This window comes from Epinephelus lanceolatus, chromosome 2 (genome assembly GCF_041903045.1).
Source record: "Epinephelus lanceolatus isolate andai-2023 chromosome 2, ASM4190304v1, whole genome shotgun sequence".
NCBI lineage: Eukaryota > Metazoa > Chordata > Actinopteri > Perciformes > Serranidae > Epinephelus > Epinephelus lanceolatus.
In genome coordinates, this window is record NC_135735.1 from 31,861,426 (window position 1) to 32,005,604 (window position 144,179).

At 41.3% G+C, this 144,179-nt stretch overlaps 1 protein-coding gene across 2 annotated transcripts; it reads left to right on the forward strand.

Annotated features, from left to right (window-relative positions):
* The first annotated feature begins 70,838 nt into the window (after window positions 1–70,838).
* On the forward strand, window positions 70,839–116,867 carry spata17 (spermatogenesis associated 17). 2 transcript variants are annotated; one of them, XM_078160668.1, is made up of 10 exons: window positions 70,839–70,963; window positions 71,918–71,990; window positions 73,205–73,286; window positions 74,770–74,820; window positions 77,479–77,582; window positions 84,364–84,487; window positions 92,258–92,500; window positions 98,932–99,080; window positions 100,211–100,319; window positions 116,512–116,867. In XM_078160668.1, the coding sequence occupies exons 2-9, from the start codon at window positions 71,926–71,928 to the stop codon at window positions 100,290–100,292; spliced, it is 900 nt and encodes a 299-aa protein (XP_078016794.1). In that variant the 5' UTR covers window positions 70,839–70,963; window positions 71,918–71,925; the 3' UTR covers window positions 100,293–100,319; window positions 116,512–116,867. The 2 variants fall into 2 exon arrangements, with proteins under 2 accessions (XP_078016794.1, XP_078016790.1); XM_078160664.1 differs by having other exon boundaries at window positions 70,845–70,963; window positions 71,918–72,007.
* Window positions 116,868–144,179: the final 27,312 nt, after the last annotated feature.

Sequence of the window (144,179 nt, forward strand, 5' to 3'; positions counted from 1 at the left end):
ACTTGGATTTTGAATATCTTTAATTAAACACAAGAAAATAAGACATTTCATAGAAAGTTAGGCTTAAAAAGTAAAAGAGAGACAGAACAGGAAGAGACTCAACAGGGTCAAGGGAGGACAGACAGAGGAAACAAAAGAAAGAAACTGACAGAAAGACAAAAGAGAGATTACACAGAGACATGGATTGAAACTGAAGAGGACAGAGAGAGAGAGAGAAAAGAGACATTCAACAAAGTTACAGGAAGACAGGGAATAAAGAGTGAGAGAAAGATATTGAATGAAACAAAAAGAGACACTGGACAGCTCTTCCTCCCAGTAAATGAAAGACTTCAAACCGCAGTGGATGAGAGAGCTGCACTTTATGGGGCTATTCTCTCTGCATTAGCATTAGCTATAGCTCTCAGACTGACAACCCGGCGCTCTGTTCTCAAGGTCAGGAGGGGCACACACTACCACGGGCCACGGCTACACACACACACACACACACACAGTCATACAATCTATTCAACACACACTCAGGCATTCTTATGCACAGACAGATCCAAACACACTGACACACACAGACACAAATACACACTGACACACATAGAGGCATGCTAACACATCCAAGAAGAATTTGTCCAAGCTGAAGTGTGCAGGTTGTTGCAGGCCTAGAAATCATCACATCAGAACAATATGGTGAATAATAGGGGGAAACGTTTGATTTTTAAAAATGTGGGCAAATCATTTTTATATTTAAGGAGAGGGTTTTGTTGTGTAGGCTGAGTGAAGACATCTCCAGTCATTGAGATTATTCCTGCAAAGTGACATGGTTGTTGTATTTTCCTATCTTGGATATGCACTACTGTGTACCTAAAAGATCGCAAAGATTTCTAGTACAAAGAGTTGCTCCTAGTTACAATTTTTCAAGAAAATTAAGTCTCCTGAGCAGAGGAGAAAATGGTGGAAAAACACAGAGGTATTAGAAATATTCTCCAAACACTGGATGACAGAGAGTAAATGAAATTCTATAGATTAGACTATGCAGGGATAATATGCGTGGTCAATTTCATTAGAGTTATGCACACATTTCCCACCTAATGCTATGACGCCAGAAATAGATTTATCGCAACATTAAGATATTTGGAAAACTGGAAAAAATGCAACAGTGCAGCAGTGATGACTTGTGTGTGTTTCAACCTTCCATCAGATGTCATCACACTAACAATAACAACACTTTCACAGTCAGCAGTTCATTTCATTTCCACTGGGTATCCACATCTTGCAGGCTTACAAAAAGACAACCAATCAAATCTTTTAAAAGAATGCATCACACCAAGCAACGGGGTCAACCACACTTCCTCACTAAGGTAAAAGTTTGTGTTCCTTCCTTGCTCAGAGTTGCCCTGAGAACTTTCCTAAATCACTCCTAAGCTCGGACTCCCTACTATTTTTTTTTAGGCTAAGTTAGGAGCTCTCTGAGAGTGTTCTCAGAATGTTTGTGAATATGGCCCCTGGTGTCAAATACCAATCGACATAACAATCAAAGTAAGCAACGTAAACTTGTACAACAGTTGAAATGATATCTTGCGAATTAATTAGTTGGATGGAATGATGTTACATACTTAATGTGAAGTTATGTACTTCAGTCATGTAGGTTAGGTTTTGGAAAAGGAGCGTGATGAGGACATATCTTAAAATGACTCAAAGTTCACTTACTGTTCACACAGTTCCAAACACCGGTCTCCAGAGAAAAGTCCTGTGTTTTGTGTGCCATCCTCCACCCCAACCTGGGTCCTTATGCAAGGGCACTTCCTTTTATAATACTGTCAGTGCATGTGTCATGTTTTATTTATTTTAATTTATTTAACCCGGTAAGTCCCGTTGAGATCAACAATCTCTTTTATAAGGGAGACCAGGCCAAAACTGCAGCATACAAAAAAGTTACAGCCAAACAACCACTCACAAAAAACATTGATTCATTCATTCTTGTACTTATGAGAGTTTTAAAATCAGACAGAGAGACCAATGATTGCAGCCTTCCCAGATATGTGAGTTATACATTAATTACTGGCCTATGATTACACAGGATATGTAAAAATTCTGGTGCATTACTTTTTGTAGGAAAAAGTACAGTGCAGCCTGAACAGACGCATACTCTGCATGACACGTACTAGAAGCCAATACTTTTCCTACTTCTCACTTCTTGATGGTTTTGGTCAGCTTTGCAAGATTAACTTGGGAAATGTAATCTTTTAGTAATTACAATACAATTATTTTACTTGTACCTTGCTTTCTAAAAGTCATACCAATGAGATGCGTAAGTGTCTAAACTTGTCTGGAAAGTAATAAGCTCCTTTTTTTTTTCTACAGAAGATATGTTGAATTGACACTGTAGAAAAAGCACAGGTGCTACTAATGACATTAACAATGGCATTAACTTCTACAATGAATTCAGCCATGATTAATTTTATAATTTACACCTGTGCTTTTCCTACTGTGACACCTCAAACTGTAATTCAAGAAAAAATCCTGTCCTCTTCTTCTTCTTCTTCTTCTTCTTCTGATAATGATGATGCATACATTTAGTGAAATGTGTCAAGCAGATTGGATTTAAAGAATAATTTCTGTTCAGTCGTATTATACCTCAGTGTTCTGAGGCAAACAAACTACATTAACGTACTTACAGATACATATTACTCTCTCAGACAGGCATGTACAAAGTTCAAATGACTGCAAACACATGGTGATCATATATTAAAAGAGTCACAGAAGCAGCATTACCATCTCCTCCACAGCACCTGACATTAATGCTGCCTAATTACCACTTAAAATTATTGATTGTATATGAATATCCACTCCATCCATTCAGGATCTGTGGTGCATCCAAGCAGAAAGTAAGTACAAGTAAACATGCTAAACACATGGCCAACATGGCTGCTGTGGTGTGTCACTGCAGTTAAGTACTGCATGGCTACTGGCTAATCAGCTCGCAGAACCTCATTAGGACATTATTTATGCAGGCAGCATCAGCTGCTAATGAAGACACTAACTCATCTGTGTTGGGTGAAAAGTGAGAGAAAGAGGGAGAAGCTGCTTCTCCTGTTGTCACGTACAGGTAGGATAAACTGCAGACCTTTGTGCTGTCTATTTTCTGCAAAATTAGGATTTTCATTCCTGGTCTAATTTGGTCAGTAGGCCAGTGTCAGAGTTTGGAGTTTCTTTTACGTAAGCCACACCTCTTCATGCCCTATCTTTAAATGGATAACTGTGAGTGGTTCTTACTTGTGAACGTGGAAAACTTTATTTTTCTGGCTTTCTAGCCTTTATTTCAAAGTGCAATTGACAGACAGAAAATAGTTGATAGACAGAAAAGGGGGAAGAGAGTGGGGACGGCATGCAGCGAAGGGCCATGGGTCAGAATCGAACCCAGAATCTGGAAAACTTCATGAGAAAACGTGATGTCGTACTTTCCTCCAGTCACCAGTTGACTGTTGGGACACGAAAGGTTTGTGCAAGAGCACAAACAGACAGAGTGAGAGAGACAGAGAAAAAAACAAAGAGGAAGAGAGAGCGCCGAGGCAATCTGTGATGTGATTTTTTGATAACCATAATCATAATCTGCCTAGGGCGATCCAATTCCTGAGACAGTTTATGGGGTAGGGAGGGCCATCAGAATTAGAATGAGATGAGCATAAATGGCTATTTTTCCCTTGTGTGTGTGTGTGTGTGTGTGTGTGTGTGTGTGTGTCTGCGTCTGTGTCTGTGTCTGTCATGAATGGCTATTTATGTGGATTAACGGATTGGCGAGGCCATCTGAAACGCATGAAACAGACCTAACAGCAGGTCGAGAACACACACATACAGTACACACACAAACACACATTCATGCACATAACCTTAAAACATTAGAATCTGTCCAAATACCTGCCTTTTTCCCTACAGTAATAGTGTGTGTCTGTATTGTTTATGCACAGACACTCGTGTGTGCGTGTGTGTGTGTGTGTGTGTGAGATCCCAAAAGGTATGTGTGTTATATGCATAGACAACATTTATCTACTCAGAATGTACATGAGTGTACTTATTCATCTGGCCTATGTGTGTGCACTTGAATGTGTCCTTAAATACATGTCTGTTTCTCTAAGTGTGTGTGTGTGTGTGTGTGTGTGTGTTAGAGAGTGACTGAGTGTTGAGAGAGTGGTAATTACCATTCAGCAGTAGCTAAAGTGACATGTTTGAGGAAGAGATAAGGGGACATAAATTGGCCTGGTATAAAACGGTGATATTTCCTCTACTGCTTTAGAAAAACCCATTTACTCTGCCTCTTTAGCATGTCAAGACCCCTGTCACTACCCTCTCATCCCCTCGGCCAGAAGGACTCTTGCGCACACACATACACACACACACATATACGCCTCACGCAGTCAGCCGGCTCCTTGTGAAAAAGTGCTCATCTGCATTCTGCTATTAACTTGGAGAGACACAGAGAGAGACAGAAAGGGAGAGCGTGTGTGTAAATCAGTGTAATGGGGCCAAGACCTCAGTAGCTCTAAAAAGAGAGCAGACATGTGGAGGACAAGACATGATTTTTTTTCCCCCCTTTCATGTAGAGAAGCAGCGATACAGCACATCTGTCACTGCTGGCCACACAATAGCTCCTACAGTCAGACACAGGGAGTGAAACATGAAAGGAAAGAAACGGAATAAAGGTGACAGAGAAGAAGAGTGACAGAGTGGACAGTGCTCAACACTGGAGCAATTATATGTTTTATTTCTATGTTTTATTATTTTATTTTTTTTCCTTGGTTGCTATATTTTTATTTTTTCCCTTCTTTTTTTATATTGACATTAAAGGGCCAGTGTGTAAAATGGGTTGAAAACAGTGACATTAGTGGTCAAATTCTAGATTGCAGGGCTCACTCGCTCACCCCTCCCGTCGGGTAAATGACGGTGGCCTCGTAGGGACAAAAAGCCACGCACGAGTTTTTCAGGAGTAGGTCTATCTAGGGACGAGGTGAATGTTTATTTAGAAATCTAAGCCATGTTACGATATTGTAATGACGAGCAGGAGACCAGAGGAGCGTTCGGGAAAAAGGTCAGTTTATTTGAGCACTCCAAAAACTCTGGTAACACTCCAGGGGGTAAAAGACTCCGTCCCAAACTCTGACTCTTCTAGCGTAACAGACACACTTCATAACTTTACACACATACTCGTTTACCATACCGAGTGGGGACCCCCTCCCCTCTCTGCTCCGCCAATCTCCAGCCCGCACACTGACTGACAGCGTAGCCTGTAAACAGAGCTCAGCTGTTTATTTAGCCTAGCAATATCTCTGGACTATAGTAGCTGCAATGGACGACTTTGAACGCGATTTTGAAGAGTTTCTTGTAGCGGACACAGATCCAGAGCCATACCTGTTTGAGCCGGAGCATACAGATGAGGAACTCCATGTGTCTGATGCTGAGTGGGTGAGAAGAGAGGCTGAATGCACAGAATGGGATTCGGTGCTACTGCTACCATCGTTGGGGAGATATATCATCAGGAGGAAAAGCGCTGCAGAGAGTGCATCACAAGGAGTGAAGTTGCGTCTTCTTTTCCTCGCAGATGACGGTTTGGGTTCATTCTCTCCTGTTGCGTGGTAAGTGTGGTCCATTCACAAACTTTATAACTAAAAAAACTTTTCACTACGAGCTACTAACACTCTCTGCTGTTTCCTCCTCCTTCTTCCTTCCTTCCGCTGTCTTCATTGGTTCATTTATACACGTGAAACGCGTTCTCTGGCTGGCTGGATTGTCCGCTCGGGCTGCCTTACATACATGGTGCCGCAAGATGGCGACCTCTCTAAAGCAAGGCCCTTGCTATATATATATATATATATATATAAAAGCATAATTATAAGGCTACGAAAACCAAACGAATTTTATTTTATAGCTATTATACACTTGTATAAACATATTAATGGGTAGAATATTCAGATTCAGATTCAGATTGACAATAAACCATGCCAAATATTACACACTGGCCCTTTAACTATGAAATTTTGTCTTATTTAAACACAGTGTAATTTTGCCAGTTGAAAAGCTACAGCACACGTCTTTTCTATTGTATTTCTTTGAGTAAAAAAGATTTACACTGTCTTGACACTGAGCCATTTAAGGCCAGTATTTCGACCCACTAATTTAATTGACGGAGGATCAGCCCACACATCCAAACTTATGACAGTATATTGGCACAGTTTTCAAGAAGAGAACCAACACATTTGATTCTCTTCTTGAAAACTGTGCCAATATACTGTCATAAGTTTGGATGTGTGGGCTGAGGGCTTCACTGCCATGCACAACAGCATGCAGTGTAATTTGTGGATTTAAAAAAGTGATGAAAATGACGACATTTAGGGGGGAAAAGTGCACAAATAACAAATCTGTCATAAATACCAAAGTCGAGTGACCACATCAGAGTTTAAAAAAAAAATAGGGCCCTGACACACCAAGATGACGGTTAGCTGTTGGTCACAGTTGGGCCTTATGTGAGCATCTGTCACCTTAATTCTGGCAGTGTGTCCCACACCGTTGGCGCTAGTCGGCCCTTGTTGGCTTTTTTTGGCTGATTGGAAATAGCGAAAAATTGAATGAGATCACTCTGATTGGCAGTTCAGCTCAGAGCACAAGATATGAAACGGAAATGAGGAAAACAAACTACTAAAGTCAAGAGGGAGTGAGATCAAAACAAACTTTTTATATAAGGTAAGATTATTTTTTAACCATTGAGCTCTTTAGCAGAAACGATTCATAATTCTTTGTGTTATAGCTTGATAGTGCAAAGTAAATATAATTTTTTTCTTTCAACACCTGATTGTGTTGGTAATATGCAAACTGACTAACTAGTGTCTTAAATCCATCCTGTCAGTCTTTCCCTTTTGTAATGACAAATACAGCTTCTGCCATACCCGCCACCTGCTGGTATGGAGTCATTTCCTCTCACACAACTGCAGACATATATGTTAGTTCGCCATTGGCTGTAGTCTTTGTGATGTGTTCATGTGCAACTTTTTGGCTGAGAAACAGTCAGCTTTTGTCATCACTTGCTCTTGCTCTTGTTCTTTGGTTTGTCTGGGCCTGTAGACTGTATAACAGAAGTGGATGTAGCCAACATGACATTACACCTTGGTTTGTGGACTACTGTTATGAAGTGTTTGGCATTTTGGTTTTCTCCATCTTGGTTTTCTGAGGCCGAATTTTCCACAGAGGTCCCGTCCTCTCGAAAACAAACAAACAGACCCAGTGATCTGAACAGTTAAAAACACTTCATAAAGCAGAGTCACATTACAAATCAACGTTTCTCTGATGCTGTTTGGCATATCGGAGACAGGCCACTAGCCCAGCGCCTGCCAGTCTGTGCTCACCCATTTTCTCGGATAACTCTTCTGATGCAGGCATTCAGGAGGCTGTTACTGGGAGGTCATTGCAGAGCAGTTGCTAACTACGGTAGCTGACTGGAAAACACGAATCGCCCTATCTAGAGCCAGTGTTTGGTTTGTCCATTTGCCTCTGTAGAAACATGGCGGTGCAACATGGCAATCTCCATAGACAAGGACCTGCTCTTTGTGTAGATATAAACAGCTCTTTCTAAGGTAATGAAAACACAACAGTTCTTATTTTAGGTGATTTTTACACTAAAGAAAGTACTTATATTCCATTTCTGCCAGCGTATTCCCTTAAACCTCCACACACTAGAACTTTAAGTAGAAAAATATCCATTAGCGTGATCAAATAAAATAAAACAAAATAAAAAAAACAAAGTTGATGGTGAAATCACTTCAACCAATACAGAGCCAATAAAGAAAACTTTTAGCATTTTTCAGTCTTCCATTTAATATTTTCATTGTTCACCTTGAACAAAGTTACAAAAGACAAAACCTTTCAACAGCGCCACACAGAGAAGATTGTGAGTCATTTCTACGTGCCATGTGATCCAGGTCACAGGTTAGAGCCCTTGGTGTCTTACGAAGCAAACACACACTTATACACGCACACATACACACACTCGAGCCACAGGGGAAGAGGTGAGAAGGAGGGAGGAGGAGAAGAAAAGGAGTGGAGAGGAGCAGAGAGGAGGCGAGGTCAGGCCTCTCTTTAGCCTCACAGCTGTGGGTGAGATAAGCCTTTTTCTCACAGGTAAATAAAAGCCACACCCTTAGTGTGTGTGTGTGTGTGTGTGTGTGTTAATGTGTATGAACCTGGCTTCCCCCTCCTGCCATCCTTACACCGCTGACACAACCCCATGCACAATCTCTGCATTCATTCTCCTCATGCCCTCTCTTTAGCCCCCATCCTCCTGTCCTCCCCTTCTGTATTCTGTGTGTGTGTGTGTGTGTGTGTGTGTGTGTACAGTATGTGTGTTCATAGGGGGGCAGAGGTATATAGGGGAAGGATTTAGAGGCGGCTTTTAAAATGGGTCTTTTTTGGATGGATCATACACATTTTAGCAACTTGCTTTTGTTCTGACTATTCCTCTCTTTGCCGTTTTTTGTAATTCTGGCAAAATGTGATGAGTTATTGAATCGTTGTCTCTCCTCTGCATCATTTTGCTGCTGATTGACTTCTCACTGACAGACATCTTTTTTTCATTTTCCTCCTCCTCTTCCTTCTCATCCCCTGCAGAACATTGTATCTACTTCTATTTGTATTTCTCTTTAATTTTCTTTTCTTTTACTCTTTCTTCAACTTTAATTTTTCTCTACAGTATCGTCCATTTCTTCTTCTGTCTTTTTTGTGTCCAAGTTTTCTGTCTTCTTCACTTGCATGTTGTCTTTTCATCATCCCTTTTCCTTTTTTGCCTCCTTAAATATTTTTTGACATAAATGGAAATCTACTAACTCATGTTTATCATGGTGTTTATCCCTCTTTTCCCTCTCCACCTCTCTTTTTTAACATCCCATCTCTTTCTCTCTCTCCCTATTTTTTTCTGCACATCATACACATTCATGCTCAGAAACACACACTCACACACACAGACAAACACAGCTCCATGACAGAGTCTGTTCTGTAAAGGGATCCTGTTGGCTGCGGCCCGCCGGTGTTACATTTAATATGGTCCCTGCACAGATGCAACTCACACACTGGAAACACACTCTACATACACATTCATACACAAGTACACAAACATACACAGTCATGCATAGACAGGATTTCTTAAACAGTCCCGTAAACACATATGCACAAAACTTTCACCTTCTCTGTTGGCTGGGCAAGACTGAAGCACACACATGCACACACACACACACACACACACACACACACACACACACACACACACACACACGTCAGAAGCTTATTGCTTTGACTGATCTAACATTGAATTTTCTTTTTTAATTTTCTATATATAAATGAATTCTTAAACACCTATGTTCAAATAAATGTGACAGTTAGATTTGCAGTAACAGCTGTAAGTAAATCAGTGCTTGTAAGTGATTCATACTGTACACTTACACGTCATATTTTATATTATTTTATTTCATATCCCCTTTTTGTGCTTATATTCTATTATTTTCCTTTAATTTCTAGTAATTTTGCTATTGTACTGACCTACACTGTAATGTATACATTTCAAATTATTTTATTTAAATTCAAAATACAGCCCTTGACAGGTAAGTTGATCCAACACAAATTTACACAATAAAGTCATTTATGATCATAAAAACAATTGGAATATATATATTTGCCAACCATATCCAACGCCACAAAATGCAAGTACATGTTTTTATCAGCCACACAAGGTAGACTGACCATTGTTTGTGCTGTGGCTGTTCCAAACCAAAAGACACCAAACTTAACTGGACTCATCAATGGCTAAGGTTGCTGCTCCTTACGTCAGAAAATATCTCATATATTATGTAAACTACGTTAGTATTCGTGCATGGTTTGGTTTATTCAATCGTATACAGTGCTATATTCTAAAATAAATATCCATTTATTGCACAGTTTAAAGAGCAGCTCTAAAGTAAGTGGAAAAGTAATCAGGACCTGGGATTGCAATAAGCTGGTATTAAGCAGGTAATCAGTATTCTGCAATGAACTACATCTTCAAAGTAACCTTCCCAAACTTGATTGAGTCAAATGAACAATAAGTGTGTCTGACAATGACAATGATATTATTCTCTTGTTGTTGGTAAACAAGCGGGTCTGGTGGATTAAGACACCAGCCAGTATGCTCCTCTGCAGTGACAACAGAAAAGCCATGTACCAATTGAAACTGAAGAGGTTTTCCTCCATAAGCGCAGCCTGTATAATTATTTCAAACACGAGGAAAACCAAATCACTTTACAACGCGGATTTACATATGATTAGCGTCATACAAAGACAGGATTACTACAAGTAGTGGAGAGGAAGCCTTTTCCCTCTGCCTGTCTCGTTCTCCTTGTCTTGATGCAAAGAGCCTTGACATAAGTTAACACTGCTCTCTCGTTCACTCTCACCTAAAAGGTACAGGCACGGTGACAAAAGCTGACAGTCGGTACTTTTGTACTGAGGCAGACATGATAATAATGACAATAACAATGTATGGAAAGGAGGCCTGGTGAAAATGGCTCAAGCTGAACAGCCATGAGATTTTTTTTTTCAGTAGAAATCAGTTTTTTCGTCTCTTCTCCCCGTCTGTTTCATTTTATATTTCTTTCATTACATGCTCTTAACATGTACATGTAGTGGACAAACTTATAATACCTATCACATATTCTCACTGTGCAAACAGGTATGTGAAATTACTGTATAATCAATGTGATATTTTATATTATAATGAGACTGCATTTCATTGCCCACTACCTGCCATATGTGTTTAACTGACAGGTCATATTTAATGGTAGCCACCTCATGTGATCCTGATTGATTACAAGGATAATTACCACACATAACATATTCATTTCTTGTTATGTCAGTTGTCAAATGCATAAAAGAGTTCATGTCAGATGTGTTCAAATGTGGTCCTGCTCTGGCAATCTTCAGTGACACATTATGGTCTAAAAGCACATCACATGATTAGAAAGATTATTGATTATTTAATGGCGTTTATAGTAGACGGCCCTCTGAGTGGATGTTACGCAGTGAAGGGTTGCAGGAAATATGGGCGAGGATAAAAGAGGACAAACTGTCATTCGGGGCTTGGTGAATACAACACGACACCTTGCCACTCTAAATTATCATTGATTACTCAAAATGATGCAGAGGAAATTATTGACTGCATGAAAATGTCACTTAAGAACATGTATCATCGCCCATTATTCAACTATTATCCATCGATTTGCAGTATTGTATTTAGTTTATTTAACTTGGCACGGTGTAGGGATACATAAGGCGGCAGTGTAGTTACCTTCTTTCAAGTGAATTACAGTTTTCAAAATTTTCAGAATAACTACTACTATAATATTTTCATCCCTGTTATTACTGGTGACACTGGTACATACAGGACTTAAGTTCTTGTTTAAATTTTACATAAATATCATATGATGTCATACTCCTGAGCTCATTTTACCACTTTTGCATGAACTGATCTTTCAGCTTTTACTCAACAGTTAGTTTCAACCAGTTGATGTTGTTACACTTTTTTGTGATTCACAAAGAAAACTTTGGTTTTCTCACATGCCTCCATTGTGAGCGGAGAATCCAAAAAATGATTCATTCTTCATGAATTGAGTTTAATGGGGGCTGTGTTTAACAACAACAAAACTATAACAAAACATCAGTTCACAAACTCCAGGCCGAGTTGTGTGCCTGAGCATGCATGTATGTTGGAACTGTCCTTAAACGGAACTCATATGCATGCATGTGCTCAGGGTGCACCTACTAGTAGGCAGAAGGGCTTCATATTGGAACATTTTTGTGAAAATGCATGTGTTGGGGAAGTGCTGAGCATATGACAAATGATGATAAATGCGACTTGTATTATACTGCTGCCGTTGTGTGAGAGTTTGTAAACAATTATTTTAATAAAGTTTTGCTGTTGAACTGTTGAATGTTTACCTTTTTTGGATTCTCCATTCACCATGGAGATACATGGGAAAACAAAGTCTTCCTTACAAAAAGGTAATGCGTGATGAGCAATTGATATACAAATGATCATTTTGTGGGTGAAGTATTCTTTTAAATGAAGCATTATAATTCATAATGACCCTAAGATATTTAAAGAAATGGACAATCTTTAATTTTTTCTCCATTGCACACACATTTTAGTTTTCTCATATCAACTTTTCTACTACCAAGTTTTATCATTATTAAAGTTTTTAACATATCAACAACTTGACACTCACACTTGACAAACATATTTGTTTTGAGCACCACAATCTTGATAATGGATTGTAAAGCCCTCAGCATCTCCAAACTTCACACTCTTCACACTTGTCGCGAGGTGTTGGCTGGGACAAGTGTGAAGTTTGTAAAGCCCTCAGCATCTCCAAACTTCACACTTGTCCCAGCCAACACCTCGCGATCACGAGTGAGGCATGACTGGTAGAAATTAAGTTTTATCTGTAAGTTTGTGTCAATGTTTTAAGTTGAGCCATGATGGTAAAGTCTACTTACTACTGCTTTGGTGCCTTCAAAGACTTAACTCTCTAATAGTAAAGGGGGAAAAGCTATAAACTATGCTATAATTAAATTTGTGTTTTTGTGCCCTATCAGCTGGTGACACCAGAGATTTCAGCTTTTCACAGTATCTCTCTCTGTTCATGTAGATGTGATGTATGCCATATTACCATCCCCAAAGGATGTTTTTTTCTGGTGGCTCACTGGCTTAAGTAAAGTGAATGAATGAAAAATGAAAACAATAAACAATTTATTTCAGGTGGCAGTGCGTTACTTGACACTGCAAATGTAATAATATTACCCAGCTACCATACATGGTGCCACCTGCCACTCAGTAACCATTCACATGTTCTCACACACCAATGAAACAGCCATTGGGAGTAATTTCGAACTGCTGATCTTCTGATTAGTGGACGATCTGCTCTACCTCTGAGCCACAGCCGCACCACTGGCGTATGAAGCCAAAAAACTTGGTTTCCGTGGTACAAAGTTACCTGGATCTTTTGCATTGTGGGGATAGACTAGAGACTTACTGCGGCTGAGCGGCTAACTTCCACTAGCTGAGTGGTTACCTTCCCATAAGTCTATAGAAAAAGTATTTTTGGGCCCAATGACATCAGGAATGGACCAAGATGTTGCAACTCCTGACAGAGATATTGGCTGAGCCAGTACTGTTATCAGATCCTGCAAAGACCTCTGCATACACCTGACCTGTAAACTGGATTTGCCGTGTTTATTCTATTTATCTGATAAATATTATTAATGCTTGTTTCTTAACTGGCCCCTGGCCTCCTCCCAAAAGTGGCTCCCAGGTGAAGCAAATTGAGTATCTCTGCCGTAGTACATTCTCTGAACTGTATGACAGATCTTGTGCTTGCAGCTGACCACAGCTCTTGAGGCCCTGAAGAGCATTGGAGTGATTCATAATGACATAAAACCAGACAACATCATGATGGTGAATCACAGGATACGACCCTTCAAAGTCAAGCTTATAGACTTAAGCATGGTCTTTCTGAGCTCTGAAGCCAAGCCAGGCATGTGGTTTACCAGTTTCATCATAATAAAGTAGTTTTTCATCCAAGAAGAGAACTAAGAAGTTCCCTCCATACGCTAATTGAATTCTTAAAATATGACAGTGTTCCTCATTCTGTGTGATACTTGTTCTTCCGTATCCAGATCACGAGAGAATATTTTTGGCCTTCCATTTTATGAGGCCATTGATATTGAGCATGGCGTTAGTTCAGGCAGGACACGATGTCAAGCTCAGCTCACATCCTAGCTTCATCAGTTGATCTCAAACAGCCAGTCAACTGATGGAACAGCTGCTTGATGGAAGGGAGTCAGCTGATAGATCACATGATTCCTTTCTATGCAACCAATTGGCAAATCTCATTCAGGGCTCTTAATTTAAACTACTCTGGCCTGCCTACTGTTGTGTGTGGAAGGGCAGAGAGGTGTGCTTTCTCCGCCTTGGGCTTTCCACATAGACTGAGGAAAGGTAGAGGGGCCCCAGAACAGAGCCATACCGCCACATATAATACTGCAAATGGAAATAAAGTTTTCTTTTACTAAAGTGGTCCTGACTGAAATATGGCTAACAAACTGTACGATGGCCATCATGGTGATCGGCAATTACCTGATCCCCTTACATTTGTATAATGCAGTAGGTCATTTACTATAGCTAGACTCTGCTTGCTGTCCCCTGTCTCTCTAATAGATCAAGTGGTGCAGCATGTTCTCATCCTGAGAAACCAGTCTCATTTCTTTTCACAGGCTAGTTTAGCTAACAGCTTATGTAAAAACACACACACATAAACACACACGTTCTTGTCCATCTATCTTTGTGAGGCCCTCATTTGCACAATGCACCTCCTAGCCCCTTACCCTAACCTTAACCATTACAACTAATTGTCTAATGCCAACCCCCACCCTGACTCTCATCTAAACCTAACTGTTACCTGAACCTTAAAACCAAGTCTCAACCCTCAAACAGACCTTTGAAGAAATGAGGTCCGGCCAAAATGTTTAATGATGTTAAAAAAGAGTTTGTTCTTTAGCTGTGAGAGGAGTTGTTTGCATTAGCACCTAGACAAGTCGAGGAAAAAAGCATTTCTGTTTTTGTGTCTAAGTAATGGGAACAACAGTTTTTAAAACTGGTCCAGTGTTCAATGAGACTGCTGCAGCTGGCAGTGGTGTAACAGGCTGCAATGTTGCTACTCAGGGCATTTGTGCACCATCAGTTTACGTCCACTAAAAGTGCTTGTTTTTGCCACTGACAGGCTCACACTGAATTAGAGGACAACATTATGGAAATGACCCTACAGAGACAAACCAGAGAGAGCCAGCATATTATGATATCTAAGTGGGTTGTTTAAGGGTTTATTTCAACAACTTTTAGTGGAAAGAAAAACCAAGATGGGATTTGTGGGTTGTGGTTGAGAAAATGTAGCGCCAAAGGAAAGGGCTGTGTGACACCAAGATGAAAAAAATCTCAGTATATCTTCCATTAAAACTGGTATTGATTTTTTTTTTTAGGGTAGGCCTTTTTAAGTAGCAAAAATATGTTTTGCTCCTAACACCCACCCACAGCAGTACATTGATGAACTAAGTACCTCAAACAACACAAAAAAATCAGAACTATCCTTTAATGTGTCATTCTGTCACATTTTCAGCACCTGCTTTAAAAAAAATAAACATTGTCGGGTTAGTAAGGTGACATTATTTAACTTGTATAGGTTAAAAAATGAGTGTCATTTGGTTGGAAACAAACACAATAAAGCTCATAATGATTCTGAATGACTTGTTAAGATGGAGTTTTTTGCAGCTTGTGAAAGTCTCATGCTTCTTTCACTTGTTCTTTCTCGTTTCTTACTGTAGAGAGAACGTTGTGCAAACACAGACTCGCATTCACAGTCTGTAGGAGAGTAATTCACTTGTATAATTGGCCCTAGAAATGACAATTGGTGAGTGTGTGTGTGTGTGTGTGTGTGTGTGTTGATCCAGCCAGCTGACTGCAGGCCTAATTGGCAGCTTGTTAAGCAATTTGGATCCCGCAGTGGATCTATTGATGTTTGGGTGAACACACACACACACACACACACACACACACACACACACACACACACACTGTCAATCTATCCATTTAGTCAGCAATATTCCTTAACTAGACCTACCTGTTGTGTTTTTCTTCTTTGTACTGCGTGGCCTTGATTTGCTCAGACAGTACACAGTACAGTACCACAGCCTATAAAAGTTAGTGGAAATTGTTAGTTTTCCACTGTTTTGTTGACGTTTGTCATTAGCACAAAATTTGGGACAAGACAACACAATTACTGTTTTCTCTTGTTGGCCCTATCAACATAGTTTCTGTGATAGAAGATACTCCACGATAACAGCCGAACATTGGTCTGCAAGCTGCTTTCAGTGTTACAGAAATAAATAGTTAAACATTTTGGCATGAAACTGGTGAATAGTGATGTGTCACAATAATGAGATTTGAAACAGCTGCATCTGTACTAGAAAAGCATTCTCATCCAGTGAATTTTACTTTATTCCTCATGGATGTACAACTGTATGACAGAACAGCTGTGACACCAGTGATGAAGCACAGAGCTCATAGGAATATGCAAAGGCTCATGAATATACCTCAGCAGAGGAGCTGAGATTACTAATAGACAGAAAGACAAGGAAGGGAAAGGAAAACAGGGTGAGAAGCCTTTGATTCACATCAAAAGACCAGAGCAGGAGACAGATGAACTGATGGACGGGCGGACGTATTTACATACATAACAGTGCCTAGTGACAGACAGACAAACCTCTCATCGAGAGACAGGGGTGATAGACAGAGAGGAAAGCAGGAAGTTAATGAGTAGATTGTGGGCCAATAACATAACCAGTCACCCACAACAACGCACTGCCCGTACTCCTTACCTGTCTGCCTTGCTGCACTGCATTCTGGGAGTGGAAGGGCAGAGCGGAGCGGCGATGGGATTTAAAAGGCGTTCTGCATGGGCGACTCACTGATTTGCATTCAACAGTGGAGACACACAAACACCAGCAAACACAGACCGCAAAGCACATGCACATTGCAAAAAAAAAACAACAACAAAAAAAACCATGTTTGCATGTGCGCACAAACACACAACCATGTAAGAGCGCGCACACATGGATATTGTGGACTAATTATTAACCCCTCTCATATTCAAGTAGTCTGAAAGTGTGTGTGTGTGAGAGATGATTGGAGAGAGGAAGGGGAAAAGAAGAAGGATTAGAGGTTGGAGGGAATACACTCACCCCTCTCAAAACCTTCTCTCCTCACCTCTTTTTTTTCTGCAGCGTGTTATTTTTCGCTTTACGATTCTGATAATGATGATATTAGAGGGAAGAGGAGGGGGAGGAGGAAGGAGAGGAGAGGATGATGGGCGCCGCATGCGATTGTTCGCCCTGTCTTTTCCCCTATTTTTTTTTTTTTACTGCTACACATCGCGTGGAGAGAGGGAGAAAGAGATAGAGAAAGACAAGGGGGGGCTCCTCAATGACTAATTTTCCTTTCTTTTACGGCAGCATAAATTTAACAGGAGGGGGGTTGTGGGGTAGAGTAGAAATCCTTTTAGCGCTCTGATTTATGTACGTCTGATGGGCGAATCATAGATCACCGCCGGAAGATGGCAGACACACTGATGATGATGGGGCCCTTCGACGGGGCCCACTAATGCCCCGCCGAACAAAATGTAACCAATCTGTGGGGGCCCTCAAGCATGCAATGGTCCTCTAATAGAAACTATAGCAAACTATACGCCTGTCACCTATGACGGGGGGTGGGGGAGGTGTGTGTGAGCATGTGTGTTGGGGTGGTGTGGAGGAAAGTAGAAGGAGAAAAGATGGGAAAAAAAAGAGCAAGTTAAAAAAATTACCAGCATGAGGGCAGAGACAGACATAGATGATCCAAAACAAAACAGAGCTACACAGAGAAAAACAACAAGAGGAAGCAGGAGCTGGAAAGAAAACAGTGGCGAGAGGCAGAGAACCAAAGGTGGGAAAGCTATACTGAGAGAGGAGGAGAGGAGCCCGGCTGAAGGGGACTCTAAATGTCAAGTTGAAAAAAAAAGAGCAAATAATAAAAAAAAGCAACGAAAGGAGTAAACAGCTAAACAATAGACAACAACAAGTAAACGACGCGTGAGTGTCCACCTTAAATCACCCAGTCACACACACACATACACAGATTCGCATACACACGCAGGCCTGATGCACAGTGAGGCGCATGCAGCCCCACCAATCATCTTTATATCAAAACATCATTATGCTGGCTGACAGCAGCTAAGATTCCAGCGAGGCCTCGTTGTCATAAATCGTCAGCTGTTGCAGTGCCGCAAAGAGAGCCTTTTCATTTAGGAATGTCAAAGCTCTCCTGAGCCTCATAAAGATTGTAGGGGACTCAGGAGATGGGGAAACAGAGGTAGAGATGGCAGAGCTGGGGAGAGGAGGGGGGTATTGACGATGGCACACCTGGTAGAGATAGCAATAGTCTGAGAGTCAGACTTAACCAACCCGGATGTAAAAACACAGGATTCTGTCTTTGTGTTTGGACTTACTGACAACTTGTCTGGTGCTGCCACTCACATCTGTGTCAACTGATTATAATGTGTACAATGAAGTCAATGGAAATCAGTTTGAATAAAGTATAATTAAGAGAAAAGACTCAGAAATGGGGAATGGAAAGTGAAAATATATGTCCAGTATTTGCCTCACAACTTTTGTCCGGGTTGTGAAGGTAATGAGCTGAAAGCTGGAGTTTTGGACTTTTATATATATAAATAAACATCTGTTAAATTCAAGCCTTCGCTGAACAAATTCACACAATGCTGATTAAGCCTATCGTCACCAGGGAAAGCTCTCTGTGTTTTGTTGTTTACCAGAGTTTACTGGTGTCTGGTGTCTGTGTTGACCTTCCTGCACCAGCGCTTGTCAACCAGCGAGAGCTGCAGGGGGCAGGAGGGAAAAAGAGCAGCAGCTAGGACTATGGCAGAAAACTTCCTTAGAAACGTCCAAGAAAAGTTTCTGGAGTGGATGCTCCAAATGAAAACCAGACTCTGCATTCAGAGGAAGGATTAAAGTCAAAACTGACTTGAAGAGAGAGCTCCTAGGAGCAGGGAAGATGTGGTAAGCTCACCTGCAGCCATATGTCGTAAGGACATTGAAAGTCCCCCCAGAGGGGGGAGACAAAAATTCATCACTTAAGCTTTAAAATTGATGAATGTTAGCAACACTAGTGATGTGACTCAAAGGATGGCACTGTTAGTCAGGCAGTTTGTTGGTTGTTCAGTTGGTCCACCAGTCTGGTCGAGACTGAAATGTCTTGACAAGTATTTGATGGATTACCATGAAATTTTGAACGTTTGGGACATTAATGGTCCCTGAATGATGTATTGTAATCACTCTGGTGAGTCTCTGACATTTTGTTAAGCGTTCATCATGAGGTGTACATTTCTGTCTTTGAGTAAAATGTCTCAGCAATTATTGGAAGAATTGCTGTAAATAGGTGTGTCCCCCTAACGAAGTGTAATAATTTTGGTGATCTTCTATGTTTTGGTGTGCAATGAATTACTTAAAAAACTAATGACATTTCAGTTTGCCTCAGCTGTACTTTGTGTTAAGTGCTAATTAGCAAATGTTAGCATGCTAACATACTACACTAAGATAATGAACATGGTACACATTGTGCCCTCTAGCACTGTTATTGTGAGCACGTAAGCATTTACCGCCTTAGCCTTTAGCTCAAAGCATTAGCCACCAACTTGGCTGTAGTTCTGCTGGAATATTCTAAACTTAATACTTGTTGAGCAGTTAAGTTGCAATGAATTGGTCAATATGGAGGCCTGATTTATTGACTTACATGTTCATGTACTCTAAACTACATGTTTAAACCACACTGTCCTCCATAGGACAATATGTAATGTGTGAGTAACCAGTTGGCCTACAGTCCAATGCAATACACAATGACATCTCTTTTATAAATCCTTTACTTATGAAGGTTCAAGATATTGTCATCCAGCAGTTTTTTTTAACATCATTTAAAAATAATACTCAAACAACAGTTTGTACAATGTCTAATAAATTAACATGCAACAAATTTTCGCCCCTACTATTTAGGTTAGGTTTAGGATGAGAATCATGGTTGGGCACTCTCACACTGTATACTTAATGTAAAGGTACATAGACTAGGGTTAAGAAAGTAAAGTAACGTAGATTAGGTTTAGGCAAAGCAATATGGTTAGACATCATCATGTTAGGCCATCTTTCTTAATGCAAAGTTACGTAAGTTAGGGTTAGGGTTAGAAAAGTAAAGATAGATTTGCATTTGTTTGTGTGACCCTTACTTAATTGCATATACTTCATTGGTGAATGCTTTAATTTTCTATTGACCATGTGAAACAGCATACAATTTTTGTTTTGTTCATTTGTCTTCATGTTATTTTATTTTTGATTGTTCATTTACATTGTGCTATATACAGATGGTTTTCAAAATCAAATAAATAATTATAAAAAAAAAGTAAAGATACATAGCTTAGGTTTAGAAAAAGATAAATGGTTGAGCGTAGTTACATTGCAGAGCCTACATAACGTATGTCACAACCTGACAATGTGTCCAAAAATAACTCCGAGTTCACTTGGTTTCACAGGGGACAAAAACACCAGTCTCCTGGGGGAAAGTCATGTGTTTGTTTGACCAACTCCCACCTTCATACATTGACTTTTTCTCTTCATAAAATGCTGTCTTTACTCCTGTCATGGCACGTAATCGTTGCTGTCACCATTACGTGGGTTATACACAAATTCAATTACGTTACTCTTTGGAGGTATACATGCGAACAGTGCATGATTGAGAACTTATTAGATTCAGTTTTAGTTGATGCTTTCTAGATGTTTTCATTGAACTCTATAGTATTTTAAGGCTGTAGTCACTGGATTTTATATTGAGAGGTGTTTCTAATATTCTCATGTATGTAAAATTAATGAAGCATGGGCATTAAAACATATATTTAATTTTTTAAAATGTTTAAGTGAGCATACTTAAGTGGGAAGAAACTGCTTTAGTTCTTTAGCTGTTCATTAAATTTATCATTAAATAGCCAGATATTAAAGCCGACAGTCTGCACTTCACAGTCACTGTGTCATTTCACATCAAAAAGGAGGAGTATGGAGAAAAAAACTTATGTATGTGTGCATTTGTGTGTGTGTGTGTCTGTGACTAATGTACTGGAGAGCTCTTCGCTGGTGCTGACGAAAAGACAAGTTTGCGTCGCTGGTGCTAGTGTGTCCCTCCAGGGCTTCCGTCCATCCACTGGCAGGGGAGATGAACTGAGACAAGATGTCAGAGCAGGAAATGTCAGACCACTGCCAAACCGCTGTGGTACACACCCCTGACAGGCACACACACACACATGCACACTAACACCCCAATGGACACACACATACACACACAGTATATGCAGAGGGATAACACATACTGCACGTTTGCACACAAGCATAGTTTTACATCTTGTTCTCTTTCACATGCACGCACATAGACACAAGCAAAAAGTATGTCATAAGGAAACATTCATACTCTCCCTAAAACATTTTGGTGCACACACACACACACACACACACACACACACACACAAGCATAAATGGACATTTGAATTTTACATGAAACATGTCGACTACCACTGATTTTATTTAAGCCCTTAAACAATGCTGATGCAGATCTTCAAATATCCCTTTAATTTCATGAAAGTATCCTTTAATCACTGTGTATCTATTGGTGTTCCTAAAAGTTTGTGGTAGTTTGTCGAACGAATGACAATGAGAATGCAGATAGAAAAAGAGGGTTGCAGGGGAAACTGGAGAGATGGCATGGAGGGATGAGCACAGCAGCAGTTTGTGTCCGCTGGCCAGTTCTTATGTTTGTTTTCTTGGTGGTGTGTACACATTACAGATGTCTTGAGTAATGCCTCCATCTGTAATCTCTCTTCTCTCCCTCGCTCTCTGCTATCCTCGGGACTCAGTTTTCCTTAAGTGTGTCAATTTGGGTCTCCTTGCTCAAGTTCAAACATTTAGCCCCCAAACAGCCATTTGTCTCCAACTTAGCAGACAGAGACCATAATAGAAGAAAATACCTCAAGAAATGAAGAAGAGAAGTGGGGAGAGAGGGAGGAAAAAAACATCTTGTATGTTTGACGGCACTTTTTGCTGCCTAGTTAGAGCGCTCACGCACACACACACATCACCCCCCGTCTTGTCTGGTTACTGGCTGTGCACTTGCAGTCCCTCTAGGGCACATGGGGTCACTCTGTGTGAGTGTGTGTGTGTGTGTGTGCTGGTGGGTGAGGGGAGTTCACCCAATGCCAATCCCCCCCTCAACCATACACACTCACACACACACACGTACACACCCCTCTCTTCGCAAAGCTACAGATGATGTGCCGTCCAGCTGCATTTCCATCACTGTGACGATGAGTGCTCCTGCCAAACGCCCGGCAACCAGAGTCACATCTGCTCCTGTCTGTGTCGCCACGGCGATACTGCCGAAGTCTGCATGACAACCAGCACACGACCAGGGGGCAACAACGGGTGGCACAGAAAGAGAATGAGAAAGGGAGGGAGGGAAAGTGAGAGTCAGTTACAGAAAAAAATATTATACAAGCTTAAGAGTTCATATGTCGGTCTCTTTCTCTCTGTTGGTTCGGATGCTAACGAGAAACTTGGTTTTGGTTGACTACATGGAAAAATCATCACTAATCAATATGCAGAGTAATCACATTCTAACTTACCAATTCTGTTTTGATGGCATCAAGAGCATGGCGACTTTAAGTACATGTTTATTGTTACTTTTGAGAACTGTCTGAAAAAAGTGACACTTATTGAGATCATATCCAGGAAATTGCCATCGGGCAAAAAACAAAGCTAATGATAGATCCCAAATTTTTTCACACATGCACCACAATGGATAATATTTTGTCACATGCTGCATTGGGCCTCATTTTCGTAGACAACAACTGCAAAAACATTGTGTGCTCTGTGTGCTTCTCTTAGTAAAAGTAGTTCATGTGAATAAAGTTCCAGCAACACGCTGATATCAGACCACAAACCTTTATTTTTTAAGTGAATTTCATTCTACGTCTAAATATAACTGTATGGCATGAGAACACTGAAGACTGACCCAGGTGTCTTTAAAGCTTCCTTACAGCCCCTTTTACATTTGTGCGATAGATTGAAATGAAGTTTTGAATTTGGAGCATTAATGGTCCCAAATGTTCCACTGCTTGATCAAGACAGGAATGTCGTTCCTTTATGCCACCTCACCGTTCTGTATAAATGGTACAATCCTGGAAAAGGGGGACAGAGCTGTCTCTCCTTTGAGTCTGCAGTGGAGGTAGTAACTGCGTCAAGTTAATGACTGCTAAACAGGGACAGCCGCAGGTATAACGTTTTGACACCATGGGCTCTAGTTTTGCAGACCGGGTGCGGCGGGGGCGCAGCGCACCTGCGCTTCGCCAACTGGGTGTGGCCAGGCGGATTTTGTAAGTTTGGCACACCGTGCGCCCTGGTGCAGCTACTCCTCTTTCCCACCTCCGTCCCTCCTACCTGCGCAAGTCGGAAAGACGGAGGAGAGAAGGCGTGGAGTGGGTTTTACACACATCACACCAATCAAATGAGCCCCTCTCCTCGCCCTTAAATGCGTCGCGTGAAGGCGTAATGAGAGTTTACTCAATTTGCCATGGCAGAAGAGAGCAGCAGCGTCAGACGGCCAAACTTCTCCCAGGAGGAAACTGATGTTTTGGTCCGGGAGGTCCAAGCTCACAGTGTCCGAATATACAGAACTGCGAGCAGACCTCCACGGGCTGATGATGCAAAGGTAGCCTGGGAGGAGGTCACCACAATTGTAAATCAATGTTGCGTTTCTCTCGTGCGCGCGCTCTGTCTTTCTCTCTCGCAGTCTCACTCGGTTTCTTTTCTTTTGACTTTTCTAAGATGACAGATGCTGAATATATACTCCCTATCTGATGCTGTGGCTGTTTGTGGTTGGCTGAGAGGGATGTGAACTCATTAGTTTGCAGCTGTGTTAATCAAATCAGGTTGGGTTTCCATTACGTGTGCCAAACAGTGCCAATCCCCTTTGATCTGACATCAGATGTGACGGGACAGTCGATATAGAGATACATTTATGTGCTGATTGCAGATAGTTGTATTGAATAGTGGTTTTGTGGCTATTTATTGCATCGTTAATGTGCCTGATATTCTGGAAATCTGCCTGTGAGGTTTTGGTGACGTGGATGAGGTTTTGAAGCCAAACTTCGGCTTACACCGGCTGCACTCCCCCTGCGCTGACAGTAGACCTGGTTTCAGATGGGGAGCTTTTAGCGCACCTTCGGCGAAACGCTGTCACTGCGCCAAGCTGGATCTGTCAACACCTCCCCCTGCTGCGCCGCCACACCCATCTCAGCGCACCTCAGTCTGCCAAACTACCAAACTGAGCACGCCTCGGGTTGTGCTGCTCGAAACTAGCTCTGCGTGTGGTTCGCCACCCTGCGCCACCTGCACTGCGCCGGGAAACTAGAGCCCTACGTGTGCAACCCACCGCTGGGAGATTTAAAAAGCAGCGAGAAGCAGTTAGCAGCTAACTCAAAGAGAAAGAACAGCAACTGAATATGTCCACAAATCAGGAAAAAAGTGCTGCTGACAAATATGTTACATGTTACATTAGAGTTACATGTCATGTACATGCCTCTTTTGTATGCCATTTAAAATGACACACTGGGGCAACATCATGCCTGTGTTGTTTGGTTCTGAGTAAAAAAAAGCAAAGGCAGTGTAAAGACAGGACTTTGCAAAGGCCCATTTTGTTAGGTCTCTGTGTAAAAAGGGCTTGTGTCTTGATTTCTGAATTTTCTTCACCAAGATAAATCTTTCAAACAGTAGCTATCATTTTCGTGATTGTAGAAAATGAGGGTCACGCACTCTGGCTCCATATGCATTTCTCTTATTTTTTATGACGCTTCGGCCTTTGGGCCTTCTTCAAGATGATGCCCAAAGACCGAAACGTCATGAAACTGAAAGAAATGCATGTGGAGCCAGAATGTTTTCTACTGCTAGTGATCAGCACCTCATTATAATTCTTGGTGTGCGTTGCTTTTTTATTTTAAGCTAATATTTTCTGTCAATTGCAACTATTCAAGATTATGGACAACTCAGAGCAAGATGCAATCGCAAGCTAGATCCTGTTGGTTTTACACAAGTTCAGCTTGATTACATTGCTTTAATTCAATGGAATTGCACTTTAAGTTAGGTTATTATTGTAAATGAGTAATTCTGATAAAGGTAAGATCATGGGAAACAAAGCAAAAAAATGTCTGAGACTTGTTTTCCTGACTTCCTCCATTTATCTGAATATACAGCCTTCACACAACTGCTTTCCTCCTCTTGCTCTCTACCTTCATTTCCTCCACATATACAAGCATATATATTTAGAAATACCCCCTCTGTCTTGTATTTTATGCCCCTCCATACCTTCATCATTCTGACTTTCCTCCTCTCTCCTCCCTCCCTCTCTTCTACCATTCATATACACCCTATTGACTGCCTCTCCCCCTCTCCCCCTCTCCCTCTATCCCTGTCTCCCCTGCCAGGGTGTTTATATTTGCCCGGCCCACGGCAGAGTGCCTAACAAGGTGGAAAGAATTAGGGGTGAAAAGACAGCACTGCTGCCAGCTAGGGTCTCTCTCTCCTTCTCTATCTCCCTCTCTTTCTCTCTCTTTCTGACAGTAGATATATTTCAGCTAATGTACTCCTGACCTCTTCTACTCCAATGAAGTATCAACAAAAGCTGTTATCTACACTCTAAACAACCAGGGTCTTAAAGAACACCAGAAATGGTGTCAGAGCACCTTTTTGAGTAAGGATGACTCATTTTTATAACCAAAATGCACTTAAAATTTTTGTGTTTAAACTTTGTGGTTTACATCTTTTATTGATTTTTATTCCTTTAAACTATGTCTATGTCATCATGTAGCCTTTTTACATTTCGTTCGTTTACTTTTTCTTGTCTCAGTGTATTATAATTGTAAGCTTTCCTTTTTCCTTACACCAGCAAATCTCAATTACAAAATGTGAAAATTGTGTAAATATCCTAAAGACCATGAAAAAAAGAAATCATGGGAAAAAGAAAATCCCCATCCCCCACACTGTCTCAGAGAGTTCAATTCAGGTGTTTAACCTTACACTTGCCTGGGGTCGAGAGCGGGAAAGTGTGGCGGGCGGCCTGTTAACGACTGCAGCGAGGGAGTAAAAGAAAGGAGCAGGGGGAAGCAGGGGAGTAAAATAGCGGTAGGTGTGTGTGTGTGGGGGGGGACTTGGTGTGTATCACCTCTTTGAATGCAGACAGGGTGAAGTCCTGCCCCTCTCCTCACCCCTCTCCTCTCTCCTTATCCCCTCTCCCCAAAGTGAGGCGTCGCATATCCACCCTTATTAGACACTGAATTATACACTCCAACCCAGAGAGGGAGGGCCGACTTTGGTGGTGGAGGTGGAGGAGGGAAGGAGGGAGGGGAACCACATACTATAGGTAGTTAGTTAAGAGGGAAGGAAGGTAAAGGAGGAATGGGGCGGAGAGGAGAGGTCAAGCTGTTTTGGTTTTCAAAACTGGGGGCCTATGTTTTATAATAAATACATAGAATAGACGGGTAAAGGTCTTCTATTATTCTACTGGGCACTCCGGAGAGTGTGAGCTTGTTTTAAGTGTGTGTTAGTGAGTGTGAGTGGAATCAGGTGTATGGTGGTCTCCCTCTGTTAATACTTGTGTGTTATAATATGCCTTTGTGTGTGTGTGTGTGTGTGTCTGTGTGTCTGTGTGTCTGTGTGTGTGTGTGTGTGTGAGCGGTAACACCCGCCCAAGAACATGGTAAGTGATTAGATGAATCACCTTGAGCCTGTGCCTTAGCTTTTAAATGCATTTTCAAAGTCACAGTATTTTAACAGGACATACAATATGCAGTACAAATGAAGGCATTAGCAATGGGAGGCGAGCATGTGGGTGGTTTGGCAGCAGTCATTTTAAACAGTCGATGTATAATACATTTGACTGTAACTCAGAGAGCTCTGCTGTGTATGAATGGATCGACTCATGCACCTTTCTGTTGTGCAGATATGTTACAGTAAATTATACGAACAAAAGAGTCCCGTTGATAAATGTCACTGATCAGATGGGATATCTGAGTGTTGCATTACTGCTTTATGCGTATTGCAATTTTAATAACACATTTGTTAATGTTTAAAAAGAAAATGTTGGCTGTTATCAACCAAGACTTTATTAAGATGTTTTATATATTTAATTATTTGCAACTGAGCCCAGCACACGGGTAGACAAACTGCGGCTCCAGAGGTCTTTAGCCCTTTTCCAGTGGCTCTGACAAAAAAACAGAAAAGTTAAAAAAAAAGGAAATGATTGTTTTGTGGCTCCACCCCAGCTAACATTTCTATGTGGGGCACATTTGGGTAGTAACTGGGCTGAAAAATAGGCCCTATAAGGGATTGTCCACAGGTCCTACAATGGTCCCATGCCAATCGCCCACATGGTTGATTTTACCCAAGTGGGCTCCAGATAAGATCCTCATGTTGGGCCCATACCCACTTGGTACCCAGGTAGCCCTAGCATAACCCATGCATGGCCCATTTGGGTAAACCCATCCATGTAGGAAATTGGCATGGGGCCATTATTGAACCCGTGGACAGTCCCATATAGGGCCCATTTTACAGTCCATTTTCTACCCACACTAGCCCCACGTGCAAATGTTGTCTGTGACACACATTTTTTTTTTATTATTATTATTTTTGGTCAAAAATGTCTCTTTTGACAGTAAAGGTTGCCGACCCCTGGCCTAGTACAAACTCATTAATAGCTATATTATTATGGAACTTACAGCCTCTCACATGTCTGAAACACAGTTGTGCAGTCGTACAGGCCTTCAAAAGTACAAATGTACTTCGCAGTAAGTTCACAATAAATTTAGACATACTGTTCTAAAAAAGATCTTTACATCATGTGCATAAGTTGTGTGCAATTAAGGTACACTGATTCAAAATAATAGTTTATAGTAATTATTTCCCCCGTGAAGTAGCAAAGTATTACTTGGATTTTGTTAGACTTCTGAATGGGGACTGTCCAAGTCTAATGAGTTTTCTCTCTGCATTAGTGCCTTGGTTGAAAAATAGTAAAACTTGAACTTAATATATGCACTTTATATGAAATAAAATGTGAAAAGAGAATCCTTGGGAGAGCAACAGTACATTTTTCTCAAAGAGCTTGAACATTTTCCTCCAAAGCATATTGGCATTGCTGCCAGTACACCACCTATCATACTATAATGGCAAAGTCCATTGTGAAATAATGTTTCAGTGTCATTAGTCAAAATTTGTTTCATTAACATTTTCTATTTGTATGCACTTCAAGACCATTTTTCAGGGATAAATAATTAAACTGTTATTAAAAAATACATGATTGATTATCTACATTGGATTTCTATCATGGTCATTAGTTTATTTGTTTGTAAATTGTTGTTTTGACTTTGATTTAATTTCCCTTATCTAATAAGCACGTAATACAGTTATGAACTTTGAAAATAATCATTAGTGTGACAATTTGACTTGAGTTTATTTTGGGCCTGATTTGTCACCACTCCTGCCTCTGAATGCATGTGAGAACATGTTCACTGTCCATGGTGCTGAAATGTTTAGGAACTGAACTGACAGTAAGGCAACTGACTTCATGTTGGGAGAGTTGCACTTAAAAAAGTTTTAAATAAGAGTGAAACAAGGCTAACATTTTTGTGCATCTATAAAAACCGCACACTAAAAAATATTATGTACACAACCTTCTTACACAAGCTTGTTAAGGTTGGAGTAAGTGAGAAAAGAAACTTGCTGTCTTCTGATCAGTTCCTCTGTTTGTCGAGGCAGACGCTGCCCTCACACACAAATTAGGAACTCGACTCAAATCTGGCAGTGACAGCTCTTATTGTGCTAAAATGCAGCATCAACAATTCACACAGGTGTGTTTTCCCTCCCCTGTGTCTTATTAATATATTCAAACAGAAACACAGACTCTGCTGCACACACACACTCATGCGAAAAGCTACAGCGAGAAACAAATACACACAAACACACACACACACTCACACAGAAACCTGCTGGTCTGTCCCTGATAATGCCCACCGGATGTTCTCACCTTTCACAGAGTCTGTCCGTGGCTCTATTTATAATCCTATCACTAAGAGCACACACACACACACACACACACACCTCGCACGTCTGCGTGTGTTGAGGTGCAGGTGTGTGTGTCGTCGTGGAGATGGATCCAAGTGTAGGGTCCTAGCAGGGTTTGCTTCAGTGTGATAACAGCCCATGATTTGTATCTGTAGATGAAGCATCGGCATAATAAATGTTCTCTACCTCTCACCTTCCCCCATCTCTCTCTGAGCCGCTCTTTCTGGCTTCCTCTCACGCACAAACACTATTTCTCTGTCTGTCTTCCACTGTCACGCTCTCTGTTATTCTGTCTTTCTTTCTGCCGTCTGTTTTTACTCTAAAGTTTCTCTTTGTCAGTTGTTTGCTCGTTGTTTCCCATATTTCTTGCTGTGATATTTTCTTGTCTGTATTCTGCTCTCTGTTTCAGTCGTACACACACACACACACGCAGGGATGAGCACACACACGCAGACAGACGTGTGTGGTAGAGAGTGAGAAGGTGTCAGTACTATTCTCAGGTCAGTTGGGTTTGATCTTTTCCACCTTCTGCTTTCACACATTAACAGACAGCCCGCAGGCTGAAACAGAGAGCGAGACACACACACACACACACACACACATACACACACAGAAACAGAGACATCACAGTCTGAATGCTGCATTCAGAGATTTCATAATGATGACAGGCTTGTACAGACACAGCCATGCGCAAACAGGAGCAGGTAGACACAAAAATCATGTCGTCAGTCACAAGCAAACACAAATCTGCTCACTTGTTGCTGTTAATTAGGGTTATTTTTTCATTTTCTGGATGAGTGACTCTGTGCTTTTAGTGTTCTGAGCTGAACTTTAATGTCACTCCAATTCCAGCTCCCAACTATTACTTCCCGTTCTGTCGGTCCAGCTCTGTGTTTGGTCTTGTGGGTGCAATTTTTCTGACTCAACAAAAGGATCCCTCACTGCAGTTGATCTATAGTTTTCTGCTGGTCTGTCATAAATTTCTGTCTGTGGTATTAGCTGAGGTTAGGCTCTATTCAATTCTCCTCACCGCAGTCAGTCCATCTGTCTGTTATCCCCTCTAACTCTGCGCTCATCCTCACCTCAGCTGCTGTGGGAGAGAGCCTGTTGGCAAACTCTTCTCTTCCCCTGCTCTCATCTCCCTTACTTTTACTGGCTTCTTTACTTTTATTGTCCGTCTGTCTTCCGCCGCCACAAATCTCGCTTTTTCCGTCTCCCTGTCTCATTATCTCAGCTTTACTCTGCTATACACCACATCCTATCTTCCCCATCGCTCCTCTTCTGTCTGCCCCCCCCCCCCTTAACTTCTCCTCTCTGTTTGTTCAGCGTGTGTGAAGAAGTGTTGGATAAAGCCGGGGTAGATATATTAGGGATATATGGCTAGCTTGAATGTAGTCTAATTTCCCATAATGAACTGCAGCCCAATCCTCACCTTCATCATCTTTAGATCTCATCTTATGGAAGTGGAAAGAAATCAATTTTCACTCTTATTAAGGGAGGCCTACTCCTGCTTAAGTCTCTGATTCGAGTGTGTGCATACGTGTGGGTGAGTGGGTTGTTCTCTTTCTCTGCTCCTTCTCTCACTCCTGATATCTTTCTTTCTCTCTATCTGTCCCTAATGTATGACTCTCTTCTTTTTCCCTTTGTGTTCATTTTTCATTCGTACTCCTCTCCCTGCGATTATCCCAGTGCATATCAGAGGCTCTTAATGAAGATTCACAACATTTTCCCCTCCTAGCTAATACCTTATCAAAGGAGAAATCTCGTTCCAGAAAATCAATTTTCTTTCATATTATTAAGTCCTCCTCTACTGCACTTGCATGCGTGATTCCTTTGGTTTAGCCCCGCCAAAGCAACAGTGAGGGACTTAACCCTGAGAGCCCTGCACACTCCATCCACACACAGGCTGATCTGATATATCTCGTGGCTTAAGCAGATATGAGGGCAAAGGTAAGGGCAGAAAGTGAATCAGAGAGAGGAGCGGAGAAAAATTCTGGAGGTAGAGTGAGTTTGGTAGAAACTTTTAAATGCAAAGGTCCTACTTTACTCACAGTTTTCCTTAATATTAGCTGTCATGTTGTTGTCTACAACGCCAGATTTCACATAATTTTCACACTGTTTATTTTTTTTCTTTATTTTTATTTAAGTTTATTCATCACAATTTCTACAGTTTTGGCCATGGGCTTGTTTAATACAGAGGGAGAATAACAGGAAATATGAGAAATGTGCAAAATATGACCTGACACAAAGTTCATAGGCTGAAACTGAATCCATTGCTGTACCTGTGAGTACAGTATGTACAGTAGCTTGAGCCACAAGGATGCTTATTCAATGCATATTTCCCTTTTATTCAGGTCATTGCTGCAATAATAGATGGTTGAACTTAACAGAAAAGTGAATGACAAGCAGTATAACCCATAACACATTTAGTGGTGAGGTTCTTCGCCTACTGAGCCACCACAACTTTCCCTGAGTACACTTTGCTGTTGAGTGATACCAGCTAGACATCCCATTCCTCTTTTAATAAGAGCAGAAGATGCAAAAATCAATATACCAAGGTCAAGGTAATGTTACTAATCTCACCAGGAGAAATTTGTATGTCAATATACTTTAGTGAGCGCTTGCAGTTATTTAAGTAGCTTGAGGTATGGTGGCTCTATCCTGACTGATGGTGTGCTATTCCTTAAAGCCTCTTGCAGTTACAATAAGGACTCTGTGCCAAATCACATGGTTCTTTCCAGGAAATTTCCTTGGAAATTACAAGGAAATTATAAGGAATTTACAGACAAAAATAAAGCATTACCTGTTTGTGTAACCGACCCCATGCAAGAGTCTCAAGTCTCTGAAGTCTTGCATTATTTGAAATTACACTAAAAATCCAGTAGTCTTTCTCTGATCTGTTCTAGCATAACACATTTTTTACATAAACATACTGCATGTATAAATGAATACCTTAATACTTGTACGTACAGGATGTGTACACATACTGACACATACAGGTAACATTATTTACCACACACATATAGACTGTAGATATCATACACATGATAAACTGTTACAGTAAGTAATGAGATTCCCATTTCCACATGTTGCCAACATATATTTCATAATTAGCCTCATTAAATGCACAACATACTATAAACCTGTCACTGTATGGAATATATACTTTAAGGATTCGGTCCAAGTATGCATTGGCAGGGCGGTATTAGTTTCTCGTAATCGCAGACTTTTATTCATTTATTATGAATTAATCCAAAGGATTTACTCATCAGTGCGGAAATGTTGCCAACCTGAAATGACATCATCTCTGGTTTGCTCTTTTAGGGTTCTTATAGGCTATTGGTACATAAGAGATATGTGCTTTGGAACATCTGTGGTACAGTCTCTGTTTGCCACGTGTTCTGTAGTTGAATCATGTCTGATATGTTGTTTTAACCCTCTGTATAATACAGTTTTCTCTTATTGATTGATGCCAAAATGTCAGCTCTAACCTTCATTAACTGAAGGCATCTGAGCCTTTTCCCTTCAAAATACAGCTACATAGGCCGTTTGTACAGGCAGTTTATTATAACCCTCATTTACGTTTAATATTAGGTGGTGACCTCTAGTGACTCTAGTAACTATAACGTGAGCTAAGGAATAAGTCAGCGGATATAGTATAAATAGTAACAAGTCCATGTAGGGAGGAGGATTTTGACCCATGCAACTCCTGTTCATATCAAGTGTGAAACCAAAGGTAAAAAAAACACAATAAACTAAAAAAAAAATGTACAAAAAAATCAACTAGCAGTGTGTGGCTGTGTATTTATCAGCAGAGGCCCTGCCCTCTGCGTGTCTTTTCTTATTTTCTTATTTATTTATTGCTGTGTTCGGGACATTTCTGGGCGTATGGCTCCCAGCTGCAGTGTAACAAACATTCTTATTTGAACACAAACAATAATCTTTTTTCTAAACATAACCAAGTACACTAACTAAAATATTAACCATTTAAAAAACTGGGACTGGTAAGGGTCCTATACAGTGTGTCATTTAGGTATGAAGACATGCCACAGGTAAAAGTATCCTCATACAAAATGATATCCTATGAAAAGGCACTCAAAACAGATTGTATTATCACAGATCATCACCCAACGAATGAGGTTGCATTCTTAACATAAGAATTATGTAATAAATGAAAACTTATATGTGCAATGATATGCATCTGCACTTTTCTTAAAATCCCATTTTAACTGCATACATTGGCATTATGAAGTGGATCTAAAAATGTGAAGAAAGTGAGTTGAATGGAGGCATTTCTTTCTTTATTTATTTATTTATTCTATAACTAATTTTTACATCTGAGCCTGGTCCTTTAGTGCTTTCATTGTATGTTTGTACAGTGACAATTAAGAAATCGGAATTCTGTTACGGAGATTAGTTTTAAGTAAGTTAAGTTGTGGTTGGGTTTAGGGGAAAGAAACATTGTGAGGACGTACCTTAAAATGACTTTAAGTCAGTCAGAGTTTGCACAGTTCTGAATGCTGGTCTGCTTGGTGAAAGTCCTGTGTTTTTTTTACCCATACACCTTCCTTACCTGCGTGACTGCTTTCTTATTTACCCCCATTGGCACATTGGTCACATGATGGCAGCCCTCCAAAATACATGGGTAATGCATGAATAACTAGCTCATGATTATGTGGGATATACACATTTTGGTGTTTTATAGGAGAACAACCTTCACTTAAGTGAGCTAATTTAGGAAACACACGTGTCCTGTTAGAGGGTAGAAACAAAAGACCAATGTGATTTTATGGGTTGGACCAGGGGTCGTGTTAACCAGATATTCTCGGTCATTGACCGTTTTTAACAACAATGACCGGAAAATCTGAAGGCCGCTGGTCATTTTGACCGGTTGCAATTACCACCCCTGCCCACTTGGCGGCGGAGTGCACAGTCAGTGGTTTAAGTGGCTGCTGTTTTCACACTGCAGAGAAAAAGTCATTCATCATCTGCTTCATGTAGTGTTGTTGACATAACGGCCTGGACACACCGGATGCGGAACCAAAGCGCAGCGCCCAGCAGCGGAGGCAGTTTTCAACTGGTGCCCATGTTAACCTATCTGACTGTCCACACAGGCCGCTGAGCAGAGCGGAGCGCCCGCAGAGGCAAAGCTTCAGTTCGGTGTCTGGTCTATTTTTCATGCGAGCCGCGAGCGCTTCTGTCAAGCTGGATAGAGCGGATCGTACCAAACAGGAAGTCGGACACAGAAAAGACGAGAGAATCCGGCCAATTTTCAAAATAAAATAACAACAGCATGCACTGAGGAACGTGAGGAGGAAATACCGTGTTTAGAATTTAAAAAAAAACACAACAGTGCATAACCGAACACATTTTTCAATACCCTGTTCATTTAATTACAGCCTACAGGCATAACTACATAACGCCCTGGACACACCAGACGCGTTAGTGCCATCCGGTGTGTCCAGGGCGAAGCCTAATGGCACGGGTATGTGGATGTCTATTCATCTTTTCGTTCATGTCCTTATTAATGCACACTTTATAACTTGCGTGGTGGATTTATTAAAAACGAATGAATGAAAACTAAATGTCTTTGAATATCTTTATTATCATTTAAGAATGAAAATTAAAATGACCGGTAAAAATAGATTATGACCGGATTTTTTATGACCCTGTCGGTCAAAATGACCGGCGACAAAAAAGTCTAGCGCAACGTCTGGGTTGGACGATTTGTTGGTAATAAAAAATCTAAATGTAAAGAGTTGGTTTATGTAATTTGTAAAGTATTATTGGCTAGTGGACACTTCTCTCCTCTGTTGATCTGATTGTGCCCCATAGAAACAAAACGAACAAAAAATAAAATCTTAAAGCAGACAGATCGCTTGTCTGAAGCACCTCAATGCATACAAGCATAAAACCTGATAAACTGATAATGCATTCAAAGCAATGATCTTTTTTTGGTTATGGTTTTGATGAACAAATTGCCTTTGCAGAAAATAAACACATGCTGTGGTCAAAAATTATGTTGCATTTGTTGTCTGTATTAAACTAGAGTGTGACATTCCTGTAGTTTCTACTCTATCTCAAAGCCAAACTTCACACTGACTCTGTGAAAACAACAGTCAGTTGTTTTCACGCCTCGCTTCAGTGGTTGAGATGTACTGTGATAGACTATAGGAATAAGGCCTACGGTGCAGGAATAGGCCCTATGGCAGAGCTGCTGGGTGATAGATAAAGTAGGGCAGGGGTAATGATGAGGCATCATCGATGTAAATGATACTCAGGGAGGCCTGGAGAGAGGTGTGGGGGGGCTGCGAGCAGGTGAAAGAGAGAAAAAGAGAGAGATGTGGGCAGCTGAGAGAGACACCAGCACTCATGAGAGATGGGAGCAGGTGAGAGGGAGGGTGGGAGGAGAGGTGGATGGATGGAGGGAGGGAGAGAGGGAATAGGGATGATGAAGAGGGAGAAGAGAGAGAAACAGAGGTGTTGGGGGTGGTGATGTATGTAGGCCTGTCAGAGAGTAGTCGGGGAAGATGCAGTGTGCTCCTTACACTGGGGAAGCAACACCCCCACCCACTCAACCACACACACACTCACACACGCACACACACATTTGGCTTCCATCCCACACTCGCCCACCCACCACCTCTCCCTAGGTTGGCCTGGATGTAGAGGCTGACTAATAACCTAAAGGTTGTTGGGTTGATCCCCGCCACAGACAGGGGTGTTTTCTGGCTGTGAGCTGGCAGCTGGAGGATGCTGGTATTACTTCTAAAGTTCTCACCAGCAATGCCCTTGAATAAGACACAGAGTCCCAAGCTGCACTGTAGGTGGCCTCCAGCATCTCTGATGAAATGCAAATGTATAGAGAGCAGTGAATGTGATAGAAGGGAATGCAGGGAGACCTATTTCACCTCACTGGTTTACAGTAAATTAGGATAAATTCTAACTTCTTAAACTGCTATTGTTTGAGTGGAAAGTCTTTATTACAAAGGCATGTTGAGTGGCCAAACATTGTTCAAATCCACATAACTTTACACTCTGATCCCGACAAACCCTTCAAATTAAAGGATGTGTTTGTAACTCCCCTCCAGAACTACAAATATTAGTGTTTTCTGATCTGATGCTCCGTTCAACAGGACGACATAAGAGTAATTATTCAAATATGCTCAAAATATACCCCCCCCAATATACCCCCCAATATATATGCCTGCTACTTCAGGCAACCGCACACTGCTGTACAAAATTATGAATTAGTTATTATTACAATCAGTTCTAACATTACTTCAGTTTGTCCATGTGGTGTTGCCGTACCCCAGCAGAGTGTGTTGCATGACTGCTGTGGATCGGTACAAACAATTTCAATCACTGTTCTGTCTCTCTGTTTTATTACTTTCAAATGTATTAAAAAGTAGAAAACTAAAACGTAACTTGAGTTTTACATGTTACGTTACACTGCATGTGTAATTTATGTAGACAGTAGCTTTCCTATATTGCATATTGGTATAGTATAGTGTATAATTGTACTTGCTAATGCTAACCATTATAATATTAAAGGAAATGAAAGAAGAATTTTTCTGGGAATCCCTATATGCCCTGGCAGATGTGCTTCCCCCCCTCAGTGTTTACTCCATGCTTACAGCCTTGCCAGACGATATCCTTTGTCAGCAATTTACAAAATTGTTTTCCAATCTGACACCACTATGATTAAGGTTTGGTTAGGTTAAGGAACAAAAGTGACTTGGTTAGGATTAGAGACTGATTGGGTTTAAGGTGAAAAAAAGCCAACGCTGACTGTTGGAGGGAAACATGAAATAAACAGAGCTCTCCTGTGACATTTTGTGGATCCACCGATCTACCCTGACCTCCTCCCAATGTGCACTTTGTTGCTCTATAATAAGACAGGTAGTTTTCGTGATAGTGTCTACTGACTTTTTTGTTTGTACTCTTTTCTTTCAGTGGTAGGTCGTCCTCACTGGTGCTTTGTTGTAATCTGCCCCATACAATAAAGCGATCCATTGTCCCACTCATGGCTTTCTCATTTTAAATGTAATTAAACCTCACACTGGCTGCCAATCAAGGGTTCTGATGTGTCACACACTTAGAATTCCCATGCGCAAACAGTGACAAATAGGTTCCTTGTGAAAGTTGTTTTAAACTAAATTACATTTTTTAGCTAGAATTTGCCTCTTTATTAGGAAACGGGTGCAAACAACATACTAATATAGTCAGTTAAAAATGTATTCATAACTTTTTGTACAGGCCCAGTTGAATATTGCAGTAATAATGTGTGGTTATCACCAAATCACCTGGAATGGCATCATGGCATACCATCATGGCAAACCACTGCTTTATAATAATGACACCTAACTTCTGTCTTTACTCCCGAGTAAGGGAGTATTGTTTCAATATCTGGAGACATATATGAAATGGAGGGTTTGGAGGTTGTCTGCCAGAAAATTTTGAGCATCAAACACTACATTTTCTGCCTTCTAGTGAAGCTGTATGCAACACTTTGTGCCTTTTCTGCATCAGTACATAGTGTAAATGTCTTTAAGATTGTGACAATAAAATGCATATGTGCTAAATATTGAGGGGGACGTGTCCCCTGCACCCCTCCTGAAATCTCCACTATGCTCCAATGGACAAGAGCCATAGTTAATACAGCCACTAGAGGGCTTTGTCACTTAAATGTAACTCTGCCATTACCCTTTTGAGAAAAGTCGCTCCAGTCCAGATATATTTTATAATGCTGAACTACAAAGAAACTTGGATGAAATCTTGACACGGAAACTTTTGCATTTGTTGTAATGATGGGGTCATAAAAAATCTCTCCACATTCATCTGTCAACTTCACTTAGTGTTTCAACTTTTGGTGAACTCTTAGAGAATAAACCTGAGCTTGATGCATCTAGCTATGTGTGTATTCCATGTGTAGGTGGAGGGAACAAAGGTGATACCAAGATTTACTTGTATTTATTTTTTTAAATTTCTCAAAAAACATCTTACCTCTGAACATGTCTTGTCACATCACACACTCAATCAAAATAATATTCAGAAAACTACTCTTAAGCAGCAGCACAAACATTGACTCTGGTGACCTTTTCTGATAATATACTTTTTATGTTGGGATTGTTTTGATGTTAAACTTTGAGTCTGAATTATATTTCTCCTGAAACCTTCATTAAGTTTTTTATTCTGTGCATATTTCTCTCTGTATGAATGCTCTCAGTACAGTTTGTGTACATTACATACAGGCATATGTAGGTGTGTATATCAGAAGTAGGTAGTGAGATGAGGAATGTGTGTTTCTGAGTGAGTGTGTGTGTGTGTGTGTTGGCGTTTCGAGTCGGAGAGCAGAGTAATCCATTCTCTCCACAGTGGTATGGAGAGACACTGTTGTCATGGCGTGTTTCACACACACACAAACACAGGGACACACTCAAACACACAAGCGGTTGTCATGCTGTGTTACATGGAGCCGTGATCACATTATCTAGCGCTGGACCCTACACACTCATTCACTTATACAGCGTTCTCTGTTGATTTCCTTCACACACACACAAACACACACACATGCGTGCACACACAGACAATATAGGAACCAATGGCTCACCTGATGGGCTGGCTGAGATGGAGGGAGGAGACCAACACTCACACACAAATGCTCACACACACACATGCACGCTCAGTGGTCCTGCTGACAAGCTCTTCCACGCCAGATTAATCTGGTTTACAGTCTTATCTGAGCACAGATAGCACCTCCACAGGCACACACACACACTCTCACAAACACACACACACAAATAGAATATCACAAACCACATTTGGACCGGGAGGAGCAATGAACTGGAGACATGCAAACACAAACACACACACAGTTACACACACACACAGACGCTGGTCACAAGAATACAATTGCCTGTTTACCTGCAGGTGGGCCGGTCAGGAGAAAACAGCCAAACAAAACAAACAATAAAAAAAAAGAGTGAATCAAGAAAAGAGAGAAAGAACTTGTCCATGTGAGGGCTGTGAGCAGGTGGGGGGGCAGCAGGAGAAAGTTTGGATTCGACAAACATCATATTAGTCACAGCGAGGAATCTCCACTCACTCCCCCACCCAGAAAGGAATATAACCAAAAGAATATTGAAGCAGTAATCCTCCAAACTTCTCTGTCCTTTCTGCCTCATGAAGGTCATCTTCCAGTTTATACATCCCTGTGCATTTTTTCACTTTTTCCTATTGTGCTCTTTTTATGTCCTCACTGTCAGGCTTCCTGTTTCACTAATGCTGGATTATTTTGCACTTTAATGTTGGTTAGGACTTTTTAAAACCATCCTGACTGTCATACGATCACAAGTGAAAGAAAAGGAACTCCTTAATGCTAAAGAGCTCCTACAGAATATGTATTTGCCTTTGTGGCACTATCAGAGACACGTCTTCAGGAGAGTCACCATGGCAGGAGAACTGCCTCTGCCATGGCTGTTTCAAGAAAATATGATGAAATATTATTAAGCGTAAACAATTCTCATTTAGCATGAAATGAATTAAATTATTTTGTTTTATTTGTCTGTATAGCTGTAAAGTAAATTAAATACAGGAAGGCCTTTTCCATATTTTTAATGTAAATAAATAAAAACATTTCTAGCATTTAGTGAGTCTCTTTTGGCAGCCCTCCCCTTCACCTTCTCCTCCTCCCCTATCCTTCCTCCCCTCAGCTTCCACAGAGGAGACTTATTGATTTGGCGTCTCCTTTCCACGCTCAAGATGAAATAATTAGTGACTGTGGAGGAGAGAAAGAGAGGGAGAGATGACTGTGAGGGAGAGCAAGAAAATAAAAGGAAAGAAAGAAAGAAAGAAAGAAAGAAAGAAAGAAAGAAAGAAAAGAAAGAAAGAACAGAGGAGAGGGGAAAGGAGGACACAGAAATAAAGATTTCTCTGTTGGGAGAGAAGCGAGCAGCTAGTAGGATTAAGATGATTTCATTAACTATCCTCTGCGACTTCACCCTTAAACCCCCAGATTACACACACACACACACACACACACACACACACACACACACCCCCTTTGCTTTGCTCCCAGTAAAGTTCCTCATCAGTTGTATGCGTTGACTTGAGCACACCGCAGGCAAACGTGTGTCAGCCCACCAAAAAACTTAATGTGAAACATTTAACAATTCATCTTTGAACACTTATTAACATTCTACAAACTGATGGATTAATGAATGTGTATATTCATTCTTTAATTTGCTTCATTCTCCCTTTTTTTGAATCTTTCAACTATTATACTGCATTTTCTATTTTACACAATGTTCAGTGTTATGCTATTATCTTTTACAATATTCAATTCTGTAGCTGACATGTTTAATTTATTTTTACAAAAAACAGAAGCTGGAAAAAGTAGTTTATTTATCCAAATGAAAGCATGCTTTTTTGAATTATCATTAAATAATATTTACGGAGAATGATTAATTAAAAATAGAAACAGAAGAGATGCAGGACACACAGCCTGACAGCTGAGTGTGTTAAAACTCTGCAGTAGTTCCCAGCACGCACACCTACTTGTAAATAGTTGTGTGTATATACCATATATATATATATATATATATATATATATATATATATATATATATATATAACAATAGTGTGACTGTACAACAACAGCAGTGTCTTTGCGTGTTATTACAGTGACGGCAGGAAACTAAACTCCCCTGTTCACTCCTCACAGGGAAAACTGGATGAGTGTCAATTCCAATTTCTCACCAATTCTTCTCTCTGCCTCAGTCAAAAACTGTAATTGTGAGTAAAGCTGAGTTGATGGGAATAAACAGGGACAAACAAAATAAGACACGCCATCATCAGCGCTGTCTCTACCTTTCTTTTTACATGCCTGTCATCCCCACTTTTTTCTATTTACCCTTCTGTCTCTTTTTTCCCATTTTTATTTTTAATATTTCGCCTACTTTATTCTTCCTCCCATCCCCTACGTCTCTCGTCCTCTTTCTGCTGCCGCCTCCTGCGCTCTCACTTGTCCAGCCTCTCCCCTGCTTTGTAATGGACAGCTGTCGTCTGTGTGTGTGCTCGTGTGTGTGTGTGTGTGCTGTCTGTCTGTACTGAATGCTGTGAGTGGCCTCTACTGGCTGACTGAAGGGAATTAAAATGATTCATAGAAACTGAACGCAGGGCCGCTTAACCACAAACACCCTGCACACACAAGGCACAAAATAGGCATGAGACTCATATTTAAAATGCAAATACCCTCTTTGCGTATGAGATTATGCTGCTTAGAGTCTAGAACAGAAGGCCACAAAGTTTTCGTATGTCTCCTTTTCTATATATACAGAATATTGAATGTGTGTGTGTGTGTGTGTGTGTGTGAGTGAAGCTATGCTGGGTACAGTACAGGGAACAGTAGGCCATAGATTTATTGCTTTCAGGGGAGTAGAAGGCTGCAGGCCCCAGGGGTCTGTCCTCACATCAATATAACAATGACACACATCGACCCAACAACGGCCTGCTTGCTTCATCACTAGGACAAAGTAGCATCAATAGTTACAGAGAGAGTGCCAGCATGTTGGTTAAGAATAGAAGAGAAGGAAGGCGACAGGGATGGGAGAGTTATGGAGATACAAGAACAAAAATACAAAGGAGATAAGATAAACACTTTATTGTGCCACGTGACAACTTTATTTTAATTATGTGTGTTGACTCATTTGTTTCATTTGAAGAGGAGCATGACACTCGATACAAAAATTAGTATATGTTCATAGGAGCATTTTCTATTGTGTGGACTCTATTTTGTTGTATTTCACATTTTCTTCCATATTGTCTGGATGTGTGTGCTTTTGTAAACTTTTTAAAATAGAAGACAGCACACAGGGATGGGGAAAGACATGTTACTGTATTTAAATACAAAAGAAAATACGAAGGACTCAAGATAAATTCTTTGTGTGATGAGTTTATTTTAGTGATGATTTTGTGTTCGTTGACTCATGTCTTTGGGAACTTTTGAGGCTGCATTTTGTGATACTGATTTATGGGAGTTGCAGTACTTTAAATGTGTATATAATGTTTTGTCCACCTAATGTATAAAGGAAAAATCTATGTATTTTCATTTTTAGAATCAGCTTGTAATATAACATAGTTTATCAGCACAAACCAAAGTGTCAGAAAAGACAGTAGATTTCTACAACTCTGACAAACTGACGATGATACAGCTTCACAAAAGTATGGTTTGTTATATTTTAATGCAACATAATTCAGGAGCCCCAAAATACATGCAGTTGGCGACACCAACATTAAACATATATCTTAATAAATTACAAAAATATGAAGGTTCAAATGTGGATGTTGTGTCTGATCACTGATTTAATCTTTAAATACTAATATGTAGGCTTAAACTATAATGTTCCTGTTGTTCATCTCTGTACCCCTTTAGTCTAACAGTACACACATGCACGCACACACACACACACACACACACACACACTGTTAGTCACATGCTAACAACACAGCTGGTTCAGTGATAAATAGGCTTATTCTGAAAAAAATCAACATTGGTCAACATTGTAATCACCACCCTTGCTCTTTATAGAATTTCTAGAGGACTGCATGATAAATTTAAAATGGGGACATTTCCACTGTGTGTGTGTGTGTGTGTGTGTGTGTGTGTGTGTGTGTGTGTTGGGTTCATATATGATGTGTAACTCACATTCCATGATGTGGTTGTGCGCGCGTGTGTGTGTTTGCTAATAAAACTGTAACGATCCCAGCCTTTATGCACTTAGCAAGTGTTTTATTATAATCACCATGGCGACATGGTCGTTGCATGACGATGAGGTGTCAACATGCCAGCACACAGGCGCACAAACACCACACCAGACCGCATCACATCATTAGGCAGTCAGAACATAAAGGAAACACACACACTGTCACAACTAATAATCACAGTAAATTTACAGCAGCACAAACACACATACATCAGACAATGTCTCAGCTCCTTGATCGCCAAAATAAAAGGCAACCAAAAAAGGAAGCCGTGATGTCAGGGTCACTGTAAATAAATAAAATGTCTCCAAGTAGAAAAACAGTCTTAATAGACAAATAGAGTTGAAAGGAGACAGACAGAAGGAGAGGAAGTATTTTGCCACTCACAGAGCAGAGACGAGAGGAGTTTTCAAGTGGTTCCACATTTCAAATGAAAATGACTAATTTTATTTATTTTATCTTCTTTTTAATTACGTCTTCTATTCTGCTTAAATCACTTATTACTGAACATTTTAAAATTACAGCAGCTGAAATATTACATAACCTTAAACAGGCAAGAAGCTGTTTATCTCCAATTCGATTTAAATTCCAGGTGTAATGAAAGGCCGAACTGAGGGAAAGAAATTGGCTTCTCAGACAGAGCAAGTTGTGAAACGAGACAAAGACCTCTGACAGAGAAAGAAAAAGAAATAAAAACAGAGAAGAGAAGAACTCAAATATAAAAAAGAGAGACTGTGATGAGGGGAAACACACGAGAAAGAGCAGGGAGAGAGACAATATGCTGTAACACCGAGAAGAGAGACTTTGTTGCCATTGAGTGATGAAAAGTCCATATGTTACAGAGCCATCATAAATTATGTCCCACAACGTATGGTAGAGGGGGCACGGGGTTTGGTGTGTATGTGTGTGTGTCATCCAGAAATAGGACACCCACCCAGCTAGTCAGACAGCTAGCCAAGGAAAAAAAATAGCTCTCCTCGCTACCAGGACAGACCTGCTGCACCTACACAAGCCACGCCTTATGCTGCCCACACACACACACACACACACACACACACACACACACGAGCACTATAACTTGTACCTGTCTATGCACTGGCTTAACACTCTCAAACGAGCAAACACATACTTCAGTGCAAAATCTTTTAGATTTCATACAACAGAAGAAAAAACAGCCTGCAAAAGAGAGATGATTCATTCTCAATATAAGTCCACACAAACATGTAATGATTAATATTTTAAGATGAGGGGAGACAAAAGGAGTGGTGGGATTAGAAGATGGTGGAGGAGGGTAACTTTCAAAACCATCTGTAAAGAAAAGGACAGAAAGAAGCAGAAAGAGTGAAGTTGTGCTTTGGTCTGAGGCGGCCCAGAAGTAAAAGAAGCTGACTAATACCTGTTTGTCTCAGTGCTGATGGAGTTAATGGTCAGCAACTACAGCCAACCTGCCCATCAGCAAGGCACTGACAATGCTCAGGGGCTGGCAGTTGAAGACTGGTTGAATGAAGTCGCCACGAGTTGTGATTGTAAATAACTGAGTGAATCAATTTTCATGCATGCAGGTAACTGGGCTACAGTGGGCTTTCTGCAGTAATCTGATTTTTAAAACATGATGAAAACAAGAAACCTGGTTTACCCCCAATCAGGATAGAGTAATGGAGCAACCAGCAACCAGATTTCTTGACCACACGTACAGGTTGCCAGGATTCTCATTGTAGACCTAAAGGTCCAGTGTGTAGAATTTAGGGACTTCTATGGGCAGAAATGGTAAATAATATTCATAATTATGTTTTCATCAGTTTATTATCACCTCAGAATTAGAATCCTAGTGTTTTCATTACTTTAGAATGAGCCATTTGTAGGAGCAAAATACGGAGCATGTCGTCTCCCACAAAGTCAACCATGTTGTTCTACAGTACCCAGAACCGACATGTTCTCACTCCAAACTTGTCACACATTGCCGCTTGTTTGGTGGGCTTTTGATGTGGTGGACTGAGATGCATGCTAATTTATGTTTTTTACATGCATTGTGTCTTTTCAACATACACTTCTGTTTTCAAAGGATATGTATAGTTTCTGCACCATAGATACATCCGCTCTTTTTTTAAGCATACTTACAGCGTCAATAAAACAATTCATATTACATTAATGTCCTTGTGCAACAAACATACCTGGTAGTTCGGACAACATAAGCACATGGTTAGGTCAACATTCATATGAAAAGGGAAACCTGGGCTTCCTGATGTAAGTCTTCTGTTTGTTGAACCCATCCACCACCGCTCCCGAAAGAATGGCTTTTCTTGTAAGTGTCTGACACTGAAATCACTGACCAAGCGGTAGTATTTGACAAATTTGGAGTGAGAACGGGTTGCCAGAATAGAAGAATCAAACACTGGTGATAGATAGGGCCATTTGCGTTTTTGCATTTTCTTGGTGGCCACCATAGTTCTCCTACATGCTTGGCACAGAAGAGAAGTTTCAGTTCAGCTACTACACCACTAAATCCTACATTCAGGATGTTTAAAGGTGCAGTCAGCAATTAACTAATACACTTTATGTCAAATTCAGCAAATATCTCCACATTGTCGATCAGCTGTGTGTTCTGTGTGTGCTCCAAAAAAATGTTTTGATGTTCATACACAGCCCTGGCTCTGTAACTAGGAAACAAAGCAGCTCAGACCGAGCCACACAACACTATTTGAGCCAATTAGCAACAGGGTGCATTCGTACTTATGCACAGGACAGGAGAAAGGCCATGGATGTATAAAGAGACAGGCAGTGGGGGTGAGAGATGGGATTGATGGGAGGGGTGTATTTGTTTGGGTGCTGAATCACAATCAACAATCTTTCTCCAGAATCACTGACTTTTAAAGGTCCAGTGTGTAGGGTTTAGGGGTGCCTGAATTGGTATATTTTTTTCATTAGTTTACAATCACCTGAAACTAAGAATTATTGTGTTTTCATTACCTCAGAATGAGCTGTTTATATCTACATATGGAGCGGGTCCTCTTCCACAGAGTCCACCATGTTGTTTCTATGGTAGCCCTGAGTGAACAAACCAAACACTGGCTCTAGATAGGACCATTCACATTTTCACATCAGCCTCAGTAGTTCCTCTACACACTTGGCACATGGGAGAAGTTTCAGTAAGTTGCATATCCACACCAGACCTTTATGTCAGGAAAGTATCGATGTGACAGAGAGAAGCAGGATGATCATGACACATTGGTAAATATCCTATTAAAAATAAATTAATTCAAAGACTCCTAGAAAATCCAGACACATTCATAATGTTAGGGGAAACTGTGCACCTCCTCTTTAAAGGCACGTGTTCCCTTATTGGCCTGACACAGAGACACACACACACATAAGTCTTATTGTATCACTACACACACTAAAATGTATTTATAATTAGAAAACCTTGGTTTTAAAATACAGCCAGGGTATGAGTGACCTACTGCATCATACTGAGATTTTCAGTCAGTGAGTAAACTCAAGTTACCTCTGTAACCTGATTCCTCTGAATAACCTGGTTTCTTGTGTGCATGTGAGCATACTTTCTTTAAAGCAGGGCATTGCTTGATAAGAGCATCATCCTCATTTGACTTTCCAAAATTGAAAAGATAAAGAGAAAAAGTGACTCTATGCACAGTTAGCAGTCATACTACAACAGCCTATAGATCAGTAAGACTTTGTGAAGACGCATAGCTCCTCCAGTGTGCTGTAATCTTCACTCTGATCCAGTAGGACACAGCCAGAGGTGGCTTGTGATCTTGCCCCAGTATGTGATCCCAGACCACAGAATGCAGCGCTGCTACCTGACTGTCTGTGTCCCTGCTCTCTCTGTTTGTGTGTTTACTAATAAATCATCCCATTACACATCATAAGTAGGCCATCATAATTAATTGGCCAGTCGAGAGAAGCTCTGACAACAAGCCTCCAGCGGTGAGCATGCATACACAAACACACATACTGTACGTAGGATCTCACACACGAGCCAGGAGTCACTTGTATTATGCAAAAGTATGCACAGACAACAGCAAGGAACTGTACATGCTTATGCATGTGGAGCTGACGGCAGTCATTTTGCACGTGAACATCAATGCAAAGAGAAAGTTGTCACATTTTTAGAAGAAAGCACCCTTCTTGTGTCCTCTGTTTTGTTTTTTTTAAAAAAGTGCTTACTTGTCATACAGACTACTCACACACAACACAGCATGTGTGGTGCATTTGCTACTGATTTAAAAAAGATTATTATCATGTTAAGATGCAAGTCAAAAAGCTAAACAGTATCTTAACAGTATCCTTACCTCCTCCCTGTCTCCCTCCTGCCTCTCCACAGTCTGCCGTCACCTATTGTTGGTACCACACAAAAGCAAGTTGCATGAAGAGCAATAATGCTTCACATCCTTGCAGTGCATGAGAAGGTCGGGAGGTATTCAGATACATGGAAACATAGGAGGAGAATGAACAATGTCCTGATGCACTATAGAGCTCACTGCAGGGGAGCCGGGATGGCCCTCTCAATGTGTGTGTGTGTGTGTGTGTGTGTGTGTGTGTGCACGTATGTGCGTGCCATGTGTGTGAGAGGTCTATGCATGCGCGTGTATGCACACAGCTGCTTTGTTTCTTAATGTCAGCATGCATGCACATATGTACCAGCATGTGACCATGACGACGTCCTAGATAACATTAGTGAAAGAGATAGGGAGTGCGTGAGAGTGTCAGTCCTAAAAGGAAAAGTGGGAAAGGTGACCCTGGAAGGAAGAATGAATGACCTCTGATACCCATCTTTAGATCAGAGGAGAAAAAGACACCTGATTGGGCTTTGAATAATTTAAAGGGACATTCCACACAGGCTTGTAACCTCACCTTCTAACAGCGAGCTAAAATAAACAAATGTTTCTCTTGACTTCAGGTGAATGGCTGATTCAAACCATTTGTTGCTCGTGTGTTTCTTCAAGTTTTATTATTTTTTAAGTTATTTATCATTTCATTTGGTTTTTCATACATGAAGGAGTTTTTATCTGGAGTATAAGATATTCAACAGAGTAATTTGTTTTTTTTCCTAACAAAGTCAGTCTTTGCAGGCCTGAAGGTCAAAGGCAGAGAGGTGTGCTCATTATGTGTTGGACAAGTGTAATTACTTTAATGAACTGGACATACTATTTTCACTTTTTCTGGATCTACATGAACAAAATCTGAAAGGATCAGTGATCAAGAATCTATTTTTCCCCCACTCCCAAACGTAACCCATTAAACATTATAAAACCTCTCAGGTGTGTGTGTGTGTGTGTGTGTGTGTGTATGTGGCTAGCCTATGGCCCCAGCTATGGCTAGCACACTGCACCACTATGTCTCCCTGTATAACATCTTTGGGCCTATTAATTTTTGGCTAACGTAACAGCTGCTAGTTGTAAAAGTCATCTTACCCCAAGTTCAATGCAGAATTTTTATAAGCAGCCACATCCATGACCCTGGGTAGGCAAAGCTTACTGTACGTTCAAACCAACAGCGACCGGAGCTTCCAAAACGGCAGAGATCATTCATTTTCAATGAGAGCCTGGCGACTTGGGCAACCTGGTCATCAGGCGCACGTCTTGGGTAACCAAAGCGACCGGAGCGGGTCCGGAGGGAAGTTAAAACTCATTTAACTTTATGGTAATGAACTCTGATGCGGTTCGGCGACAACCAATTGGAATGCTGATGTGCTTCAATGAAGCGGCTCCCAGAGAACAAGCCATGTATCTTTGGTTCCTGCAGCTTGTTCTGACAATGGATATCGTGAAGTTTATTACTTGCGTTCGCACCCACTCAGTCCTTTATAATGTGTCGTTGTTCGGTTACAGAGAATGAGGCTTGGGACCACGTCCCGGCGGTAGTTGGTTGGTCAGGTGAGTTTTAAAGTGTGTAATGTTAGTAACAGAGGAGAGAATTGCAGGCTAATGTTACGACATAGCATGTAAGTCTTCCTTGCTTGGTGTAAATGGGCTGACTTACGTTTTCTGTTTTCATTGACAAAACATAATTTTCTGTAGGCCTACTATGAGCTTTTTGACTGGACAACAGCAAGCAGCAACTACTCTGCTTTCAAGCCAGTAGTCAGTGATTCACATAATGAGCGACTAGAGCAACCAAAGCTGCCACAAATATTTTTGACAGTTGTGCTACTTGGGCGTCCCCGAGAGACTTTGCCTCCTTGGAAGCTTCTGGTTTGAACGTACAGTTACACTGCATAATAATATAATATCAATATCTCTGATAGATGAGGCCAGGGATTTCCATCCTCACTGTCAGTCTGGGGCGAACTTGTTGTTTCCTCCGACTTTTCGTGTCCCATTCATGGCGTGTCTGTGATGGTAGCTGGAGCTCTCCATCTTTAGACCGGACTAGTTGAATGAAAATTAACTGGCGGTGGCACCACTGTTTTGGCACAATGCATGACATTTTTATCTGATTGGCCTGTTTTTGATGTGACACATTTGATTGGCGTCTGGTCCAAGTCCGTTTTCTTAAAGCAAAAATAAATACATTTTTTACTCATTAACAGATGGGTGTACAAATGTACGTTACTTCACTTAAACCATACTTGAGTAAAAATAAAATTACTGACTTTGAAAAATACTCAAAAAAGTACAAGTACATGAACAAGTACAGTAATGTGAGTACTTGTAATTACTTACTTCCACTTCTGAGAATCACCAAGGGATTTTAGGTCTACTATATGTATAAGCTGATATTATGTGAAGCCATGAAACAAAATGTATAATTTACTTAACGTACTTACCTTTTGAATGAGCAGTAAAGCTCCTGAAGGAACCTTCAACCAAATAAAACACCAAACTGTGTTCTTTTTTTCAGTCTGTTAACAGAATCAATTCTTGCCCAGCAAGTACAGACATTACTGATGACTAAATGGCAGTTCATTGACGTGCTTCATTTAACATGTCAGCCAAAGGAGCAGCTAAAGACATACAAAACAAAATGCCAAGTCAACAAAATCAGTCGGCCATTCATCAGAGTAAACCTACTTACTCACTGTATATAGACAATGCTGTTCAGCTGGGCGGTAGTGCCTCACAAACAAGGTAATAAACAGCTGTAAATACTTTTTAGCAACAAAACAAAGAAAAACACTCTTAAAACAATAACACTTTATAAAGAACATAACGAGTCCACTGTGAATGAAATATTCAGTCTTCAGTCAAATTTTAATATATGTGTGGCAGTCGTGCTGCCTTCTATACCTTTTTTTTATACCGTGAAATTCACTATGTTACCCTAGAAGCTCCAAACACACAAAACAGATTTATTGGCTTAATGTGCCGACCCCTGCACCCACATATGTGAGGGAGAGGGGAAAGAGAAAGACGGAGGCCAAGGTCAGGTTTAACAGGGTCAAGTTCAGTCCGTCTCCCTGATGCATTGCATTATGCAGTCAGCTGACTGAATTAGCATGACAACCCGATTTAGCCAACCTCTTTTCCCCAATTCATCACTATAACACATGCACACACACATAGACACACACACACGCACACAATACAGTGGGCTGCTATAGTCCACAAATGTAATTGTAATTGGAACTAAAATTGTAAGATAGATAGATAGATAGATAGATGCAACAGCACAAAGGTACCTCATGCCCAGAGGTATTTAATCCAATAAACTTTCTGCGTTTGTTGGCAGCTGCTGAAGTTCATAGCCTATAGAGACAGGAGAGAGAAGGGGAAGGAGATGTCCTCCTCATTGATCAGAAATTCAATTCAAAGTCTATAGACAGATATAAATGAGCTGTGCTGCCAATGGTGCGTACGCCTTGATACAGTATATACATACTTGTTCACACATACACGCTCACAAACAAGTGCCTTTGTGTGTTTGAACAAAGCGATCAGCAGGGTACGACTCAGAAGAGACAATAAAACATCAAATAGATAACATCAGTCACATCCTTCAAAAGCAAAACACACACACACACACACACACACACACACACACACACACACACACACAGAATCCATTGGTTGACTCTTCCAGAGGTTGAGATATCAATAACTTCAGAAAGGTAAATGCAGTAGGTATTATTGACTTTTTTTTTTTTTTTTAATGTCTTGATTTTGTGCTTTTCAAAAATTGTGATTTGCATAAAAGAAAAAAATATCCAAAAAAGCATGTAGGTTGCTGTTTTGTGGGGCTTTACGTACATAAAATCTGCTAATGCACAAAATGTTTTATCATATCTTAACTCTGGTTTCACTGCAAATAAACTTAAAAGCTGCTTTTCAAGAGATTTGTCATAAGCAACAACTGAGCAAACCAGTGAAGGAGTACTGTAGGCTTCTTCTTCTTTGGTGGTGGTGGTGCTTTCGAAACAGCATTTTGAAAATAATGCTTAATTTTCCCTCACCCGTGACTTCTATCCTCTGATATATGTACATCCAAAGCAGAGCAAAAATCCTTTTGCATTACTTGAGAGTTTGGAGGCTGTGCTATGATGAGGTACAGCCTCTAAAGACTCTACCTTTTAAACTGACAGAGGCTAATGCTGTGTCCCAAATGAACCCATTCTCACTCCGAGCTCATCACATATCAACCTTTGGTCATGGACTTTCCACGTCCACAAATGACGTGCAAGGTACCCTGGGTGTGTTGGTTGTTGACGTTCTGGGACGCCGTGTCAGCTTCTGCCTGTTACATGCACTTGTTACTTGTCTGTTTTCAAAATACACTTCTATTTTTACAGGAAATGTACAATTTACATACAGTCTCTTTCAAAATAAATGCACTATGTTGGTAAAACGCCGCAAATTGACCTTTTTTTCCTTTAACAACAAACGCACATGGTTTTGTTTTGCCAACACTGGCACATGGTTTAGTTTAAGCAACAAAAGTGCACACAGTGTTTAGGAAAAAATAACAGGGTATGGCTTTACAATACTACGGGAAGTGAACACCTACCTCCTGGGTGAAAGTCGTGGTTAGTGGACGCATCCTCCACCCCTCCTAGCCGCCCTACTCAAACTTCTGCTGCCTTCACTTTCATTGTTGTCCTGCCGAGTTTCCTCTGGGCGCCGTTAATCAATAACTGACCAAGCGGTGGCTTTCAATGACTTTGGACTCAGACTGCATTGCACAAATCAATACTCCATAATATTTTACTATATGGAATATTCACACTATAAAGATGACAAAGTGAAGTATACTGAAATCAGACACTGTACATTCTAAATAGTGAGTGCACACAACTCTCCCACAATGCAAAGCACGAAGCAGCAGCAGCTCACAGCTGAAAATAAGTAAGGGAACAGTCTTTAAATTAAGTTTAACAGTATTTTTCACAGTTGGTTTGATAGGCATCTGATGTCACATTTATTGCATAATTTCACGTCAGTTTAAATGGCAAAATACATTGATATTTTTGTGCTAAAAGTAGGTGGTACATTACATTCTTTATAGAATTAGTAGATACTGATAATTTGGGACACAGCTTATGAGTGTCAAAGTGAAAGACAAAAGCAGTGGTATGTTAGACAACAGAAATAACATGGATGGAGTTCTGCAGCTGAAAGAAATAAGGGAGCCAGAGAGCTAAAGTATTGGAAACTGAATTACAGTGACGTGTCATTGTAACAAACAAGATGAGATGCATGACTGGTTGGTTTTCACATGTTAGCAAGTGGATAACGTTCATTTGTAAAATGAACTGAATGAAAACCACAAATAAAGTTCTACATGTAATGCATATTGTTCATGACAAACATATTCTACATTTCCATCCAACTGTCAAGCAAACTTTATGGAAAATTTTTAAATGTAAAAAATCCTTAAATATCAGCTAACTGAAGCAAATGTACTATGACTAGATATTAGCATTAAAAACATATATTAGCATGACTTCTTGATGAGACATACAAAGAAAAACTACCAGAGTCCCATAGCAGGCAACAACTCCAAAAAACAGAGACACGGTAACACGCAGTGATCATTTGGCAAGGCTGAGAGAGAGAGAGAGAAAAAAGGCTAAGTCTAAATTAAGATGTTGGATGCCGGCTTTCCAATAGGACCTTGACACAGTGGTTGACCTACTCATGACAGGATCCCAGTGCCGCGGATTTGGAATTCTATTAGTATTACCAGCTGTAGGGGAGGGGGAAAAATGTCATGCAGTCATCAGGAAGAGGCCAATCCATAGCTTCTATCCATCAGCCAATTACTGGTGCTAAAGTGGAATTAGATAGGTATTGACAATGAGAGGAGGTGGAGGGAGATTAGGGAGAGAGATGGAAAGAGTAGAGGAAGGAGGCGGGAGAAGAGCAGAGCGGAGGAGAGGAGATGAGACGAGAAGGTGGCAAGAGATGAGAGAAGTATAAAACAGGAATGGGAAAGAATGGCAAGAAAAGAGGAAAAAAGTGACTGAAGAAAGGAAGAGGAGAGCAGGGTGAGAGTAAATGTAATCTTGGCTGAAGTAGAGGAGCAAGAAAAGAGAAGAGTTAATGATGATGTGAGCTTTTAGAGATTCAAATGATGTAGCTTTGTGAAGTGAAAGGCATTGAAGTCAGTTCTTTTTGAGGACTTTTTTAAAGTTAATTTCACTTTTATTCACTGACAAATATAATAATGTTAGCTTTTTGATATTGTGAAAAAAAGTCCTCTCACTTTTAAAGAAAGGTCACTTGAACTAAAGCACCTTATAAATGTAAAGCAGCAAATCACAGTGATTCTGACACACTAAAGAATGATGGGACACTCAATTCTTTAAAATGAGCTGAAACAGCAATGATCACTGTTTGTTTTCACCTTGGGTTTAGTGTTGGGTGAGTCTGTTTGGGCTACATAACAACAACATAATCCCAGCAGGGAGTGCTGCTGGTCGATAACCATCACACCTGAAACAGCAGCAAAAACAGCCTCCTGAGTTAACACTTAAGCAGAGGAATAAGGGTTGTGACAACGAGAAAAATAAGAGGAAGACGGGGAAGAAAAGGTAACAGGGGGAAAGAGAGAGATGGTGGAAAGAGAGCACGGGAGGGAAAAAAGAGATGGGGGAGATGGAGAAAAAAGAGAGAGAGAATATAAACTCAGAGCTATGTAATGAATTTATGCCTGGCTGGCAGATCTTTATAAGTTATTGGAAAAATAGCCGGGGCGGGGTATTGACACAGCTGGGCCTGAGATCAATACATTGAGAATGGGCAATACATTTTAATTTAAAACTGTTCAAACTTTAGCAGCAAATCCATGCGACTCAGTGCAGCCTCTTGCCCCATCCGAGCTCACAGATACTTACACATATTCTCACACACACATGTGCGTGCACACACACATACAAAGGGTTTGGTTGAAAAAGGTAGCAACTCAATCTGGTTGATCACAGCACAAACACACAGGTGTGCACACACATATACACATTAGTGCACACATGTTCAGCAGTGAGAACATTCCATTGCAATATAATAATATCTTCAAATCAAATTTTAACTTATGACTATAATATCAGCCTCCCTGTCAGTTTTACACAGGTACACACTGTAAACTATATTAAATAATGGACATACCCCTGTGACCTCACCTATTAGTTTGTGGACTCCCGTTTTGAAGCCTCTAGTCTGGCATTCTGGCCGTCATCATCTTGGTTTTTTGGAACCAGAAGTGACCATATTTGGACAAGAGGGTGGAGCTGTGGAGGAGCAAGGGGCGGACCTGTCACTCAAAGTAGGCCAGACCTTAATTATGCATAACTTTAAGCCTTAATGAAATGTAAATAGTTGAGTTATATAAAACAAAGCTGTAAACAAACACATTTCTGTTGTAAAGGTGGGCATTTTAACATGGGGCTCTATGGGGATTGACTGGCTTCTGGAGCCAGCCTCAAGTTGCCATTAGAGGAGCTGTAGTTTTTGGTACTTAAACCTTGGCTTCATTTTTCAGTCCTGGAGGTTGCTGCTTGGTACACCCAAACACAGTTGGATGCATGCTTAAAGGATGCTGGAAAGAATACTGCAAAATGTTCTGTGCACAGGTACTGAGGGGTTCAACATCATGAAAACAAACAAAAACAGTTATCTTGTTGCATTGATCTGAGTCATAAAAATGTCTTGGCAGGGTTACTTTGGATGGAAAAAACCCAAGACAATCTTGAGGTCCACTGTTATGCTTTGCTGTCTGCCATTGTGTCTTACAGTCCGAAAAGGCAATTTCTACATAAGACAGTTTTCAGTAATTTAACTAGGTAGATTTAAACTAAGGAAACATGCGGCAGCCTCTAGGGTTAAAAAATGAAGCCAACACGGTTGTTGCAAAAAAACTGCAGTCCCTTAAATGGCCACTTGAGGCTGGCTCCAGAAGCTAGTCAATCCCCTTAAGCCCCATTTCCACCTAAAACCTTCAATATAGTATCTTAAAGGCCCAGTGTGTAAAATGGGTTGAAAACCGTTGAAAACAGTGACATCAGTGGTCAAATTCTAGATTGCAGGGCTCACTCGCTCACCCCTCCCATCGGGTAAATGATGGTGGCCTCGTAGGGACAAAAAGCCTTGCGCAGACACAAGTTTTTCAGGAGTAGGTCTATCTAGCGACGAGGTGAATGTTTATTTAGAAATCTAAACCATGTTAAGATATTGTAATGAATCCCTCACGAGCAGGAGACCAGAGTAGCGTTCGGGAAAAAGGCCAGTTTATTTGAGCACTCCAAAAACTCCGGTAACACTCCAGGGGGTAAAAGACTCCGTCCCAAACTCTGAATCTTCTAGCGTAACAGACACACTCCATACACACTCCATACACACATACTCGTTTACAGTACCTAGCAGGTACCCCCTCCCCTCTGCTCCACAAATCTCCAGCCTGCACACTGACTGACAGCGTAGCCGGTAAACAGAGCTCAGCTGTTTATTTAGCCTAGCAATATCTCCGGAATATAGCAGCTGCAATGGACGACTTTGAACGTGATTTTGAAGAGTTTCTTGTAGCGGACACAGACCCAGAGCCATACCTGTTTGAGCCGGAGAATACAGATGAGGAACTTGGATGCTGAGCAGGCGAGAAGAGAGGCTGAATCCTCCGCTCCCATTCTGCTGCACAGAATGGGATTTGGTGCTACTGCTACCATCGTTGGGGAGATATATCATCAGGAGGAAAAGCGCAGCAGAGAGTGCATCACAAGGAGTGAAGTTGCGTCTTCTTTTCCTCGCAGATGACGGTTCGGGTTCATTCTCTCCTGTTGCGTGGTAAGTGTGGTCCATTCGCAAACTTTATAACTAAAAACCCTTTTCACTACTCTCTATCGACGAACTACTAACACTCTCTGCTGTTTCCTCCTCCTTCTTCCTTCCTCCCGCTGTGTTCATTGGTTTATTTATACACGCGAAATGCGTTCTCTGGCTGGCTGGATTGTCCGCTTGGGCTGCCGTACATACATGGCGGCGCAAGATGGCGACCTCTCTAAAGCAAGGCCCTAGCTATATATATATAGATATAAAAGCATAATTATAAGGCTATGAAACCAAACGAATTTTATTTTATAGCGATTATACACTCATATAAACATATTAATGGGTAGAATATTCAGATTCAGATTCAGATTTGACAATAAACCATGCCAAATATTACACACTGGCCCTTTAAGAACCAAAACTAACCCCTACAGACTTGTACCTAGACTTCAGATCTGTTTAGGGTTTGCACCTCAGAAAGTAATCTTAGATGTAGGCTGGGTTGTTGCTCACTGCTCCTTCGAGCTTTCACTGTATTTCCTCTTCATCAGTGATACAGAAGAATATCTGCACCATAATTATCATAACTTCTGGCTCCAAAATACCATAATGCTGAACTCAAGGCTTTAGAACGGGAGTCCACAAATCAATGGGTGATGTCAATGTTGTCCATTATTTTTACAGTCTATGGGTGAAACAAACAAAAAACATACAACAATATATCACCTCCAATCTGAAATGGACTGGAATAATGTTTGAATAACAGGAAAAAAAAAAAGAAAAACAAGATAATGCTGTTTTCCCAGCTCATCAAATCAGAACTAAACTTATAATGTGCACTGTACTCTGTTTTATGTGAACATGTAAGCATCCATGCTGGAGAGGGTGCATGTGTGTCTGTGTCCATGTGTGTACTGTGTGCAAACATTTGCATGTATTATGAGTTATTTTTAGATAAACCAATAGCATCTGTAATTAAAGGACCAGTTTTACCGAGGGATGAGTAGGAGGGCACTTTCGACATCTGTTTTCATCCTGCTCAATTAGCATAATTAATTAACGTTAATCAATCCAAACAAATTATTTTTTAACACCTAGAATAAATCACAGCACATCTCTCCATTTCTCAGCACCAACTGATCCAGCACTCTGCGAAGCATTCATTGATCACCAAACAAATGAGACAATGCAGGGCGATGAGGCTTATTGTATTGTATTCCTATTGTATTCTGCTGTCTGACTTCTTACATCGTCCATCATTACCCTGCCACAAACAGATAGATTGTGATTAGAACGCGTTAAAAGAAATAAAGACAAAGTTCATAAATAGCCGGACAGTGAGCAAAGAGGCACACCTTTATTTATCTTGCATTTTTCATTCCAAAGACATACAATGTGCTTCAGAGGACACAAGAAAATTAAAACCAAAAGGAAATATATAGTCATATAAATGCCAACAATCAATTAAAATAAATAAGAAAAAAAGCAAATCAAACATGGAGGAAAAAAGGGAAATGTTCTCAGACTGCTGTGAAAGAATGTTGAAAATGTGATACGTTAATTTCATCCGAGTTGTTAGCAGTTCAACCAAAGAGACATTTACCCTTAAAATGTCTTAGATGGTTTCATTTGAATAACCATTAAAGGTTCACATACCTAAAAATAATTATTCAGTTAACAGATAATAAAGTTCTGTGTTTCATGGGGCGTCGGTGGCTTAGTGGATAGAACCGGCGCCCCATGTACAAGGCTGTTGCCGCAGCGGCCCGGGTTTGGCTCCAGCCTGTGGCCCTTTGCTGCATGTCATTACCTCTCTCAAGTCAAGTCAAGACTCAGTAAAATCAAATAATAGAGTCACCATGATAAGTGAGATCATGTTAGCCTTTAGTTTCTGTCTACTTTTGTTAAGGGTATACTAGGCAGGATTGTCGGTGACTGTTTGTAAACACACTCGCCAGTGAAAGTGAAAGTGGAAGCCCATCCTAGATTCTCTTGCTTGGCATTTCGCCTCCTTATATTTGTGTGTTTTGGCACTGTGTCTCTTGGACGCCTGCTGCTTACGATCTGGCACCTGGACGCTACCTTTTTATAAAGCCCTGACCTCACCTGAGCACTCTGGGGGTACATGCCCATAAACGTGACAAGCAAAGAAAATAGGAAAATACAAGCAGAGTACGATGGTTTATAAAGATGCACCTTGGCCCCTTTGGCTAAAGCATGTCTACTAAAACAAATGACAAAATATAAAAATAAAGATACTGTTATAAATATCAATTGCATTACTGCTAATTTTTTCGCAATATGTGCAGTCAGTGAATTTTTTTTAGAATGAAATAACAGTCAGCGTTTGATGATGTACTTTAATGGAAACTAGGGTAAAACAATGACATTAACATGAAAACAATCTAATATGAAAAGCCCCTAATATGTGCAAAGTGTACACTTTACCCTTAATACTTAATGTAACTCAGCAGTGTTGCCACTCTAACTGAAGGTGTGACCTTGCATGAGTATAAGGATGATGTTGATGTACAGAAAATAAAATAATAAATAATAATAATAATAATAATAATAAAATTTGAAGGTGTAACGTAATGAAAGGTAAAATAGATTGATGCATTTTGGGTGACGTCAGACAAAAGGCAACATAAAGGTAAGTGCTGATTTTTCATGGAATTGCTGTATTCTCTTTAGCTACTAACAATCCGTATATATCACTGTGTCATTTTCTTTCATTCTATGTTTTGTGTTTAGCTCTGCAGCATCACAGTTTTCCTGTTTTTCAGTAAGTATCAGATTGAAATGGAGTTTGAAACTTAATTTCTCTTGTTTATATCAGCATCCCAGTGCAGTATTAAGGAGCACTGCCAGTAAAACACTGCAAACAAGAAGCAGGAAAAAGATGAGTGCTGCTACATAAAATGGTCAGTAGCCTACTAACACATACACAGACACACACTCACAAACACAAAATTGTCCAAGCTCAACATTGCACTCAAACACAACCACACTCACAACTGTAAACATGGCTGTGCATGTACTCTGAAAGTTTTAAGGAAAGACAAAGGCAGTTTAAAATGGACTTGATACACACACACACACACACACACACACATACATACACACACACACACACACACACACACACACACACATTGACACCCATTTTCACCACGAGAACAGGCACCCATAACACCCCTTTAACTATTCTATTGGCCCCAAATAGATTTTCCCATTTTACGCTGTAGAGGCAGGGGAAACACTGGAGCAGAACTGAAAGTGATATAAATGTATCAAAAAACAGATGAACAAACATTGGGGGAAGATTTATTACTGGGGATTTTAATAAAAATTGGAGGCGGATGAATTGATTTTGGTTTAAGGGAGGGTGTTATAAGGAACAATTTATCGGGATGGCCCAGGTAAGATGCATTATTTTCCGATTGTTATCCGGCTTCACTGTTTAAGGGGCTGATTTGTGTTGTGTATTGCATTTTATGGGAAAGAAGGAAAGGGGAACTTTCGATGATTTAGGTGGGATGTATTAATCAAAAGCAGCCGGTGTGAACCATAGATCGCCAGGCAAAGGAGGTACAGGTGACAGCTCATTCTGCTAAAGAATGTTTTGGAGCTGCACATCACCGCTTCTCAATTCCCCTTTCTTCTTCACACTTTCTCCGCCTCCCTCTCTCTTTCTCTCTCCATCTCACTATCGTTCTCGCCTCATCATCTAAGTCTTTTTCCCTTCCCTTCCCTTCCCTTCTTGCTATCGTTCTATATCCGTGCCTCTTCTCCACAGTTCGGTGCACACTTGGTTTTAATTTTATGAGGCTGAGAGTAGCTTTTAACCATCCATGCGGCAAATAAACGGGGGATTAGGAGTATTTAGTGTTTTCCTCCTCCCTAAAAGCTTCATACTTCCTCAGTGCTCAGTGACCTTTGCTGCTGCCTCTGACATGTGAAGAGACAAGCCCATCATCATCAGGTTTACACATTCACACTGCTATCAGTTGGTATGGTAATGCCTGTAAATGATGTACTGTTTGCCTTCAGATCAACTGCTTGGTTTCTGCTCTGTCTAGCTCATGGGGTAGGTGTCTTTGTCTTGGTCTTTTGAGGTGTTTGAGTTTTTACTGTTTTTGTCTCTTTTAGTGTCACTGTGTGTTTCTATATCATTTTTTTTTCAATTGGCGTAAATTGGTTTGCATCCATTTCTTTATTTTGTTTACATATACTGTCTATGTATTTTTCATCATCTACTGCTGCCATATGTCGCACTGAGTCACATTTTTAATCATACACAATTGTAACCCTTGTAACAACAACTTGCTCACCGCCTGGCGGCCACCCATGCTGATCATGGTCACTCTGGACAATTCTTGATTTTAGCACAAGTGCCACAGCAGGTTTCAGAAGCTGTAAAGCAGACACTGTATGCAAAATGTATATGCTTTATAATCATAATAATAACTGAAACACAGCCACAAATCTTTGGTCCATGCCACTCCTAAGTGGACTTTGACAATATTAACTTTGTGTGTAGGCTCCAGCACAACAAAGTAGGAAATAACAACAATAAACGCACTTAAAAAAGGAAACAATTTAACTACATAGCCTGCATACTTACTTAAAGTAAACATAAAATTATCAAGAAAAAAATACTAAATCAATAAAATCATCTACAAAGTCTACAAGATCATACACCCTCTGATATGCTCCCAGTGTAGTATGACACCATGTGGCAGATGGAACAAAACCAGGTCACATGCAGACCTCAGAGATCTGCGCCCTGTGGAATTCTTCCTCCTGACTCCCTTACAGTAAATACAGCAGTGAAGATAACAAAAATTGGGGCTAATTCATCTTGTAACATGTCTAACTTTAATGGATCATAACATATCAGGTATGGAATGAATCTGCAGATGCTCCTGTTCAACATGAGGCCAAACTTTTCTATGGATGTCATTTTCCGAGCCACAACAAAGACCTAATTTTGGTGTGCAACAAATAGGAAGGCTTGTTGCTTTTAGTCGAGTTGATTTCAGGAAAGCTTACGATCCATACTGATCAGCAGTTAATGATGGTATAAAAGTCAATAAAACAGGTTTTTCAATGATTGTGAATCACCACAACTGTGAACTGCCTCCAGCATTCAGTCATAAATGTGCACACAAAATATTAGACTGATTGGTCCAGTAGTTTGTGAGATTAGCTGAGGACAGACAGATACACAGACTCACAAACACACACACACACGAACAAATGCATGATCCCCTCCAGGCTTATATTAAGTTGTCTTTCACAACTATGGTGTTTATAGTGTCCATTTTGTAGGGTCCTCTGTTAAGTTTTTCCTTATGACATATAAATTCTTATAAATAAAGGATATTTCGACAAAAATTTTACGACACCTATTTGAGTGGGAAATAATATGGGAACAGTAAAACAAGAAACGTAGGCTACTTTACAAAGTGCATTCATGGGACCTTCAGTGTTGGAGCCCCCTGCCCTCTATCTAAAACATCTAATCCACAACAAAAGACACAGGCAAAACACACACACACACACACACACACACACACACACACACACACACAGACACGTAAAAGGCTATTTGGCCAGGCCAGTCACCTGTGGCCGGGGCTGATTTCTGTTGATTTAAAAGTTAGATTGCTTCTGTGACGAATGAGGCTTTTGTATGTGAGTAGGCACAGTGAGAGTATAATGGACTATATATTTTAACTCTATTACAGTAATCTGATTACACTACATTCCCTATGTTTTTGTAGTTCCTGTAAAGAAAAGATAAAGAATGCCATTCAAAAGTTGGAGTACTGGTGTTATACGTTGTGGGGAAAAGTTTCTTTTTCCATAGTATTTTTACCTGCAAAACAAATTGAAAATGGCATATTAAATAATTATTTCTTTATTTTACATATTTATTTTATTTGAAGTAGTCCAGACGACCACCTTTACATTTAAACAACACACTTTACAAAAACATTTTAAAGTAATAGTCCAATAATGGCAGTCAGTTAGTGGTAAATAGGAGTGGAGAAATAAATCTATCAGAGGGGATAATGGACAAAGGCCAAATCCAGTCAAAGTTCCTTGGACACACACAGTGAACCACAAATGCAAGTGTGTTGATGCGTGTTATAGTGTGGTCACTGGCAACCAGTAAGTACTTCACATTCAAAACATGGTCTGAGTCCTGTACAGAATGTGGAAAAGCAAACGTGTGACCACCAAAGTTTACTATACACTGCCTCAAAAATCCTATATTAAACTGCCAAAGATGGTTGCTTTGTAGTTACCATGTCATCATTTATATGATGCATCCAATATCTACGGATTACAACATTTTGTTGCTCTTCAGGATTTTCCCTACTTATGGATTATAAGTGTTTTTATGTTTATGTCTAGTATGAAAAGTTTATTACTGTAAGCTTTTTGTGCCAGACACTGGGGGGAGTTAACTGAAACTGGATCTACCTGAGCACACATACAAACATTAGATACACACTTAAGAGCAAACACTCCCACATGTGCACACCCCACAACCCCACCCACACACACCACAAACAGATAAATGGGATCAGGGGCCTCTGTGGCCCGTGAATCATGCACAGAGGCCCACAGTGGCCAAAGGTCAAGGTCTTTATGAGGAGGCGAAAGCCCCTTGCTGTGAAACAGAAGAATGTAATGTACTGTTTGCGCCCTCCTTTTATCTTTTGTTTCTCTCTCTCAGGTCAGAGATGAACTGAGCAATTACAAGATATTTCAGGAAGGAAAAAGCTTTATCCATCCACAGGGATGATGGTTGTTCTGGCAGCAGGGTGTCGTTTTGGTATCAGTCTGGAGCAGTCTAAAATTTGAGGCAGTGGCTGGTGTGAAGTTATAGACACAGCTGCCCTCGGTTGGTAATTAGAGCTCATGTCAATTTATCTGTTTCACAGAGAGGCTGGACATCAGTCTTCCTCTGATCACTCATGTTGTCAGTAAACCTCCTGGACCCAGAAACAAGTAACTGAAAAGTGAACTCCTTTATGTGGCTAGTGTTAATTTAGTGTTCTCTTGGACAGCATGTTTGCGTGTTGATAATTTAGGGTGTGCAACTCCCTTTGTGTTCCAAAAGAAAGTGTACCCAGTTGTAGTTCTGCCTGCATGGTCCTACCTTTGAAAGATGGGGAGGCATAGAGAGAGTCTGGAAAAATAACTTCACCACAAGGTGTTTCTGCAGCCTACGCAGATGATGTCATCATTGTGGCTGACAGTTAGGAGCAGGGTCTGCAGATGGTGGCTGTGGTTCTGAAGTCCCCAAGGCAGGACTCAGAGCCAACCCCTAAAAAGTGTGTAATTGGGCGGGGGGAGAGTCAGTGTCTGGGGAACCTCTTGGCCCAAAGGCAGGTGCGCCCCCAGCTAGATAAGTCCACTGCCATTAACACCTGCCTGAGGCCCAGACTTAAAACTAATGTGAGGTGGTTGATATGTCTGGTGGTGCTTCATTCTCAGCTTCTTGGTACTGACCAGTCTCTTCAGTCCAGATCAGTGGACATAGCAGAGCCAGCAGGCATTTAAGTAAACTGGTGACCACAGCTAACTTCTCTCCCCTGTTTTGTCTGTTAACATGTAACAGACCAACACATTCTCACACCCAACTTGTCAAATGCCGACGCATAGCCAGTGGTCCCACACATCAAACTATGACTCTTTGGTAAGCCTCCTGCGTCTGTTTTGGATCGTCAGGATGGTGTGTCAATTTAACTTTGTTACATCCATTGTGACATTTCAAAATAAACTTCCATTATCACAGGAAATTTAAAGTTTCTGCTGGGAAAATCAAATCAGTGTCTTTTCATAGGCAACAAAAGCACATGGCTAGGTTTAGAAAAAAAACAACATTATGGTTTGGCTTCAAATAATGATGCATTCCATTTCCACAGGGAAATTAGAATTTCTGAGTTCCTTGCCCGGACCTCAAAATTTAAGATGTCTGCTCTGCACATCAACAGTAATTAAAGATGCTGTCTTATTTTCTCTCATTAAAACAGTCATACACACAGTACTGTCCAATTTCTATCTGTGGATATGTTGCTTTGGTGTTTGTACATGCAAAAAGCAGCATAATGTGTGGTTAGCAACCGATATTGCTAACAATGGCTAACCCGGCTAGAATTGGTTGCTAACAACATCTTGTTTTTTTGACTTGTTGTACTGGAGCACAATTAGTTCAGGTGTGATGTCACTCTCAGTCGACATCTGAGGTAAATAGAGCGCAGCATCAGTACGTTTGTTTGAAATACATCACTAGTGTAGTATGCTATACATATTAGCATTCTATGATTTTATTAAAACTCACCTGACTTTGGGTTTTACACAGAAAACAAACAGCCCTCCCCCGGCTATTAGTCTAGTTTGGAGTTTATTTGACCCATTCATTTCAACTCTGACCTACTCTATGCAGACTTTCTTGCTTTTTCTACTATGGCAGTTACCTGGAGCATCAAAAAATGATGCTACCTAGTGTCATCTCATAATACCGCTAAAGGGTGCCTTGTCGGTATCTGACACTGACAGCCATTGACCAAGCATCAGTATTTGGCGAGTTGGGAGTGAGGCTGTGTTGGACAGACAGAGTGTTGGGAGATTTTTTGTCCCGCTCACTCCTAGGAAACAATAACAATGTTTTCAATGCTCATGGCTTTAATGACAATTGAGAGATTTATTGGTAAATCAGCCACTGTGTTCCTTGCTCAAGCTCACTCTAAAGAGGCTTCACAGAGGCTGAAGGTAACACAGCTACACTGATGTCCCATCCACATCCTCTGTTTATCATGCATCAGGGAAGGGATGAGCTGTATTCAGTTTAGTCCACCCTGCTTTTATATTAAAGCATATGTTCTTTAACCCAGCATTATACTGTGTACTGTAGCTATGGTAGAAATCCTCTGCATGTCTACATACAGTATAATTCGCATTAATTCCACAGGAATTAAACAAAAAAACTTCTCCAGAGGGGCTGAGCACAAGATAAGCAAGCATGCAAAGAGGAACTTTGACAATAGCAACATATGTAGGTACAGATGTTCACATGAGAAGAGATTCAATTAATCATTAAGTCACTCCACATGTCACTGCCTCAACTAAACAAGGTCCAACGTATCTGAGCCAGAACTACTATACATTCCTGTGTGCGTGCATGTATGTGAGTGTGTGTGCATGTGTGTGTCCCTGTTTGTGTGTCAGGGCTGATTGCTCTTGACTTCATTAATCTCTGCAGTGTGGTTATGATTAGCTCTCTGAGGCATGCCAGAGGACATCTGACACACACACACACACACACACACACATGCTCACACACTCACTGTCAGATCTGGCCACCTCTCTCTCACGGTCCAACCAATTAGCTGGGAGCAAAGAGAAATAGACGAGCTCCTGTGGTGGCAGGACATATATATATATATATACACACACACACACACACACACACACGCAGGCATGCTATAGGTTTGTTATACTTCACACAGAAGTAGGAAGTGTGTGTGTGCTCAGAAAAAAAAAACTGAGAAAGAGGATGATGTTGAAGAAACAGAGACAAGAAGAAGGAGACGATTGTGCAAAAAGTAAAAAACAAAATAAACAAACGTGTGGACGACAAATGCGAACCAAAGACAGCGAGCACAAGACAGACGCAAATCAGAATAAGAGAGCAAGACATGAGTGTAATAGTGAACTGGTTTGGGCAGATGAAAAGAACAAGTGAAGTGTAAGTGCTAAAGTGCTACAGAGAGGGAGAAGACAGAGAATCCTCAGATGCATGCCTACACCCTGCCACGATCAGAGTATGCACTGGATGATTTATTTTCCCTCTCCAATATTGAGTCCCTGGAAGGAAAAAAAAAATCTACATTCCATTAAACTACTGAGGGTTTTATTTTGAAAGGGAAATGTGATTGTGGGTGTGGATATGTCGGGGTAAAAGAACGGCCATCAGATGTGGCAATCACGCAACTAAAAATGTCTCCCCTTATCTTAACTCTCTCCCTCTCCTCTTTGATTCCTGCTCTGTGTTCTTTTCCCCTCCTTTGTGTTAAAAGTATAATGACTGTGATGAAAAAAAAAAGCTAGCAAATAAGAGAAACTTATGAGAAACTCTCGCAGCCACATCATTCACTAAGGCTTTGTTTCTGACACATGCTGTGCCTGTAATTATTCAGATTAGTGTAGAAGGGCAGTTTGTCTGCCATTTGAAATGCACTCTGTATTATAGGCTTGACGTATACGTTTCTAAATTTTCCATACATTTGAAAGTAAAGTGCAATAACCTTTTTACTTTTATTTATTTCTGTTGGCACCTTGTTTATTGTTGTTGTGTATTTTATGTGACTTTTTGTGCTTATGTGTTTTTTGTGAGCAAATGGATACAAGAATTTCCACCACAGGGATGAATAAAGTATCAATCTATCTATCTATCTTAAGACCCTTTCTACATCACTGTAACTCTAATTAACATTAGATATAGTTTTAATAAGTCTGACATACTTTGCAGTTAAAAAAAAAAAAAAAAAATAGTTGGATAGCTAATACACATTTGAAGAATTTTCTCAGTCCGAGTTAAGTTGCAGCCCAATGATAGTAAACAAATGGAAGAGATTTAATTTTTGATGATTTATATTTTTGGATAACAACATTTAGATTTTGTCAGACCCAACTGAATGTCGCAATTCTGGCCCTGACGGTCTGCACAGAAACAAGCTGCCATATGAATCTGTGTGTGTGTGCAAGTGTGTGTCAACACAGGCAGCAAAATGACAAATTGTTAAAAAAAAGAATGAGATGAGTAATGATGGAACAATAATGCCACATGTGTACTGTAGCCCGTGTGTGTGTGTGTGTGTGTGTATGCGTGTGTGTGTGGTGATGAATCTCTCATTGTGACAGTGGGGCCGGCAGCAGCGAATGTCCTTCTGGGTGGGACATACACACACACACACACACACACACACACACTAGCATACACACACTGAGACACGCATACACAGATGGAAACGACCACACTAATGGATCACCCCTGTCTGTACGCAATCCGCCACAAATAATGATGAACCACCCCTGCATTAAACTATTTTACACAATGCTCAATTCATTACTTCTCCCTCTCTCTCTGCCTCTCTCTGTGGGTATAGGTGAGCTAATAAAGGTATGATATTTCTGCTCTACCGGCACAATCATAGTTTTTATCCATTAGTGGGATATTAGGATTGGGAATGAGGAAAGGTGGGAGGGAGGGGATGGGATGGAGAGGGGAAGAGATGGCTTCAAATTGGTTTAAAAGCATTGCCGCTGTAAAAAGTAACAGCAGCCCCAGGTAGCAAATATTAAGGAGCGATTTGCATAGTTTTGCTAAGAAGACCAGGGCCAGCCTCAGGCCTTTTCAGGTCCTAGGTGAGCCTCTGGTTTGAGGGCCCCCCTCTGCATTTTCAATCACACACAGATGACATCAGCTCAAACTCGAAGTGTTTTAATCACTTTTTGGAGTTAGCCGTGTGCATGTGATTGGGAATTTTAATTATCTCGATGACAAAAACTGGGGAAATAAGGCCTAAGGTGAATTACTGTGAATTATCCCATAAAGAAGATTCAATAAAGGTCTGATGAAAATGAGTTTAGGAAAGGCTAAACTCATTTTGGAGAATCAAACATTTTGTTACCCTCTTTTGTATTCGTCCTTGTCTTAAAGTCTAAAATGAACATTTAGTTTATCTGATGATTCACATATATTTAACTTTAGTGGGCCTTGGGACAGGTTTCTCACTGTGACCTTCCAAAAAAACTTTCCTATTGAGAATATGTGCACCAAGGGAGAATACATAACAAAATAAGTGTTCTTTTAATTTTTTTTTTTTCTAATTAGCTCTTTTCCCTATTTAAAAATATATCCATAGCTTAAATAAAAGTATTTAGTTATTGAATTGAATACCCCAAGATAAAAAGAAAGCCCCTACAGCCCAGACAGTGTTTGTATCTTCACTGACTTGGGACAGATTCTTTGCAAACATGTGGCTTTTTCCTTGCTCTCTGATGAGTTGGTCTGGACTGAAATATCTCACCATCATCCATCATGCAATCATATATCTGAATGTTCTCTGATTCTCAGACAAATTTTAATCATGAATCTTTTCTCAGCTATGTATTTAATTTGTTTTGTTATTTTCTATGTAATTTACTTAATTATTTAAACTGTATAGACTATTTGACCAGCAAAAACACACAATTCAACACATTAATTTGGTTTATCAGTAAAATATTGTTAATACATTCACTGCCATTTCTTTGTTTTACACAAAATCCTGGTTTCTAGTGCCACATGAAAAGTGCTGCTAAAAATATGACAGTGGTGATTTGATAAAAGCTGATAAAAAAAACTCCTTTTTTGGTCTCAAATATATTTTCCAGCTTCACTTTGCTCAGTGTGGGCGAGAGGAGAAGAAAGAGTCATTATGGATTTCAATTAAGTGATCCCTGGGCAGAGAGGGATGCGTCAGAGTGGGGGAATTAATGTGCTGCGGACAGATGTTTAATAATAATGGCCGAACTGGTCCTGCCGAGAAACACACATTCCATCCGCCGCACCCCACTGTGACTGTAGGAGCACACATGCACAGACACACACACACACACACACAGAGTCAGGCCCACATACACAGACACTCACATATAATTACTCATACACTGACACACACAATAATGATTCATACACATGCGCTGTGCAGAGTAATGTGTGACAGTCTCACACACACACGTTCACCCACAGACACTGGTATCACCACTGACATGTGTGTGTGCGTGTCTGCGTGTGTGTCTTTATGACCAGAGCTGGCCACAGCGCATATGGCCCTCATTTAGGAACAATGGGCATGGAGAATGACTGGTTGGATGAGCTTCCTGACTGTGAGAGGTGACTGGAGGCATGTTAAATGACATGCCCCGTATGGAGAGATGGAGCAGGAGAGAAAGAGAGAGGGAGAGAGTGAGGGTATACATGGGTAATCCTGGATAGGGAATCATTGCCTCGCTGAGCAGCAAAAATGTTTTGATTGAGAAGGAACAGAGGATAGGGAAGGAAAAAAGGGAAGCATAGAAGAGGAGCGAGCAGGTGAAAGTACAGAGGAAGAGATAAGAAACAGGGGAAGCTGATGGAAGAGTGTATTTCCAGAGTAGAGGGATATAGAGAGAATGATGGTCTGGCTGGGTCTAGAAGTGGGTCATTAGACAGTGTGTAAACAGCATGTCTTTTTATGAAGTGCTCTCACTCTCCTTTTTTGTGTCGTTCTCTCACAGATACACTCCTGGTGACACCTAATCAGTGTTGTGGCAGGACGAATGGCTTCCAGCCGTCCTTACAGTCTCGTCAAAAACAACACTTCCCTAAAAATCTCTCTGTCTCTCTCACTCACACACGCCGCTCATACCGTCTTGTCACAACAACATTTCTCTGGTAATTACCAGGGTGGCCGCCCTCCTGCCGCCCCTCGATGGATGGGCTGAGCCACCATGGGTTCGCCCCTCCAGCCATAACTCTACCTAGGACATCTGCCTACTGCTCTTCACCACTGTGGTGGCCCTCAGACAGCAAATTGGCCTGAGAGAAAGACAGAGAGACAGAAAAAGATACTTAAACAAGCACAGTGTCCTGCTCACAGAGAGGCAGGAATGCTGGTGCAGACATGAAAGAGCGTGGAGACAGATACACACACGCTCATTCACTTTCACTATTTGTCTGTCTCTGAGGAGTAATTTATAATACAGACAGTCTTTTCCTCTGACCATTGACCAGACAGATGTCTTTCCTCACGCAGATACACAAGCGCACACACACACACACACACACACACACACACACACACACACACACACCCTGCTGAGGTGATCATTTTGACAGGTGAATATGGCTGAAGAGGAATGGAGGAGTGATGAGGAGGGGAAATAAGCAAGGAAGAGTGGGGAGAAATGAACAGATAACTGTATGATGAAGGGTGATAACGTCAGGAAAGGATGGGAATGGATGGAAGGATGGATGAAGAAGTGAGGCAGCTAACAGATCAATACTCAGATCCACAATCTGCATCCACAGAGCAGGCATTTTTAAAATGTTGCTTCTGGGATATTTTTTCCCCCCCTGTTATTTTATTATTTACACCATATTTCTGCTTCAGCACAGTGGATAAGATGGAGAGAGTGGATGGCAGGTTAATATCTAAACTAGTGAGGACACCAGAGTCTGTCTTTAGTTTTGGTGTTTACAATTTATTATGGTGACTGGCACATGGGTAATGGATAAGGCATTTTTCTACAAATATTATCTTGGCCTTTCTATTAAAAGATTAGAATATATAGTCCCAGCTGGCACTGTAATGTGTATTCACTATTAAACCAATGTCCTACACCATGACTGAATCACTGTTGAATTATGTTTTGATTTTGAAAGATGAACCAATGTTGATTTTGCAATGCTGTTTTACAAACTTTAAATGTTGTTTCAAAATTGTGAAAAACAACAACAACAACAACAACAACAACAGATCTTTGTGAAATTTCAGTGTTGATTATTAATCTTTTTAAAACCATCAGAATCAAACATTGTTTAAATGTTGTTTTAATGCTGAAATAACTGACATAATTTCAAAAGTTGAAAGTCGGTCATTTGCCAGCTGGGATATGCTGACCTAATTCTTAGGAATATATGTTATTATAAATTTTCTAAACTTTCTAAATTATCTATCTATCTATCTATCTATAATAAATAAGAAAATATAAATAACAGTAATAAAAGGCTGAATTTACATGTTAGGACTCCACCCTGACTGGTTACATAAAATAAGCAGGTGCCTTTTTACCTCAGCAGAATGCGGATATCCTACTTTTCAAAAGGTTATCGATAAAAGTGCCCGACTCTCTAGGTGCTTTGAACGCAACACATCTTAATCTCCACCACCTTGTGGGAAACCGTCGCGTCGTCATGACAACAAGCAAACTGTTACCAAAGTGACGTTAAACATGGCGGAACTGCTGAAAATAAGCAGTGAAGTTGAAGAGTTTAAGAAGGAATATTTCAACAGAAACAGGTATATTTCATGTTTAAGAGTAGCTTACGTTTGATTAAGATGTGAAAGATAATTACGACTGTTGTTAAATGGTTGACAATTTAAGCTACACCTGTTAACTTTAACATTACCCGGTAACGTTGTGTCAACAAAGCGTCGTGCTGTCCTCAGTTAACTTTGACAGTTAGCATGTCATGTTTGTGCTAGCTCAGCTTCAAGCGTTAGCTGTCTTTTTTGACGCTACACAAACAGCCGTTTCTCGTTACAGAAACGGAGACTTGATATTTTTGTCATGTTTTAGCAAATACGGTGCTTCAACCAATACTTTGGGTGCCATAACGAAAGCAATGAAACTCTGAAGCACCTGCGAAGCAAACAACGCACGTGACCCATATAGCACAGCAAAGTCTAGCTACGTAGGCCTACTTATAAGTGCAGATAGGAGTATTCCGTCCCTCCAGGTCCCGTACACCTCCAGGTACCTAAGGCTGGCAGGAGAGATAGTGGCCGACCCATCCCACCCTGGACACAAACTCTTTGTTACACCCTTCTCTGGCAGGAGGTTGCGGTCCATCAGCACCAAAGCCTCACCCCACAAATAGACACTAACTTTATGCCTTACATTAACACATTTGCTCTACTGTCAACTTTTGCACATCCCATGACTAACATTTTTGCAGATCCTGCACAACTGTACAGTTTTTTGGTTCTGAAACTGCTGTATTGTCCAATTTTTTTATGCTATAGTACTTTTTAAAGTGTCTTTTTTACATATTTCTATTGTTACTGTTTTATCTATTTATGTTCTGTAGTGTTGCAGTGCTTTGCCGTATTTTTATTTTCTTTCAATATATTTGTTTTATGTTCAATCTATGCACCAAAAACCAAAGCAAATTCCTTTAAGTGAAAACCTGCTTGGCAATAAACCTTATTCTGACTCTGACACTGTTATTTCCATGTGTCTGTGTACCTTAGCCAAGCCGATGAGAACAGACAGAGGGAAAACCAGGCCGCCACTCGGATTCAGAGTTGCTTCAGAGCCTGCAAGGTGCGGGCTTACCTCAGGTATGGTGTGTGTGTGTGTGTGTGTGTGTGTGTGTGTGTGTGTGTGTGGTGAGAGTGTGTTAGTCCAATGTAAATCTGTAAACCAGAGATTTTTGGTCCTCCTGTATATGCCATAGGCTAAAAAACGCACACAAGCCTTAATATTTTATATACCAATTTAAGGTTTGCCTTTTCCCTCAGGGGTTGAAAAACATTCAGGCAGGACTGTAAGAGTTAATTTCAAGGGAAACCCTGATACTAGCTCACCCTCATAATTATCCCACTTCTAGAGCTTTGCAAATGGCCTGGAGGAATAAATGTCGCTTGCACTCTATGCTCCTTTCGCACATAGAAAAATGAATGTCCCTATGTCTGTGCTTGTTCCTATACTGTGACCCCAGCACCATTCTGCAGGGTCAGCAGACAAACTTCCAGACAGTAGGTTAATTCAGATTACTTTAGTTAATTGATCAATGCGTTAAGTGGATAATTAGCAACAATTTTAGCTGCCTAAGTGCAACTCCGGGGTTGTGCTATCCCCACTACAGGCATTGATTTTCTGGGCATATGAATGGCCTTTTGGAAATTGATGGCCTCATTGGAAGCAGAGAATCGCAGTGGACTCGCATTTAGAGTATGTTTGAAGATGAATACAAATGTGCGCCGCTGACTAAAGGGGGTGAAAGGCTCATCGGACATGATTGAAAAGCCTGGAGGAGCAGAAATGTTCTGTGTGTGTGTGTGTGTGTGTGTGTGTGTGTGTGTGTGTGTGTGTCTTGAGAGCGTGTGTTTGTAAGCTTAATGTTTCCCTGACCTTTTAATTGAAGTCCTTTACAGCTGAACGTTTGCATGCAGAGAAAAAAAGCGCTGTTTCTGTTTCAGAAAAAAAACAGAGTTCACATTTTTTTTGTGATTTTAGGGAATTTTGTGATTTAATTAATTAAACTGCATAATATACAGGAATGCAGTTTTTATACCAAGCTTTTAGGATTTTTTGTTGGTTGCAGCTCCCTCATATATCCAGAGGGTTTGAACTGTTTTTGTTTTGTACTCATTTTGTAATCATTTCTGAGCATAAATAGCCTAAGTGAAAATCAAACAAAGAAATCCACAATTAAATTTCCTCCCATGTGCAGCTGAATAACTTTTTTCAGTGTGTTTCAACCACTATAAAATACATGTCCACCAATCCTCTCCCCAAATTGACTTTTTTTACAGCCATCTGCACAAGAAGGCAATCATTATACAGAAGATATGGCGGGGCTTCACAGCAAGGGCACGTTTCAGACAAATGGTGAAGGTAAGCCAGTGCCTGGAACGGGTATAGATATATTGATTATGTTATGATAGCATGCATTAGAATTCAATTGCGATATTGCTAAGTCCCTGCGTCTGACCTTAAGAAATATAATTCACTCATTACACATTGGGAAATTAGCACTTAGGAAATATGATGCAATATGATAAGGAATTTCATCTATATCACAACTCCTGGGATGTCAATAGAAAAAGTGTGGAGAGGAATAGAGAGAAGGAAAGAGTAGAGGAGTGTGTGTGTGTGTGTGTGTGTGTGTGTGTGTGTGCTTTAGTAAAACAAGGCCCCATTTTCAGCATATTGCCTCCAACTGCTTCTTAATTGAACAGATTGTTGATACCGGATCCAATACCCAGCGCTCTCACGTATAATTTTCCCCTGGATTGAGTTTTGTAAACGTATCACAACAAGCTATTTATCATGCCTGTAAATTGACTGTTTGCTAAAGCATAACTGCCAGCCGCCGTTTGGGAGGCGTTCAAGAAATGGAAAGGGGGGTGGGGGGGTGGATGGCGGGGGTGGGGTTGAGGGGTGTTGAAATAAACGATGAAGGATGTGTCACAACACACATATGGGCTAAAAGGAGGCTGTTTGGTCTCATTTGGAAACAGACGAGCACTAATTTGAATCACTCAAAATTGCCACAGTGCACTATTTTGAATTAGCCCTGAGAGATTCTCGTCTTCCTCTCTTCTTCTCTCTCTGTCGTCTTCCTCTCTCTCACTCCCGCGGACCTTATCATGTGTAATGTGACGTGCACAAAGCCTCATCTCAAAACATCAAGCTGAATTTACAACCTCCTTTCAAGTCTTTGTCTTCCTTCTGCTTCCCTCTCCTCCCTCTCTTCCTTGTCATTATTAAAAAAGACGTGTTGAGATATGAATCCCTTTTATGGCCGACTCTCCAGTTTGCTCCTGAAATGTGCCCCCAGTGGTCGGCTGCACGTTTGGTGTGCGACGGCTCGTTGAGCGCGCCGCTGAATATTCTCTGGCCTTTTGTTTGTCACTTCTGGCAGTGCTGTCATTGATTATGAAATCCAGAGGAGAGCGTTTGGCCGTCATACATCTCCATTAGCTCGCTGCTTGACTACCATAGATTTTCTTGGCCCTTGTCTGCGTTGGTGTATTAAGAGAGTACCGTTCTCCCCTTGATACAAAGTCCCACTAACCACTCTCCCTCTCTCTCTCTCTCTCTCTCTCTCTCTCTCTCTCTCTCTCTCTCTCTCTCTCTCTCTCTCTCTCTCTCCATCCCCCCGACCTCTTCTTCTCTTGTTACTCTTGTCTCCCTTGCTTTCCCTCTCTCCTTTTCTGCCCCCTTCCCTCCTCCCTCCCCTCTACAGTGGCCCTATCTGTGCTGCTTCTGTGCAATGTATTATGTATAAAGAGCTCTTTATCTTTGACGCCTGCTGTGGACAGATCAGAGGGCTGGGAGACAAGATGTAACGCCATCTTTTCCTTTGTGTTCACAGGCGGCATATTTTATCATGAAGATGAATTTCTACGAGGAGATGGCGGTCAGGGTAAATATCACCACAGTGTCTTGTTTTAGCAAATGGAGTGTCGTGGTGGGGGGACACTCTGTTTCTTTGTGTGTGCTGTGAATGGGAGGCCCCGTGAATAAGCAGCCTGTAAGCACTTCATCACACCACTTCAGAAAATGTCCATCATAGCGACTTTTCTTCTTTTCTTTTTTTCTTTTTTTCTCAATGAGTTGACATTCCTGTACAATTTGTTTTATGCATCATTTAGGCCTATTAGAATCAGGTATAATACACAATAAAGAAAAATCAGACCATTTATCCTAATGATTTCTCAACAGTTGGTCCATGTGCACCACTTATACTGAACCTTATTTTATTTATGCACAGTGCTTGGTAAGAGGCCCTGTCCTGTGAATGCTATCCCTTTATCTTTATCTCAAACCCATCAAATGTTCCCTATATCCCCCCTACTGGTACTACTGTTCAACTCATAAATCATAACACTGTGGCTGTGAGTGATGCTTTGGCACTTTTACATGAGGATATTGCACAGAAACCTTATATTTTTACAATTCCATATAGCCTCCTCTTTTGGCTAACAGTTTCACTCTGCCTAAACCATTAAAAGGATTTTATAGGCCAACAAAAAATCCACTAGTGTTTATTGAAGAGGTATGTTGCCGTCCAGCTGGACAGAGGTGGTTGCAGTATTTTCATATTAGTGGAAAAGCCTGGAAATTGAGGGCTTCAAGTTTTACACCTAATAGAAACCCAAACAAATAAAGCCGACCACCCTCTTGATTCAATAAATGTCACATAATAAGAGAGATATAGATCCAGGAGTAGTGTCTGACCCAGCTGTTTTGGGTCACAGGGTGAAAGGTTAGGGGTGATGTCACCACGTAGAAGGGAGCAGAAGATTTTGAAGTTGGAGAAAAGAGGCCTTTATTAGCCATATAAAATACCCAAAGTTTCCTAAAGGAAGCAATAGGAATTTTAATGGAAAATGAAATGTATGTGAATGTGCAGCAAAGTGACTCAGTGGTTTACAATTTAAGAAGGTACTGGGTTTGAAGCCCACAAGGGCCAAATTAGGCTTTTCTGTGCAGCATGTGCATTTTATTGTGTTTGTCCGTCTGGGTTTTCTCTGAGTGCTTTGGTTTCTCCCGCCATTAAAGACATACGTGAAGGTATTAGAAACCCTCCTACCATCGCCCTTGACAGAGGCTTTGGCCTCGGCGGTGGAGTTGTCACTGAGCATTGCACTGTCTGCTTCTAAGGATATGTCATGGGTAATGTGTAAAGTCATATTTCAGAAGGTTAGAAAGAGTAAATATTAAAAGGATATTGTGAAAGTAGACTGGATCTAGCTTCTGGTGCCACCTGTTGAAAGATGAAAGAAGCTTAGATTAACAATCTTTAAAGTATGTACCAGATGTAAAGACATTACGATTTCTTAGATTGCTTCTGTCCTGCAAAATACTGCCGTTACTGTGAGCACTAAACTGTTATCTCCTATTTTCTTCTGATTCATCGGCCTTAATATGTTCATATGTATAAAACTGAAATATAGAGACCCTGTGCAGAAATGAATGACAGATCATCTTTTACCAAATAAATATTCTGTCTGTAAATAGAGAGAAATAGGTAAAGTGAAAAAGAGGGACACAAAGGGAGAAACAATCATCTCAAAATCCCCTTGTGACACTTCCTTTGAATCAATTTCAAGTCTTTTCTTTTTTCTCTCCCCTCCTGTTGTCTTTATCACGGTGTGGTAGCTAACAGAGGATAATGTATTAGGGCCGTAATAGAAACCAGTGTTTACATGCCGCACCTCGGATTTGTATTAGATTCAACAGCATCGATTTCACTAGTCAACAAAGGTCAGCAAGAACTCAGGAGGCGGCAATTACTTTATTTAAAATTATCTATTGACTGGCAGATCAATGCTAATTCTCATTTTGCTCTTTGTTGTTTTTCCCCCATCCTCCACTCCACCTCTTCTCTCCCCTTCTCTCTTCTCATAGTGTGATTATTCTTTTACCTGCCATTGTTTTAATCTCCTAATTAGTCTGAAGGACATCCGCCCCCTTGCTTTAAAACGGTCCACTGGTGTGTGTGGGTGTGTGTGTGTGTGTGCCTAGCTATCTGCTGCCTCCACAATCAATGTGGACTGATACAGTTAAACATATGGAGCTGTGACAGCTGTCTGTCCTCCCTTGGATTGTCCCTCCATCACTGCAGCTGAAATAACTGCATGCATGGTTATACAGGGTTTGAAAAGTACCCTCCTACATGTATTAATACCAACATCTGTATCATTTTCATATGTTGATTTATGCTTTTTAAGTGCCCTCTGCAAGTTTAAGTAATAAGAAAAAGCAGTGGCAAGACTGTATTTAGACACATAACAATGTCTTTGTCTCTGTGACTTCGTATTAGACTGCTAATTTTGGGACGTTGTATATGATGGAAGAGCAAAAAAAACAAACAGTAATATGAGCATGATAGAACATACCTAACACTTTTTCTTGCCATTTGTGAGGAGCAACCCTATTTAGTGTTGGTGTTTTCTTTCATATTTGTTAAAAATTAAGCATCAAAGTTGCCATACTACAGGATTTTCTGTACCCACATTTCCTCATGTTGTTGGAAAACATCTGAAGACAACCTCTGCCATGCTTTAATCCCTCACAGATCCAGCGGAGATGGAGAGGATTCTTTGTGAGGAAGTACATTCATAACTTCTACGCACGCAAGCACTATCTGGAAGGACTTACCAGGAAAAATGAACTTGTCAGGTAAAAAAAGAAGGAAAATAAACATGGTGTAAATGAGGCTCAAGAGAGCAGACAGTTTGAATGAATGGTACATGTACTGCACAATACGACAGTTGCCTCAGTGACAAGAAATAAGCAAGGTGTGTCTTTTTGTAAAGGTGTACAATTTGAAACTTCACTGCTTCTTCTGTATTTTCCCACTTCTCTCCTCTGTCTCACTATCTGTCTCGCTGTGTTTTTGTACCATTTATGTGTTGTGGTAAAATATATTTTTGCCCAGGGACCAATACAGGACCTGTAAGGGAGTCAGCTGGTACATGTCAGTCAAGATGAATTGAATTGATTAGTGTAAAGGCAGTTGGTTAAAGGTGCACTTGTGTACCCATAACCTTAAAATGTGTGAGAGTGTGTGTGTATGCGTGTAAGAGAGGGAGAGAGAGAAAGGTGTTTGTAAGATCTGTACTTGCACAGTTGTTACCTCAGAGGAAGAGAACAGGGACAGGGGAAGAGTAAGGGAAGAGTGAAGGAATGAAAGAGACAGAGCGACGAAGAGATAGAGAGGACAGTAGAGAGAGAGAGAGAGAAGTCCTCTAAAGTGCTTGAGGCTAAAAGCGAGAGAAGTGAACGATGTGAAGAAATTAAAAATTAGCCTCTGATTTGAACCGCAGCTCGCGCATTAATAAAACATCCTGTGCTCCGGGGCTTACTGCTAGAGATACGCCATCTTTTATTTTTGACAAAAAAAACCATCACGTTTAGCTAATAGTCACATTTTTAATGTTGCTAATATATTTTACCGGAAAATATCTTTAGGCTTCAGCTAAAATTAAATGTAAATTTGTTAAAGTGCTCCTTGGATCACTGACTTTCCCCCTCACGTCCCCACCAGCGTTCCACCTTTCCTCCACACTCCTTGCCCCTTTTAGAGGTAGGGGGGAACTAGGCTGTTAAAGTCCATTAAGAGTGTTGCCACTAGTGTTATATCACACAAATAGACTTGACACAAACACACACAACTTTGTCAAGTGTTTTGACACGATTCCAGTAACAAAAAAGTAAAAATAGTAAAACTGTGCTTTTGTATAATTAGATGTGTCATGGAGAAAATTTTGTTGTAGTTTGTAATTAGATCAAAGGTTACACAGCTTGTGACTGACTTATGACTTAACATGAAACATAATATGGAAACTAACAAAATCAGCAACTAATGTTTGTCTTAACCTTCGTCAGGCTGGATCAGATTAGTTCACATATTGAAGCTCATATTAGTAACATTTGTATTTTGTGCATATGCCCCCCCCCCCCCCCCCGATAAAACATGAAAGTATCAGATGACTTATTATTATTTTGATGAAATTAAAAACATTTCCAGCCTAAATTGATGTAGAAATTGCACAAATTGTTGCATAAAAAATCACCAGCATGCAGGAAATCAAGTATTTGATGCTCAAAATTTGATGGCAGAGAACCTCCAACCCCCCGTTTCATATGTGTCCACCCCAATGTTGAAACAAAATATTGTTATACTGTCATAGACTAGACTAGAAATTAAATATAAAGGGCAGATTAGATGAGAGATAATTGGAAGTAAGGAAAATACATTCAGTGATGTGATGTCATTTTACCTTGGTTTGGTCTTACTGTGTCATTATCAACTCTGTGACATCCCCAGTCTCCTCATACACACACACACAGCCCCTCCTCCACAGTGGTTTGGGGTGTTGAGGTCACTTTCTCTCCAGTTAATCACATGTTTATTTAGTGCTGCAGGGGTCACGATCAATTAACGCCGTGCCGGCATTTATTTAAAATATCCTTTCTGTGTTAGCCACGGAGCCCTCGGATCGCACGCTGCCTGATCACTCACCCCGCAAAGGTCCGCTTTTTAATCCACCAGCATGCTCCCTCCCTCTTGTACGTCTGTCTGTCCAACCCGCTGCATAAATTATTCAAAGTTGGACTAATGGTCCCCATTTAGTGCAGGCTGATCGGCTGTGCATGGTAATGATATAGGAGTAATACATAGACTGCCGAACCTCTCTCTCTCTTCTCTCTGACTCTCTGTTTTAGTCCCTCTTTCTCTCATGACAGATCTCCCCCGCACAAAACCATCTGTGTCATTTCATTAGGTACAGCATCCAGCTAATACACGCTACTTACGCCACCCTCTTCTATCCCCTGCCCTCACTCCGCCTCTCTCCTTCAATCTCTGCCTCTCTCTTTCTCCTTCTCTTTCTCAATCTATTTTGCTCCGTATCTTTTCTCTCCCTCTCTCTGCCACCGGTTCACTGTGCTTCACTGTCCATCCTCATTCATCCTTCCTCTCCTTCTGCATAGCCTAATGAAGTCAGGACCCCGGCGCAGTCCCCACTCTGCCACAGTTTTCCTTGATACCCCAACAATTTATCACTTTGTCAGGGAGACACTTAAAGTTCCTGGGCTTTAATAAGGGCATGCAGTGGGACGATGGGGGCAATTAGGAAAGCGGAGCAAGCCCGCTTTGCATATTTACTAAATGTGCTGGTGTCATCGCTGCCGCCACCAACACGGCCTGTTGACTGCATGAATTATTCCTCTATCTGCAGTAAACAGCTGGGTAATTATTACTGCCATAATCAGATAAATAATTCTTCTGTGATGTTGCAACGACATGGCAAAATCTTTTAACTTATCCTAAAGAGAACATGGGAGAATTTATGGACTTGGTGTTGCTAGGCTGAGCAGCAGTAGTGTGTTTTTTTTAATTTCTTTTCCACTGGTGCTACGCTGTCCCTCTACTGCTCTCTACTTTTCTCCTGTCTCTCTTTATTCCAGCCTTCTTCGTTCCTCCCTTTCTTGTGTCCCTCTCAAGGACATTCATGAAAGGAGAGCTGCTATGGTGGAGAGAGTGCGGGCCTGCCTGCACGCCTGCCCTGCGATCACTCTCCACTTCTATGCGTCAGTCTTTCTTTTGCTGCTCTTTCTTTCTGATCCAGTTTGGGTGGAGACAAGTTCACTCCTTCAGTCTGATTGGATTTGTGTATTGTGTGTGTGTGTGTGTGTGTGTGTGTGTGTGTGTGTGGAAGTATAATCTGGGTTCTGTGCTCTTCCTGCTTCTTTAGGAGATTACTTTAGAGAGTAAAACAATGGGGAAAGTAAAATGTATAAAACTGTTGTTTTTTTTTTCTTTTTTTTAAATATTACAAATACTGATTGGAGATTATTCCAACAAAAAGTCATGATTTGCTTCCACATCTTTTTGCAACATCAGTTTTATCACTTTAGTGAATTAGCTAATCAATCAGTCAGTCACTTAAATGGAAACACTGTGTTATGAGGGTGTTGAACGCTCAATACATCGAACTGGTCACTGTCTAAATTGACTGGCTAACTACCCCCTCCTTGCCAGCTATTGAATCATTTAATTGGAGCAATTAAAACAGCCAATCAGGTCAAGCCTCCATTAAATATTTAGAACCTGGCCAATTAGCTGCTCTGGTGCTGGCCTGGACGACCGCAGGTGTGTCCTGCCGTCCCACAATGCCTTGCTCTCTGATATCCCATCAGCCCCTGATGCCCCATTGTGAACCAGGTAGTAAATAATGTAGGATCAAGTGAGACATTTAGCTGTACTATATTAGCCATTTAAATAAGTGAACAGTCCAGGGTGAAAATGTCAGTAAGTGTTTCAGTTATTTGAAAGTAGTTGAGGTATGCTTGATTAGCTTGTCCAACAGTTCAGCCGCTATCAAAAGTAGTCTGAAGTCAGAGTGCTCGTACTGCGTTAAACGGCATGCTAAGCACATTATAACCATCCAGTGATCATTATAATGGAGTATATGCAATAATCAAAAATACTATAATGTGCAAAATAAATACAACTGTAATTTATATATCAAATGACAATTTCATTGCACAACTGTATAAGTAACAAATGAATATTTAATGTATTGAACTGACATGATAGCACAACTGGAGCACATTAGTAGTAATACCATTGTCTTACAATTGAATGATTATCAAGTAAAATTAAACAACTTTAAATATCTTTTCCAGTAGCCAAAATGCATTAAAAAATAGCTGTATTTTCAAAAATGAGTGCCCATGTGTGCATTGAAACAGGTTTTGCTCTTTGTAATCACTCCTCCTGTTCATATTGGCCATACAGAGATAATTTCCTTATGCGTTTTCAGTGTAAAGGGTGGGGGACTAAATCCGCAGTCCTCCTTCCTTGCAAAGATGTAATGCAATATAAACTCCCTCTTTTTGTGACTGTCTACTGCAACTCGATAAAGACACACTGTCCAAAGAAACACAAAGACTGTGTTTCATACCAAAAGATGGCAACTTTGGAAGATACCCGTTTAATGTTTCCAACTCAGAATGCTTAAGTCTCATATTAGCTTCAGATAAAATAGCACTGATGGTCATTGAGATACAGTAATAGGCTTAAAGAAAAGTTTATTGAGGTGTTGTGGTAGCAGGAATATGTGTTTTTTAAATAATGTTTCCAATGATTATACACATGATATACATTTAAATTTGGCTTTCCAACCATCTTACTCAAGGGACATACAATCATGACTTTATCGGCATCTGTATTCTTGGTATATAATTAATGGTAAGTAAAATCTTGATGAAAACGTTCCACCCTAAACCGTAACAATCACGCACAGTGTACTCTCCAAATAAAAGCCAAAATACACCAAATTTGTATTTTAGTCCCTGTATAATTTCATATACAGAAGTGAAGTTACTTTGACCGAGATGATCAAGCTTATGTTTTATAAACCCGATATAACAACAATATATATAATGAATTCCAAGCCAGTGGTTTGTCTCACTGTTTCTTGCTTTCTTTCTTTCACTTTCACTCAGTCAGTTACACACACACATGCACTCTCCCTCACACACACACACGCACACACTCAGGGCACGTGCTGTGTGCCGAACAGGGCTAATGAGGGTTGTATGTTGTGGCGGCTGGTTGGGTCGACACAGATCGAGGTGCCTTCAGCCGTTACAAATCTGTTTGGCTTTTGTCCACTACACAGCAATTAATAACACTGGGGCTGGGGGCAGGGAAGCAAAGGTCACCCATTCAGCCTGACACACACACACACACACACACACTTGAGGACACAGATGTGTGGACACACATACAAGCAAAAGTGTGTGAACACATAGTATGAACATTGATACACACACACATATTGCTGATACACACACACTGATACAGTTGCACTTATATGCTGTCAACTCAGACACACACAGATATGTGAGAACAGGTCCTGACCTCCCAAAACATAGCCAGTCAGTTTTTAAGGCGTTATTAATGCATGAACGAGCAGAAATAAACACACATACTGTCAACATACACATGCACCAATTGGTTTGTGAACCAGACTGTCCCACAATAAACCAAAACTTTATATTTTACATTAATAACTAATATTCCTGTTAGCCAGATGGACAAATAGAGGCCATGTAACCTCTATGTTAACACACACACACACACACACACTCACACACACACACAAAAGCACATATAGACATACCGCCACGCATATACACACGGTTTTAAATTACTACGCTTAGTATTGCATTGCTTAAACACGCACAGACACATTTAGACTTGGTTTCATCCACAACACATGTATAAACACACACACACACACACACACACACACACAGTGCTCTGCATATTTCATTTATTTTGTAATTTAATCTGGTGCTGAGGAAGGAATGAGAATGCAAAGGCAACGGGAACGTGTTGTGATTTCTTTTTAAATGTCAGTAGCCGCAGAATGTGTTAACCTCACATTACAGACACACTATGAATATTCTGATTCCTCTGTGGAGGCTTGTAATTGAAAACAGAAGTTGGGCAGAGAAAGAAACAGAGACGAAGGAGAGGAAAAAAGGAGGGATAAAAAAGAGACTAAGGATTGTTGATGAGCTATGGCTAAACTCTTATTGGTATTTCTGTAGTGGAATTAGATTGGCTTTACTCTTAGCTGTGTGTCGGTGTGTGTATTTTCACACCACCATGGCATGTGTGTTTTAGTAATTGTTTCCAATTCCCTTTTTAAGTTATTACCCCCTTGTAACAATAAGGCTGTGTGATTGCGGAATGAAATTGCTGTGTATGGGCTTTTAATGCATCCCATTTAGCCAGCTTCGCTTAACAGATGTCACAGACAGACCTGTCCTGGCTGCGGTGATGAAATATATCCATCATCCTCCCACTTATAGCCTCTTGCGCTCTCACTTTGCTTTTTTCCTTCCATGCAGTCTCATTCTCCTGTTTTTCTCCCACAGCTCCTCTGTATTTCAGTGTCTGTCCCAGTCTCTCTTATCATTAGGCAGTTTTTCATACATCTGAAGGACACTTCAGGACACTGTCAGCTTACAGAAGACCGTGTTTTAGATACACAGTCACACATGCACAGATGTACTTGCATGAAGTTTACATTGTGCACATTATATAGTGTTAAAATTATAAGGTCAGCTTAATCTTTAGATAATTACGTGTAGCATAACAGGTTCATTTGGTCAGGAAAAGCAAGTATATAGAGTTACGATGGATGAAGTTTAGGAGGAATCCAGTTATTGTAATTCAGCAAACATACATGAGCTGCTGTATTATTAGATTGATTTGACTTTTGAAGAAACCATGAAATTATACTTACAGTGTATTTTCAATCTGCTGTATTTATGTTTGACATTGATCCCCGTCAAATACCCATCATGGAGATGAATAAAATGGAAGTTTGGATTTTAAATTTCTAAACTATCTGTGAATGATGTGTGTGCCCTGTAGGATGGAGCTGGATGAACTTGAGAAGCTCCAGAAGAGAAAGAGAGACTGCTTGGAGATGGTGAAAGAGCAGACAACCAAGGTCTACCAAGCTCACCAGTTACACCACCTCCTCAGTACAAAGCAGGTTAGTCTATGGGAACACAAACACACATAAATGACTATGATAAAAGACTAATATTTGACCAGAGGCCAAGATTAAATTGTGATACCTTCATAACCACAGCTACATAAAGTCAAAGCAACCTTTATTTACAATCAGAAAGCAGTGTCATGTTGAGCATGTAAAAAAAACAAACCTCAGGCTGTAACACAAACCAGCATGATATAACAGGACTTTACACCAGCACTTGCACCAAGTGTCAAAATAATAACAGTAGCAGCAACAGGATTATGTTTTCAGATAGCAACCACTGTCCAGTGTAAAGCAGTTACCAGTAGTACGTTAGCAGTGGGATGTTTGGGATGCTTTGGCAGATCAGCTGTTGATCCTTTAAAGTGGAGAAAGTGATGCCAATTTAATGGCAGGTAATTGATTAATCTCAGGTTAATAAACTTTCTTAACACTCTTTCTTAAAACACATTTTATTTTTTAAAACTTCAGATTCAACATGGCAAATAGCACAGGGATAAAGTTTCACCTTTTAAATTTTATCACATGTTAAGCACTCTATCGTCCTGTATGGACATAATCTCTGAGACATGTACGTTTGAAAAGAGCACATTTATGGTTGAAATTCTTTGACTCACTATCAGTATCAGCAATAGGTAAATATAGTACTGTTATAATTGTACTAATGATCAGTAATTATTAACCCTATGGGCCCGAACGACACATAGTGTGTCCAATTTCACACCTGTTCTTCTCTGTGGATTTTCTCCGCGACCATGCGTCATAGCGAGAAGCCACGCATATCACATGAAACAGCGGAATCATAGCTTTCCGACAAGACCAAGCACATGATAAACTTAGACTAAAATTATGTATAACAGAGCTTTCATACAGCTCTGCACACACATTACTCTTGGATGGATTACTCACGAATGCAGGGTTGCACAGAAATGCCACACATATCACATGAAAGCGCAGGAGCAGAGCTTTCCAATGATACCACACACATCATTGTGCTGTCATCCCATCGTGCTATAATATCGTATCTTACCACGTCTTAGGCTTGTGTGTGTTTCTCCCTGTCTATCCACATTTGTAGTCCAGCTTTCAAGATGCAAATATCTCCATATTGTCCAGTTGACACTCCATCAAACTTTGTATGACAAGACCAGCCACTTCACCTTTGTGCACCCAGACAACTGTAGCCTAATTATGCATGCCTGACAGGGCCGTAGTCACCATATACATTGAGGGGGACATGTGTCCCCCCTCAATGCCCAAAATGCCCCCCCCCCCAATATATAACTGAAACTGAAAAACAACAACAAACTTTGTTTACTGCAAACAAAGTGGCAAATATTATCTTGGAGGACATCATTGCACTGGGTTGATGTTTACATCTATGATCTTAGATGTAAATATTGCATGTTTCTTTCAGATAAAACATATTTTTGACTTGTGATTGACTCAATGGAATTTCTTGCAATAATGAAAAAATACTGGCAATCATGTCCGCCTGGCACAAACCACATGTTTTGGACAGCTGTGAAGTGACAGAATGTCCCACCACCATGGTTCTTATATTGCCAGATTCCAGAGAGTCTCCCCTCTTCAGATATGGCAGAATATGTCTTTTTCCAACTTGCTATGGTGAGATACATGTAAAAATGTAAGAATTTAGTTACACAGATTTGTTTTTTTCATTGATATAAAAATTAATATAAAATACAGGCACATAGTAGGACATGAAATGATGGCAAATCTGGTTAGCCCAGATTGTCCTGAAAAAAAAACAAGATATAGCATGTGTATGCAGCCTTTATAATGACTGTGATATGAGCTTAAAAGTAAAGGCAGTAAAAATACCCCAAAAATGCCTAGGGCCCATAGGGTTAAAGTCTGGGTCAAGCAAAATCACTGACCTCTTTCTAAACACATTGTATTCTTGTTGAAAACATGCAAACAGACTGGGAACTGTTACTGCATTGTGGTGTTAAACCATTAAACTGTTTACACCATTTCTGTGTCTAGGACTTTTTTGGGTGAGTGTAAAAACATGCTGTATGATGCAACAGAGCAAACCTCATTGTAACCCCTCACCTACTTTATAAATACTACGTAACTACAAACATTATGTTAGAGCGCAGCACACATCACCCGTGACGTTTCATGCAGCTAGTGTGTTGTAGAGGTGAGTTAGCTATGTTCCGTGAGCTCTCTGAGCTCCTTCAGACTGATAAATACATGAATTACATCTCTGTGAAATGCCACAATCATATGAATATAAGCAAAGTAGCTGTCACTAACGTACCTTTCAATTTATCAGCCCAAATTGGCTACCTGTCCTGCCAGCAGTTACTGTTCACTGATGTGGATGTGTGCTTTGTGCTAACATTAGCTGTTGATAGTTGATGAACGAGAGGCTATTGCCATGCAGTGGCTCTTGTTCCCTGCTTCTTAAGGTGTGTTTGTTGCAACCATAGACTGTGTGTCCCACTGGCTTAGCTGCTAAGAGGCTATCACAGCGGACTAGCTCGTTCTTTGTCTTGGGGGATATGTGTGCTGTGTGCTACTGATTTAGCTGCTAACGAGAATCTGATACAACACAGTGGCTTGTTCCCCACATGTATGTTACTGTGCTGCAGGCTTAGCTCCTAACGAGAGTCTATGTCTTGCAGTGGCCTGGCAGTGGCTCTGTCTTCCTTTTTTGTTCCTTCAGCTGACACCCCCCAGCATCTCAGAGCAGAGAATACTGCTCATTTTTTTTCGCAATTTTTTTTTTTTTTTTTAATCATTCAAATTTGAATGGGGGGTTAACATAACAAGGGCGGCACGTTGGTGTGTTGGTTAGCACTGTTGCCTCACAGCAAGAGGGTTCCCGGTTCGATCCCGGGTGTGGGAGCCCTTCTGTGCGGAGTTTGCATGTTCTCCTCGTGTCAGCGTGGGCTCTCTCCGGGCACTCTGGCTTCCTCCCACAGTCCAAAAACATGCAGATTGGGGATTAGGTTAATTGATAATAATGTGAGCGTGAATGGTTGTCTGTCTCTATGTGTCAGCCCTGCGATAGTCTGGCGATCTGTCCAGGGTGTACCCTGCCTCTCGCCCAATGTCAGCTGGGATAGGCTTCAGCCCCCCCCGCGACCCTCAAGAGGATGAAGCGGTTAGAAGATGGATGGTTAACTTAACATTATTCTGTGATGTGACAAACTTACACATATTTATTTTTGCTTTACCCAGACATAAAGTAACATTTCCAATAAGTATAGTAATCATATAGTAATTCAGGCTAATTTAGGTAGTGCAGTACTCTCGTTAGAGACCCACAGTGACCTTGACTAAGGTTGTATGCATGAAAAACATATAAGAAAGCCACATTAAAAAAAACCCACACTGTTAACCCATTTATATTTAAAGCAAATGTGTGGTTATCTAGTGTCATTGTGTCTGTCTGATATGTATGTGGAAAAACTATACAGGTAGCGTCTCACTAGGAACTTTGTACTATGAAGCTTATGTGTACCCATACACATGTATGCACATGGGCGGAGGGTGGAGCTGACTGAAAACCTTGGGACACCGCTGTGGTAGCGATTTTGTCAGTCACAATGTGATGCCCTGAAGCATGCCCTGCTTTACGTCTGTTTTACTCTAAATTGGAGCATATTTTACAAAATGAACATCATGCTGTATTGAAGAAGACTTGAACTAGTGATTTAGACTGTAACCTCATTATAAAAATATTTACTGAGGTAACAAATCAAGTCAGATGTCGGGTAATTTTCCCTACATTTTCCCATAGACTTGTATACAGTTGGACTTCTTTTTGCGACCAGCGGAGTCTCCCCCTGCTTGCATTGGTTACCTTCTCAGACCTGGCAATACCCCTTGGCACATGCACAGCTAAAGATGCGGGGTCTCACATAAGCAATGGGATATGAGTTTCAGATAGGGAGTTCCTTCAGTAACAGGCTGCAGAGAGAGAAAAAGTCTAACACAGGTGGGCTGTGTAGAGTTGAGTTGTCTGTATGCGTGTATGAGTAAGTATGTGTCCTCATGGCTCTTCTGATGTGCTGAGTGGAGTATTTTAGTGCTTCCCCTGGCACAGGTGTGCATGTTGTGTGTGTGTGTGTGTGTGTGTGTGTGTGTGTGTGTGTGTGTGTGTGTGTGTGTGTGTGTGGCATCCACGCATCTCTGTGGCTCCCCACTGGGATCATAATGAAGACAAAGCACACTGGTCACTGTTGATTCAGCACCACTACTCCCCTCTTTCTCTCTGTTGCTCTCCCTCTCTCCTTCATGCCTGTGCAACCAGCATCGTCATCATCTGGTTTACTGCCGACTTCCTGCAGGTAGTCCATGTTCACCTAAGATGCTAACGTACACAACACAACTTCTTAACATTTTATTATGAAGTTGCCGTACAGTGGAGTTTGAGTTTTGTTAGATTATGTTTGACATCCTAAATTCCTTGGACTGGCTGTTTTTTTATACCCATATGTTTATTGTTTTTATCATTAAATATAAAACCATAATGTGCATTTTATGAATAAGCGAGAAAGCAAGAAAGCAAGAAGAAAAGTTTGCCTGCTCTTCCCCGCCCTCTGTCCATCTCTTCCTCTCTATATCTTTCTCTCTCTTTCTCTGCATATGGCAGGGGACTCTTTCCCTTCGTAGCTTTGACCTTGTCAGCAGTGAATAGATGGCTCTCCCACACAGTTCATCCTTCCTCACTTCTCGGACCCCAGCCCACACACACATACGCACACACACTCACACATACTCACACGCACAGCTTACCAAAAGGCCCCAAGTCCCCATGACAGAGACAGAGATGGTGTGTTCCTAGGGGTCAACATCATTGCTCTTCCCGTAGCTAGGTTGGTACTTTTGGGCTCGCATGTGCGCATGTGTGTGTTTGTGTGTGGTGTGTATCTTTAGGAGAGCTGAGAACTATGTTTGTGTATGTGTTTGTGTGTCCCCTGCCTTCTGTCCCTTCCTGTGTGAGTTAGGTGTGTATACTCATCCCGAATGCATTTTATAGGCTGATACTGAACACTAAAGAAATGTCTTTAAACACAGAAAATCCTGATATTGAGGATTTTGAGTGCCACTTCTTAAGATGATCCTGAGTGGTCTATTGTTTAAAAAACTTTGAGAGTACATTGTATTCAGTCAACACACTCTTAAACGCTTAATTAAAGTCAAATCTCTTCTTGTTTGCCATTTTGTTATTGTGATTAATTTAAGGGTCAGGACCTTTATTTCTTTATTCTTAAAGGACAGTGTGAATGTATAGGAACAAGTGCAGTGCTGCTTTAGTAGTGTAGTGATACATTCATATGAGGAATACAGTGTCAGCACGCAGAGTTGGTGCAAGCTTCAGTAATGGTTCTCTGGTGGCTCAGATATACAGCACCCAAAATGATCTGTCAAGGACAAACGTGTCATTTTTAAAGCTAAATTTATGCATGAGTAAACACTGAGTTAGAAGTGATTTTAGGAGACGAGAAGGCAAATACATTTAATTTTAGTAAAATGTAGCGAATTGTTTATATTCATTTTATGTATGGATTTAAAAGATTTCATTGCATATAGTCATATTTGGGTATACATGTCTAAATGATGCTGCAACTGCAAATATTTATCAGCAATGGTCTGGCTGCTTACTACGGGTGTAAAGCACCAGTTTTATCATGATACAATATTATACTGATTCTTTGGACACCGATACAATATTTGCCAATATCAAAATAGTCTGCCGTGATACGATTTTGAGCAATGCAATTCAGGGGCCTATGATCGATATGACTGAGATGCCCAACCCGGCAAATAGGTTGTGCTTTATCTCGTAACAGCATTGTTTACATACGGCATGTGCTTTGTCTGTTGACCCATATTTTCTCCATAATTGAAAATAATTCCACACGGCTGATTTATTACCAAGCACTGTAAAAGACATCCTCACAGTCTTTCTCTCGGCTGCTTGCCATCTCCCCGCTGCTTTTTGATGGTGACACAGACTTTCAAAATAAAGGTGTTCCCTAAAGATGATTAAATGGACTGATGTTTTCAGTTTCCATCGATGCTCATTGAATCGTTGATCATTGAATCGATACATCGATCCACATTGATGGATCGTCACATCCCTACTGCTTACGTGATTATATAAACTGAGAACTTCTTTTAATAATTAGATTCTTGCTTTCATATACAACCTGAAAGGAAAGGACCTTACACATTCCGCAAATAGCTGTTGATGGCATTATTGTAAAAAATTAATCTCAGCCAATTGTGAATCTGGCCTAATTACATGAAAATTATGATTTGAAGCATGCATGACTTTGCTTACTTGAGTCATGACAATAACTTCATTTTTAAGAGTTGGTACATTTATTTGGACCCACTGAAAATAAATGTGTAAAAAAAACTGCACCAAAATAGGGACCCATCACTTAAAGATCTGCTGTGATGCAGTTGTGTCTACAATCCGTGGTTAAAGAAATTAGGGTCAGTGGAGTTGAATTAATCTCTCTCTACTTACTCTGAATCACTTGACATTAACAATCAAAAGTACTCATGGTGTAATAATGAAACATTTACTAATTAACCAGCCTGTTAATATGTTATTTTAAAAAGAGTGAGGTTTGGGTCGATATAGTTGGAGCAATTTCCCACTTATGCCCTTTCTCTCTCCTCTCCCTCCGTTGTCCCAGTCTTTTAGAGTGGCCTAAATAGCAAGCGGTGTTATTAGCATATAGAGTAGATACAGAGTCCTCCAACTCAAAGCTTTGGTCTGGTAATTAACACACAGGCAAAAGGATCACTGTGATTTGAATAATTATTACTGAGGCCGTCTGTGGCAAATCTCACCCCACTTCAGAACAGGGGAGGCAATGTTTTGTATGTGTGTATTTGTGCGTGTGTTGTTTGAGTAAAAAACTAGATTCAAGTCTTGTATTGTGCTACATTTGACGCAAATGCAGCTAGGTTGTCCCCGTAGTAATTTGTTGTTATCTGTCTATCAGTTGGTGTGAAGTGCACACATGGCTGAATGTTTAACCTGGCATCATTTGTTTGGCCCAGAGCCATGATGTATACATTTGAGGCAATGAAGATCAACAACTGTTGTCAGCAGGGACGCAGTATGATGAATTTCACAAAGTTTAGGTTAATATGGATGATATGAAGGGCAATAAAAGGCAAAACTTTGATGAAAAGCTATTTGAAAAAGTTATTAACAAAACTGATGTTTCACATTACCTCAGAATATTGCCTGTAATAGTTTAAATGACTAACAGTTGTTGGTTTCATTTTAAGATGTCCCAGGAGGTGGCTGTTCTATTATTTGATGGTCCCCCTGATAAACAAAACAACTTTTTGATTTTCCCAAACTCCAAATGGATTTTATTACATTATAGTGTTTGGGGAGTAAAACACCCAGGAGAACATCCTGGTGCCTCAGAACCCGTGAAGTGTAATCCAACTGCAACGTCCTTGGTTTGAATTGGCGTGGGGACCTCTGATGCATGTCGTCCCCTCAACCGTGCTCATCTTTTCCAAGATATTTTCAGTTCCACTACACTGTTATTTAAGAAGAAAGCAGGAACATTGAGTACAAGTATTATCCTCATAGCCAGTCAGAAATACATCTGATGCATGCTCAGTGGCTGTATGCATGCATCTAACCATATCACATTGCTCATATTGATACTCTGTGCCTCTCTCAATCTCTCACTTTCTCTGTGATATAGGTGTTAACTTCTCTCTCCGTCTCTCTTCATTCAGTGCCCAGGGGTCTTCAACTCTCCATTCAGGCCAGTCCCCCATGAGATGGAACTACTGCTGAGGCAGGTCAAGTACCAACTCCCCACCAGGCTGGCCCCCAGAGGCAAGGCTTATCCCCTAGGCACGGCTGGCCCAACAGCCCCCAGTTTCCCTGGGACTCTTGGATCCCCATGGATCGAAACCGCTAGATCCTGCTGTTCCTTAAGGCCCATACTGCCCCCCATCGCCAGCAAGAAACAGCAGGTGAGATGGTAAAGCTCGGACCATGACAGACATGAACAGGTGGAGGTAGAGAAACAGAGTGCAATGTAAAAGAGAATATACAAGAGACGCAGACCAAAAGAGGGAACAGTGAGAAAAAAGAAAGCAATAGAGCATGCATAAGGGCTGAAAGAGAGTAATAGTTTTACAAGGTGTCATACTAATTATTTAAGACCCCCAACATCCCCTTCTTGTCCCATTGGAGATGGCTCTTGATGAAAGCAGAGATCCTTTAAAACTCCTTTTAAAGAAGAATGACATCATTAAAACATGGCAGACAGCTCTCTTGGGGGCTACTGCTGCACAGAATCGTTTAGTGTCTGTATTTCAGTGAGTACTGTAAGTGTGACTGTGTGGCTATGTGTCACTGTCAAATGTTTTTGTACCACACTGTGTCTGTACATACATCGAAAGGGGGTCCCGGTCCCATAAAGAGCTCTCATTTGTGTTCCTCATCATTTCAATGTGGCTTGTCCAAAAGGGGGGATATTCAACGTAATATCCCTTTTATCACGTCAAGGAGTAAAAGAAATAACACAGAGACAACACTGAGCTCACATGTGCGGTCCTTACTCTGAGAGACTATTTGCTAGCCATTTCTTCATAGCCACTCTTCATTTCTCTGTGCTTAAGTTTCACAGATACTGGAAGGTCATTCCATTCAACTGCACACGTGTATAAAATCTTTTTGCCCTCTGAAATCTTAAATCTAAAAAGAATAAAATCTGTTGGGCTTCCTCTTGTTGAATAGTTGTGATTGTCTCTGAGGCGATTTAAGTAGTTAGATGGATACTCAGGGACCTCATTATAAACAATTTTATGGGTAAGTCCCAGCTTGAGTTGTACGACCTTTCAACTGGATTTATTTGTAGATTTACTTGAACTAGTGCAGTGCCCACTCAAAACCTGTCTGTTCAGAACAGGAACTATAATTGTTTGGCCTGTGATATTGCTGCTTGCAGCTTTCTCCAGAACACTCATTCAAACAACTTCACACTCAACAGTGTGTTTCCTTATCTTAGAGTGAGATTCACTCTGCTGATCTCTTCTACTAATGAAGAAAAAATAAGTAGTCATTGTCCTGTTCTAATTTTGTTATGTTTATCTTTTGGTAGAAATTTGAAATGATATACCCTCAACGTCATTTTTACCCAGTGGTATTAAAATAATATTGAATATCCATATTTTGTAAGGTATTATATTGATGTTAGATATTTCAGCATATTAACAACACTAGCGTGCATGCATATCAGTGTGTATGTTGATTATTTGATGAGAGCCATTTCACCATTTGTGTTATTTACGCTCTGTAGGTCTTTATGGCAAAGCACTTTTCCTATTATTAGTTTCTAGTAATGTAAAACATAAGTGAGCAGAAATGAGGCGTGGATCTGTTTCATTTTATTAGCTGCACTTAACAGACAGACACACACACACACACACACACACACACACACACACACACAGACATGTCTCCAGCTGGCTGTTGGTATGCTGAGTTCATTAATAGTGTCAGGAAAGTCTCTTGTTGCTGACATGGGGAAGAATACATTATATATCTATACTTGTCTGTCTTCCTCTGTCTATGCCTCCCTCTCTGTTCTGTGTGTGTGTGTGTGTGTGTGTGTGTGTGTGTGTGTGTGTGTGTGTGTGTGTGTGTGATTAGTGCAGGAAGTACCCCTTTCTTTCTTTTGCACTCACCCCTACACCCCACTCCCCCTCCCTCCCTGGTGTGATAACTATCTAGTGGTGATGGATAAGGTTGAGGTGCTGGCTGTGGAAGTGGTCAGGCCAGGCCACCGATCCCGTGGCGATAGGAGCAAGGACAGGGTCCCTGTCCCTCCCTCTATCTCTCCCCCGTCATCCTCCCTCCTTTTTTAACACCAAACAACAACTGAAGGTCACCTCAAACAAAGCAACAACATTTAAGTTAATCTACACTGCACAAAGTTTACATGCAGAGAAGAGCATATACACTTTACGAGTTACATAGTCATGCATGTTTAGAGGTTGCACTCTGTTATTCTTCAGCCAGACACATATAAGTTCTAACATTTGTTTAGTATTAGTAACTGAAAAATGTCCTTGCATGCTGAACTGTCAACATTTCACACTAAAACTACTAATACTACCTATGGATATTGGAAACAGCATCTCTGCTATTTGCTCACTACAGACTACATTTTCCCCAACATATTTTGCATATTGTGTAAAGAAACATGACAAGAAATTTAACCATTAATCTTATTTTACCTCCTTTCATCTTCATAAAAGCTGCCTCATGAAAAATATAACCCGTTAAGGTTTGTTTTTTTAGTAAGATCACTTTTAAAATTACATGTTAAGACAGTAACCATTCTGTTGCATATGTTTCAAGTGTATTTGATGCCTGTAGTGCAAGAGTGTGATGAGCATGATGAAGTCTTAAGGCAATGTAAGGAGCGATGTGAGGTTAGACAGGGAACGCCACAAAAATTTGGTTCTAAAAACAACATTTCTTTGTCTTTGCAACTTTGATATGTCAGTAGACATCAGAGACCCATCACTCCAGGGTAGGAGCCACAATGTCAAGAAGGAGGAATGAAATTGACAGACAGCTGTTTAAAGTTTCACTGACTTGTTTGTAGCACAAGATTTGGTGCTAAAAAGCTGTGTGGATGTTAGAGTGAGAACAGGATATATATTTTTCAAGCAGTTTAAGAAGGAATTAAAGATAATGATGGCATTCCTCTATCTTTTTCTTTTTTTATATTTATAAAAATCCTCAGAAAAATCTCAAAACAACAATGAATTTAATCTGCTAGAGGCATTGTCTGTGAAGCTTAATTCTGGTATAGCATATGCATCCATTATATAGATCTTAATTCATGCCAAAAACTGTAAAAGGAGCCTTTCACCTGCACAATGACCATTTGAATATTACTTAGTCACCACATTTTACCTTGAATTTTTGACTTTGTTCATCGTACATGACTCCACGATGAAAGGAGAATTCAAAAAAGGCTAGCCGTCTCCATGAAATGACCCTTCACTTAGTCCCGCCCCTAGAAGCAGACTGGCCAATCATTACATAGCATCAGGCTGGCTTGTTTAACAACAACACAGTTGTGCTCCGTTGTCTTTAATGTAATTGTTTCAGATTTCCTTCATTTTCAGGCTGGTTTTGTGGATCTGGAGCTAAATGTTGTGCCTGGGGCACATCGTGTATTAATGATACTCGTTACCTGGAGAGGTTGGAAAAAGATATATATGTTTCTTCCCTGTTCCAAAACCAAAATCAAACCCTGTAAAGTGTAGGGTTAGCTAGCTAGCTACTGAAGATAGAGCCTACTGAATGTATACACATGGTGCTTTTGCTTTTTAACAGTGAAAAAAAAGACCGAAACCTGCTGTACAGGAACCAGTGAAGGGAAACAGGGAAACTTTGCTGATATTCAACCAGCTATGTGTCATCACATTGTGCGTGGATGAACGTTGTTTGACTTCCCCTGGAGATCCCTGCTCATCTGGTGGTGGAGGTCCGGATGCTAGCAATGGCACGGGTGCAAAGCCAAACACTGTTCATCTGCACACACTGTGATGCCACAAAGCTGGTTCAATATTGGTGAAGTTTCCCTTTATATTCATTGTTTTCTGTGGCGATCAGCAGTGATGTGGTGGTTCACTTTTACTCTGTGATCTGTAGCCTATAGTTCGGCTTTAGCTTCTAACTATCTTTGTATTTTAACCTGTTGTTGCTGCTGAGTCAGTTTGACATCATGGATATATCCTTCAATAGCATTTTTTAGACCCCTCTGTCTGGTTCTCTCTGGAATCACTATTTTGTTTTTCCAAAAATATGATAATATTTCTTCAGGGAGTGCAGTTAGTTACAGTGTGGGCTCCATGCTTACTCCGACAGCTTGTCGGACCATCACAAAGGGGCGGGGTTTATCGGGAGGTCAGTTGAAGTAAGCAGGGACGGTGTCTAACAAAAACAAAACAGTATCAAAAATATGTTTACAAACTCTCACTCAACTTGTGCAGTATAATCTAAATCTCCTTTATCCAGTCATATGCTCACTACTTTAAACTGAGTAGAAGGTTGCGTGTTGTATGGTAGTCTCAGTCGCCAGTGTGTGAATGGGTGAATGTGTTTCTGTAGTGTAAAGTGCTTTGAGTGGTCAGAACACTAGAAAGGTGCTACACAAGTGCAAGTCCATTTATCATATACCATTTAAAACATAGTGAGTTGTAGTATTGTCGTATTTTGTCTTGAAAATGTGTTTTTCTTTACTTTAACATATTATTTTTGTCCATCCATCCATCCATACATCCATCCATCCGTTTTCATCCGCTTATCTGTGGCTGGGTCGCGGGGGCAGCAGGCTGAGCAAAGCACCCCAGACATCCTTCTCCCCAGCAACACTTTCCAGCTCCTCCTGGGGGACCCCAAAGCTTTCCCAGGCCAGACGAGATATGTAATCTCTCCAGCGTGTTCTGGGTCCGCCCGGGGCCTCCTACCAGTGGGACGTGCCCGGAACACCTCCAGCGGGAGGCGCCCAGGAGGCATCCTGATCAGATGCCTGAGCCACCTCAACTGACCCCTTTCGACGCGAAGGAACAGTGGCTCTACTCCGAGCTCCCTCCGGATGTCCAAGCTCCTCACCCTATCTCTAAGGCTGAGCTCAGCCACCCCACGGAGGAAACTCATTTCCACCACTTGTATCCGCGACCTCATTCTTTGGTCACTACCCAGAGTTCATGACCATAGGTTAGGGTTGGGACGTATAGATGGACTAGTAAATTGAAAGCTTTGCTTTCTGGCTCAGCTCCCTCTTCACCACGACGGACCGGCACAGCACCCGTATCACTGCAGAAGCCGCACCGACCCGCCGATCCATCACACACTCCAGTCTACCCTCACTCAAGATACTTGAACTCCCTTGCTTGAGGCAATAACTCTCCCCCAACCCGGAGAGGGCAAACCACCAGTTTCCAACAGAGGACCATGGCCTCAGACTTGGAGGTACTGACTCTCACCCCAACTGCTTCACACTCGGCTGTAAAACGCTCCAGTGCATGCTGGAGGTCATGGTGTGATGGAGCCAACAGAACCACATCATCTGCGAAGAGCAGGGATGCAATTTTGAGGTCCCCAAACCGGACCCCTTCCTCCCCCCTGCTGTGCCTCGAGATCCTGTCCATGAAGATCACAAACAGGTGACAAGGGACAACCTTGGTGGAGGCCAACACCCACCGAGAACGTGGTCGACTTCACACCGAGTACGCGGACACAGCTCTCACTTTGGTCATACAGGGACCGAATGGCTCGTAGCAGCGAGCCTGGAACCCCATACTCCCGCAGTACTCCCCACAAGACCCCCTGAGGGACGCGGTCGTAAGCCTTGTCCAGGTCCAAAAAGCACATGTAGACTGGATAGGCGAACTCCCATGCCCCCTCCAGCAGCCTTGCAAGGATAAAGAGCTGGTCCACTGTTCCGCGGCCAGGACGGAATCTGCATTGCTCCTCCTGAATCTGAGGTTCGACAATTGGTCGGAGCCTCGTTTCCAGCACCCTGGAATAAACTTTACCCGGGTCACTGAGCAGTGTGATACCCTGATATTTGGAGCACACCCTCCGGTCCCCTTTTTTGAAGATGGGGACCATCACCCCGGTCTGCCACTCTGCAGGCACCATACCCAACCTCCATGCGACACTGAACAGGCGTGTCAGCCAAGACAGCCTAACAGTGCCCTGTTGGGCTGTCTTTTCATTGTATGCTTTAGTATCTTATTTAGTATCTTTTTTATTTGTCCCATCATATTGATTTCACACACTGATGACAAAGTTAGATGTCAGTGTCAGTGAAGTTATCTTTTCTTTTCAGAAATTGTTTTTTCAAAGGCTTCAGTGCTGTCACAATATTGCCTGAGCACATGAAACAAATCCCAAAGACATGATAAATGAATGGAGAACATTGTGGGGGGAAAAAGACAGTGAAGGATAATCATTGGGAACTGGGGAAGATAAAGTCTGATTAAACCTTAAGTTTATTTGAGGCTAATCAGACTAGTTGATGTGCAGCTAAGTGTGTATGTTTTCCCTCTCTTTTCATTATCTTACACACTGTGTGTGTCTCTCACTTTTACTCTGGCGTGCTTGGTTTCCTCATCTCCTTGTCTCCACCTTCTCTCACCTGATATCATTTTCTTCATTCTCTTTTTCTCTCCCTCTCTGCTTCTCTCTTGGACTCTGTGTCACAGGAGAAGAGATGAAGAGGATTGGCCTCTGGTTTTAGCTGTAAGCCATCACTACCTGTGGGAGAGGGATCACAGAAAGAAAGAGGTGGGGGGTTGAAATGGAAGGATACAGTGATCATTATCTGATTCTTGTGTGTGTCTGTGTGTGTTGGTGGTTGTGATTATTCCAGGGTCTGCTCAGAGAGCCGGGGGAAGTGTGGGAGCAGCGCGTGCATTGTCCTGACCTGACGTTACGTCTGCAGACCTCTTACACACACCTAGAGGAGGCCCAGAATCAGCTTCACCAACACGAGGTCATCAGACTCCCCGCTGGCACATTGTAAGCATACTACGCAGACACATAATACATGCAGATACACACACACACACACACACACAATTAGACTACAAAAGCATTCACAATCCCACACACAAAAACACCAGAAGTGTTTTATAAATGTTTTTTTTCTGTCATATACACCAAGGAATACACTCTTGTGAAAACATACATGAGTGGACATATGTATATTGTATTTACTCAACACAATCACAGGCAAATTCATGCAACATTAAGCAGCAAATGGACACATCCTTGTTACGAAAACTAATGTGTATATGCCAGGAGATTATTGTAAGACTGCTTCAGACTGGGTTTATTATAAACAGTCTCTTCCTGCTTTATTTCAAAGCTTTTATTAGTTTTAATTAAGAATTGTGTATGTATATGTGTGTGTGTGTGTGTATGTCTGTGCTAAAACACTTGGCTACAACCTCATCACCACTCACAGGCTAATCCACTCAATTGTGTGTGTGTGTGTGTGTGTGTGTGCGTGTGTGTGCATGGGTGTGTGTGTGTGCGTGTGTGCGTGCGTGTGAAGCACTGTTATTAACCCTCTGTTTGATCTGTCTCACACAATACTTTCCCTGACTACAGTATAATATAAGACCACCCAGTTTTCTCATCACTCCAACCGTCTTTAGTCTTTTGTCCCACTGCAATCAAATAACTAAATAGAATTTTTTTAATGTCCAGGTAAAGCAAAAGTAAATTTGTGTTATAAGTTTGTCTCACCACAGAAAAATGTGTCACCGAATACCCAGCCAAATTTGAATGATTAAAAAAAAGCCAAGTATATTAAAATAGGTTTCAAAATTGTGAAAAATTGTTAGTGCTTTCTACTGAGAAACACTGAGGGTGTGTTTGCTGAAGGAGCTGAAATGAAGAACAAGCTGCTGCAAACTGACCAACTCACATTAGCGGCTAACCAAGTCATGATTTCAGGCCTGCCAGTTTTCCCCTTTGTCTTGTCAGTGTATTTTGTGTTGTTTTTGTGTTAGATAAAATTGTCTGCAGTATGCATTCATGCTCATCCTAAGAACTGTTTTATATTTTACTAATGACTAACCTGAGTTTAACTGTGGCCTTTTTGACATTTAACTTTTTGTTGTTTGCTGCCATTTGACAACCAGAGGAACGGGAAGTATGCCCCACCATCTGAACCACAGCAACAATTCCTTAACTCAGCCAGCCTACACCAAGAGCGTCAGATAGGAGATTACACACTGACTTCAAGAGGAGGTAGGTTGAAAACTGCAAACACAAACACTATTATTATTATTATTATCATTATTATTATCATTATTGTTGTTTTTTTTATCATTATACCTACTATGTACCTAAATTAAGTCATCTTTGGAGACCACACACCCACCTGGCCATCATGCCGTGCAGAGATGTATAGGTGATGAATCCTTCCTTTTCTCCTGGGCCTTCAAACACACACACATACACAGAGACCCACACCTAAAGCCATGTGTGTCACACAGGATAATGAAGATGTGTTAAACCTTCTTATGATCCATTTATGGTCCCAGACTGATACTACACGTGGTCAGTGTTGTTCACCAAAGACTTGGTTAACCAAACACATTGCCTCAAAAAAGCAATTATACAAGACCATGTATAAATGTATCTTTCTACCTAACAGCGTTATTGTGTTTCACTTCATTCAAAGAGGTCGTTGCCATATTCAACATGACTGTATAGGATACATTTTTTTTATGTCACCTCATATTAATACAACAACTTGAACTGTACAACCGACAGTCAAATGACCCTGAGATTGAGAAGAGTAAAAATTATGGTTGAAACAGGAAGAACATCTTGTAATCCTATATAATTTTATAGGGATCATACAGTTATTATAGAAACCCACGTTCACCCTTTGACATCAAAGTCATTCAGTACCAGACCCGTGTTAAACCCCGGTGCAGAGCAGGGACATAAGGCCAGGTCAGGCGACACCTCTTGCCCATGCAGACTGATGGCAGTCATGGGTATAACCGTGGGGTTACCTGGGTTTTGGTCTGAAGGTATTATTCTCTAAAAGAACAGAGGGAAAACAGAGATGCTGTGCAGCCTAACCCTTTCAACTTGAGTTGCACAAATTTGTCAAAAGTGACAGCAATTTAATAAATCGCCGCTCTCCATCACATGCGTATGCACACCCACCCACACACATACACACAATTCCCAGTTATGCCCTCCAATGCCCCCTCTCCATGTATACGTAAATGAGGTGTATGCATGGGTATATGTGTGTGTGTGTGTGAGAGAGTATGCTAGAGAGAGAATGTGTGTGCGTGGGCCCTGCGGTCTGGTCTAGGCATTAGGTAATTGACTGTGTCTTTGCTCAAGGCCTTTCATGGATCACCGTCCTTTATTAGCTCACTTCCCAGCACACACACATATACACACACGCACACACACACACACACACACACACACACAAGTTCCCAGCAGCTCCACCCCAACCTCTTACCCCCCACCACCAGCACCCAGACCCAATTGCCCGGAAACAAGGAGTGAAACAAGAGAGAGAGAAGAGCAAGGGAAGACAGAGAGAGCAGCGACAGGGGAATGAACTAACACGGCCCCAGGAAGTGGAGATAAATAAGTATGGGGAGTGGGCGAGTGAATAGGGTCTCCTGCAGCTGACAACAGGGGCCCGGGGAGTAATCAGTTTTGCTCGGTGCAGCTATGCTAAATTTGTAAAATACAGTATTGATGGGAAGCTTGTAGGGCCTTTTGTGTTTGCGCATGTGTGGAATATCAAGATTTTATTTAGCTCACCATTTAAATTAGAGACCCTACACACAGACATTGGCTAAAGCTGAGACGCATTGCAGACCACAAGACAAGCACATTGTGCTCTCCCTATTTCCAACAAACCAAAAACAACAAATAAACTGTGTGGTTTGTGAAACATCATAGCTAGACATTATGATGATATATATTGTGAGATGATACTACCGGTTGATATTTTGACATGCGTGTATGTCATCAGGTCATCCTTCCATGTTGGTGGTGGGCTTGTGCTTGTTGGTTAGTGCCTTAGGTACAAAAAATGTATCTCAAACAAAAACACATATGCCTATTTCGGCCTTCAGATGTAGCTGCAGAGTGAGCGCTCTTTGTTTTCACGCTGCTCTATGGTACAGGCAGCTATGGACCTAGACCCAGGGTGACTCTGCGTGAGATGGATGTGTCAGCTGGTCGTGAGGCTCACCTCTTCTCACAGCACAAAGCCTCAGGACAACCCTCACACAATCCAGTTAGTCAGACAAAAAAGAAAACTACATCAACTACTGCACAACTACCACAAAAATCCAAAACAAACTTCACTACTATTTGACCCTAAACAGACAGTACACGATGGCAAACTATCTAACAGCTGTGACAGATCAGAAACTGAGAAAGACACTGACTATGTACAGACTCAGTGATCACAGCCTGGTCATAGAGACCGGCAGACACAGACCTGGCTGCTTAGAGAAGACAGGCTGTGTCAGGTCTGTCCTCGAATGGAGACAGAGCAACATTTCCTGCTACAATGTGGCACATATGAAGACATCAGAACAAAGTTCTTCACAAAAATTAAATGTGAACTCCAAGATTTTGATTCACTCTCTGACCAGACTAAAATACAACATCTGCTGGAGAAAATAGTGTCAGAGCCATAGATGCAGCCATATGTCAATGCATGTCACAGGCTAAAAGACAACCAACACAACAATATATAGTTTATCTCATCACAGATCACACTCCTTTAAAATTTATGTCTATGCACTTGTAATAATACATTGTTGTTAATTGTTTCTGAATTCCCACTGTTCTAAATTGTGTCAAATGTCATGCCAATAAAGCTTTTTGGACTGATTTGGAGGCAGCCGCCTGGAGAAAGAGAGGCTTTGCCCAGTGAGGCTCCGAGATAATGTTTTCATCTACCGTCTGCTTAGAGGTGGTGAATTTACAGCTCATAGCAGTTTAATATGATGCAGTCTCCAGCTTTTGTTTGATATCTAGTGTCAGCAAAAAATCTTGTTGCACATTTCCGATAAATCGTTAATGTGGTTAACATGTATTAGCTCGGAGGGCTAACTTGGCTTGTTTATGTTGTTACGTGAACGTCACCCTTAATGTTCAGCCAAACCCTGTTCAAACTCTCACACTGCGAATAGTTTTATATTCCTATTGAACAGCCAAATGCGAACTGACTCACATAATTCAGGTACAGTCGGGTACAGCTCAAACATACACACATGCACATGCATACACAAATGCATGCATGGAGGCACACACACACACATACATACCATCCAGACACACGTTTATACATGTTGGCTAAACTTGACCTTCCTTTTCTCTGTGATAATAATGCTGCTGCTGCTCGGCAGGATGTTGCTGAAGAAGATGATTAAGATAGTGGTGCCTGCTCTCAGCCCAGCCGTGTCATACTGCTGTCACTCAGAGCACATCAGACCTCAGATTCCCCCCCTTTCGTCTCTCTGTCTGATGCTTCATCTTTCTGTATATCTCTCTCTACCTCTATTTACTCTCTCTTTCTTCTCTTGCTCTGTGGTAATTAGTGCATTAGTCCTATCGTTGGCATCACCCCCAGCTACAGCAGCAGCCAGCAGAGCTTCGTGTCACAGCTCAGAGGGCCAATGGAGTGGACAGCTCAACCCTGGTACTCATCATCTTCATACCGTGCCCGGCCAGCCTCCCCCCAGCCACATTATCTAGCTATGTTATCCAGCCATGCTCCTAATTATTTTCAAACCCTAGCCACAGTCCTCTCACCCAGCCTCTGCCACATTACCTAGCCCTGTTTGTAATCATCACCCTAAGCCTTGCTTCAGCCCTCTACACAGCCTGAAGCCTCATCATTAACATAGCCCAGTTTTTTTTCCTAGATCCAGACCACGGCTCTCTGGCTTGACCATCACAGCTCTTGGCAGTATGCACACAGCATCCTCAATCCAAACCAAGGCCTAGAAATAGCCCACGACTCCTGGACCTTTATTTATCTTAGCCGTTTGTGTCACTGTAAGAAAATCTATCCATGCAAATGTAGTCCTGACTGTCAGAAAACACACATCTACACATAATTATATAGATGTCAGTCCCCACCTTTTCAAGAGCTCAGTGGCCCCAGCTGAGGCAAGGAGGGGCTGTGATGGTAGCCCTTTCTCCAGCTCCTATGTGCCCTTGCCTTGACTTCTCGGGGTACCAGCTTAAGATGAGCTTCATAGACCTCAGACCCTCCTCTGTAGCTCTGTCCTTTAGTCATTTACATCCCTCATCTCTTACTGAACTCTCTCGAAGCACCATATTTCAACACCAGCCTGAAATTCAGAGCTCTCTTGATAATTGTAGCCTCTACTTTACTGTTTGTGTCTAATAACTCTGTCATACCATCACAGTGATGCTGGTTAAACTTGCATTTGTTGTCAACCCACATGGGTCATCATGCATCATCTAATCGGATCTATAGGCTTCCTCCACATCAGAGTAGAATGCAGATTTCACTCTACACTTGTTTGAATGACTAAGGACGGTGCTCTCTTAAGGTGATTACATTCCTCACTCAAAGATAGCACGAATATGAACTGTTTGTGATCAAGAAAGGCTAGGAAAGGCCAGGTCTTGTAAGTGAGTGCCTAAACTTCTTATAGTTACAACATTTAATACAGTCAGCAATGTAAAATTCATTGCAAGATACACCAGCTAAATGCACCAGCAAAGCCTAATTTCAAATGCAGATACGGGAAAGCCCTCTCTCTCCATGCTAATTTTGTGGTTGTGTTATTAGCCATGTCACCAGCGGTACTGCCTGTAACCATAGAGGAAAGCTAATTAGGAGGCTACGTGCTAATCAAGTACACTACAGTGAGTGGTCACGTCTGTGTCTGTCTGCGCTCCGAGCCTTTCTTTCCCCTCGCATTAGACTGACACCCGTCACAACTTTCAAAAGCTAGCGTCTGATCAGAACCAACACACACTGATACACACCAGAACACACATTTCCACATCCTGCTTTCCTGAACACATACACAGACATATACAATCCACATGCACACACATAAATACATGCATATACACAGACCCTTGCCAAAAGCCTACCCACTCATACACTTTAATGTTGCAGCTGCATTGTCTTCGTTACTTCCTCTCACCACAACACACTCTCCTCCCAAATACTCTGGTGTGGCTTTTTTATTATCATTATGGTATTGTGGGTGCAAAGCTTCAGGCAACGGGGACAGGAAAAGTGTGTCTACACACACACACACACACACGCTCGCTCACTCTTAATGGCCTCAGCCATAATGTATCACCATGATGCATACAGCTGATGTATGAGGGATCTTTTTAATGGGAACAGTATTCATTAGCAATTAATACCCAAACCGAAATAGGCCACAAGTAGAGACAATGGGATTAGGTGGGGCAGCAAATGTGTGAACTCATATGTGTCTACCTTTTATGTGTGTGTCTCTGTGTATGTATTTCCTGCGTTATCACGTCAATCCATCTCTCCTGCTCTGCTGCATTAGTGTCCAGGTTACTGTGGTGAAAAAGAAAGAACGCTAATTCTCCATAACCATTTTACGGCATGTGTAAAACTCTGCAGCCCCTTCATTTGCACAGCCGTAAAACATTCCCCCCGCCACACTCCTTCCTACTCAGGACCTCAGATTTATCAATTAACCCAACACTTTGCTTCCATTACGGTGGCATTTTGCACTGCGAGACCTGCATACAGAGTAACGATGAGGGCCCGAGTGCACACAGCATGATATTAAATGGACAGTCTCAATTAAATGATTAGCAATCATATTTTGGTGTGACTTGAGAGAATGAATGACATTAGACTTATTATTTATGTCCAGAGCTGTTGGACCTGACTTGACCAGATTAACTTGGGTCACTTCAGGCCAGTTTTTTAACTTAATCGAATGAATTTATGTCAAGCTCCTGTTTAAAAGTAATAAATAAAAACGGTGTCGGCAATTTATTATTAAAAATAGTCACAACTTCTATAGTGGGTTCAGATTTGCTTCTTTAGGCCTGAATGCAACCCTTAGGCCTACTTTAAATCAAGGCCTTGTCACACCAAGTTTGAAACAAATTTATAGTCCATAAGCTGGGGAAAAAAATCAACCACCCCACCAAAAAAAAAAAGCACACGTGAACTAGGGCTGGGCAATATATCTATATTATATCAAGATTTGATACTGGATACAGTCTTAGATTTTAGATGTCGTAATATTGTAAGTGTTGTCTTTTCCTGGTTTTAAAGTTTTTACAGTAAAGTGATATAATTTTCTGAACTCACCAGACTGTCTAGCTGCTCTAATATTTGCCTTTACCCACTTAGCCATTATATCCACATTACTGATGATCATTTATTAAAAATCTCATTGTGTAAAATATTTTGTGAAAGCACCAATAGTCAGTGTTGTTGTAATATTAATCGATTGGTCAAAAACACTCTGTTTTCTCTATACCGCCCAGCCCTAACATGAACCTTTAGAAATTATGGGGCTTTTATTTTGAGTAATTTTCAAGCTAAGTGGCAGGGCTAGACAAGTATAAAGGGATACTTTGCATATCTATTTCCAAACAGGTGTGTAGCAGAGGGATGAGCAGAATGAAACTTGTAGAAAAAACTCCTGCACACTGTCTTACTTGCAAAAATGAGGATTTTAATGGTGCAACGTTTTGGTGACTAGACCTTTATCAGGCAAACAGTGTTGCTGTGTGACTGTTTGCCTGATGAAGGTCTAGTCATCAAAATGTTGCAGCATTAAAATCAGACACTGTGGGGGAGTTTTTTCTACAAGCGCTAGTCAAGTGAAATCGGTCATTCAGAAAAATTTTAGTCCTTAAATTATAGCATCAAGTTAACATGACTTGAGCACCACAATTCAGCAGGAATTTATGTGGTTTATATGTAACTATGCTTTAGAAAGAAAGACCATGTCAATTATTGTGATATCCATCTTAAAATATAACTATTTTAATTGAACTGCAGTTGCTAAACACAAGCCGCAAGACAACATAACACCTAGCAGAGCAGAATGAATTGTAACACACTTTAAAATTCAAAAGTATATTACATTATAGAAAGATTAAGTAGAGATGCTTATGTTTTGCAAAGTGCTGGTGTCAGTCTAAATGCATCTGGCCAAGTATTGTCAATATTCCAGTCATAAATGGTAATTATATAGTTAGGGCTTTAGAGAAAGGGCATTTTAAAGAAAAAAAATGAGCAACTCACCCAATTTAAATGAGGTCAGTAACCTATATTTAATTAATACTCACTGTTTGTTAGCATTAGTTTCAGCAGACAACAAAAGCAAATAAAAGATACTTACTGTATAAAATGCATTGTCATCATGCTTATTCTGAGGCAAATGGAGATGGGAGATTGCTCTCAGGTTTATTTAGATAGTTTCCTCACCATGTATACATGGATGTAAGAGAAAGCAGGCAGACAAGCAGGATAAGGATGTCTGTGCTTTTAATGGACCGCCTGTCCCTGTGCAGATATGCTCCACTGAACCATACTGTATGTAGTGTGGTATAATCACTGCCTTTCTCTATCTCTATCTCCTGCCATCACTCTTTCTTTCCCTTGCTGTCTTGTTTATTTTCACACTTGTTCTCTTTTTCCTCTGTCCTCTTCATCTGCAGTACCTAGCTGCAACTTTTTTCTGCCCCCCACCCCCACCCGCTTTCTCACAAACTGTGTGTTGTGGGTGTGTGTGCTATCAAATAGCTGAGTGCACAATACACACACACACACACATGCATACTTGAGGAACATGACAGCCCTATCATACAGCAGTGTGTTGGTGATAGAAGTCAACCCTGGCTGTGAAATGCAAATGGTTGAAATGAAGGTATGATGTAGATGGATGCAGAGGATGCAGCAGACAGGACACATAGACTTACATGTGTGTTTTGCATTCAAAAGAGCAAAAGAATACATTTTCTAATAGCAGGTAGAAGATGTGTTTTGATTCTCGTACATTGCCTGTTTCCTCTTTTGCATGTTCTGTTTCTCCTGGGGAGTTCCCTCTTGTTGCTTTTTCTCCCTGTCTGTCCATCTATCTCATTTCTCAGATGAAAGACGTGTCTCCTGGAGATACAGGCTGTGCATGCGTGAAGGCACGTGTCTTTGTGGGTTTTTTCAATATGTTTGCGATTCATATATTTTGTTTCGTACACTTGATAAGAAGCCTGATGTTTATGTGAGAGCCATACCTTTACCTATGCCATTAGATGGTTGATATATGTGCATGCCCGTGTGTGTCTTATTGCAGGCTCATATGCTCACCAGCCAGCACAGGGAGCATGTGAGGGGGGCTGGGGTTGGCGATGGTATCTGGAAAGGGAAGCAATCACAAACACTTAAACCTGCAAATGGCCTTGATGTCCTGTGCTAAGCAGTCTGTGTTGACTGATGAGCCTGTTAACCCTGGCTGAAACAACTCCAGCACAGGGGATTAGACATCAACGCTGGTCCCGGCTGTTCCTGGCCCATTTTGCATGGGAATTGTGCATATTTAATCTAAGGTGTGCTGAGGTGCAAAGACAAGCCCCCCTCTTCTCCGTTTCTCATTATAGATGTGTAATAGCACCCTGAGGCTGGGGGCCTTAATTCACCAGCCGCGGCCCCAGTCTTAATCTTACCCTCAGTCTCAGCCCCCACCGTGCCTCAGTGCGTACTCTCAACCCAAATCAGTCCTAGTCCCTAGCTCTCTTCCCAAGATTTGTCTCTCTTAGTCCTATCTTACATTGTGCGTTAGCCTAAACCATGCAATTCCTGGGGTGAAGCCTTTTTACCTTCCTAAGCGCAAGTTAAGACGGAAAGCAGCCCAGTGTTAAAACAACGCAAGGGGCTACACTTGTGAGAGAGTGGTATCGATGAGACAGTGATATGATCCAAGAAGGCCGGTTAGTACATCTAGGAGTTTAAAAGCTTACCAGAAAACAAAACACTGCACTGAGGTCCATTAGACTATCAGGTAAGGTTTTACAATTCTGGAAAGTTATTTAGTTATTTATCTTTTTTGGCACAGTGATCACCTGGTAAACAGACAAAATGCTGCGTTTACATTATTTGCATTACATCGGACAGTCCTGCACTATGCCAGATTACGCTGCCTTGCACTGCAGCAAAAGTTCTTCATGCTCAACCTCCTTTATGAGTTCTAGTGCTCTGCTCTACTTTACCCTGGCAAACTCTCTAGAGGGTAGAGCTGAACCTGACATGAAAATTCATGGCTGAGCAGAGAAGTATACGATGCCCAAAACTGAGTTAATCTACTCGTAAGAAAAAAGGTCCAACGAATATGCACTTATATTTGAGCTGAAGTGATACATTGATACGTTTATTTTTTACATTGTTTTTTACACTCATTCATGCTGTACATTTCTCCTTGATTTGCCAACTCTTCTTGCTGTTGTACCTGCAAGGCCAAAACTGCTGAGGCCTTTTCAGAAACTAACATTGGAGAATGGAGATAAAATGCATGCAGGCAGCAATAGGGTTTGGTAGGTAAATCATAGCGCAGTAGTCAGACCCAGCTCATTTCTGGTAATGTTGAAGGAACACGGTCGTGTTTCTTAGCTTCGTAAGAGCACTACAAAACTCACAACACACCTCAAGGCAGTGAGGTCAGTTAGGTCAATAAAGATGGTTAGATTTTTAAAGTTATTCTGTTGAAGGCAACATTTCTACATGGTGGTGATTCATGTATGAGAGAGTTTCCCTGATTATTACTGTAATTTATTACTTTTTTCCACCACATACAGACACATGTCAGCTGCAGCTGCTCATTCCTTCATTAGTTGTGTCCTCGTATGGACATGCTGCTGCTTTTTGTTGAAATGGTTTCTTTGTTTCTTCATGTTGCATTAGTTGGGAATTCTGCATCCGTTCCCTGATTAATGCGATTGAGTGTCAATGACAAGAGCTCTCTGAAGCATCTATCCATCTAATTCCATCTATCACTCCATCTCTCTCTCTCTCTGTCCTCTCATCCCCCTCTAATCCAACCAGCACTTCTCTGCAGGACAGATCAATTAATGTGTCTTCTCGTTTACTCATTCCTTTTACCCTTATCTTTTTTCCCCTCTTACTTTTCTTCATATTCCTCTTCAGACGATTTTCTCATGCATCTCTCATGCATCATATTACTACCTTATGAGAGAAAAGTATGTGTGGACTGAGTGTGTGTGTGTATGTGTGTGTGCATGTACGTAGTTTCAAGAGGGACCTCATGCTGTGTGTGTAATTTCTTGTTTGTACATGGTCCCGAGCATCTTTGACCACTGCAGAGCAGGGGAGAGATGTTTAGAGAGACAGAGAGGTTGAACAAGACAAAAAAAAGATTGAGAGAAAAGGAAAGAGAGGGGGGAGAGGGGAAAAACAGGATGATAACAAAAGCAGCTCGGATTTCACAGACGCATATTTCATCAATCATGTGAATAAGTCGTGGTGATTATGCATGGCGGTGGCAGGCCGAGGGGGGGCTGATTACCATACACCATAAAGGCTGCTTTCTTATCTCACACACACTGATTAGTTTCTGTCTGCAGATAGCCTCTCACTCTTCGCTCTTTTTTTACCCACACACACCTACACAGACACTCGTGTGGTGCATCTATCTCTGGCATACACACACATTCTTTACATGTGTGTGCGCGCGCACACACACACACACACACACACACACACTGATGCTAAAATTCCAGGTAACTGGAATTTACCTTGTGAGAGTAGGCCAACCTCCAGAGCCAGATGAGAAAGGTTTATGGAGCCTCTCATTGCTAACTGGTTTTACGTAATCAGGACTCAGAATAATCTTCAAGAGAACTGCAGTAAAACCATGGGAAATACTTGAAACACTTCCCCCCAAAACATTGTATGTCAGAGATGGATTTAAGTTCTGAATGGTACAAATGACAACAAAGGGTTTTTTAGGACCCAACATGGAAGCATTGTGACAAGAAAGCAGAGTTTTGCTTAAGTGTTTAGAGATTTGTGCAGTTTACCTAGGCAAATAATAAAGCAGGAAGTGGCAGGTTGCTGACATGGTTAGACAAGTTTCAAGACTCTCTGCAAAGCTCCTTTTCCACTGCACAAAAATCCCACTAACACCTGCCAAAATCTGGCTTTTGTATTTAACGGGAAAGGGTACAATCGGCATTAACTCCCGGGGTTTGGCTCCAGCTCCGTTTGGCACCAGTTGGCAGTGATGGAAATACAACACCCGGGTGTTTAAGGTAATTTGATACAATGACTCACTGCCACAAAATACTGTCTGTATCTGTCCAAGCAGCATGAGAACATTAGTCTGCACTGAATGGAAAAAGAAATTGAAAAAGTAACAGATATATATACAAAAATACCAACCGCAACATTTTCACTGGCCACCATGCACTTTCTACTGTTTACTAACCTGTTTTCCAGTGTGTTTGTGATGTTAAACGTAACAAAACAGTAAAAAAGAAAACAACTAACAAACAGAAAGGCATACTTGCCTATAACAGAGTCATGTACACAGCTCTGGTCTGCTAGTCTACTGTGAAAACAGTCTAACATCTATTTTTGAAGGTTTTCCCATGTTTAAAAAATCCTTGCATAAACACTTTATGGTGGAAAAAAAGGGTACAAGTTGAAACAAGGTCTAATGTGCCACCATACTACTATGAAAAATAGCAACAATAACATTTCTAAAAGGTTCCTTTTTTTCCTCGTGCAGTTGCGTGAAAACCAATGTCTTGCAAGCAATTATTAATATCCACAATAAAAAAGACCATTGTTCTGTATCTTCAAATAAGATTGTTTCGAAAAAGGAGAGGTGCTGTTTTCACAATAGGCCTTTTACACCTTTGCAGCCAAAATTTATATGAACATATATGTTGTTTACTTTTGCTTTGCTTTACTTTTTTGGTGGACTGATTGGTCACTAGGAAATAGAAACCAAAGTGTCTTCCTATCTTATCCTTAGGCTGAAATAATTTGGTCCTGTTTTGGTGCTGTGGGTCATTTTCCTGGACCTACGGCCTTTACATGATGCATAACGAGAGAGAGGAAGCGAGGCGGGCTGAGGAGGTGAGGCTGGGGCAAAATCAGCTACGTATCAAAGGCCTCGCTTTGTGTCTCAACCAGGGAATTAGAAATTACTCCTTTCTCTTGCGCTCCCCTCTCTCTCTTGCTCTGATATATAATGTAAACTCATTTAGTAACCAGGCTCGAGCTGCGTTGCACTGTCTGAGTGTCTGCATGTGAGAAGTGCGCCTGGGATGCATTAGGGCCTCCTGACAGGGGCCTGGGTGAAATAAGTGAAATTAATGGAGCTCCTTTCATGTCGGACAAGGCCGCAGCACCCCTTTCACGCCGCGTACAGTCACAGAAAAGTCAATACTTCTTTATTACTCCTCGCTTGCCCTACATTCCCCGCTACAAGTGCTCTGCTCGCTAATTGGTTTCAGTTTGCAGAGAAAGAGAGAGAGAAATGGGAGAGAAAGAGAGGGAGAGGACTCTATCCCAAAGAACACTGAAGCAAATAAATCAATCTCATATTTTTTCTCCCCGCTGTCTTTTTTCATTGAGTAACATCATGGCAGAGAGAGGGAGAGATGAGAGGGAGAAATGGAGGAGAGAGGGAGAGGGTAAATGGTTGGTTAGAGCACGCCTGGTCCCCAGGGAGCATAATGATATCTGGGAGCCTGTTAATGGAGACGAGTGGTTAAAGTGGTCTGGGGCCCGGGCCAGGTCACCCCTGGGAGCTTCTAACCAGCAACCTCACCTCAGTTGGCTGCTTGCGCTCTGGGCTCAGAGGCACAATGGAGCATCCCACCAAAATATAATTTCAGGCAAACGCTTTGATAGATTTACAGAAAATGACATTCAGCTCAATCATGTGTGGGTGCAGGTGTGAGAATCAGTCTTAAAATGCATTGAGGCCTCTTTGGCAATTGTTTGCATGGTGTTTCTCAAACCTTGCTGCGCTTATGTCGTCCTACATGTCAAATTACCAGAAATATTGTCAGTATGTGATGTTGTCTTGTATTATGGCATGTGCATTGTCTGTACAAGTAATGGACGCAGCTATCATGATGTCACTCATTGGTTTGTTGACTCTCATTTTGAAGCCTCAAGTTTGGCATTTCGGTCTTCGCCATCTTGGAGACAGTAGTGACTGTATTTGGACAAGAGGCTGGCGCTGTGGAGGACTGAGAGGTGGATCTGAATTAGAAGCCAAGGACACGATCAACAAACAGTCTGTCCCTCAAAGAATGAACCAAAACCATTTTGTACCAGGGTGTAAACATGTAAACGTGTTTATTTCTGCTGTAAAGTTGGGCATTTTTAACATGGGTGTCTATGGGGATTGATTGGTTTCTGGAGCCAGCCTCAAGTGGCTGTTCAACGAACTGCAGTTTTTGGCACTTCCATGTTGGCTTCAGTTTTCAGTCCTGGAGGTTTCCACTTGGGCACAAGGTGCTGAATGAACACACTTTATTTTTTCTACTGAAATAAGAATGTTTTGTAGCAGTAACTCAAAACGGCAAAGGTGCACATACACCTTGTTCAGGATTTGGAATTTGAATACTGTAGAAACTTTATAACTGTGTGTGCCTACATTTCTGCAAATATAGCCTGTATATGTGTGTGTGTGTGTGTGTGTGTGTGTGTGTGTGTGTGTGTGTGTGTGTGTGTGTGTGCGTGCGTGCACACCGTATGTATGTGTCCTGTCTGGCAGTATGCTGTTCACTGTTGTGCTAAGCTTAAGTGGCAGTGGGGTTAGCCTCTTTCAGAAACAGCACAGCCACAAATTGATGTGACACTTTGAACCCCCTCCCTCCCTCCATCGCCGCCAGCCCACCATCTCCCACACACACACACTCACACACACCAGCCTCCAGTTAAAAGGAGGTCCCACCAGTCTCGTTTTCTTTCTGCGTCCCAGCTTTCACAGCTCTGGAGTGTGGGCTAGGGTAGGTTTGAGGGGTTGGAGCGTGTGTGTATGTGTGTGCGTGCGAGCGTGTGCGTATGTGTGTGAAGGAGCTGTCACACAGGGCTGGCATCACCATCCAGTTTGCCATCTCTTCCTCAGCTTGACAAGTCCCTGCTCCCTACCCCATGGCTAACACACACACACACACACACACACACACACACTTGTGCCATCTCTCTGTCTCTCTCTCTTTCCTCTGTCACACACACATATGATATGTGAACACATCAATCACCAACTCACATGCACAGTTTGAATGCATACAATGAATACATTTATAAGCGCACACCCACACGTCTCCAGGTGCACATGCGGCCACATGCTGCAAATTACGCAATGAATGGGTTTGACAAAACATGCAGCACGCTCGTGACACTGTGACAGTAACACATCACATCACATAATTGTTACTGAAAAGTGTAGCTGAATTTAGACTGGAATTTGCTCAACTCTTGTATGTTAGAGTTTCTGTTTGTGTGGCATCGCAGTGTGGTGTGTGCATGTGTGTGTGCGATTGTGTGAGATCTTCTCCACAGTTGTTGGCGTCAGATCACAGAGGGGTTCTGTTTGTTACAAGGACAGGCTTGTCCCCGCCCCCAGGCGTCGGCATTACGATGATTGTCATGGCGATGGAGTGTGAGTGACAGGCGGGATCACATGTGGTAGCCGGGGAGCAGGAAGCCCGAACCGCCCCAGTCCCTGACATTAGTTTGTCCTTCATCAAAACTTTACACTCGTTTATAACTACTCACTCCCTCTGTTGCAAAATCTCTCTCATTTACTTCTTTTTTTACCATCTGTCTCTCTCATGTACTGATCTCTCTTTCTCTCTTTTATTTCTATTTCTCCGGCTCTTTCTCTCTCATTTACATTTTGTTTAATACTCCACTCCTCTTTCTCTCCTGTCTCTCTCTCTCTCTGCCTCTCATTTACTTCACAGTTTTTCTCTGGCTGTCTTCATGCAGTGCCGAGCTTAAGATACTTTTTTTTTTGACATCACATTGCTCTCTAGGTAATCCAAGTAATTGGTTAAAAGGGCAAATTGAAGAACAGGTTGTATCATTACACACAAACGCACACACACATGCACAGTGCACTCTAGCTGGTTATAAAAGTGGGCTCCGAAACACCTATGGAACAACAAAGTGTGTGTGTGTGTGTGTCTGTGTGTGTGTGTGTGTGTGCGCGCGCGCGCATGTGTGCGCACAAGCATTTTTATCCATGTGGGTTTGCCTCTGCAGTTTTTATTTGTCAGAATGTATGCATTGATGCAAACTTGTGTGTGTGTGTGTGTGTGTGTGTGTGTGTATACAGATGCACGTGTATGTGTGTGTTTTGGTGAGAGAGCGAGAGCTTTTTGTGCATCGCAGCAGAAAAGGAGGTCAGGGTTTGCACGGAGACTCGGGCATTCATCATTAGCCTGCTGCTGCTGCCGGTAATGTTGCCCGTTACAACCGTGATTAAGAGCCCCGCTTAGTTCCAGCAGCCGGTGCAGACGCACAAACACACACAAATACACACTCGTATGTGGTACTGACTACGTCTCTGGTTCTCTGTAGTTTTACAGAAAACTCTCTCTTTTACACCATCGCCCAGTGCTGTGTGCGTTCATGTGAGTGTGTGTGTGTTTGTTGTTTGGGGGCTGTGCTGTACATGGTCTCTAACTGCGAGGAGGCTTCAGGGCCTGATGAGAAACCTGTCACAGTCATTCATGAAAAGAGCAATTCACTGCTACACACTGCACACACACACTGCACACACACACACACACACACACACACATAGCAGGAGGCTGCACATGGTCTTGGTGAATGTGTTTATGAATCATAATGGATGGATGTACACCTTCATCCCTATTTATAAAAGCTGGTAAACTGTCATGGCAGTCTAGTGTCATTCAGCAATCACTGGATGATATTATTTTTGTTGAGAAGTAGATGAAGAAAGTCGGTAGAAAGCCACGTTTGCCTTTCTGCCCTTAACCAAATGCCATCATATCACACAACAACACGTTGCATCCTGTCAACTCTAATTTTTAGTGACCTATCAGACTGCAGTATGTTCTCCATATGTAAATACAGCAGGTGAGATCAACAGCCACTGAATAAAAGTAAATAAAAGACAGTCTTCTTTCAGGTCATCCCCTAATTGTCTTGGGTCTGTGATTAGCTTGCACAAGAGATGTGAAAAATGAAAAAGGACACATTAGAAGTGGGTGAACGCTGGTGTTTTGGTTTAACCATCTACTTGCCTCATGTGTGAAATCTAAGTTTTTAACTTAATCAAGGCAAACCAGACATAATGATCCTCCTTTTCTGTTTTTCCCATTTTTTTCTCTCCATCCCTCCTCCTCGTGTCCTCTCTGCCTTGCCTCTCCTCCTCTCCAGCCATTCAAGACAGTGTTCGCCAACTACGACGTCTTTGATGAGTGTGCTCATCTGTCCTCCAAGGCAGGCAGCATTATGTGACACACCTCCTCATGGCCTGAGAAGATTAAGAGAAGTACCAATAAAGATTGCTTATTGCATTTCTTATATTGTGTTTAGTTCAGTGCCTGATGGTTCATGTGAACATTTTCTTCTGTTGAGTCTTTAAATTTAGTGTTGCCGCCTAATATGTCATATGTATAGTTCAACTTGTGTATAAATAAGAGTCACTCGTTGGGTTTCCATCCAAATATAGTGCCGGTTTATCTGAATTTTCAGAAAATTAGCAAAATAAAATGTACATTTATGTGCTTTTACACCTGCTACTGTTTATGGAAATACTGGACGTTAGTTTATTGAGATAAGCAAACCAGTAGGTGGGACTGATTCTCCAGTCAGACACCACTGCAGAACAGGGTGCAACAAGATGAAGTCATTTAGAGAGCGCCAGTCAAACCTCAAACAAAGGAAAACAATGGATGTATAATAACAGAGAGCAGACTGGAAATAGAGAGTTTTGAGCAACTAATACTTCAGCTATGTGCTCTTGGAAGAGTTTTGGTAACAGCCTTGTGTGCATACATAAGTGTGTTAAAGACTATCCAGAAACAACAAAGAGAGCTTGCAGTGGCCTGTGCAATAACGATAATGTTACATCATCAACTATTTAATGAATCTGTTTCCATTGCACTTAGTCGCTTTTACTTTTTAATGACAGACCAACTTTTCCACCTCCCACAAGTTTTGCAGCAGTGGAAAAGATGTGAAACAGTTCTCCTGTGTAGGGCTGTCCCCTAATAATCGACCAAACATTTGTCGACCAGAAAGGTCATTAGTTGGCAAGATTTCAACGGTCGCTTAGTCGCAGAAAAAAAACAATACCAAAAAAAAAACAAAAAGTGAAACTCTATTAGGAGCTGCACCTTGTGAAAATAAATCAGAACCTATATGACTGGACCATGTGGCAATTTAATTTGAAAGGACAGACACAGGAAGTGGCCATGCTCAGCAGTCAGACAGGAGTCACTTTACAAACCAATCACAGTCGACAGATATCTTTCCCTTCCTCTGTAAATATTCAGTCTGATAAATACGGAAAAGTTGATCATGTTAGTGCAGGGCTACCCAGAGCTTTACATCTGTCCCACGGACGATAGGTCTACACCCTTACAAACAGCGCCTGGAAGAAGATCAGCTCTGCACTCAGGATTTCAGGTAAATAGGCTATACTGTATGATGCTTGTTAAGTTTTATTAAAAAAAACCTGTGTCTTAGGTCTGTTGTAACTACGTGTTGTAAAGGTGTTGATTCTGTATCGCAAACCAAATTAGTGTCAGGAGGGAAACGCCCATATATAATTTTAGACAGCAGAAGTCCAGAGTCCTCTCCAGCAATAAAGGGCCAAAAACTTTGAAAAAGCAGCATTGGTACCGGTACATTTTTAACTGAAAGAGTTATTTGACTGTCAAAATTACTGCTTGATTAATTTTCTGACTCAACTAATTGTTTCATCTGTGAAAAGTAAGTTAACGGTGTCTTCAACAATGTGTCATCTTTTTCATATTCTGAAACCTTTTGAAAGACTTCATATAAAATTAGAGTCTAAATTATTTAGACCAGTGCTGAATTTTGTCTAGAAGTGAAGAATTCACATGACACCTCCTCCTGCCAAGCCCTGAGGCAGGACTTCGTCACATAGTTGACTGTTTTGATGATGAAGTATAAAGTGAGTTCAGAGTCTCTACCCTCCATCACTTTCTGTCTCTGGCGCAGACACAGGATACAAAAGTTCAATCATCAAATCTACTTGTTAATTCTCTCACACAAACTTTTCCCTGTCTTCATTTTCCCCCACCTGCTTCTGCTTTCTTTTCTGTTTGCCTATTTTCTCTTCTTCTCTCCCTCTCCTCTGTGTTGCTGGCATTCCCCCGGGCCAGTGCTATAAGGCGTGGAAGAGGCGCAGAGACAGAGCATTTAGTAATGGCTTCTTAATGGGCTTGTCGACAGCCACATTAGAGCGCACAGGCAGCGGGTGAGGCCGGGCAACGATATGCCAAGCCAGATGCCATGCCAGCTGTGGCACTCCGCTCTCTCACTCACACTCTCATTTGTAATCACATTTCTCATACGGATGGACGCCATGTGCGTAAAGGAGAGAAAGCAGACAGACAGGCATGTCCCCTCCCAATTCCTGTCAGTATATTCTTTTCGTCTGCTCTGTTATCTGTTCTGTTTGTTTCTGTCTGGTTCTGCTGCGCTCGGTTCTTCTAACTCACATCTTAGGCAGTGACAGAACTGTTGTTACAGGAGTGTGGTGGTGTGAAAAGGCATAAATTGACTGTGATGAATAGTTTGCGAATGCAACTTAAAGATGTATTTCACTGCTGGAAGGATGGTCTTTCCATAAAATTGGGCTGTCTGTGCAGTAGTAAGATGCAAATACTTTTGACATTGGTGCTATATGACCAGAGGAAACAGTGGAAAAGGACAGTGGCATTTGCTTTTGCTCAAGAGGTAGAAAACCTAGCTAGACAGCTAGATTACACTTCACTGCACCGTACCAATAAACACTCTCAGTGGTGGGTGACTTAACGTGAGCTTGTCTGTTTTGACATGGGAAACAATATGGCGGCTGGCTGGTAACAAACAATCTTGAATTACAGTTAAACAGTAAGCTAAAATATGTTTCTAAGAACATTTGAGCCGAGAAATAGGCAACGCAGTTACAGAATCTTAGTTCAAATTTTATCAGCACTACTTAGTTTCAGAGTTTGATCTATTTCAGCCTCCATTTTTACAATACAGGAAATAGTATGGTGCCTAGTTCCTGTTCACAAATTCTTGTATTACAGCCAAGTAGCATCATCCAGCATGTTTGAGCAGGGAGATGAGCATGGAGATCTGGGGGTTGGTTAGATGGAGGGAAGTTTACTACTGTTCATTTACACATACTACCCAAATTGTTTTGATACAGAGCTGGTTGAAAATTGACAAAGAATCCCTTTAAAAATAATAGGAGGTTATCACAGCTCCTTAATAACTTTGTACTCAACACTTAACTTGTTGAAATCTAGAAAAATGGCAGTAACACTAAAAGAAGTACAATGGAGCAAGAAACTCTGACGGTTCGAGGAGCTTTCAGGTTCATGGAGCAGATGGTCTTGAGGTAGCTCAAGCATGGGAGAAATTTTACAGTGCTATGTTCCATAGACCCTCCAATCATGTATTTCCACATACTTTCTGCTTCATCTTTGACCTACCGTACTCGCTATTGCCTAACTGAATCTTGACTTTTGAGGGCAATATGGTATCAGCAATGGTTTAAAAATTATTGATATATCAGCCAGAAGTACCTTTACATGAACACAATGCAAATGTTTTTGATGAGAATATACAGAATTATGGCCAAGATTTGTACTAAGCGGGATGGTTTTTAGTTAAAATTTACCTTGTCAGTGCTCTCCAGCAGACAAACTTTGTGATGGCAATACTGTTTCTAAACACCTGACACGTATCTGTGGCATTTCTGGACCGCAGTTTCCTATTAGCCATTGGTAGATATACTATCTGAAGATATAAGACATATATGCCTGGCTGTTTTATTGATCAGGCTCTTGTACCTGCCATAGTTATAGATTATTGCTGACCCTTTGTGCACACTGATCTTCTGACCACTTCTGTTTTTTGTCCTATCTGACTTTGTTGTAATATCATTGTGCTCCCACATCTCAGTGTTTATTTTGGTGATTACAGTGTTATAATAGATAGAATGATGGTGATGGCCAAACAAGGGATCCTTTTGAAGAGGATTCGATATCTATTAAAAGTTGAATGTATACGTCTAAAAACAACGTACATACAATTACACACTGAACAGTTTTACATGAACTAGAAAGAAGCATTGATATTACATCACATAACTACAACGGACATCAGGGTCATGAAAAAAGAAGGGGGGGAATAAAGATGGGGGTGAAAGAAAGGAAACAACAAAAATGTAAAATTGGAAGGAAAGGGTACAAGGATGTAAGTTTAGTAACTTAATGAACAAGAAAAGACTGCAGGAAGGAAAAAGGAAGAGTTTGATCAAGTGAGGGGAAAGGATGTCAGAGAGAGGGAGGAGTGATTAAATGAATAGATGGATGATTGAATCAATTAATGAATGTTAATGTGCTACAGTGTAACCAGGGACTGGAATGTCATTGCCAAAGGTCTTATAGGTCTCCAGTAGGGGGAGCCATGTGTCAGTGACTCCAGTCTGTGTCAAAGACCTTTATCAGTACCATAATGTGTGTGTGCGTGTGTGTGTGTGTGTGTGTGCGCGCACGCGCTGCCAAAGATTGAATAGTCAGAAGGTGGTTCTTTGTTTCCTCATCTGATCTGATCTCGTTGCTATCAAACCACATTTTCCTGCGTCAGCGATGATCAAGTGTGATGAGGATGCAAAGAGAATAAGGTATGTGCGTGTACGTGTGTGTGTGTGTTTTTGTGGTTCCGTGCGTGTATGTGTGTGTGTACGTGTGTGTATACGTGTGTGTTTATGTATTGGCAGCTGATAGCATTTTCGGAGTTTAAGCCTATATTCAGACTGGCGGCCCTCTACACTGTATCGACAGCTGCCAATTGTCACTCCAATGACTGACAGTTCTGTATTGATGGACGGGACCTGCTGACAGAGAGATGGAGGACAAAACAAAAGGAAACAGAGCACCGTTAGTAGAAAGGGGCAGAGGAGACAGAAAAGTGATGGAGGAAAAAGGCTGGGGGAGTACACAGGCTGGGATCTATGAAACTTTTTCAAGGTCATGGGTAAGTAGAAACAGGAAGAGGTGTGGGAGGGAAAGTATCTAACCTGGGTTTGGATCAATCCACTTGGCTCTATCATGAGAGTACAGTGTCTTTAGAAGTATCATAAAATGATTCATCTTGCAAATAAAAACACTAGTTTCTTTTATTCATCGAATCAGAAGGAGTGAGACCATGTTAACATCATTTGTGAGAAATTCATTACATTCATTATGCAGACACTATTGTCCAAAGTGATTAACAGTGCAGGAGGTTTTTTCACAGCAGATATTTTGACTTATTGAAAAGTAGAATTGTTACGATAAACATTAAAGTGCAACACACACCGCCGCCGGCGCAGCGCTGTGGCCGTCAAGTGCCGCCCCCCAACACACACTGGCAGCAGCGCACAGTGGCACCGTTGACGTGTATTTCCCACCCCAGCCCGCTAGGTGGCTGTACCTACACTAGTTGCCAATGGTTGCCAACTGCTAGTAACGGAAGAAGAAGAGGAACAACTTTGAGGCAACAACAACATGGATTTCACGGGTGAGTTTCTTACCAAAGTCGTCTTATTAAAAATTTGAAACAACCGGAGTTGATACTACGGCGGCCGAAACGTACGTAAAAGGCTTTTCTCGCAGCGCCGCCATGAGCGCCGGCCGCGCTGGAAATAGAGCAGTGGGCTGAAGCGGCGCGGCGCGGCGCCAGTGTGGGTTGGTTCATAGAATATAATGGAGGCGGGCATTTTGGCGGTGTGTGTTGCACTTAACAATGGCGCCATTCTATTCAAGGGTCCCAGTAAGCCATGACAGTGAGCTAAATGGAATTTAGCCATCGTTAATTGTTACATCTGTGCGTTTTCCAATGTTAAATGCAACAGTGTCTTCCATTAAAAATGTCTACAAGCCCATTCAACCTCCACTTAAGTCTCGGCTCTCTTAAGCTCCTTTTACACTGCCAGATTTTCTGCGAATGTTGGGCCGTTTTGCTGGCAAGCTGCAAGCGTTTAGACACACAGAGCCGGATTGGCGCTGTAAAGATGAGCAACTGGGGAGACAAGGAATTGTGGGCCCTCCTTGCCCTCGCAAACAAAGAGGCCATTAACCGTCAGATGACGGGGACGGTGAAGAACGGGCCGACTTATGAAAGAATTGCTGAAGGACTGACCAGCCGCGGCTTCCCTCCCACGTCACTGTTTACGTCACACGCTGAGCTACACGTTTTGTTACTTTCTCACGCCCCCCATTGCCCCGAAAAAGGCGCATTCTGTATAAACAAAATTAGGTAGGCGGCATTTTGCCGCACTCTCCGAGATTGTTTGTGTACTGCCAATGCTGAAAAAAGACTGATTGGGCTTTCCTGCAAATTTGCACAATTCCTATCTAAAAAGGGCTTTAGACTGTGGAAGAAGAGGGGGAACTGGTGAAGTTGTGGAGTGAGCAAGAGTCTGTGTTTGATTCAGTGTTTATCTGATCTACCAACCAGCACCAAATTTAATTTTTGAAACAGTCCGCCTTTCATTCCCATGGTCTCCTCTCACTAAAATGGCGCATCTATCCAATGGAAGCTGGTAGCAAGTTGAGGCAACAAGGTCCAAACTGTAAAGTTCGTACGCAAATACAATTCATGGATTATATTAATGCCACATTGACAATAATACTGCCGACATTTTGTTTTGTCTCTGTGGGGGGGCTCTCCCTGTGTCTCACAGAAGAGTTCGTTTTTTGATTTGCTTTACTACTCTCAAAATTCTCCAAACTGAAAGCTGTCATGGCTCTGTTGAGGAGAGCCCTGATAATCACTTGTTTCTGTTTTGCATTGTTTTGGCAGAATAGCTTTGGACTGAGATGCGATCTTTGTGTGTCTCCTGATTGACCTTCGCAGCCCATCCCTGATGCACACGCACACATTACCACCAAAATATCTTGCATACACACGCATACAGTACACACACTTGTGTCTATAGGTCTGCATGCATGTGTGTGCATGTGTGTGTTGCCTCACCTCAGGAAACTTGTGGCTAATTCCATTAGTGGGAGGAGAGAGTATGTAAATGAGGGGAGACAGCTGGTGGTGAGGGGAGGTTGATGGAGTGAGCCTGGGGGGCCACAGACACGCACGCACGCACACACACACACACACACACACACACACACACACACACTCATTACTACACTTCACACATGTGCAGGCATTGTCTTCATAACAATATAAAGTGAAGGAAACTGAACTTATTGTATGTGTATGCATGAAAAAACATCAGAACATCAGACACACAGCAAGTAGAAAACTCTCAAAATATAGAGGTTTTTATGCTTATTGGATGTGGATAAGTTCATATATCCGTAAAAGGTAAACGGCGACTGTGCAATAAAAACGGATTCAGCGAATAAATGATAATGTGCAGTAATGTTTTAGTTGTTCAAAACTCTCCATTTTCACTGTCCACTGTGCTCTCTGTTATTATACATCCATTGTTTTCCTTTGTTTGAAGTTTGACTGGCCCTACCTTAATTACGTCATCTTGTTGCGCCCTCTTCTTCTGTGGCACCTGACCAGAGAATTAGCGCCACCCACTGCTTATCTCTATGAACCAACTTCCAATATTAGCACAACAGAAGTGAATCAAAAAGCACACATACATTTTGGTTGCGTTGGTTTTGGTTGAAACGTAATGCTGCTGGAATTACATTTTTATCAATATAATGAGGAAACATTACAAATGAAGAAATCTGCTGTGTTGCAAAATGTTCAATATCTACTCATGGTTACTTTATTAAGCTTTTTATGGTTATACTTGGGTCCTTAAATCACTTTGTTAAGGTTAGGGAAAGATTGTGATCCTGGTTAGATATTGACAAAATATAAAGGCCTGTGCCAGGAAACATGAGATATGAAGTGTTTTCTTTACGGAAACAGCAATATTTTCCTAACCCTAACCAAAGTGGGTTTTTTTTGCCTAAACCTAATCACACACAAAAGTGAGGGTGTGAACGTCTATCTTCAGTGACAACGACTGAACGTTTATCATTAAGTAAATACATTTCCTGCCAAATACAACAAATTAGTATATTGTAATATTTTCTTCTCCCACTGTACATGCAAGCCACACACAATCATAATGTGTCAAAGTCACATTTACCAACAACTTCCTTCCATATGTTGAAAATTCACACATACACACATGAAGTGCTCAACATGTGCGTATACGTGTGTGTGTGTGTGTGTGTGTGTGTGTGTGTGTGTGTGTGTTATAGCTGATGAGCTGATGAGTGGGGGGTTTGGACAGAGGGTCCAGATGGTTAGAGAGATAGATGGAGTGATAGATAAAAGACAAACGGGAACAAAGACGGATGTAGTCACTGTTTATCATTCAGGAGCCTCTTGTGTTGGTCATTGCTCTGCTTACACACACACACACACACACACACACACACACATGCACACACAGCTAGGTGTTGGTCATAATCCTATTGTGTCTCAGTAGTGACCACAGTGCAGGACTCTCTCATCACCTGTCACCTGACACACACACACACACACACAGACAGACACATACATGCACTATAATCCTGTCAGTAACTGTGATGGAATTTAGAGGGGATTTCATTTTTTAGAAATCTAACAGCACACTGTGAATCATGGGAGCAAAAAGAAAGGCCCTGTACACGCATGTGTACACACACACACACACACACACACACACACACACACACACACTTTTCTTTTCTATTCTTTCTGCAATATGTTTCCATGTCACTCTGATCCCTTTGCGTCTATTCTTCCTCTGCTGCAGTATCAGTTTGCAGTCTGTACAAAAACCTGACTAACAGGTGACAACTTACGTATTCACAGCAGCCATTATTTGTCACAAAATATTTATGATTCTTCTCCTCGCTCATGGCGATTTTGCATATTATTATAACCAAATTAAAGTGAGAGCTGCCTATGCGGGACTGGAAATGGCTGCAGGGATATGGCTGCAGATGGGAGGGTAAAGGCTACTAAATGGTGCTGTAGATATACATTAAACTGTCCTAAAGCACGGGGCAGCATGTTCAAACTGTAATTGGGTGCTTTCTCTCTTTAAAGTGAGGTATTGTTGGCTGAATGTGATGCACTGTGCTTGATTGACAGGAAATGAGAGAGGAGGCTGGGCAGTCTGTCATATTGCTAATGTGATAGGTAATGCCCCGAGGACATACACACACACACGCACACACATTGGAGTGACTCTCTATCTATCTGTCTCCCTTCACACACCTACACACACCTCAGTTTCTCCATCTCTCTCTGTCTCAATCTCCTTCGCACATACACATGAACACTTTGTCATTTTCCTCTCTTCACACACACACATGCTCTCCCTCTCTCTCTAAATCACTCACACACACCAATATATGCGCTCAATGTTTGGCTGTGTGGGGTTTTACTGCAGGTTAATAATGAGAGGAGAGGTGTGTGACCCTGTCAGAAGTCTGAGAAACTGACCCAAAGAAATCAGACAGGGGCCGAGACCCCACAACCCTGAGGGCATAAAGTGTGTATGTGGGTGTGTGTAATAGAGAGGGGGGGAAAAGTGTGTGTGTCCATCCCCATCTTCTCATGGATGACATATGTGAGGTCATTTACATACTATTACCTTTCTATTGGATATGAGGCAACACACACACACATGGATTGGTGGATTGGCCTGGTGTGATGCCTCTGTCAGATGTCAGGATGCAGATGGGATGGGATGGAGGGGGGTAGGTCACGTCTGTTTCTCTCTCTCTTTCTCACACACACACACACACACACACACACACCTGTCTTGCCCCCCTAAGGTGCCCAGTTACTAAGAGAGTTGTCAGCGCGTCTGTGTGAGGCTTCAACTGTTTGACATCTGCCAGCGACCCCCTAAAACACACACACACACACACACACACACACACACACACATTTCTCCCCTACCACCTCATTTCAGAACAACAGAGCATCTCCCAGTGATCAACATTTAGACACAGTCATCACTTACTGGTCTCAGCTGCCAAAACACACACACACACACACACACACCACATACACGCATGCTCATCAGGAAAGAGAGTGTGAGAGAGAGATGGCCGATTGGAGAGACTGAGCCACAGGCCTGAGACAAGTTGGGAAAGAAAAAAAAGAAATAAAAGAAATTATTGCTTTTCGTCCCTGTGTGTGTGTTAAAGGAATTCTTCACCTTTGTTTTTCTCGCATCCCTCCACGGTGAACTGACAATCCAAAAAAGGCCAACATTCTTCTTGAATTGAAGTCAGTGGGGACCACATTTAATGACAGCATCCATTTACAAACTCTCACACAACTCGTGCCACATAAGGGCCTGTATCCACATAGCTTTTTTTTCTCGATAGCAGCATCTTTTTACTGATTGCTCTCAATGAAGAGCAAGCATTTGCGGCCTCCTAGAGAAATAGGACCACACCCAGTGTCTTTTCTCAGAGCGCTCTGCCTTTTTTGTACGGCCGTTTTGAGTGCTTCAAGTTGAAAATCTTTAAACTTTTCAGAAAGCGCCAGTGACATCACTGCTGCTTCTTTAGCTAGGCTAGGCTAGCTAGCTAGGCTACTTGTCTATCCTCACAGTGAAAAGGGAATAGATTGGTGGACACTGGATGTTGCTGGTGAGTGTTGTGCTTTTATTATCGTTTGCTTTGTATGCTTCTTTTGACTGTCTAGTCAACCCTATGTTAATTTAGCATTAAGTTAGCAACCTCGCTAATGTTAGTGTCGAGGTAGTGTTGTCATAGAAACATACCCATGTGGAGCACATCATTAAAAATAGTGCCGGGAGCTCTTTTTTATGAAGTGCTGGGATGGCTCTCCCCAGCATCCCGTCACCGCTTTTCTGCTGAAGAAAAACCCTATGTGGAAACAGGCCCTAATCTGCTCAAGCATTTTTCATACATATGCACATGCTCAGGCACATTCAGGGCCCACAACTCATAGGCAGAAGTGTTTTATGTGGTAACATTTTAGGGAAAATGCATGTATTTGGGAAGTACTGAGCATACAACTGGATAAATGAGACTCGGATTATACTGCATCCGTTGTGTGAGAGTTTGTAAACAGCTGTTTTGATGTAGCTCTGTTGTTACACATGGACCCCAATGACTTCAATTCATGAAGTGTGTCCTCTGTTTAGGGATTCTCTGTTCATTGTAGAGGCATGCAAGGAAAACAATGTTTTTGTCATGAATTCAAGGTAACACACTGTGAATGAGTGATATACAAATGGTTATTTTGTGGGTGAAGTATTCCTTTAGGGTTTTTGTTTTTCAGCCCTCCATACTTACACCCAGAGTGATCGAGAGACAAGCCTCCATTTGTCCCACTTTCATACAAGATAATGAAGCTGTCATTCTCAGACAACTTCATTGGATTGGTACAGGAGCACAGTCTCCTGCTAAGGGACACACACACACACACAGTCACACACCTACATAAGCACACAACGCTGCGAGCGATCCCCCCAGGCCCCCGTTAAGCATATGTCAAATATAACCATGTAAAGAAACTGAGATTGTGTGACATATGTACAGCTGGCTGAATGGCAGAGACACAAAGCACAGAGCAACACACACACACACACACATATGCACGCCATGCTCATATCTTTAACATGCAAACAGACAGACAGCCCTGATAGCGAATAAAATGAAATCAACCTTGAATGGCAAAACCCTCTGTGAATACTTGTCTCCTCTTAACAAGTCAATTTCATATCCTGTAGCTCAAGACAAATCTAAAGAGATTTGGGAACAGAGTGGAAACAGACGGAGGACTGAGAGGAATAAAGGGGGTGACAGAGAGAAAGTGAAAAGAGGGTGATAGACAAAAAGGCAGAGAGACCTTGGTGAGAGCTGGGATCGTGTGTTAAATTGGGGTTGAAAAGTCATAACAGTGCCAGCGATTCATAACTACAACTACACCGACTTGTACCACAAGATTAGATAGGATTGTTATTCTTTCAGACAGCTCAGTGGGTTAAGACACATGACATTATTTAATGATGTTGTGGTTTTGAAGCCTTTGCCTTTTTGTCAGGCTGTCTAAATGAATCACAGTTTGCTTTTAAATGGCCCGTGTGTTTTTAGCGATGGGTACAACAACCCTGGGAAACCCCCAGTTGGGTAAAGCTGCAGGGCAAAACAACAAAATGAGACTTTCTCACACTGAAATTTCCAAGCTCCAGTGTTTTTATTAGTGCAGTGTTTTTGACCAACAGGGTAAAGAACAGAGAAAACAGATTATTTGCCTGCAAAAAACTTGCAGGTTAGTCTGTACAATATACATTAAAGGTACATTATGCAGGATTTTCCTAAAAACCAATGTATAGACTCATGCACAAGTAATCCCTCTCAATCATCACTTATGACCCACTAGAAGTGTGTGGCGGTGTACCATAAAACTTAAGTTAATAGGCCAGGCTATTATTTGCTCAAATCACTGAAATCAACAGGCCTGTATTTGGGGATTCCATTCACACAAAACTTTTGCTTAGCAAAGATTGGGAATTACAGTCAACTTATTTGTTTAAACCAGCGTGAAAATTACTTGTTTATAAATTAGGCTTCAGATAACATATCAAGTACAAATCATTCATTTGATCTAGCTTCGACAGACAGCACATCAGAGGGAGAGTGAGTTCCAGCACTCACTCACAACTTTGATTAATTTCTATGAAAAACCCTTTAGATTATTTTGATCTGAGGACCCTTATGGACTAAAGGAATATTAATAACTTACAGGGTAATCGAGGAATGAACACATAATTTGAGGTAGCCAACAACTCGGTTTTATACATCCATGAACTTCCATTAAAAAAATGAACTGCTTGGCAACCAGACCAGGTGTCTAATTGAGACAGGCCTTTATTTGTCAGAATGTGTAGCCACACCTAGTAAAAGGGACTAGGCTTTTAATTGAAGTGTTACGATATTTATCTACAAAAACTCAGCCCTTTGTCTGTATTTTCACATTTTCTCATTATTTTCTGAGTTCAGGAAGTTTATGGGCATGTACCCCCACAGCACTTAGGTGATGTTGGGACCTTATAAAAAGGTAGCGACAAAGTACCAGAACGTAAGCAGCACGGATCCAAGAGACACAAGGCTGAAAAAATTTAAATATAGCAAGGCAAAATGGCAAATGAGAGTAAATCATGAGTTGGCTTTTACTTTTATTTTCACTGGTGAGTGTGTTTACAAGCTGTTACCGACAGTCCTGCATAGTATAGCTTTATATTATAATAAAATACCTTCATTTCAGGCTAATATGTGAGCAGTCATAATTATGAAAGGTACTTGTAAGGATATTTGCAGCCCTAAAAATAATATTGACTAAACTGTGGTATTTTGCATTTAAAATCATTGATTTATTGTTGCATCTCTCTACTGCCGAAGTAGCAAAAGACAGATAAATAAAAGTACAGTCAAAATGAATGCAGTAGAGGCCAGGATATCCCAACATTTAGTCCTTAATATTCTCCAAAACCATTAGATCCTACACTTCCCATAATGCAACTTCAAAAGTGTCTTTCTTCCGACCCATATCTTTCTAATTCCACAGCTGCAGTCTCTAAGTAAACATAAGTCTGATGAGAGTATCAGATTATCTTCTGAGACTTGACAAAGCTCCACCAGAGCCACAACTAAACCCAACTATATTAGTCCCAAAGACTTAACGGAGCAAGATTTAAATAGCACAGACAATATAATTTTGCAAGACTAAAAATTACAACAATCAACAATAAAATGTTAAAAATAAATAAAAGGCAATATAATAAACTTGAAAGGCAATGAATGACGAGGGATCTTAAGTAAAAGCCAAGCTAAAAAGATATGCCTCAAGGTTTCTTTAGACATATCTGAAAGATTATAAAACATAAGTACTTCTCTTGATGAGTAAACTGATCTTCACCTGTACAGTCTTAAGAGGTCCTCTTGAAATAAACCAGTAGAAACTTCTGCATCTTCAAGCACTCATCTAAATTAACTTCACCGTCTCTTCTTACAATCTGAGAGAACAAACCACAATGAAAAACTCCGACCAAGACAGAGAAAGTAAGAAGCAGAATAGAGTTGCAGAACGACTGTCTGTTGTGTGTGAATGAGAGCAAATGAGGAAGGCAGTTAACTTTTTTTTTATCCGATCATCCTCATACCGACTCATCTCTGTCTATTCAAAGAAAGCCATAATTACAGCTTTGAGCATTTAGCCTCATAATTTACTCGTTCTGTCACATTATTTACAACTCTCCCTCTCTCACTCCGTCTCTCTCTGTCTCAGCGGGGGTTCACCCCTATAATCCAGTCTGTTAGGTCCAATCCATATTCCAAGTTATTATCACTCTCATTTGCTTATTAAGTGCTCCCTTGTTTTCTTCAAATAAAGTTATAATTAGAGATTTAGTGTCGGCAGCTTGAAATACTATCTCCTCTTTATGGAATCTTGGGTGGGATGAGAGGGAATGGTGTTTTATCATACTCGGGGAGTTAATGAGGATGTGCACAGCTTGATATTGTGTTTGTATGTGTGTGAGGGTGTGTGCGTGTTTTCTAATTATGTCTCTGTGACAGCTTTCTGGCCTTCAAAATGCCCATATACTGTATACCCTCTGTTGTTTTGTCTTCCCACTGGTTTATGTTAATGAAGCCAATCACAAAAGAGGGAATATATAAGCTTGTGCTTTATATACAGCTGGAGATTAAAAAAACGGCAGCCATATTGACTCGGCTGCTCAACGTCATTTTCAGTTTTAGTTTTCATTTAATAAGAACAACACATTCAGACTAGTAAAATTGAGTGTTTTGCACCACATTACGTACTCTGAGTATCTCAAGACTTGTGTCTGCAGCTTTGAACGCTCGCCACAGTTCCCGAGGATGATCCACTGATCCATTCTTACCTTCTCGTGACCCACCCTGTGGGCCCAACCCTGTCTTTGAGAAACAGCAGAGTAGAGTACATTAAGACACGCCCCAGCAACACACTGATTACATATGCTAGCTACGGTAATGAGCTGAGCTGGACAGTGGAAGACTGCTGCTGTTTATGGCAACTCATTATCTGGCCCATTGACCAGAACTGTTCTACACATCATAGAGCCCCGTGTCCTCTACATCTACTCGACCATCACTCTCTCCACTTGTCTGGATGGGGGGTGCAAGTGTGTGTGTGTGTCAATTGGTGGATGGTTGAATGGAGCAGTGTGTGTGTATGTGATAGGTGAGATGTGGTTGTTAGATGGATGGATAAATGAAGGGATGAGTGGATGGATAGAAGAGAAAATGTGTGTGTGTGTGTGTGTGTGTGTGTGTGTAGGTGTATGCATATTTGCTTACATACGTGTTTACTTGATGAAAAGTAAGATGATTCCTAAGCTAATGATCTCGACCTGCACATACAGCCCCGCGCGTTCATTTGAGCAATACTTTGTGCCGTTAGTTTCATTTAAGTGTGTGTTTGTGCATTTCTCTATTCGATTACATGCTGAAGTGTCTCACTCGAGTGTGTGTCTGCGCACGCGCATGTTACTATGATCGCCTGCCAAAGTAAAGTGTTTGCAGCCGAGAGAGACAGGGGCGCTAAGCTCAAGGGCACATTTGTTTCAAGCTAATGATAGAATGTAAATGGAGCAAATTTCCTCTGCAAGAACAGAAGCTCTCTCGCTCAAACACACACACACTTTCATACTTTCACGCACACACACGTACAGGCACACACTTTCTCTCATGCGCACACACACACACGCATAGTGGCATCGTGTTGATGGAGTGCAGAATCTCATTACACATCTAATAGAATAAGTGTAGTGTGCGTATGGGGAGAGGAGAGGAGCAGCCAACCTGATTAGCCTTATCACTTTATTATGCCGCTCTGCACGCAGCACACAGGACAATTGCATTAGAGAGGAGCAGATGAGCTGAAGGCAAGGAGAACTCAGCAAACACAGCCTTAATTGATTCCTCACCAAATTAGCAGGGACAGGTGGGGGGCTCACCGGCTGGGTGGCTGCTTGACTGACTGGATGCTTGGTCGGCCGCTTCACCGAGTGGCTGACTTGTTGAGCGGTCGGTTGGCTGAGTTACGGCAAGAGTAGTTGACTGACTGATTGGTTTGCTGGCTGGCGGGCTGCGTTAGAGGCCTTCAGTGGGGGTGAAGGTGAGGAGAACTCAGAAAACACATTAAACTTTAATTCCTCACCAGATTAACAGGGACAGGTGAGGTGACAGCTAAATGATCTGCTGACTGACTGACTGACTGGGTGATTTTCGGATGGGTGACTTGTAATTTATTTATGGTTTTACATAAATATAATGAAATTTAAACGTCTTTGAATGGAAATAATAATTGCATTAAGTGTGAGTCGGTCAGTCGCTTTAATCAAAGTGCCAAACCACCCTTAATAATAGGAACACTTGCAGTACTTTCATAGTGGTGGAACTTCTCAAAAGTATCTTTTGTAGCAAGAAGTTAGAGCCATACTTTGTTATTTATGTTCCTGTTTGTTATTCCTGTGTTGAAACCTGGTTGTTGGGCATGAGAGGAAGGGTGGGGGTTGGGGGGGGGGGGGTGCGACTGGGTGTGTGTTATGGGGTGTGGGAGGCAGAGAAAGAGGGGGACACACAGGACACAAGGGGGAGAGAGTTTGTCTTTGTCTCTGTAGGTCCCCCTGGGGGGATTGTGGGATAGTGGAGGTTAATGAATCTGATTGGCTGGTGGGAGTTTTTCTGCTGGTGCTGCGGTTTGCACACTCACAGGGCTTCACTTTTTTTATTTCGCCAAGTTTGGCTTCGACACAGCGCGGCATGAAGGGCAGAGCGGTAGACAAAAAAAGTGTGCTAAATATTACTGAAGGTGTGGAATGTAACACTGTGGAGGTGCTGAACTACAGATGCAGAAACAGTTTACACATACGTGAACGCTAATAAATACAAACTCATGATACCTGGAAATAACAAAATGAGGTTTTAAATTATGTTAAAGGATTAGGCAGTATTTTACCAAATACACAGTACATACCTCAGAATTTTTTGTATAATTATCTATTTAGAGCCCTCTATCCTGCATCTTTTCTTTGGCTTAATCTGACTCTAGTGTTCAGAGGCATTTGTCTATTTGTCTCTGTCTTTAAAGTGGATTAACAAAGTGATAGAACACATTTTATTTTTACATCTTAACACCCACACAGCTTGTATGAATGTGTGCTTTCAGAGTGTGTGCTGACTGTGCTTTTTGCTGTCTGGCGTCAACTCTCCAAACACATAAACACTGACCCGTATTAGAACTGTGATTATACAAATACACGAGGTGTGTTCTCTATTTTTAGTAAAAAAAATTCTAGACATCATGAAAGCGCTGTACCTGAATCTGTCTTTACACTAATATCTGCCCACATCGGATAGATTTTGTGACAACTTTGAAAGTTGGCTGCCCTTCAACCAGCTACACCTTGACGGGCACCTGTACGGAATACCAATATTGGATTGTTTGGTGAACTTTGACTTTAATTTTTCTGGAAAAAGAACAGACTGCTTCGTCTTGTCTGTTCAGCACCTTCATGCCTTCGAGATAAATATCCAGAGAACATATTTTTTTCAAGCCACTGACCAGCTTGTTGAGCTCTTGCCCCAAATCCATGATAAAATGTGGATAAGTTAACAAGTTATTTCTCATGAAATAAATCAAAATTGATATTTGGATAATTGCATTAAGCTTAGTAAATCAGCACTGACCCATGTACATATGAGTGTAACCGGTTAAACTCTTTTAATCTCTCACACTCTTGCAGGCAAACAGCTCAGACGAGTCCTGCCTGAACTGCTGACAGATCAAAGTTTGTGCATATATCTCAGCATAGTTACATCTTGGTCTGTGAAGCTATGTGTGTCTGAACACACAAGTGCATACATTCATCCGTGTGTGTGTGTGTGTGTGTCCCTCTTTGTGCGTGTGTGAAACTGTATGTGTGTGTGCTAATGAGAGTGGGGGGGAGCGGGCCGTCACAGCAGTGCGTCCTCTGCTCTCCCGGCAGGTCACTAGCGACAGATGTTCTCAGCATATGTGGCGAATTAATTAGCCGCTAGTAAACAGAGGGGGCTGCCGCCATGAGCTGCCGGTCTGCGCCGCCGCCGAGCCGCAACGGGCCGCCTTTTGTCCAAATTCCTCTTTTCTCTCCATCCTCCTCTGGTAGATAGTTACGGGGAGCATCATTCTTTTTGATCAGTGGACCCATAATGAGTAGGGCCACGTGTGTGTTTGAATTGTGTGTGTTGATGTGTTTCCACAGGGGTGGTGTGTATGTAACCGTGTGTGCACATTTGTGTGTATTATGTGGATCGGCGTCTCTTGAGTTCAGAGCCAGACGAGGATCACGGCTGTGTTTGCGTGCGTGCGTATATGTATGTGTGTCTGTGTTTGTACGTCAGCACCCCATCATTTGGACATGGCAGCGAGCCTGTTTTTGTGATGAGAGATCCCCTTGATGACCTAATTGGTTGATTGAGGTGCATCTCTGCATGTGTGTGTGTGTGTGTGTGTGTGTGTGTGAGCGAGCTTGTGTGTGTGTGTGCATGCCAGGGCCTCACATTCCCAGAACTGGGAATGTTTTCACAGCCTCAGAACAACTTGGCAGAGACTGGAAACACTTTGAGAGCTGTTTGGATAGATGCACACACACACACACACACACACACACACACACACACACACACACACACACACAAAGGGGCACCATGCTGATACACCTGGAGTAGATTTGTCGCCCTTTAAAGAAAATTTAATTGTTTTCTTATCACCAAAGTGTTTGGATGTATATCCACATCACACCGTTGGCGCCACCAGTGGACATCAAGCAGTTCCCGACAACAAAGGTGCCGCAGTCACTGTGAATCACTGATGACTGTAGGGTAAATAAACTTTAAATATAGAGGTTCAAATCAAATATCTAAATGTAAAATGTTTGTGAGATCATTTCAAATTAAACTCACATGGAAAACTTTCCCACTGAATGATATGTGTAAAAAGTAAACTCTGTGTGATCAACAGTGTTTGTGTTAGGGAATGTTTTACTGTGTGTATGAGTGTGTGTGTGTGTGTGTGTGTGTGTGTGTGTGTGTGAGAGAGTGTGTGTGGCTGCAGTAATGAAGTTGTTAGTTAAAGTGGCCCCCACCCCTTGGGACTGGCTTAAGCTGTGTGTGATTGCTTAGGGATCGGGCAGATACACACACACTTATCATTATCCACACACACACACACACACACACACACACATACACTCAGAGTCATTACTCCATTACGCACATGGACTATTGATTTTCTGCCATCTTTTCATCAGGTGAGAGCTTGCCAGGGAATATGGGAATGAACGCCTGGCTAGGAAAATCAAACTGTCACTCCTCCTTTCCTCTCTTCCTCCCTTCTCTCCTTCATTACAGACAGATGACAGGTCAAAGCTGCCGCCATTCGCTCCGTTGTTTTTCCTCCATCCGTCATCACTCAATCACTTCTCGCTCTCTTATATCTTCATCCAACAAATCTCTCTGTCTGTTGATGTCTTTCTTCGTCTCTGTCCATCTCGTCTGTCTCACTTCTCGCTCCGCACCTCCAGCTTACTTTGTCACCCCGTTCTCGCCCCTCTTCCTCTTTTTCTGCTCTTCTCTACCTCTTTTCTGTCTCTGCATGCCAATGCCTTCCTCTCTCTTCCTATCTCCAAGTGATGGATTCAGTCCTCTGTTTTCTTTTCCCTTTCCCCCTCTCCTCATCCCTCTTTCCTCAAGTCTCCAGCACTCTGCACAATCAATCAGCTGGCCCCCTCCTCCCTCCCTCTATCCATCCCTAAACCCCTTAGTCCCCTCTGTAGTCCCTCTTTCCCCAGATTTCCTCCAGTCTTCCCCCTCCCGCACTCCTCTCTACCTTCACATCCCCTTCCTTCTCTAATCTGTAGCTTCCTGCACTTCCTCTATGTCGTTCAACTCCATCTAATCACTTCCTTTCCTGCCTTTTCTCTTCTTCTACCCTAATTTCTCCCTCTCTTCCTTTTCTCTCGATTTCTCTGCTCTGGTTAAACATTTATAAGCAACTTTTAACAAGATAAGTCCGCCATAATCCTCTCCATGTCCTCTCTACCTCCCTGTTCTTTCCCTTCAACACCTCCTCCCATTTAAACTCCTCGTCATGCCCTTTCCTGCTTCTCCCCCACCTTCTACCTTCTCACTCTCTTCCCATTCTCTCTCCAGTCCACCTCTTGTCCTCCTCCTCTCCCCTCCTCACTTCATCTCTCCCTTCCTTCACCTCCAGTGTCTCCTCCCTCCTCACCTCTCCTCCCTGAGAGGAGGATATGGGATCAGAGGATGTAATTCACTGACAAGGGTATCTATATTTAATATTAATGGGCACATAGGACCCTTCACTCTCGCACTCACACACACATATGGACACACACATGCTCGGTGCCAAATAAAGAGTGATCAGAGGCTGTGTAAGGTGCTGCGTTGTAGCCCCCAGGATAGACGCCTCGTGGACACACACACGCAACACACACACACACACACACCTACCCGCGTAGCGCTCGGCGCTCCAGGATGGATGTGGCATCATTAGGCAGAGGAGTGTGGCCGTTCTCAGCAGAAACGGCCACGCCGGCGGTACACATCAATCTAGCGCCGCACACTCCCTCAGATACTGTCTCTTTCACACACTCACAAACGGAGAGCGAGAGGGAGGAACACGGGAGAGCAGTGAGGGGTATTGTACAAACATATACACACACACACACACACACACACACACACACACACACTTTGGGCCTTGTAATGTATCTGGCGCTATCTCCCTTGCTATGTGTTCTTCTCCCACAAACACACACAGACACACACACACACACACACACACACACACACACACTTCCTTTGTCTAATTTATTTACTGTTGGAAACTGCCACCAAGGAGAAAGGGACAGAGAAGGAGAAAAATAATGTTCATCATCTTCTTCTCTGCACTTGTCTATTCTCTCATTCTGTTTTTTTTTAACTCATTTTCTCTTTACTTTATTCTACTTTACTTCCTTTCATAAAACTTCTACTGACTGTCAGTGATTGATTCTTTGCTTTACAAGTTCTTGTACACTCATATTGTGCATTAGACACATTTCACATTAAAAAACCTTTGGAAAAGATTCTTAATTTGTGACCACAATATTTTCACATATGCACACTAATACAAGTACTTTATATACATTTCATTTTTGCAAATCTTTATTGTTTGACAAGAGAAAGTAATTTTTGCAGCTGTTGGAAAAATTTACAAACACAATTAAAAACAGAGTGAAACAATAAGATAATTCAAGAAATTAAAAGTGCTGGTACTATATGCATAATACAAAATATGTTAAAATTTTATAGATAAGGGTGGCTTTTTTTCTACAGCGGGTCTAAATCTGCCAATTTTATTTTTACCTGTTTGAACAAAATGCCACTAACCTAAACCTTTGCAGTCATGAAAGAATAAGTAAATAATAAATAATAAATGTTTAATAAAAGAAATATCCTCTACTGTTAAAAGGTCACTCAACACTTGCCTTCCTCTGGTACCTTATCCTTACTGACACTGCTCTTTGAAAGGCGTATTGCACATTGTTGTATATGAGTTATATTTATCCATGTTAATTCGAACATATTCCAAAGACATTCTAGACACTTTTTAATAATTTGTTGGTATTTTATTTACAGTGCACATTTTCTAACAAGTTGTGAGAAGTGTACTGAAGTTCAGAAAGGAATATCACTAAAATATAACATAGGAACATAACCTTAATGTTTGTGAACAGTATTTTTCACTGCTTAACACCAAAGATACAATATCTGTCCCAGGGGAAATATTATGTTGGCAATTTCCTCTTTATATTTATGTTTAAGAGTTCACATTTTGAGTTAAATTTCCAGGTCCTGCCTGTCTGTTGTAAAATGTTCCTCACGTCCCAAAAGCTCTCGTTTTTTTAAAAACCGCAGCATGTGTGTTCAATGATTTAACAGCGAGATATTACAGAGAGAAATCACACACGTGGCTGCTTTAATATGGTGATTTCCAAAGTAAAAAGTTTTATCTCGTGTGTGCGCTTCAGGTGTTTCAATGTATTTTAGTGTTTTCCTTGTGCTAATGATCTCCATATCAGAGTTGTTGAGAATAACAAGCGTCTACTGCAGATACCATCTGCCTGCGGGCTACACACAGTCTGGTGTGTGTGTGTGTGTGTGTGTGTGTGTGTGTGTGTGTGTGTGGAGTCTCCTTGGCTTCAATTGATCTGTGGGTATCATACTGTATCAAGTAATAGAATGCGTTGGGACAGTGGCAATATTTAAATGAAAGGGGATATGTGTGCACATGCACACAAATACCTACCTTTGTTAGTGTGTATGCGTGTGCATGTGTGCATGTATGCATTTGTGTACATGTGTGTGTGTGTGTGTGTTGAAATAAAAAGAGCGGTCGTGGGACAGAGCAGAGTTTCTCCCCGTTCCCCCAGCCGACAGACGAAGAGACGGCCCTATTGGTAATCAATGGTAAAACTCGAGCCATTGAACAACTGTCCGCCTTTTCAATTGTGTCCCGTTTGAGAAACAATTTGACAATAACGTCAGCTTGGGAAAAAAGACACACAGTCGATATACAGGGAGAGCCGTGTGAAGGACAATTTACTGAGCATCGTTATCTATATGTGAGTGAGTGTGTGTGTGTGTTCTTTTGTCCCAGTGTTTTTTGGACAGTACTGACAACAGAGCATTGTATACCCTTCACTGATAAACAGCTTCCAGAGTCATTAAAACAGAGTTAGTGTGTGCATACACACACACACACACACACACACACTTAGGTGCAGAGAGGTGAAACTACATGGGACCAAAGACAAATGTTTCAAATAGAAATTTAATAATGTGCAGCTGAAATTCAATTTTCTACATCAAGCTGAAATAAGGGATGGATTTATTCAGATTGTGGAATGATGAAGGAATTAAATGAATATTACTGAAATGCTTTTGATAAGAAGATGAATATAAAGCACCACACATCTTAGGATCATTAGAGTCCTTATGTTGTGAGAAATACGCTCATAAAAACAAGTGAGAAAATATCCTGTAAATGTTTTGCTTGACTACTCCTTAAATCTTAAATAATATATCGAGTAGAAATACGATGTGTCAGTGTTGTATTAATGCAAATAAATGTTTATTAAATGACCAATTTTTACATGAATACATAAAAAATTGCAGGAAAACAGGGTAAAAGTTAGAGATTAAGAATAATGTCTGTTTAAACCAAGATAATTCTTTTCAGTTTTTATTTTTAATTACAGTATTTATAGTATTTACAAAAACCTACTATGCATAGTTTGCAAAATCTCAAACTTTTTTGCACACTTTAACAGCACTTGAAATTTATTTTTTTTAAGGTTTAATGTTTGCCTCTGGCCCTACAACATCTCTCCCTCTCTCCCCTGTTCCCTTGCTGCCATCTTTTGTCTCCTTCTGTTGCTACTTCTCATCCTACATGGCTCTGCAGTTCTCAGAGGTTCTTCTGACTGGAAAGTTTACACACAAGGTTGTGTGCACTAGTGTGAAGAACTGTGGGCTTGTGTGTGTGTACAGTATGTTTACATGCATGTGTTGCTTTCAACAGTGTTTGCATGTGTGTATTTCAAGAGTGTGTGTAGGTTTTCATAACCGTTATTCAAAGTTTTTGATTCTAAACACACACACAGGTAGACACATGCACACTGTCCCGCCTTAAGTTGTTAGTGCTCAGTTGGTTGCAATGTGTGTATCCAGTGTGTGTGTGTGTGTGTGTGTGTGTGTGTGGTTGATTAACGCAGGGGTCCCCAGGGCTCTGCCCCCCTCCCATCCATCAGTTTGATAAGTCCCTGAACAGGCAACATATTGCGTGGGATGCAAAGACACGGCCGGGGATATCAATTTCAACTGTCTGTGTGTGCTGTCACACACACTCACATAACTACATACTGTCAGATGCACATGGTAGGCAACCACACAGGGTGTAACATGTACTATGACTTACTGATTTCAGCATACACACAGTCAACCCAAAAAACATCTGAGGGGAGAGCAGAGGTGAGGGGGGAAGGGGAGAGTTAAGGTGTGTCTGTCAATGTATGTGTGTGTGTGTGTGTGTGTGTGGGTGAGCAGAGAAGGGAAGTGTTAAAAAGTTAAATTCTTCCTTATATGCACCTCGTAAACATCTTTGGTGGCGCCTTGTGGTGTCAGGTTGTTTTCAGCTAAAAGAGAGCTCATGTTACGCAATGAAAAAAAGGTTGATGAAGTAGCTGCAGTATCAGTTTATCTATTTTGTACAATCATTGTTCATTTCAGTTATCACTTTATTCTACTAACATCCTTACATTTGTCTTTATACAGTGTAAGGATGTTTGTGTAGCCTTAATTCTCTAAGTGTGAATCTTGTTCTTTACAAATAAAATCTTTCAGGCTGTGACCAGAAATGTAATAAATTCAATCCGGCCACTCCCCAGGGAACTGTGAGTTTATTTATAGGACTCCAAACTGTAACGCGTCCAGACCCAGACTGGCCCTTTTTGTCCCATTAGCCATGGACACAGCGGCCAGGCCTCAGTGTGTGTGTGTGTGTGTGTGTGTTTGTGTGTGTGTGTGTGTAAATGTGGATCAATAACCAACCTAGAGGTGTGGATAGTGCGGGGCAAGGTGAGGGTCAGGGTTAGCCGCCTAGTGTTAGGGAAATAAGTGGATAAACAGATGAGAAAGAGAGACAGAGAGATTGAAGTAAATGAATTACAGGAGAGAAATAGAAAGAAGGAGATATTGACTCAGAGTGGGATGATTTATTGTCATGAATTATTAGATTGTTTCATGTTTTTTAGTACGTACACCATTCAGAAATGACAACTTATTACTCTTTATCTTTGTGAAAGAGGAGGCAACATTTGCACTTCGAAAATGTAAACATTTATAAAATGCTTATAATTGATGTATATTTTGATACAGTTAGAGAGGGGGTTAGGTAATAAAACCTTTATCTGTTTTTCTACACTTCAATCCAAAACATAGTGCTTTACAAATTCAGTTAAATAAACTCTTCCCAGATCATGGACCATTAAGTGTCATATTATTTCTCTTTTTTTTCTACCAAGGTAATGAATGCGCAACAACAAAAAAAAATGTTTTGAATTTTGGAATTTGTAAAAAATAATAATAATAATCATAAATAAATAAATAAATAATTATTATAATTACATGTTACTGATCATAGCATTTTTGGAGAACAAAATTAATCAATATAAGATTCCAGAAATCTTTATTTTACACAGAGACGTAGTGTTCAGGCAAGGTGGGAAACACCGTTCTTATTACAGTCAGGCTTTTTTGCAGCAGTTACTCAGGTTGCCTTCACAGCTGACAAACTTCTTTTTCTAGTGATAGCTTCATCTGTCACACACACACACCACACTCCAGCACGTACGGCGACTACTAGGTTTTGCTCTCTACGTAATTGAATCAAATTCTCCACCACCCTCCACCACCCCAAAAAAAGGAAAAAAAAAAGTCTGGCGTCAGCATCTTCTGTTCCTTTTTGCATGGCCACTGATTGTCCTTCCTCCTCTCTGTAAACTATAATGGTACAAATGAACTGACCAAACCTTCAGTGATCACACACAGACACACACACACAACAGGAAGTTGTTCTTTCTGGCTGTCCGTATCTTTCTCCCACTCTGATCATCACTCTCATGCTAGCTTAGGTTTCCACATGGCATAACCATGTCAATGGAGTCCACAGTCATACACACATGTGTGCGTGCACACACAGTCCTATTGTCATGATAATGGATTCTGTGTTGTTGGCTTTAGGGTCAGGAGGTCAACATAAGCTTCTTAATGGACTGTGAAATAACCCTAACTGCATTAACCTCCCAGATCTCACATCTCTCTCTCTCTCTCACACACACACACACACACACACACACACACACACACACACACACACACACACGTGTGCATGCATTCTCATACATATAAGTGTATACATGCAGACACACACATGCACGGCTCCCCCCACACATAAACACGCAGAAGCTCAGATGCGATTGGATTGGTCTTTAATTGGTGGGGCGATCACACCTTGAGGATGGAGAGAAGATCCTTCAATCAGACGGAGTGATGGAGCGAGGGATGGAGAGGAGGGAGGACGGGAGTAATGGATGGATGGAAAACAAATGAGTGAGCCTAAAAAGAGGACACTGTTGTGTCACACAGGACCGTAGAGCTTGTCCTGGGATTGGACTCTGGTAGAGAAGGCACACACACACACACACACACACACACACACACACATGCATTCTCAGGCTTACATTAAGATAATGTGCTGTGCAAATACTGCTTTGCCTTTTAGAGTGTATTAGAAAGTGGATGTTGAAGTGCAGGCTGGGTTGGTATATAGGGAGCCAGTGAGAGGCAGCCGCTGGCTAAGTTTGACCTCAGCCCAGTGTCATTCTCCATATGCTCCCCTCTAATACAATTATTCCACTGAGTCTTTGCCGTTATCAAGTGGGAGTGGTGTCTATCTATCTTTCTATCTTCCTTTGTACCGACCAATTGACCTACCAACTGACTGAACAACCTCCCTACCTATCCATTTATCTACTTACCAACCTACCTACCTACTGACAGACTTACCTACTGACTTACCTATATACCGACCTACCAACTGACTGACTGACATACAGACCAACCAACCAACCTACCCACCCACTTACCTACCTACATACCGGTCAGCTGATTGACTGACAGACCAACCAACCAACCAATCTATCTACCTACCTACCTACCTACGGACCGACTTATGGACTGACAGACTAAACAACCAATCTACCTACCTACCAACCAACCAACCAACCACCTCCCGACCGACCGACCGACCTACCTACCTACCTACCAACCTACCTACCTACTGACAGACCTACCTACTGACTTACCTATATACCAACCTACCAAGTGACAGACTGACCTACCTACCTATCTATGTACCTACCAACCGACCGACTGACTGATTGACTGACAGACCAACCAACCAACCCACCTACCTACCGACCGACCAACCAACCGATTGACAGTCCAACTGACCTACCTACCTACGTACCTACCTACCAACCAACTGACTGATTGACTGACAGACCAGCCAACCAATCTACTGACCTACCTACCTACCTACCCACCAACCTACCTGCCTACCTACGGGTCGACTTATGGACTGACAGACTAAACAACCAATCTACCTACCTACCTACCAACTGACTGACTGACATACAGACCAACCAACCAACCAACCAACCTACCGACCTACCTACCCACCCGCCTACCTACCTACCAACCGGTCAGCTGATTGACTGACAGACCAACCAACCAACCAACCAACCAATCTATCTACCTACCTACCTAACTACAGACCGACTTATGGACTGACAGACTAAACAACCAATATACCTACCTACCTACCTACCAACCGACCGACCTACCAGCTGACTGACAGACATACAAACCAACCAACCAACCAACCACCTACCGACTGACCGACCGACCGACCGACCGACCGACCTACCTACCTACCTACCTACCTACCTACCTACGGACCAACACACTCACTGACCTACCTGTATAATCTAATCAGATTTGTTTGTTTCGGAACTTATTTACTTTTAAAGGTGTTTCAGGGTCAAGAGCTGCAGGCTAATTTACTCTCATATTAAATTAAAAATCCAAATAATT

What these genes read in the sequence shown, in the direction of transcription:
- spata17 (XM_078160664.1), top strand. Translation starts at nt 70,896, where the DNA reads ATGGCGGAACTGCTGAAAATAAGCAGTGAAGTTGAAGAGTTTAAGAAG. An exon ending in ACGAGGAGATGGCGGTCAGG is followed by an intron (nt 74,821 to 77,478) that starts GTAAATATCACC and finishes AATCCCTCACAG; the next exon opens with ATCCAGCGGAGATGGAGAGG. An exon ending in AGACTCCCCGCTGGCACATT is followed by an intron (nt 99,081 to 100,210) that starts GTAAGCATACTA and finishes TTTGACAACCAG; the next exon opens with AGGAACGGGAAGTATGCCCC.